At 40.8% G+C, this 133,562-nt stretch overlaps 1 protein-coding gene and 1 pseudogene across 2 annotated transcripts; one reads left to right on the forward strand and one right to left on the reverse strand.

Annotated features, from left to right (window-relative positions):
- Nucleotides 1–47,529: 47,529 nt before the first annotated feature.
- Nucleotides 47,530–47,648, reverse strand: LOC133563072 (5S ribosomal RNA; annotated as a pseudogene).
- Nucleotides 47,649–54,618: 6,970 nt separating this feature from the next.
- Nucleotides 54,619–116,184, forward strand: melk (maternal embryonic leucine zipper kinase). 2 transcript variants are annotated; one of them, XM_061906918.1, is made up of 18 exons: nt 54,619–54,830; nt 54,996–55,095; nt 60,684–60,769; nt 66,181–66,297; nt 67,164–67,307; nt 67,408–67,476; nt 74,450–74,542; nt 74,675–74,773; nt 82,844–82,912; nt 82,990–83,088; nt 83,201–83,287; nt 84,363–84,494; nt 84,584–84,742; nt 93,579–93,867; nt 113,186–113,282; nt 113,361–113,514; nt 113,580–113,683; nt 115,727–116,184. In XM_061906918.1, the coding sequence occupies exons 2-18, from the start codon at nt 55,017–55,019 to the stop codon at nt 115,902–115,904; spliced, it is 2,055 nt and encodes a 684-aa protein (XP_061762902.1). In that variant the 5' UTR covers nt 54,619–54,830; nt 54,996–55,016; the 3' UTR covers nt 115,905–116,184. The 2 variants fall into 2 exon arrangements, with proteins under 2 accessions (XP_061762902.1, XP_061762912.1); XM_061906928.1 differs by lacking the exons at nt 54,619–54,830; nt 54,996–55,095 and adding an exon at nt 55,167–55,264.
- Nucleotides 116,185–133,562: the final 17,378 nt, after the last annotated feature.

Consider the following 133,562-nt stretch of genomic DNA (forward strand, 5'->3'; position numbering starts at 1 on the left):
GTCTTTTAGTAGTAAGTAAACAAACAAAGAAAAAACTCCTAGTTAGTCTGCTGACATATGCAGTAATATATTGTGTCATTTCTCATTCTATTATTTTGTCAACATTATGAGGGACAAGCTGTAATTATTATTCAACTTGTTCATTTACTTTTAATATCTGGTTATTTTCTATTTCAACATGTTCTATCTACACTTATGTTAAAATGTATTAATCACTTATTCTTCTGTTGTTTGATACTTTACATTAGTTAAGTTAAAGTTAAAGTACCAATGATTGTCACACACACACTAAGTGTGGCGAAATTATTCTCTGCATTTGACCCATCACACTTGATCAACCCCTGGGAGGGGAGGGGAGCAGTGAGCAGCAGTTGTGGCCACGCCCGGGAATCATTTTTGGTGATTTATCCCCCAATTCCAACCCTTGATGCTGAGTGTCAAGCACAGAGGTAATGGTTCAAGACCATTACCTGAAAATTATTGCTGAAATTTACTGCATATTTAAAGTTCAGGGTTCGTACACCTTTTCCGTGGCCAAATTCAAGCACTTTTTAATTTTCCCGTTTTTTCAAAAAGCGAAAACCAGTATGATTCAATCCATAGCCTTGTTGTCTGAGCTCACCAAATGCTGTCTGTAGGAAAAATACGGAAAATCTCCTGAAACCTAAGCCTAACATTGAACCAGCAGTTATCATTAACTGAATGGGGCATAGAAAATGAAGCAGTGTGACTATTCAATGTCTTTGGTGTTTGCAAACATGTCTCCATTTGTGTTGTTTTTCACATTTCTTGTTCTTTTTCTTACTTACAGCACTCAGTGACATCGTACAGCACGGATTGATTCACACCATATTTGTGCTTGTAAACTGCATAATGTGATATAAATACACGTACCCCCAAAATGTCAATTTCACACATTTATTAACAAAACCGTTAACATATAAGGATAATAAATCAAAGGAAAATATTTGGTTTGTTTCACAACACCTCAGTCATATATATATATATATATATATATATATGTATATATATATATATATATATATAATATATATATATATATACACATATATATATATATATGTATATATACATATATATATATATATATATATATATATATATATATATATATATATATATATATATATATATATATATATACAAATACAGTTGTGAACAGCTTCCAGGAACGACGTAGCTTCGCACAGGTTTGACTCTTTATTTTTCAACAAAGGCTGCTCGCAGTGTCGGTCGGTCGATCTTTCAGCTCCTCCTCCGCTGCTCGCGCCGGTCTCCTTTTCAGTCGGCCGCATCTTTCTTGTGCTGTTCTTGGTTGCTCTGTGGCTCTCGTGACTCGCTCTCAGATCGCTCTCCTCAGTGCTGCGCACACTCAAACTCCTCTGCCTAGATCGCTCCTCCTTCTCCCCTTTTATACAGCATCAGGAGAAATGTTAATTGTGAGCCGGTGTGTGTGTCACGCACCTGATTTGGATTGTGGCGGCGTCGCTCTCAGCAAGCCCCGCCTCTTTGTTCCGCTGCATTCTCCGCCTCCTGGCCGCCATCTTAAGCAGGGCCAAAGCATGTCCTGCCCCGCCGTCAGCCCGTCGGCTCCGTCTCTCCACAACAGTATATATATCAAGGGAGTAGGTTTGATTTTGGGATTGGTGAGGACACAAAAGTGCTCCAAGGCAGCACTCTGAAAGTTTACTTTTTTTTTTTTTACATTAGCAATCATAATTTCACATCATGCAGATGTTATAGGGTAAAGCAACTAAAATGAAAGCAAAGGAGACAACTTGGAAGAGTTCTCATCTTTACTCTTTAGTGTAGGGCTGTAGTGCAACTGTGCATCATACTGTCAATTAAAATAGCCTACTGTCCATCAACAACATCAGAAATACATTCATGCAATATAACATTGTAAATAAACATAAATGAACTGTAATAATCTTTTCCCCAACTTGTGTTTAAATCACTCACAATTTTTCCCTTCAACTACTTCTTTCTATTGCTGCTTTTGTACTCTAAATATGTTTGTCACTAATACTCAAATACAAGCAGATTAGTGTCCACTGGTTGTTCCTATTTCAAAGAGCCAAACACATGCCTCCGCCGGTCTGTCACAGAAATGAACTGCTGGCAAAAAATATGTTGATGCATGACAGATAGATTAAGGACAATGACCATAGAGCTTGATGGTACAGTTACTGCCTGAGCAAAAAGGCTTTTACTAAATATGAATATTACTTCATATTAATGAATTATATTTTAGCATTGTAAAATCACACGATCATCTAGTGAGGGTTTATTGTATTTCCACCACTTTGGTATTTTCAAACAGTTGCTCACTTCTACACAAATACATGAAACTAAAAAATAATTTCAAAAATACGGAAAGGTGAAATCCGGCGATCTGATTGGCTGTTAACCGTAGTTTAAATATTCTAAAGCCTTATCACAGCGTAGGCTATCACCCCGCCCCAGGCACACATGACTGGTATGAATGGAAGTTGTTGTCATGTATCCATGACAACGGACTGTTGCAGTCCGTAGTAAAAGACAGCTGATGTTTTTACGATGTTAAAAAACGGACTAAAGTAGTTGAATTCACATGTTTAAGGTTAACTTTCACCTCCGGGGAGGGTTAACAATGGTAGAGGGGACTGAGCATTGATTTTCACCTGAAAAAAAGCGGAGGAAAAGACGAGATGAAGAGCTAATTTGGAGCTAACGTCTGGATAGATGGGACTATTTTTTCCACAGTGAGGCTATTTTATTGGATAATATGTATTTCTGGTTGAATAAAACTTCATTAAATTGATTGAGTATTCCTATTTCATTATGCCTTTATTTGTAACCGTTTTATAAAAGCAATATATCACTCCAGTCCATGGTATATGCTTATTATAGCACTCTAAGGGGCGTGACTGGAGTGATATATTGTTAAATTATTCAATATTGTTGACCCTCTATACACCCTTGAAGTAACTTACAGTTTGACTCCTAAAGAAGTCTCTTATATCCAGTTTTTTTTTCATTGACATCCTTCAAAACCTACAGCACACACGCACGCAAACAGACACAAACACAATGTAAATCACAGCACTGATATTAAAATCCATCTAGCTACCGTGTGCCAGGAACAACAAATGCCGAGCATGTTGACAACTTACACTTACTCACAACTTACACTTACACTTACTTACAAGTTAGAACTTACAACTTACACCGAGTTGCACTACGTCTCGTCCGCTCACTAGCAACTAGCATGTAGGCTAGCTTTTACAAGCAGAAGGAATGATAGCCAATCACACGTAAGTTAGCATGAAACCAATCAGGGAGCGATATTTAGGTTAGAGCAGGGGCGTCGCCAGACAGATTTCACTGGGGCACGTGCCCCACTGTTGATCTGCAGTGCCCCAGTAAAAATTTCACCAATAAAAAAAATCGCTTCAGAGTTTTAAGTCTACATAACATAGACAACGGCGCACATACTACTTAGTATGGTAATTGATTGCTTCTGTATTCACTCCACGAAACAATGAGCACATGGCTAATTAATATGGTAATTTATTCACGTGTGGATCGAAACTTCGGTTGAGAACGAGACAGAGAGAGAGAGAGAGAGAGGATGAGAATCACTGCGTGAGGTAGGTAACGTTAGCCAACAACAATTTGTTACATTATTTTGATTTTGATTTGACTCAAACTGTAATTCCTAGATGGATTTAAGAAAGTTATTCGCCCGCAGCAGAGAAGAAGCAGCAAGGAATGACAGATGTTAGTGAAGTCCTCGCTAGCTAGGCAACATCATTGTCTTAAGTTGATGCTAAGTTAGCTAATGTTCTTCCTTGTATCAAGACAAACATATTCATTTGCTGTACGAGCTGTCGGGGGAATTTCCAATCAACATGAAACATAATGTTGGTTATTTTCTGCTGGTTCTGCATCAATGATGATTTGGAGTAATCATGTGTGAGTTGAGTGCTTCTCAAATGGTTTATCTTCAGGAAGAAAAACATTTTTCCATATCATCAAGTCGTGAGCCAAATTTTTAAATCATTCAAGTTTATTTCACAGAAAAATAGCACAGTAGACTTGTCTTGTTAATCGGTGTGACTTTGACTAAAACAATCTTGTTTTGTCACCAGAAAAATGGCTACAGCTAAAGCATCTGGTTTTGTTTCCAGAAAAAATAGTAACATTTCTGTATTTGTTTTCAGAAAGATGGCTGAAAATATTGGGTTCTGTTGCCCCGTTAAGATTAAAAAAAAATATATTTCCATGTCTGTCCTGAGTCCTCCTCCAACTTGTTAGTCGGTTTGCCTTTTGCTAAAATACTCACTAATAGTCAATAGAAAAATGGCTAAAAATATCTGGTTTTGTTGCCACAATTTGATTTTTTTCTCTCTAAACTTTTTTTTTTTTTCATGCACACATCTGACTGCGACTCACTGAAAATGACACACAATCCACTTTTATGTCACGACCCACCAGTTGGGAATCACTGGTCAACTGTATAACAGTAACTGTAATATTTCCATGTCTGTCCAGAGTGATTGACCACTTTGCAAAAATGAAAACGAGACGTTACAGTTTACTTCTCAGAAAATGATTCCCTGAACAGACACACAACAGTTGTTCATTTATTCTACTACTGTGGCTTTATTGTTTTGTGTATATTTTATAGTTTTGTGTATCTGAAATAGGATTAACCACATTGCCATAAATGGAAATTAAATAATATAAAAGAACCCAGAGATGTAGGGGTGCTTTATTTTTTGTTTTACTTTTGTAGATGTTAAATTTGCAGATAATTACTGCAATACATATTTCAAAAAGATTCATTGCTTTTCCTTTTTGCTATTACCAGTAGCAGTTTAGAAGTCTGGAGTAATAAAGTGCACAAGTAGGTCAAATGCATTAGTTAATTTCAGGTGGTTAATCAAAGATCCATACAACATAATCTGATATGATTTCATAGTTAAAACACTATTTATGTATTTTTTATGATAAAATAAGTGCTAAAAATGATTTTGCTTGCGCGCTTTGCACGCTCACATGAATTATTTGTGCCCCAGGTGTGCCCCAGTACAGTATTAGGTCTAGTGACGCCCCTGGGTTAAAGGCGGGACTTCTAGCAGAGACCAACATTTAACCCTTTCTGTGCCATAATCATTGACTAAACATTACGGGCAGCGCTTGTATTGATAGTGACTACACAGTAGCGGCTGGATATTGATAGGGACGTGTCCCTAGCGTCCCTACCCAATTCTACGCCCTTGATATATATATATATATATATATATATATATATATATATATATATATATATATATATATATATATATATATATATATATATATATAGAGAGAGAGAGAGAGAGAGAGAGAGAGTAAATGATTTTAATGTGGAACACGGCATCATCGTTTTCAAAGCTTTTTGGTTGTTAGAGGTAGTGAAGTGAATTATATTTATAAAGCGCTTTTTCCTCTCGTGACTCAAAGCACTTTACATAGTGAAACCCAATATCTAATTTACAATTAAACCAGTGTGGGTGGTACTGGGAGCAGGTGGGTAAAGTGTCTTGCCCAAGGACACAACGGCATTGACTAGGATGGCGGAAGCAGGGATCGAACCTGCAACCCTCAAGTTGCTGGCGCGGCCGCTCTACCAACAGAGCTATACCGCCCCAAGGTAGAGAGTGTTTAACGTAGAGTTGTAATTATTTTTGAAAGGCATAAAAAACAGATCGGGTATTGAGAAACTTACATTTCTGAATATAAAACTTAGCCAATAGTATAATGATATTGCAATGGTAAAATTCCTTTTCAAATTTTTTTCATACAGTTTAAATCCAAATAGCACATTTTCAAAACAAAGCACAAATTTGTCATGAATATTGTCCAGGATGAAGCGACAGATGCCCTGCCATAGTGAGGGAGTGCTTTCACAAGTCCAAAACAGCTGGTAAACAGTCTCTGGATGCATGGTACACAATGTCCTTCTTGTATCAAACCATCACAGTCTTCACAGGGTAATAACATATGTCTTTATTGTTCCAAATAAAGTATTTGTAGGTGAGAAATTGTGCTTGTATGTAAGAGACCATGCCAGAAGGACTTGTTTGTGGAAGTTTGAAAGAGAAGCAGGAATTCTACCAATGTTGTAGTTACACAATAACAAACATTTTAGGCCTCCAAAATGAGAAAATACATGATGAGAAATTAAGTTCCAAATTGAGGTAGGGTCTTTCAAATAATGTCTTATCCAATCCATCTTGAAGGTGTATTTTAGTGTAGTGAAATCCAGAAAGTTTAGACCACCCTGATTGTAATTCTTCATTATAACAGATTTCTTAATATAATTAATTTTGTTTTTCCAGATAAAGTCAACAAGTATTTTGTCAATAGTCATTCATATTTTTTGGTTAACATCTAAAGAAATAGCCGCTTTTGGCACAAATATTCCACTAAACTAAACTCTAAACTTGCCCGAACGCTGAGTTGAATGCGAATGTAACGGAAATAAAAATGCACTTTATTAATATTTCTGAATGTTTTAATTTTGTTATATAAGTATTGCGTTTGTGTGAATTTTATCCCAAGAGTTCTTTATTTTTGTTGATTTTACTGTTATTTTATTTTACTGTGTAGTTTCCATAGTTTCCTGAGAGTAAAACCTACATTTTCCCATTAGTTTAATGCTTTCAAATTAACAATAAAATCTGGGCGTTTGATTAAAAGTACAAAAGCCCTTCAATTGATATCCTAGTTAAAAACATTTAAAATGATTTAGGTAGCCCTTTTTTGTCTTTTTTCTTTTCTTTTTTTTTTCATATTTGTTTCTATTATTACTGTATTTGCTTTTGTTTTATTTTCTCGATGTTGAAAATGACTTAACTTTTGTGTAAATCACAAATGTATGTTTGTTGGTCAATTAAAAAAAAATTAAAATTAAAATAAATAAAAGGCTTCAGTAGTTTCCTGTAGCTTCTGTAGCTCCTCCCCTTCCTTTTCGGTGAATTGTGTCCAAATTGGCGTCGTGCTTCGTGTCGTTTTCTAACAAAAACGAACGGTTTATTTGTTTTAAATCTTGCCCTATATTGTTTACTTTTATATAGCCCTAATAATTTCAAGTGTTTTTAGGTTGTTTTAACCACTACTTTGAGCGCGACGAGCGTTTTTTGACTGACACGTTTTGGCGCGATTTGTTTAAGCGGGCCTCTTTCATGTCACGTGACCCCACTACCTAACTTGTGTCCTGTCGGTAAAATAAATAAATAATAAATGGGTTGTACTTGTATAGCGCTTTTCTACCTTCAAGGTACTCAAAGCGCTTTGACACTACTTCCACATTTACCCATTCACACACACATTCACACACTGATGGAGGGAGCTGCCATGCAAGGCGCCAACCAGCACCCATCAGGAGCAAGGGTGAAGTGTCTTGCTCAGGACACAACGGACGTGACGAGGTTGGTTCTAGGTGGGATTTGAACCACTGACCCTCGGGTTGCGCACGGCCACTCTTCCACTGCGCCACGCCAGTGCCCTTTAAGTATGTAGGAAACAGAGCCGTACAAAGACTCACAGACAAGGAGTTTGTAAGTTTTTTTTACATCATTTTCAAAATAAAACTTGTAAAGAAAGTACAGACCCGTTACAGGCAGATGGGTGAGGTTGAGAGAGCGGAAGAGAGGGGGCGCCAAAGAGCCATCTATCTGACTGCAGACAGCACTAATTGTACACAGAGTTTGTGCGGGTGCTTAACAACCTTGAAAATGCTTGGATTTTAATGTTGTGTTTTCAAGGTTAGAAAAATGCTTGAATTTTGGGTGAAGTGCTTGGAAACGTTCATCAAATTAGGTTGTTACATTAGGTTGTTGTCATGTATATACGGCTCTGTGTCGCCCCCCAACCGACTCAGTGGCCCATTGCAGTGGTTCTCAACCTTTTTTCAGTGATGTATGTTGTGGTAGTGTTTTTATGCGTGAAAGCAGACTCCAGAGACTTCATGTAAACTTCACACAGCTTCCTTTACTCGTTCTTCTTCATCCCCATAATCCCCACAATACACTCAACGGCGCCCCCTCTGGATGCTATGTGATATTGTACTGAACATCTGTACATCCCCCCCTTTTAGCTTGTAAACCTCTTTTCTTTATTTTAAACATAGAACTGTTTCAAAATGAAATAATTCCAAAATGATAGTTACTTCTATCGTATTCACCAGGTATTAATAACTGAGCATATTCAAGTCCCATTCAATCACATTAATACCCAACATAACACACATGTTTTTAGGAACAACAAACAAGACCAGGGAAAACTCTCTGGTCATTTAGCATGTTCATAAATCCAGTCTATCTGGAGGACGGGAAACGCTTCCCGACCTGGTCACTGTTTCACCTGCATCTGTCTGCCTTTGGACAGTCTCTGACTCATCCGGGCAGGATAAACCTCTTTCTAGGAGCACTGTCAGGTGAGCCCTATTTCGTCTTAAGCTCCCTTGGTCTGTTTCCACATTGTACAACCTTGGTGTTGAAGCCGGTCCCTGGACAGTAGCTGTTGTCTGCGCTGTTTTAATCCACACTCTCTGTCCTGGAACCAGAACTGGTAAGTCTTTAGTCCTGTGTCTCAGGTTGAATGACTCTCTCTGCTTCACTTTTAGTTCTTTGTCTTTTTTCCTGAAAGATCTGAGGTTTGGCCAGGCTGGTTTCAATGCTTGAGGAGCGGTAGGAACTGTTGATCTTATCCTCCTCCCCATCAACAGCTGCGCTGGGCTCAGCCCGTGAGCCAGTGGTGTAGCTCTGTAAGCCAAAAGAGCTTTCTGAGGGTCTGGACTTTTGTTGAGCAGCTGTTTGACCGTACGGACAGCTCTCTCTGCTTCTCCGTTGCTCTGGGGATAGCGAGGGCTGCTGGTTGTGTGGTTGAAACCATAGTCCTGGGCAAAAGTGGCAAAGTCTGTGGAAGAAAACTGTGGCCCGTTGTCAGTCACCAAGATTTCAGGCACTCCAAATCTTGCAAAGATTACCTTGAGTTGCTCTACAGTTGTAAATGATGTCAGGGTCGGGAGGTTTGCTACTTCAATGTATCGGGAGTAGTAGTCCACCACCACGATATAATGTCCATTCTTCCACTGAAAGATATCAGCCGCCACTTTTTCCCATGGTCGTGCTGGTAGGGGGGTGGTCATTAACGGTTCTGTCTTTGTCTGTGAATATTGGCAACAGATTTCACACCTTTCCACCATCTCTTTAATCTGTCTTGTTATCCCTGGCCACCATAGGGATCCTTGTGCCCTTGCCACACACTTAGTCACGCCCTGATCGCCTTCATGCAACCTTTCCATCATTTCCTGTTGCATGCATGCAGGGATCAGAATCCTTGTTCCCTTAAGAAGCAAGCCCTCTGCCATGTTGATATCGTTCCTCTCCGACCAGAATGGCAGAAGATGCTCAGGAACGCTTCTCTTGAGAGACGGCCAGCCTTTTTCCGTCAATGTTTTCAGCTGCCTGCAAACACTGTCTGTGCTCTGAGCTTCTTTGATGCATGCTAGTTTACTGTCAGTGGCAGGGAGATAGTGTAGAATGTGATCAATGTATGCACAGCATTCTTTTTGCAAGCTACTATTGGCCTCTCTGGCCTCCATTCCCAGGGGAGCTCTTGAGAGAGTGTCAGCAGTGACGAGTTGTTTTCCTGGCACATGTATGATTTTGTAGTTGAACCTCAACAGTCTTAGCCTAAATCTAAGAATTCTTGGAGGAAGATCATCCAAAGACCGAGAGCCAAGCAGCAAGATTAAAGGTTTGTGATCGGTTCTCACTGTGAATTCCAAGCCTAGCAGATATGAACTGAGTCGCTCACAGGCCCATGTTGCCGCTAGTGCTTCTTTTTCTATTTGCGCGTACTGGATCTCTGTGGGCGTCAGGCTCCGTGATATGTACACAACAGGTCTCCACCTACCATCTGTCTGCTGCTACAGGAGGACCGCCCCAAGTCCATATGAAGACGCATCTGCCGATACTAATGTTTCTTTCTTAGGACTGATTGTGCCAGGACTGGAGGAGAACTCAGCTCTTTTTTAATTTTTTCAAAGGCTTTTTTCTGTTGTGCGTCCCAGATCCATGTGCTGTCACTTTTTAACAGGTCACGTAGGGGTTTTGTGAGAGCTGGTAGACTAGGTGACAACTTGCCAACATAATTCACCATTCCCATGAACCGGCGGACGTCCTCCACATTGCGAGGTTCTGGCATGTTTTTAATGGCGCTGATTTTGTCTGGATCAGCCTCGATTCCTGATGCGCTTATGTTGTGTCCAAGGAATTTCACTTTTTCCACTGAAAATTCACATTTTTCATTGAGGTTGAGGCCCGCTTTTTCACACCTTTCCAGTATTTCCTGCAGCCTTTCATCGTGGTCTTTTTAGTATTTTCCATAGACTAAGATGTCATCTGCATGGCACACAGCGCCCTTTGCTCCTGCGATTATTTGTGAGATTCTCAGCTGAAAATGCTCAGGTGCGGAAGAGATGCCGAAGGGGAGCCTCTGAAAGCAATATCTTCCGAAGGGGGTAACAAAAGTTGTCAAAGGCTGTGATTCTTCATGTAGAGGAACTTGCCAGAAACCAGATGTTGCATCTAATTTCGAAAATACTCTTGCCCCCTCAAGCTGTGCCAGTGTCTCATCAACTGCAGGCAGTATGTGTCTCTCTCTGCACACGCTGTCGTTAAGTCGGGTGAGGTCCACACAAATACTAGGTTTCTTATTTGGCTTGGGGACCACTACCATCCCCGCACACCATTCAGTTGGCTCCTCAATTTTTCTTATGACCCCCATTGCTTCCATCCTGTCTAACTCCTCTTTAACTTGTTCTTTCATAGGTAATGGAACTCTGCGCGGGGCCGAGAGAGCATAAGGAACTGCTTCATTCTTCAGTTTAATCTGGTAACTTCCTTGTAGCTTTCCAAGCCCTAAAAAAACTTTTGGGAACATAGCTCTGTATTTATGGCTCGCTTCTTGTTTCTCTTCCTGTACTGAAGCTACCTGTTGAACCAGGTTCAGCTTTATTAAAGCAGGAAGTCCCATTAGTGGCATCACAAAGTTTGTCACCACATATACATCCTGCCGTATTTCTCTTTTTTCTGTTTTAATGTGTGCTTTCATGATGCCCAAAACCTTCAATGGACAGTTATCTGGACCTTTAATCTTCTTAGGTGGTGTCTTCAGCCTGCCATCACGTGCTCTCAAGTACATAGCGGATGGAATAGCTGTAACTGAGGCTCCTGAGTCCAGTTTAAATGTTACCTTATTTCCATTGAGGCTGTCCCCATGAAAGCTATGTCTTCTTCTGTGTTACTGTCCACTATAGCTTCCACTCTTTGAGATGATCTGCAGACCGCAGCGAAATGTCCCTTTTTTTTGCATTTTCGACACTCGGCCTCTTTGGCTGGGCACAGTTGCCGCACCTTGTACATTTCTCATTATAGTATGTCTTGTTTACAGTGCTTGGCTTGAACGTAGACTGCTCTGGTCAGCGTGGGGGAGCTTGTCTATATTGTGCTTTCCCTCTGTTTGTGTTTATGGCATCCACATTAGCACCTTTAATTTCTGTGTGTCCCCCTTGTAGCAGTTGCTGTTGTTTATTTCTTCCTGCTGTCTGACCTGGGTTATTGTTTTTGCCAGCGTCAGGTCTGGGTCTAACTGAAGTCTCTCTGACAGCCTGGAGTCTCTTATCCCGACCACTATGCGGTCTCTTATCATTTCCTCCTTTAAAGCACCAAATTTGCAGTGTTCTGCCAGCTTATGCACATCTGTGATAAAGTTCTCTGCAGACTCACCTTGTTGTTCCTGTCTGCTATTAAACTTTGCACGTTCATAAATGACATTGTGCTTACCCACAAAATGTTCATCAAATGCTTTTGTCACCTCGGCATAGACTGTCTTCTGTTGGTCGCTTAGTGGTAACGTAGTGAGAATGTTGTCACTCTTTTCACCCATTACATACAGTAGACAGTTGACCTGATAGCTGTCCTCTTTTCCGCACAATCCTGAAGCCATCCTGAACCTCTCGAACCGTCTCAACCATTGCGGCCACGAGCTGGGCTCCTCGAAGTTGAAGCTGCCAGGAGGCGCGATGGAGAATATTTGATCTGTCATCTCCCGTCCTTATCCGGGCTCCGATGCGGATCCACTGCTCTCCGTAGCCTAGCGTAGCTTAGCCTGCCGCCGGCTAGGTAAACAATGACGACTTCAGCTGGACTATTTCAGCCACACTTCTCCCAACTACACTTACTTTTTACCCACAGTAGGTTCGCCTACTTCTGACACCATGTTGTGGTAGTGTTTATATGCGTGAAAGCAGACTCCAGAGACTTCATGTAAACTTCACACAGCTTCCTTTACTCGTTCTTCTTCATCCCCTTAATCCCCACAATACACTCAATGGCGCCCCCTCTGGACGCTATGTGATATTGTACTGAACATCTGTACAATGTACAGCCTGTGAACATTTTTTTTTAATTCAAGTACCCCCTAATCAGAGCAAAGCATTTTTGGTTGGAAAAAAAAGAGATAAAGAAGTAAAATACAGCACTATGTCATCAGTTTCTGATTTATTAAATTGTATAACAGTGCAAAATATTGCTCATTTGTAGTGGTCTTTCTTGAACTATTTGGTAAAAAATATATAAAAATAACCAAAAACTTGTTGAAAAATAAACAAGTGATTGAATTATAAATAAAGATTTCTACACATAGAAGTAATCATCAACTTAAAGTGCCCTCTTTGGGGATTGTAACAGATCCATCTGGATTCATGAACTTCATTCTAAACATTTCTTCACAAAAAAATAAATCTTTAACATCAATTTTATGGAACATGTCCACAAATAAATCTAGCTGTCAACACTGAATATTGCATTATTGCATTTCTTTTCACAGTTTATGAACTTAAATTCATATTTTGTTGCAGTATTATTGAATAAATATATTTATAAAGGATATTTGAATTGTTGCTATTTTTAGAATATTTTTTAAAAAGTCTCACGTACCCCTTGGCATACCACAAGTATCCCCAGGGGTACGCGTAACACCATTTGAGAACCACTGGCCCAGTGGTTAGAGCAGGGGTTTCAAACTCAATTTACCTGGGGGCCACTGGAGGTAGAGTCTGGGTGAGGCTGGGCCGCAAGAAAAGATTTAAAAAAATATTTTTAAATGTCTTTATTTTTATTTTCAACACAAAATATAAATAAACAAAATGAGAATTTAAGTAATGTGAGGCATTGCAAATTAAAAAATAAAAACACAAGTAACGGTTTGAATTGGTCCAGGTTATTGGGGACTGTCGATGCTGCGTCTACTTATAAGATATGTATGTCTCTGACTCAGCTAACAGGAAGTGGAAGCCGGCATCAGTGCAAACAGACTATCTAGACCAGGGATCCCCAAACTTTTTAACTCAAGGGCCGCATTGTGTTAAAAAAATTTAGCCGGGGGCCGGGCTGTATATATATCTATATATATATATATATATATGTATATATATATATATATATATATGTAGATATTGTTGGATGTGGTTGTCTTTTTATTTCCTAGTCAGATTTTAGAACAGCTAAAGTGTGAGCCTTTTTACATAGACATTGACTTTGGAATGTCGGGATGAAGCCATAACAAATCTGTTATCTCAACTGTCCAAAGTAGGGAGGAGAAGAAGAGGGGCGGGTGAGAGTGAGTGAGGAGGGACAAACTGCCATTTTAGGATTAGATCAATTTGGACCGAGCTTTGAAATGTTGTATCTAGATTGATCTCCCAAGGCGCTTTGGTAATAAAATAGAAAAATGAGCAACCTCTGTCTCTGATTGATTTAAAACCAGCTTATGTCTCATCAAACAATCTGGGGGCGTTGACCGAAGGAAGAACAGGGTCAGAACGCAATAATTTGGGGGCTCGTCCGGGATGACACGCTGAAAATTGGACTGCTCTTGCAAACGTACGGACAGACTCACTTGGCCAACATCAAGGTAAGCAGTGCCTTTTTCTAAAATCTGCATTAGGAGTCTGTCCAAAAGTCTTGTAAGTCAAACACTGTTATATACCACAGAGACGGGGTGCTGATTTTGATAGGTTGGTTGCATTATTGCATTACATAATAGTTGAAAATAAGTGGTCAACTCACGGCATTGTGTCTAGATTACCGTGACGGGCTACTTCACTGACAAGTAGGCAAATAGTCGGGTGTGGCTCGCCCTGGGGAATTGGACTCCCCTAAAAGATTAACGGGACGGATAACCGTTGTGTGGATAGTAAACACTACTCGGTTGTGAGATCCAAGTGACATTAACGTGTGCACGGAAATTAAGGATGGGTTGGAAGCCATTTGTGAAAGTACAATAAAATATTCCCCGGTTGCAAGATCTAAGTGACACTAACGTGTGCACGGAAAATACGGACCGTAAGGGTGGAGGCCCTTCTATGCCACATGACAAATTCCGAGGTTGGAGGCCATTTGTAAAGAGTACAATAAAGTTCCCGGTTGAGAGATCCCTGCGGCACTAAGGTGTGCGTTAAAATGAAGGAAAAAGACACAATGGCAAAAGAGTGGGACAGACAGGAACGTAATGGCGGCTGGGAAAATGTGATCAATCGTTACCGCTTAATAATCAATTGAATGTACTGTTGTCGACAAGAAAATTACGAAAGAAAAAAAAAAGAAGAAAAAAGAGAGAAAATAAAAAAGAGAACGTTTCTTGAAAGGGGTAAGAGGGTGTTTACAACACTCGTAAAGTAGTGAACTCAAACGTTTGGTAAATAAAAAAAAAAGTAACTCGAAGTTTTATGGTAAAGTGGAACGTAGAAAGAGAGAGCAAGAGAGGTTTGAAGGTGAAGAGAATGGATGGTGAAAACCTTACGTAAATGGTTTCTAGGAGAGGAGAATAGAAATAGAAACAGTCTGAAGAGTAAGGAAGAGATGGATACTGGATGTGATTTGAAAATGAAAAAGCAAGTCGAAATAAGGAAGAGAATGTGACAAATGAATGTATTGATGGTGTTCGTGTGTCAGCGTATGCTGTTGGGGGTTCACTGCATTTGTTTGTTTGTATGGCTGGTTGTTAACTCCTAAAACTTAAATACATTTGTGTTTTATAGTTTTTCTTATAATACTTAGTTCAGAAATCGTATGAGTGAGTGATCCATCTATTTAATTATCTTCCTCTGCTTATCGGAGGTCGGGTCGCGGGGGCAGCAACCGAAGCAGGGAGGCCCAGTGACCTCACTTACACAGGGCCAGTTTGTGAAGGTCAGAGTGAATGATAAATGTTGTTTGCAGTTACTAAGGGTTGATATGATACAGCTGCGCTTCTGGGTGAGCCATGAGATAAGAGTTGTCTTAGAAACAAGGGCATCTTTGAGCGTGTTCCGCCTTATCTCTTGGAATTTGCGTTCGTGCACACAAATAGGTGTGTGTGTGTGTGTGTGTGACACATTGATAGTTTTAGACGAATGAGAATAAACACATGCCCTTATTTTGTAGAATATCACACACGACAGGAAGTCAGAATGCACAACTAACTAACTGATAGACACAAACGATAGTCTCATTAACTTATAGATAAGCCAACGCTTGTGCAGTTCAAAGGATTCTTAGATAATCTTTAGTTGATTTAGAAAAGCTACTTAAATATACATAAAGTAATGCGTATAAATCGTTGAAATAGGGGTGTTGATTAACATTTAATGGGACAATTAATGTTGTGGTTTTAAAACGTGATATGCATAATTGGTCTGAGCGGGATGACGATGATAAGACGGATGACAGAGTAACAAGGAAACGACTCCTTAATTTTCAAATCACTGTAGAAAAAAAAAAATGTCAAAAGAACCGAAAGGACAAAAATCAGCTAAAGTATATTCAGCAGTGGGTGACCTTCCTTTTGAGTTCCAGCAGGCGGAGAAAAGAATCCGCAACAGATAAGAGACCAGACAGATGGACTCGGATGGTGGACAACTCGGTGCTTCAAGGTCAATCCGGGGTGGAAACTGTTTCGCCTGTGCCCACAGCTGGACGCCCAGAAGGGGATACAAACAGACCCCTGCTGGACATAAGTGTCAATGGACAATGTTATCAGTTCGTGATTGACACTGGTGCCACCCACTCATTTCTGAATGCAAAGGTACCATAGAAACTGTGTGCTTCCCTTTTGAAGGTCAAAGGCTTCGCTGAGGTCACAAGAAGGTTACCTGTCACCAAACCGCTTCCGGTTCAAATTGCTGGACACACACTGAAGCATCCCTTTGTGGTCGACCTGAACACACCGTGCCTGCTTGGTAATGACCTGCTTTACAAACTGTGCCCTGACATTCAATATTGCACATAAGGGACCTTTCTGGTGTTACCTGACGGTACAACCACCAAGCTGCGACACCACTATCAAGGCACCTCCATGAGCATGGGTTCATACCACAGCCTGGAGCACCAAACATGGCTGGCGCCTGCTAAGTACCTCAACTCCTGCTGCAACTATTCTATCGGTGAAAACCCTGGCTGACTGAGCTGTTTCCGTGTGCACCACCACCCGACCCGCCATTTGTTATGATCACAAGAAGACGACTCATATCAGGAGGCCTTTGACTCCTTTTTATATATATATATATATATATATATATGTTGGAACTCAAGGTGTGGCTACTCACGTTGACATATCTTTGCAACAACTAGCATTGTATAAGATAGACACCAATGCTGTCCCACATTGTTCCCTTGCTCTCTGTCCCCCCCTACGGAAACTAAAGACTTAGGTCCAATGATGAAACCACACAAAATACCACATTATTAATTGTTTCAGTTGTCTGTTAAACACAAAGCTATGGGCTGCACTTTGGACACCGCGGCTGTAGGCTACAAGGAGCTAGCAGCTACACAACAGCTGAGCTAAAACTACACATAACATTTAAGCATCTCAAATAATTATAGTTGCTTATTACATGAACAAAGCAGTCAAGACAGAAGTCTAATAGAAAGTATTCGGTAACAAACGTGTCCGCATCATTCAACTTTCTACAACATGAGCTTTACTTAACGAATTAATGCGGCCACCAGGTGTGGTAGAATGTCAAATTACTATTGCAAAAGCATCCGCCATAAGGTTGGTGTTTTTCTAGCATTTGTGTCAATATAAATATAAGCATATTTTGTCACCTTCACCAGGTTGAATAATTTACTTGACTATCAGCTAAACTTTTTCTTAGATGTTTCTGAAAGTAAAAGTATTACAAACACCTTTGATGTCCCTTCTTCAGAAACAGAAGGGGGAGGAGTTGAGGGTGGAGTCAGACTCCTTATAAAAAATAAAAAAAATCGACAATCATCCGACTCTGACAATTTCCATAGTTTTAACATTTTTCAGTTAAAAACCAAATCAAATTGAGAATGAGGTAATAAAATCATTGACTAAAAAGTATTTGTTATTTAGAGACCTGACATTCAACAAACCCATACTGATGAAGTTATTGACAAGCTTCGATGTTGGCTTTGATTAGGAGAAGATAGGAATGAGATTGTTTAGGTTAGCAGGGTGGCTAAGTTTCCCAATGGTTACTCTCTTGGTTGTCACAACAGAAATGTAAAAGGTGCCATGATTGGATGTAGGCAAGACTGCTGTCAGGGCGAGGGAAGGGAGAAGTGGAGTAGTTGTAACATTTTTTCAGTGGGTAAAAAGATGTAACTAAATTTAATTTGAAAATACGATGTTGCACATCGATAGTGGTTTAGTAGATTAATCTGGAATACGGAGGAGGTGAGGTAACATTTGGGTAAAGTTTGTAATTTCATTGATATGATCAATCAGGTACAAGGGAAAAGGTACTTGCTGACTTGCGTTGACAATTACAGTGGTTGGCCAGAAGCAACCACAACCTAAAAAGAGGATGCAAAATCAGTAATAAAAAGGATTGTTAATGACCAAATAGCCCGACATTGTTACCCCAAAAAGATTAAGTCAGATAACGGCACCCATTTTTCAAAAATACTCACTTAGCCTTGGTCGAGAAGGATCTCGGACTAAAACACAGGTTTTGTTCGGTGTACCATCCTCTTTTTAGGTAAGGTCGAGAGAATGAACAAGAATTAAAACAAATTGGCTAAAATCTGTGCACAGTCCAAATTGAAGTGGGTTGACGCATTACCATTGGCTTTAATGACCACTCGAATGTCCATGAACAAAACTGGTCTTTCACCCTATCAACTGCACACAGATCAACCCTTCCCAGGTCCAGCCGCCCCCTGGAAGGAGGAATCAGTGTAAAACCAAACTGGTAAGTTGAGCAAATTCAGAATTATGTGCCAGTTCCTCTGTGCAGATTTGAGGATGACAGCCCACCACACCAAATTCCCTTCCGCCGGTCGAGAGGGTCAAGGTCATTAACCGCAAGCGGACGGAGCCCAGGTGGACCCTTTGAGGTCGTGGAACGGACGTCTCACTCCCTTCGGCTGGCAGATGTCACTGCCGACATCGCCACGTCACCGGCCCCACTCGGTCCACTTGCAGAACTTACAAACATAGCCTCACAACCCAGAAGACGACGCCGAGAGAAATCTCCCCACGTTGAGCTGCCGTCTACCGTCGTGTAGATCTACCAGACCTGCTCAACTACTGTTTCATATATCCAAAGCTATCAATACTTGAGATCAACCTATATACTCGATGTTATATAACTTCTCTTACTTGTTTTCAGTATAACTATTGGTGTCGCTACAATAAGTGAAAAGTTTGATGTTTATCCCCATTTAGTTACCTGAATTACTCTGATTTTGATGGACGAAAGGCAGGATGTTACACCCAGCAGTATTCCCTGACAGATTGGTACTTAGGTTTGTTCTAATGTCCTTGTGCCTCAGTCCTTCCTTCCTGACGACAGTGACTGACAAGTTTCTTAAAACATAGGGCTGACTTGAAATAGACTGGATCAAGGGGGGACAGCAAGACTTATTTTTGTTTTATCTGTGCAGCGTGATTGATTACGAGGGACATAGTAGCTATTACCGTGATAGTAACTTCTATTTTTGATACGACGCAACTCTGAGCTATTGGTGTCGGAAGCAGAATACATATTCTGGTGGGTGGTGCCCCTGGTGGAAGCAGGTAACCCACTACACAGGGCATTGGAATCCCACTGGCCCCTAATATTACATCAAAACTACTCGGGAAGGGATGACCTTCCAGAGGAACTTTGATCGTTCCCAGAACCCCCTCGCCATTACAAATGCCAACGTGGGTGTCATGCCCAATTGGCCCAGTCCGTTTTATGTTGTGTTAGGGGTTGAACAGACTGGTAAAGAATCTAAAGGGATTATCAAAATTAATGTCCCCGAGAGGGCGCCAAAATATGGGTGATTGTGTTGCTTGTTCCGCTAAAAGTCCTTTTCCCCACACTTACCCCGCCCCTTTTAAGTTGACTGACACAAATGGCCCAAACTGGCTTATCTCCTTGTTTTCTGAAACCACGCCGCCAGGGTGCAATTTGTTGGCTAGTGTGTACCCTCCTGTTTACAATTTCATCCGACTTCTTCCCCTTGTGGCCCAAAAAATGAATTACACGATTTTTCAATTCACAGGACCCTCTTCGGCTCCCAACAAATTGGGTGACATTGACCCTTCCTGGTGCACCACACTGATAGATGGCTCCAAAATAGGCCCTTGGGCAAGGGCTGACATATTCTGGTATTGTGGGGAACACAGATTGTACATTTGAATCCCGACGTCAGCCGTTGGGCATTGTGCTATGGTTAGACTGGTGACCCCACTCACCCTAGTGAGTACCAAAATTACACCCCCTGTAACTCCTGTTTCATCGGCCTCTTTAACTTCCTGCCGACGCCGTCATGTTCTATCTAGGAGGAGTGTAAGGGGCTCCTTTGATTTGATGAGAAACCCTGGTGGTGTTTACTTTCAGGTAAAAGGGCAACCAAGAGGGGTCCCAAGACAATATAAATTGTGGTGTGATTCCTGTGCAGGTTTCGAGAACCTTCCTATCATTGGTGCTATTTTCCCTGTGACTGCTACTAAAAATGTAGAACGCATTAACTAAGTTTTTTATAATCTGTTAAGACTGACCAACCTGACTCGGGACGCTGTTGAGGGACTTGCTGAGCAACTTGCCCCTACCTCCCTCATGGCCATTCAGAACCGCATAGCCCTTGACCACATCATAGCCAAGGAAGAAGGTGTGTGTGCAATGTTTGGTGACCAATGCTGTACCTTCATTCCAAATAATACCGCCCCCGATGGCTCGGTCCAGAGGGCATTAGAGGGCCTCCAATCCCTGTCTAGGGAACTTACTGAAATGTCCGGAGTCTCTGACCCCTTCAAAGATTGGCTTCAAGGCACCTTTGGCAGGTGGACTGACCTAATTAAGTCGGTCCTGGTCTCCCTTGCTGTTTTCGTGGCCACTCTAGCCTCATGCGGTTGCTTCATCGCCCCATGTGCTAGGTCTCTTTGCACCCGCATCATTGTTAGAGCCGTAGAAGGTCAACCCCACCCTGTTTCTGGGTTTGCTATGTCTTTGAAGGGAGTGAAGCAAAGTGATGACTTTCAAGAATTGTTAGTTTCCCTTTCTAACCCTGATGACTTTGACGTTGACCCCTTCCCTCTATCTAACTCCCAATTATAACTATTATTTTATTTTAGTGCGAGCTTGCTAAAATTTCAGTGTGAGTTAGGTGCTTTAGAAGTATTGTAGTTGTGTTGAGAGATATTTTTAGAAGATCTGAAGGGGGACTGTTGGATGTGGTTGTCTTTTTATTTCCTAGTCAGATTTTAGAACAGCTAAAGTGTCAGCCTTTTTACATAGACTTTGAGTTTGGAATGTCGGAATGAAGCCATAACAAATCTGTTATCTCAACTGTCCAAAGTAGGGAGGAGAAGAAGAGGGGCGGGTGAGAGTGAGTGAGGAGGGAGAAACTGCCATTTTAGGATTAGATCAATTTGGACCGAGCTTTGAAATGTTGTATCTAGATTGATCTCCCAAGGCGCTTTGGTAATAAAATAGAAAAATTAGCAACCTCTGTCTCTGATTGATTTAAAACCAGCTTATGTGTCATCAAACAATCTGGGGGTGTTGACCGAAGGAAGAACAGGGTCAGAACGCAACAATATGTATATATATATATATATATATATATATATATATATATATATATATATATATATATATGTCTGTATATATATATATATATATATATATAATATATGTATATGTGTATATATATATATATATATTTATATATGTATATATATATATATATATATATATATATATATATATATATACACCGTATACACACACACGCTAGGTCAGGAAATAACACAGAGGCTATTTCATCCCTACAAGCCTGTTTAGGTGGGGATTGAACCAGGGACCCTCGAGTTGCGCACAGCCACTCTTCCACTGCGCCACGCCGTCCATTACAATTGGTATTTGAATTATTGGCAATGATTGAATGACTGAACACCTGGTACAACTTAGGTACAGCATATAATTACTACTAGACTGGATGTTTGGTAGACTCAAGATTATTAATTGATCACCAAAAAATAAGAACTTCAGAAAAAGTTTACACATAACTCTGGTAAAATATACTTACAATAACATAATATACAACACAAATATACTTTTAACAAATGTAGTATCCATCCATCCATTGACTACTGCTTATCTTTTTCGGGGTCGTGGGGGGTGCTGGAGCCTATCTCAGCTACATTCGGGTGGAAGGCGACGTACACACTGGACAATATCACAAAAATAGTTGGCACTTTTAAAAATAAATTTAAATATTTTATAGATAAGCACCTGGCATATATGTTTACTGAGTATGACATGCTTACACAAAAGAAATAAATAGTAATGAGTTTTTCATAATCACCAAATATTAAATATGGTTATGATGTAAATTTGGTGTAACAGATAAATATTCACTGAATATTTGTGAATCAATCTGCATCCACATCAACTTCATCATGAGCGGCCTTGTCCTTACGAGGACCATGGAGCATGAGGTTCGGTCTTCTTGAGCGAACAGAGGAGGCTCTCTATCTTTTGACTGCAGCTTCTGGTTGCAGGCTCTGGAACCTCGGAACAAATGCGCAGCAAATGCTGTATGGTATTCGTACCGAAGCTCAGTCGCCAGTCACCTAGAATTCTTTTGACAGTGGAGTTCTACATGAGCTCTGGCAATAGGGCAAACCAGAATGATCCTCACAAGATGGAGATAATTATTGTAACACTCTTCTTTCTCTGTCAACATCTTCAGCCACAATAGGTTAAATGGCTCCATTTTATGGTTACGTACAATGTTGTACTTCATCTTCAGCCACTCACATTCGATCTCATCCGTGTTGCACCCCTTCTGTGCCAAAAGGGTGTGGAAATGTTGAATTAGAACATTGACTTCGTTAACAGCGTAAGTGGCAAGAGCTTTAGGCTGTGTTGGGAAGTTTGCTGGATCAAATATATCAGCCGCACAAAGCACTCCATCTTCGGTGAAGCTGTTAAAACGTGAAGAGATGCAGTTGATGTTCCCCATGGTCTGCTTGGATTTAGAATGAAAAGATGTGATTTCATGCTGAGAACCAGAGGTGGGTAGTAACACGCTACATTTACTCCATTACATCTACTTGAGTAACTTTTGGGATAAATTGTACTTCTAAGAGTTGTTTTTATGCAACATACTTTTACTTGAGTATATTTATAGAGAAGAAACGCTACTTTTACTCCGCTCCCTATATCTACATTCAGCTCGCTACTCGCTACTTTTTTTTCTTCGATCTATTAATGTTTGTTTTGGGTTTTCAAAGTAGGATCTACGCATGCCTGCCTTTCACCAATCACATGCAGTCACGGGTGACGTTGGACCAATCGAACAGAGCCAGGCGGTCACATGACTGTCACACGTAGAACCCGACTCAAACAAGTTGAAAAACTTATTGGGGTGTTACCATTTAGTGGTCAATTGTACGGAATATGTACTGTACTGTGAAATCTACTTATAAAAGTTTCAATCAATCAATCAAAAGTGTAAAGGAAAAAAGACACTTTTTATTCCAACCATACTGCCCGTCAAAAGCATAAGGCTGATCGCACAGTTCCTGTCTTCACAATAAAAGCGCCGCTCCATCGCGCCTGCGCTAACAAAATAAGAGTCTCCGAAAGCCAGCGCAATCAAGCTGGCAAACTACGGAGTTTGCCGCCATTGTATTTCTTGTAAAGTGTATAAAAACGAATATGGAATATGGACAAATAAGGTGCCAAAAACCAACGACTTTCATGTGGTATTAGACAGAAAGGAGGACTTTTTTTCTCCTCCATTTGAAAACGTGGACATCATCAGCACTATACTGTTTGATTCCAATCAATGATCAGAATCAGGTAATACACCAACTTATATTCCTGTCTTCATGAAAGATAGGAATCTTAATGTTAAACATGCATGTATAATAATTAAAACACCTTTAACATGTGAACAAAAACGGCAAAATAAATAAATATAAATTATATACTGTATCTATAAATGAAAAAAAAAAAATATATATATATATATATATATATATATATATATATATATATATATATATATATATATATATATATATATATATGATATGTGTGTGTATGTATATATGAGGTAGATCACCTTGACTTGGTCATTTATTAAGTAATTGATTAACGTTGAAAAACCTATTGGGGTGTTACCATTTAGTGGTCAATTGTACGGAATATGTACTGTACTATGCAATCTACTAATACAAGTTTCAATCAATCAATCAATCAATCGATCAATGCCTACTGAGCCTATGGTGCTGTTAAGTTATTGTGGCTCAATGTGCCTTAATTTTTTTATTTTAATGTACTATTATTTAATGTATATTATTGTTTTAGTTGCTTAAGAGATATTTTTGGGTCTGAATTTGCTCATTACTATTTTTATGTTTTTGTGCATTATTTGTTGCCGTAATCATTAAACGAACAGGTTACTCATCAGTTACTCAGTACTTGAGTAATTTTTTCACATCATACTTTTTACTTTTACTGAAGTAAATATTTGGGTGACTACTCCTTACTTTTATTTGAGTAATACATCTCTAAATTAACAGTACTCTTACTTGAGTACAATTACTGGCTACTCTACCCACCTCTGCTGAGAACTGACCAATGCAATCCCATAATACCTCACCATTTAATCATCATCTGCTGTGGTATCATGCAAGGCTCTTCGCAGTTTCACCCCTGGGCTATCCATCGATATGACGCTGGCCTGTGCAGCTTCAACATGGCGCCAACTGCAGAAATTGGTAGTTGTTCATCCTGAAGTGACGTGGACAGCTCTGCCAATTTATCCACCAAATCCATGTATGATGCCAGACAGGACAAAATGGTGAGATGTCATAACTTTGGCATATCCTTGCAAGATCTGCTGGTGGTACAGCCGACCCTTGCTTCTGGAACTGAGTGACGAGGCAGCAATAATGTTGTGCTAGTATAGACAAAGCCTTGCGTGTTTCCTGGGATCGTGATGGCTTCAGGACGTGCTCATCAAACGCGTCGGCAGTTCTCTGAAGCTCCTTCCATCGTTTGGCTGAACGGCGGTACACATAGTACAGTTGTAACATCAGAAGGAGACAATCATTAGTTATATGCAGTGAATATGTAAATTACATGTATGTCTTTAGATTTAAGTATCTTACACAGTAACTATTATGATAGATACAACTAGGGCCTCATAAAACTTAAAGTTTTCCAGAAACATCACACATGACATACCTATTAATGTTAGTTTACAAATTTAAGTGTTCACTAGATTTTGTATCATTCTGGGCATTATTGCATCGCAATTGTGGATTTTACTTTTATAGGGTGGGTGTTTTCTATTTACATTGCTATCAACATCTGAGGCCATATAGCGATGGTGCTTGCTTGTACATGTAGCAGGTGTCCCAATCACTGCTTTTATAGTGCTGATACACACCAATGCCACACCGCAGGCACAATTAGTGACACCCAACTACATCACATAATACAGACATAAAGCTGACTCGTCATTGTGCTTTCCATTAATGCTAGTGAACGCCACAACTACCCGTTTTGTAGTCATGGGTTTTGCCCATCTGTGAAATAACCCTCGATTTACTACCCAGAGAGTGGACGCTATGCTGCCACACTTTTTTAATTATTCTGTGCATTTACATAAATAAAAAATACATGACAGTAAAATTACATATATTTTAATTATATGCATTCAATAGACTTACCTCATTCACATAAAATTAATCTCTGAACGCATCCTTCAAAGCTAGTAGTTCAAGTCGATGGACAACACAGTGGGTCTTTAGAATCAAGGGCATTGTTTTCTGAAGATGAACCAAGACACTGCTCTGCTTCCCAAAGTTAACAGCAGATCCATCGGCTGCCGTTGCGACACATGACGCTATCAACAGAAGTTTCATTTCGCCGGCCTTTGCTGTAATGGCATTATAAATGCCCTCAGCTGCACAGTACTCTGGTTAAGCAATTATGAAATGTCAAGATAGAAAACAAAATGTAAAAAATTTAGAAATAATTATGATACATAAAAACATATATAAAACCATCCATCCATCCATCCATTTTCTACTGCTTATTCTCTTGACCCCATACTCAAATATTATATAGTACCGTATTTTTTGGACTGTAAGTCGCAGTTTTTTTCTTAGTTTGGCCAGGGGTGCGACTTATACTCAGGATCGACTTATGTGTGAAATGATTAACACATTACCGTAAAATATCAAATAATATTATTTAGCTCATTCACGTAAGAGACTAGACGTATAAGATTTCATGGGATTTAGCGATTAGGAGTGACAGATTGTTTGGTAAACGTATAGCATATTCTATATCAGGGGTCGGCAACTTTTACCACCCAAAGAGCCATTTTGACCCGTTTCACAAAATAAAGAAAACAATGGGAGCCACAAAACTCTTTTGACATTTAAAATTAAATAACACTGCATACAGAGTTATTTTTTGCTTTGTGCTATGTATTAACCAGCGGTGTCAGACTCGCGGCCCGCACCTTAATATGAAAATGTAATGTTAGTGCGGCGCGCAAGTTTTAAATTAATGCCGTTTAACATCATCACACTTGCCAACCCTCCCAAACTTTCCGGGAGACTCCCGAATATCAGAGCAACTATTCTTGCGAATGTCTGCTGATTTTCACCCTTCAACATTAATACGGGCGTGCAATGAAGGCGCTGCCTTTACCGCCGTCTACATCATGTACGAATATCTAGCACAGCCCAGCCACGAGTCGTATGTGGCTTCCATGGACACACTTAGACGACTGCAAAGCATACTTGTTCAACAGCCATACAGGTTAAACTGAGAGAGACCCCCCGCCCCCTCCGTGCGTTGGTTGAGGTGGGAGGGATTGGGCGGGGGGGCGGGGGGTGCAGTTAGGGATGCATGGGATTCTGGGTATTTGTTCTGTTGTGTTTATGTTGTGTTACAATGCGGATGTTCTCCCGAAATGTGTTTGTCATTCTTGTTTGGTGTGGGTTCACGGTATGGCGCATATTAGTAAGAGTGTTAAAGTTGTTTATATCACAACTGTCAGTGTTGCCTGTATGGCTGTTGACTAAGTATGCCTTGCAGTCACTGTCATGTATCAAAAGAGGCTGCATACTACATGTGACCAGCTGCCACGCAGATAGCATTGAGTTAAAGCGGGCGCGACGACAAGTTTTAGAGGACTTTAAAAGCTTTGCCATCAGGGCACGCCCTCTATATTACCGACTATGTGAAAATCTGAGATTGTTGGCCCCGGGTGATTTTGAGAGAGGCATTAAACTCCGGAAATCTTTCGGAATTATCGGGGGGGGGACGGAAATTATGCAGCTGACCCACAATAGAGTGATCAAAGAGCCGCATGCGGCTCCGGAGCCGCGGGTTGCCAACACCTGTTCTATATGTTATAAGTATTTGAATGACTCTTACCATAATATGTTACGTTAACATACCAGGCCACTTCTCGGTTGGTTATTTATGTGTCATATAACGTACACTCATTCAGCCTGTTGTTCACTATTCTTTATTTATTTTAAATTGCCTTTCGAATGTCTATTCTTGGTGTTGGGTTTTATCAAATACATTTCCCCAAAAAATGCGACTCCAGTGCGACTTATATATGTTTTTTCCTTCTTTATTATGCATTTTCGGCAGGTGCGATTTATACTCCGGAGCGACTTATACTCAGGGGCGGTTCTAGGCATGCTTATATGAGGGGGCAGTCAGAAATGTGAAGGGGACATCATGTGTACACATCATGCTCCAGCACTTTTTTTTCTGTGTTTATGGTAACGATGCTTTTTTCATTGAAATGGGTCTTTAGCTATGTGTCCAACCCCAACCTGGAGTAGTGGATTGCACTTTGTCAGGCCTCTACCATCAGACCTGTCCAACTTGGGTGTCCCACCTGAGGACTAAGCTCCTGCTGGTATAGCTCTTACGGTCACTGAGGCACGCAAACCCCCTGACCACAATAAGGTGGTAATCCCTCAGGGGGGGAAACATTAACAGCGCTGCCATATTTCCGACAGGGGAAACAGAAGCAGGCGTCTCGCACCACAGAATACTCTAGCCATGGCCGTGTGCGGTACCAGGCAGGATTGAATGATCTTAATGTTGTACCAAATGCACGCTCTGGGTAGCCACCCAGTATTGGCTAAGATGGTGCGTTGCCATTTAAGTCACTGGGTAGCTGAGGAGGCTGCTTTGGGGGAGCGCTTGTTGGGGGGATGGAGGGAGCTGGTGCAGGAGAAACAGTGCTTGCTGGTGCTAAAGGTGCAGTATTGCTAGCTGATGTCCCTGATGTACTAGCAGTAGCATCATTGCTACTACTACATGCAGGAGCAGGACTAGACTTTTTAAATGCTCTGAAAAATGGATGCATTACAGAGCATTAACTTTCTCTTTGTGAGCTGCTGGAAGCTGGAGCAGAAAATAAGTAAGCTTGAACAACAACAGAAAAAACCCGCTGTGGTTACATGAAGAAAAACAACAACAGTACAGGACTACAGCCTGGGGTGGGGCTTTACGTAGGGGTCTGTCAGACACAGGTCACTTGTCTTCAGTTTGTCACATGCAGTGGACGTGGGCACTCATCTGGGCACAAAATCCATTCACTCCAATGTATGTGTGTTGCCCACTTGCTTGTAAATTGATGAAAACGGCTGTGTTTTTGTTTTTAGGTGTCTTGGTCATATCAAATGAAACTTATAATTTGTTTATTACAAAATGTAGATTGAAACATTAAAGGTTGACTATGTAGAATTACAAGAAAAACAACAGAAAAAGAATTCCAGCACTCGATTGCCAGACCGTTGCTAAGTAAAACGGGCCGTTGCTAGGGACTCCGCTCTGAACAGAGGACAGCAGAGGAGGACTGCTAAGCAGGATATATACCTTATGTTTCATTTTTCCTGACATTAACAGCATCATAAATGACTTGTAGCTTGTTACAGGGACAGTGGAGGCTCTCTGCCTTCCAAACCACTGCTGCTCAGAGCCTCTGCTGTCACCGCTCTCGTCAAGTTGTAAAAAAAAAAAAAAAAAAAAAAGGAACTCCGTAGCACCGAAAGTCCGCGACGATAAACGTGTTTATGACAGATAAGACTACAAAAATACACCCATCCTAACAAGTATATGATAAATGTAGACAACTTTTCCTTTTCTTTTACTTTCATACTGCAACAGTGATTGTATTGTAACGGGTTGAGTTAAGGGGAGATGTTAATGTTAATGTGTCAACTTTCACGTACTTAGTTTCATGTACTGTTCTGTGAAGTTTACAGAGTGCCAGTGAAGGCAACACGTTCAGAGTTGCATGCTGGGGGTTACCTGTGATTGGGTGAGGAATAGGGGGGAGAGTTCGGTGATGCTGGGATGCGGAAGTGAAGAGGTCGGAGTTTTAGAGTGAGAGAGACAGCCGCACGAGAGATAAGTTTACAACAATACTAGAGAGATATATAAATGTGCCTTTGGCGGTGGTTACGCCCCACAGTAGCCTGTTACGTGTCTAACAATAAAGACAGCAAGTGTACTACGCCTCTCAACTGGTTTCTGCGGAAACGCTACAGTATGTTTACTGAGCGCTGAGGGGTGTGTGTGGGTGTGTGACTGCTGCGCAGCCTGTGGAATGGTGAATAGCGGAGGGAGGGATGAGAGGGAAGCCGACACTACTATATCGTGTGTGTCCCTTTTTCGGCGGATTTTTCCGCTAGTGTAGATAATTTTGTCAACTTGTAATGTAGTAATTTTGTGAGTTTATTAAAATTTGCTTTCTCAAATTTTGATTTGAGAGGGCAAGACATTTATTTAAGGGGGCTCTGCCCCCTCTTGCCCCTGCGTAGAGTATTATACTCCGAAAAATATGGTATATAAGATATAACATGTGACATGATCCCGATAAAGTCAATAATGAAAAGGGTATTCAACTTACCTAATAATTGTATCTTGGTCAATCCATTTTCTATCAATTTCAAGTTGTTTTGTAGTTTTTTTTTTTGTAGTATGTAGTTTTGTCCGCGCTTCCATCAAACAGAATAGAGCAATAAAATGGCTCCTCTGTAAACTTATTTTTCCAGGTCATCAACTATTGACTCCCCAATTTCATTTATGAAATTTTGGCACGCTTCATCATTGGCATATGTGTTCCAGATATTCCCTCCAAGCTTTTTTTCGACATTTATCAACATTGCAAAGTTAGTGAACAATAGTTCAGACTATGCTACTGTGTACGCCCAATCAAAAAAACTTGACACATTCTGGCAAATGTCTTTTCACACATTTTTTTGTTGTTGTTGATATATCCCTGGAACATGTGAGGGAGGTTTGGTGGCAGTAACAGCATCATGATGCAGCTTTCAAGCACTGTGAGACCGGGCTGTATACTTCTTCACATTTTTAGTTCCCTTTACATATGCCCCAATGTCTAGCTGTACTTGACCTTGGTTAATGTTGCCTTTAGCCCCATCGCCATGGTGATGTCGGCAGACCTGTGTGTGTGGCGTATCCATTTTCTTCATGATATGCCAACGAAACCCAGTGACAGTCTGCCTTCCATGACAAGTGTTGCCACTTTGCGTTTATACTTCGGTTTTACCTTTGATGCTGCTTCAGAACTCGATTGAGGGTTGGCTTCTGACACGGTAGTAACTGTTGCAGCTGCCTGCACTGTCAAGCCAGGCTCCGTAGTGATCGGTTGCATCTTCAAACCAGGGTCAGATGTTGCCGGTTGCACTGTCGATCCAGGATCAGCTGTGTTCACTTCAGGAACAGATGATACAGCAGATTGATCATTTATTCATACAGTGGCATAAAATGCAGCTGGTGGGGAATAGAGACATGACAGGTGGGGCGCAAGAAACGGGAGGAGATTCCACTTAAATTTTTTTTTTTTTTACATTCTTAGATTTTTTTTTTTACAACCCCGTTTTCTATACAAACTGTAAATCACTTTGTGATTTTGTCTGTGAAATCCGCCATATAAAGTAATGTAAATTACTTGTTTTTCCTGCAGGCTTTAAATTTCTAGGTAGGAGCGAAAGTTTGACTGACGCAACAGTAACTAATGGGGGCGGGGCTGAGCGGAACAAACTTTCGCGCGTATGGGTAGCAGGCTAATCTGTGGACCACAATTACACAAAATTGATATAAATTGGCTTCATATAGAGTTGCATACAGAATTGCTCAATGCAAAAAAACACACACAATTGCTGAGCAGCTGATTCTCCCCGCTGCAATAGACATGGTGTCAGTCATGCTTGACGAGACAAGCGCAGCAAAATTAAAAGCTGTCCCACTGTCAAGCAGTTGCGAGACGTGTATGCGACATTGCAAGTGATCTTGAGGAACAACTCCTAGACCAGGGGTCGGCAACCGGCGGCTCCGGAGCTGCATGCGACTCTTTGATCACTCTGATGCGGCTCAGCTTGTCACGGCCAGCTCAGCTTGTCATCCTGCTTGTCAAACCTCGGGACACGCCCACGGCCGCGCGCGTCTCCGTCCTGCAGCAGACAAAGACATGTGGGTGTCCAAGTTAAAGCGCCTGACAGCGTTACTTGAGGATGTTTCACGCCAGAAGGCCGTTCTTGCTCAGAATCACAAACGGTGTGATATTGAAAACCTCCCCAAGCCAGACAAACTTGTGTTCGAAACTTGGAACGCTACCCCCGACTTTTATGTGAACATGAAAAAGTATGCACTTGTAGAGTCCTGTCGATCTTTGGATCCACATATGTATGTGAGCAGGTGTTCTCCAACATGAACTTTATTAAAAACAAACATGGCACACGTCTCAGATGAGAGTTTATAATCCTGTGTGAAGATAAAGGTGACGTCATACAGCCCGGATGTGGAACGCTGTGCGCTGCGATCCAGGAACAGAAATCACATTGACCACGTATGATAAATAATTAAATTTCCTATTATTTTGCATTAATTCACATTTTTTTAATTGTTCAGGGAAATAGACAGTTTACGGCATTTTTGGTTCTCTGTCAGTGAATAATTTAAGTTTGGCGTTTTTTTTTCCATTACTACAAGGAAAACTTAAATAGACATTAAGTATTTTACTTAACCTTCAACCTGACGTCTTTTTCGGAGTTAAAACGTTTTGTTGCATGCAGACATTTTATTTCATTTTTTCTGCAGTCGTTCATTGATTTCATAAATGTAACCCATCATAGTTTGTTTATACACAGCACAAAACAAAAATAAAACTTTATATGCAGTGTTATTTCTGTTTTTTATTTTTTATTTTTATTTTATTTTATTTTGTAATTGTTTTGTCCGGTCCAGCTTCCCAGGCAAATCATATAGTTGATGTAGATGCCTATATTGGCTGTTCACATTTACTTTACAGAAGAGAAGTGTAGGATACTTCTCTTGTTGCCTTATTTAAATTTGACTTTACTAAATTTATTTATATTATCATTTGGTGCAGCTGGGCTGGAGCAGCAAGGGATTGAAAGCGAAAAAAAAAAGGAAGACAGAGGGGGAAATTGTGGGGATCAGAGGGGGATTAGACAGTGTTATCCATCCATCCATCATCTTCCGCTTATCCGAGGTCGGGTCGCGGGGGCAACAGCCTAAGCAGGGAAACCCAGACTTCCCTAACCCCAGCCACTTCGTCTAGCTCTTCCCGGGGGATCCCGAGGCGTTCCCAGGCCAGCCGGGAGACATAGTCTTCCCAACGTGTCCTGGGTCTTCCCCGTGGCCTCCTACCGGTTGGACGTGCCCTAAACACTTCCCTAGGGAGGCGTTCGGGTGGCATCCTGACCAGATGCCCGAACCACCTCATCTGGCTCCTCTCGATGTGAAGGAGCAGCGGCTTTACTTTGAGTTCCTCCCAGATGGCAGAGCTTCTCACCCGACCTCTAAGGGAGAGCCCCGCCACACGGCGGAGGAAACTCATTTCGGCCGCTTGTACCCGTGATCTTATCCTTTCGGTCATGACCCAAAGCTCATGACCATAGGTGAGAATGGGAACGCAGATCGACCGGTAAATTGAAGTGAAGTGAAGTGAATTATATTTATATAGCGCTTTTCTCTAGTGACTCAAAGCACTTTACATAGTGAAACGCAATATCTAAGTTACATTTAAACCAGTGTGGGTGGCACTGGGAGCAGATGGGTAAAGTGTCTTGCCCAAGGACACAACAGCATTGACTAGGATGGCGGAAGCGGGAATCGAACCTGCAACCCTCAAGTTGCTGGCACGGCCGCTCTACCAACCGAGCTTTGCCTTCCGGCTCAGCTCCTTCTTTACCACAACGGATCGGTACAACGTCCGCATTACTGAAGACGCCGCACCGATCCGCTTGTCGACCTCACAATCCACTCTTCCCTCACTCGTGAACAAGACTCCTAAGTACTTGAACTCCTCCACTTGGGGCAGGGTCTCCTCCCCAACCCGGAGATGGCATTCCACCCTTTTCCGGGCGAGAACCATGGACTCGGACTTGGAGGTGCTGATTCTCATTCCGGTCGCTTCACACTCGGCTGCGAACCGATCCAGCGAGAGCTGAAGATCCCGGTCAGATGAAGCCATCAGGACCACATCATCTGCAAAAAGCAGAGACCTAATCCTGCGGTTACCAAACCGGAACCCCTCAACGCCTTGACTGCGCCTAGAAATTCTGTCCATAAAAGTTATGAACAGAATCGGTGACAAAGGACAGCCTTGGCGGAGTCCAACCCTCACTGGAAATGTGTTCGACTTACTGCCGGCAATGCGGACCAAGCTCTGGCACTGATCGTACAGGGAACGGACCGCCACAATAAGACAGTCCGATACCCCTTACTCTCTGAGCACTCCCCACAGGACTTCCCGAGGGACACGGTCGAATGCCTTCTCCAAGTCCACAAAGCACATGTAGACTGGTTGGGCAAACTCCCTTGCACCCTCAAGAACCCTGCCGAGAGTATAGAGCTGGTCCACAGTTCCACGACCAGGACGAAAACCACACTGTTCCTCCTGAATCCGAGGTTCGACTATCCGGCGTAGCCTCCTCTCCAGTACACCTGAATAAACCTTACCGGGAAGGCTGAGGAGTGTGATCCCACGATAGTTGGAACACACCCTCCGGTCCCCCTTCTTAAAGAGAGGAACCACCACCCCGGTCTGCCAATCCAGAGGTACCCCCCTGATGTCCACGCGATGCTGCAAAGTCTTGTCAACCAAGACAGCCCCACAGTATCCAGAGCCTTAAGGAACTCCGGGCGGATCTCGTCCACCCCTGGGGCCTTGCCACCGAGGAACTTTTTAACTACCTCAGCGACCTCAGCCCCAGAAATAGGAGAGTCCACCACAGATTCCCCAGGCACTGCTTCCTCATAGGAAGACGTGTTGGTGGGATTGAGGAGGTCTTTGAAGTATTCCTTCCACCTATCCACAACATCCGCAGTTGAGGTCAGCAGAACACCATCCGCACCATACACGGTGTTGATAGTGCACTGCTTCCCCTTCCTGAGGCGGAGAACGGTGGTCCAGAATCGCTTCAAAGCCGTCCGGAAGTCGTTTTCCAATGCTTCCCCGAACTCCTCCCATCTCCGAGTTTTTGCCTCCGCGACCGCTGAAGCTGCACACCGCTTGGCCTGTCGGTACCTGTCCACTGCCTCCGGAGTCCTATGAGCCAAAAGGGCCCGGTAGGACTCCTTCTTCAGCTCAACGGCATCCCTCACCGCTGGTGTCCACCAAGGGGTTTTAGGATTGCCGCCCCGACAGGCACCAACTGCCTTGCGGCCACAGCTCCGATCTGCCGCCTCGACAATAGAGGTGCGGAACATGGTCCACTCGGACTCAATGTCCAGCACCTCCCTCGTGACATGTTCAAAGTTCTTCCGGAGGTGGGAATTGAAACTTTGTCTGTCAGGAGACTCTGCCAGACGTTCCCAGCAGACCCTCACGATGCATTTGGGCCTTTAGACAGTGTTATTTCATATTAAATTTCAAAAGAGTTTTGTGGCTCCCATTGTTTTCTTTAATTTGTGAAATGGGTCAAAATGGCTCTTTGAGTGGTAAAGGTTGCCGACCCCTGTCGTAGACAAATTAAAATAAAGTCGTTTTGCTTTACAAGTGGACGAAGCTACTGACAGCAATAAAGACTGCCTGTTCATCGCGTACGTCCGCTTTGTGAATGGCAAGTCATTGTGCGAGGATTTACTGTTTTGGAAATACATAAAACATAGAGCCACTGCTGATGAGCTGTTCAAGATAATAGACAGTTTCCTCAAAGAACACGACCTTAAATGGGAAAACTGTGTGGGCTTTTGCTCTGATGGCGCACAGACCATGGCAGGGTCAAGAAACGGGCAGCAGGCTCTCATAAAGAGGGTTGCGCCAAATGCGCATTGGACACACTGCGTCATTCACCGGGAAGCACTCGCGTCACGGCAGCTCAGCCCCGAACTCAATGAGGTTTTAACAGATGTTTTGAGCGCGGTAAATTTTATTAAAACACGAAAAAGTGGCACTTTTAATTTATTTATTATGGAACTTGATGCAAGTCATTTGATTTATTATTGAATTTGATGCAAGTTATAACACTTTTATTTGATTTATTATTGAACCTGATGCAAGTTATTTGATTTATTATTTAACTTGATGCACGTTATTTGATTTATTCTTGAACTTGATGCAAGTTATTTGATTTATTATTGAGCTTGATGCAAGTTATAACACTTTTATTTGATTTATTATTGAACTTGATGCAAGTTACAAATCTTTCGTTTTATTTATTATTGAACTTGATGCAAGTTATTTTATTTATTATTGAACTTGATGTTATTTTATGTTATTGAGTTTGAGTGTATACAACTTGATGTTACTTGATGTTCAATAAATTTGAAAATGTTAAGCTTGGTGTGGAGGGAGGTTGTGATTAGCACACTGCAGGTAGAAAGATCAGCGACCCCGTCTGGGTGGCTGGAGACAGCGTACCCTCAGACGGGGGCGTGGCATGGGCAGGACGGCGAGACGCAGCTGGCAGTTGATTAGATGTCGCAGGTGGTAAGCGCTGATCTAATCAACTGTTGTCTTTAACAGTAAACGGCCAGCGGAGGAGAAGGGGCTGCTGTTGGTGAGACTGAAAAAGTCAAGCAGAAAAGCGTGATCCTGAGCAAAGTTGAAAATTAAAACTACTGTCAAACCCGAACCACTGGCGTCCAGCGTGCATCTGTGGGAACTGTGAGTAAGAAGCTTACAATTGGCGCCCAACAAAAACAAAAGCTGCGATGTCGTCACCAAGCCCCATAGAGGCGCTGGGACAGTTGCTGGCAGAAGTGTCTACCGCTAATCACCGGCAGATAGAGGCGATGCAAAGCCAAATTACGCAGCAGAGTCAGATTCTGCAGGCGCTGACGGAGAGGACCGCAGCGGGGACACACACAACAGCGAGGCAAGCTTTGACAGCAGTGGGGATGCACAGGATGGCGGAAACAGAAGATCCACACAGTTTCCTGGACATGTTCGAGGCCACTGCCAAGTCATGCGGATGGCCGGAAGAAGAGTGGGCGGTGCGGCTGCTGCCGCTGCTGGCGGGAGAGGCGCAGCGAGCGGCGCTCAGCCTGCCACCAGCGTCCCGGGTGAGCTACAGGGACATGAGGAGGGCGGTGTTGGACCGGACAGGAGGAACCAAAGAAGACCATAGACGGAAGTTTTGAAGCATGAAACTAGGACAAGATGAGCGGCCTTTCGTCCTGGGGCAACAATTAAGAGATGCGGCAACCAGATGGCTACAACCCGGAAGTACCGAAGAGGTGATCGAACAAATAATATTGGAACAATTCCTGGAGGCAATCCCGGCGCGGACATCGGCATGGGTCCGCTACCACCGGCCACAAGAGGTAGCAGCGGCGGTAGCCTTGGCGGAGGACCACCTGGCGGTACAGCGGGAGAAGGTTGCAGGAGGAGCGGAGCGGCCAGTACCGGCGCCGCGCAGAATGCGGCCACCACCAGAGGGAGCCCAGCCGTGGCACAGGCCACGAAACATAAATTTGCTTTCTCCTCCGCAGGGACAGACCGCTGCAGACACCGCGTCTCCCCCGCAAACAGCGGCTCGAATGCCGGGGCAGGTGTGTTGGAGGTGCGGACGACTGGGTCACCTGCAACGGGAGTGTCCAGCGATGGAGGTGGGGCAGGTGATCCGGGTGGACGACCCTCCGGCATCCTCCCCTGGTCCGGGAGAGACATACTATGTACCGGTAAGGATACAAGGGAGTATACACCGGGCGATGGTGGATTCAGGTTGTGAACAATCAATGATTCCCAAAAACCTGGTTCGACCCGGGGTATTGAGTAAGGTTACACGGGTGCGGGTTAAATGTGTGCATGGGGATATTCACACGTATCCCGTTGTGCCGGTGGAAATTTTTTTCAGGGGTGAAAAAAATAATGTTAAGGTGGCTGTAAGTTCGCGCCTCGCGCACCCCTTAATCTTGGGAACAAATTAGTCGGGATTTAAGGGGTTAATGAAGCAATGTGCAGGGGTGCGTTCACGGACGGTAGGGAAAGGGGATACCCGCGCTGTTCTCATCGGCGACGCGAGTTTATCCGACGCTGCCGAGGGGGGGGGGGGGGGGGAAGGGGGGCCGGCGGGGACTTCCCAGGAGGTTTCCCCGGTGCCCCGATGGCGCCCCACGGATGATTTTCCACTCGAGCAGTCTCGAGATGACACTTTGCGCGAGACCTGGGACCAAGTGATTGCAATTGATGGGCAGCGGGTTCGCCCGGGAATAACGCGGGACTTCCCTCATTTTGTATTGATTAGGGACAGACTATACAGAGTGAGCCGTGACACTCAGACAGGGGAAGAAATTACCCAATTGTTGGTACCAAAAAGCCGTCGGGAAATGATTTTCCAGGCGGCTCATTTTAACCCAATGGCCGGACACATGGGCTATGATAAAACACTTAATCGGATAATGGCCCGGTTCTATTGGCCAGGCATTCGGGCAGACGTGCGCCGGTGGTGCGCTGCATGCCCGGAATGTCAACTAGTCAACCCCGCAGCCACCCCTAGAGCACCTTTGAGGCCATTACCACTCATAGAGGTCCCGTTTGAGCGAATTGGCATGGACCTCGTCGGGCCATTTCACCTGAGCACCCAGGGATATCGCTTTGCACTAGTCCTGGTGGATTATGCAACGCGCTATCCCGAAGCAGTGCCACTGCGCTCCATCTCTGCAAAGAGTGTAGCACAGGCACTATTTCAAATTATCTCCCGAGTTGGAATCCCGAAAGAGATTCTAACTGACCAAGGCACGTCCTTTATGTCACGCACGTTAAAGGAGCTGTACGGTTTATTGGGGATCAAGTCTATTCGGACTAGCGTTTACCACCCACAGACAGATGGGTTGGTGGAGCGGATGAATAGAAGTTTGAAATCCATGATCCGGAAGTTCGTACACGAGGACAAACCAAATTGGCAAAAATGGTTGGATCCCCTGTTATTTGCAGTGCAGGAGGTTCCCCAGGCCTCAACAGGATTTTCTCCATTTGAGTTATTGTTCGGCAGGAAGCCGAGGGGGGTACTAGACCGGGTTAAAGAAAGCTGGGAGGAAGGTCCAAGCCCCAGTAAAAATGAAATTCAGTATTTCATGGACTTGAGAGCAAAACTCCACACATTAGGGCACTTGTCACGAGAGAATTTTCTCCAAGCTCAAGAACGTCAACAGCGCCTGTATAACAGGGGAGTGCAACTTAGACAATTTTCACCGGGAGAGAAAGTACTTGTGTTACTCCCAAAATCCAGCTCCAAATTACTCGCCAAGTGGCAAGGACCCTTCGTGGTCACACGAAGAGTAGGTGAGGTGGATTATGAGGTCAGGCGGTCTGACCGGGGCGGGGCAACACAAATATACCACTTCGACCTACTAAAAGGTTGGAGGGAAGCGGAGCCCGTCTCCATGGTGACGGCGATAGCGGAGAGCGAGGAGCTAGGGGCGGAGGTTTCCCCTCCCCCTGGCCCTCCCCTCTCCGCTGTGATAATCATCTTACGCTGTCACAGAAAGCAGACGTGGCCAAATTGCAGCAACATTTTGCTGACGTTTTCTCTCCCCTGCCAGGCCGCACGACTCTCACCCAGCATCACATAGAGACCAGCCCGGGCGTGACGGTGAGGTCCCGGCCCTATAGGCTGCCCGAGCACAAACGCAAAGTAGTTCGGGAAGAATTAAAAGCCATGTTGGAATTGGGAGTGATGGAAGAGTCCCACAATGCATGGTGTAGCCCCATAGTTCTGGTAGGGAAGAAAGATGGGTCTGTACGGTTCTGTGTAGACTACCGCAAGGTGAATGATGTGTCACGTTTTGACGCTTATCCAATGCCGCGGGTCGACGAGCTCCTGGACCGGTTGGGCACTGCTCGTTTTTTTACGACACTGGATTTGACTAAGGGCTACTGGCAGATTCCCTTGTCTCCAGAGTCCAAGGAAAAAACGGCATTCTCCACTCCGGAAGGGTTAAACCAATTTGTGACCCTTCCGTTCGGCTTGTTCGGTGCGCCCGCCACATTTCAGAGACTCATGGACCGGGTGCTGCGACCGCACGCTGCATATGCTGCCGCCTATCTGGATGATGTCATCATCCAGGGGAACAGCTGGGCGGAGCATATGCAGAGAGTGGGAGCGGTACTCGAGTCCCTGAGGCGGGCGGGGCTCACCGCCAACCCGGCGAAGTGCGCGGTTGGCCGGAGGGAGGTACAGTATCTGGGGTACCACTTGGGGGAAGGCCAGGTGCGGCCTCAGGTAGATAAAACCGCAGCAGTTGCGGCCTGCCCGACCCCGAAGACGAAAAAGGAGATGAGGCAGTTTTTGGGGCTGGTGGGCTACTACCGGAGGTTTGTCCCCCGGTTTGCAGACCTGACCAGCCCACTAACTGACCTCACCCGGAAAGGTGCCCCAGATCTGGTCCAGTGGATGGAGCAGTGCCAGCAGGCATTCGAGAAGGTAAGGAAAGCACTTTGCAAGGAGCCGGTACTGTACATGCCTGATTTTTCCATCCCATTTTGTTTGCAGGGAGATGCGTCGGGCAGAGGACTGGGAGCCGTTTTATCCCAGCAGCGGGGGGGCACCGACCATCCGGTCCTGTACATCAGCAGGAAACTTTCCGAAAGGGAAACCAGATTCAGCACGGTGGAGAGGGAGTGCCTCGCCATCCGGTGGGCTGTCGGTGCCCTCCGGTACTATCTGCTGGGACGCCCATTCAGCCTCTGCTCGGACCACAAGCCCCTCCAGTGGCTCCACCGCGTGAAAGATGCCAACGCGCGGATCACCCGGTGGCATCACGCTTTACAACCCTACAATTTCAGAGTGGTCCATAGGCCGGGAGCGCAGATGGTCGTGGCAGACTTCCTCTTCCGCGCTCAGGCGGGGGGAGTAAGTGCGGCCGGGGCCCGGCCTAAGTCTGGCGGTGGAGGTATGTGGAGGGAGGTTGTGATTAGCACGCTGCAGGTAGAAAGATCAGCGACCCCGTCTGGGTGGCTGGAGACAGCGCACCCTCAGGCGGGGGCGTGGCATGGGCAGGTGGTACGCGCTGATCTAATCAATTGTTGTCTTTAACAGTAAACGGCCACCGGAGGAGAGGGGGCTGCTGTTGGTGAGACTGAAAAAGTCAAGCAGAAAAGCGTGATACTGAGCAAAATTGAAAATTAAAACTACTGTCAAACCCGAACCACTGGCGTCCAGCGTGCATCTGTGGGAACTGTGAGTAAGAAGCTTACACTTGGCATTACCGTTCTGTTGGGGCGATGGGGGCAGGTGGGGCTTGAAAACTCCCCCTTGTCCAAAGTGGGGGATGACAAAAAAAGTTTGAGAACCACTGCTTTACAGGTTTTATTTTGAAAATGATGTAAAAAAACGTACAAACTCCTCGTCTGTGAGTCTTTGTACGGCTCTGTTTCCTACATACTTAAAGGGCACATTTTACCGACAGGACACAAGCTACGTAGTGGGGTCACGTGACATGAAAGAGCCCCGCTTAAACAAATCGCGCCAAAACGTGTCATTCAAAAAACGCTCGTCGCGCTCAAAGTAGCGGTTAAAACAACCCAAAAACACTTGATATATTAAGGCTATATAAAAGTAAACAATATGGGACAAGATTTAAAACAAATAAACCGTTCGTTTTTGTTAGAAAACGACACGAAACACGACGCCAATTTGGACACAACTCACCGAGAAGGAGGGGGAGGAGCTACAGAAGCTACAGGAAACTACGGAAGCCTTTTATTTATTTTAATTTTTTTTTTTTTATTGACCAACAAAAGTTAAGTCATTTTCAACATCGGGAAAATAAAACAAAAGCAAATACAGATAGAGTAATAATAGAAACAAAAAGACAAAATGGGCTACCGAAATCATTTTAAATGTTTTTAACTAGGATATCACTTGAAGGGCTTTTGTACTTTTAATCAAACGCCCAGATTTTATTGTTAATTTGAAAGCATTAAACCAATGGGAAAATGTAGGTTTTACTCTCAGGAAACTACAGAAACTACACAGTAAAATAAGATAACAGTAAAATCAACCAAAATAAAGAACTCTGGGATAAAATTCACACAATTGCAATACTTATATAACAAAATTAAAACATTCAGAAATATTAATAAAGTGCATTTTTCTTTCCGTTACTTTGGCATTCAACTCAGCGTTTGGGCGAGTTTAGAGTTTAGTTTAGAGTAATATTCAAGGGCGTAGAATTGGGTAGGGACGCTAGGGACACGTCCCTACCAATATCCAGCCGCTACTGTGTAGTCACTATCAATACAAGCGCTGTCCGTAATGTTTAGTCAATGATTATGGCACAGAAAGGGTTAAATGTCGGTCTCTGCTAGAGGTCCCGCCTCTAACCTAAATATCGCTCCCTAATTGGTTGCCGCTTTAACGCTAACTTACGTGTGATTGGCTGTTCCCGCTGTCACTCCTTCTGCTTGTAAAAGCTATTCTACATGCTAGTTGCTAGCGAGCGGACGAGAGGCAATGCAACTCAGTGCAAGTTGTAACTTGTAAGTTGTAAGTAAGTGTAAGTTGTAAGTAAGTGTAAGTTGTAAGTAAGTGTAAGTTGTAAGTAAGTATGAGTTCTAACTTGTAAGTAACTGTAAGTCGTGAGTAAGTGTAAGTTGTAAGTAAGTGTAAGTTGTAAGTAAGTATAAGTTCTAACTTGTAAGTAATTGTAAGTTGTAAGTTGTAATTAAGTGTAAGTTGTAAGTAAGTGTAAGTTGTAAATTGTAAGTAAGTGCAAGTTGTAAGTTGTAAGTAAGTGTGAGTTCTAACTTGTAAGTAAGTGTAAGTTGTAAGTTGTAAGTAAGTGTAAGTTCTAACTTGTAAGTACGTGCAAGTTGTAAGTAAGTGTAAGTTTTAAGTTGTAAGTGAGTGTAAGTTGTAAGTTGTAAGTAAGTGTAAATTCTAACTTGTAAGTAAGTGTAAGTTGAAAGTTGTAAGTGTAAGTTGTAATTAAGTGTAAGTTGTAAGTAAGTGTAAGTTGTAAGTAAGTGCAAGTTGTAAGTAAGTGTAAGTAGTAAGTTGTAAGTAAGTGTAAGTTGTAAGTTGTAAGTAAGTGTAAGTTGTCAACATGTTCGGCATTTGTTGTTCCTGGCACACGGTAGCTTGATGGATTTTAATATCAGTGCTGTGATTTACATTGTGTTTGTGTCTGTTTGCGTGCGTGTGTCCTGTAGGTTTTGAAGGATGGCAATGAAAAGAAAACTGGATATAAGAGATTTCTTTAGGAGTAAAACTGTAAGTTACCAACCGGCATAGCTCGGTTGGTAGAGTGGCCGTGCCAGCAACTTGAGGGTTGCAGGTTCGATTCCCGCTTGTGCCATCCTAGTTACTGCCGTTGTGTCCTTGGGCAAGAAACTTTACCCACCTGCTCCCAGTGCCACCCACACTGGTTTAAATGTAACTTAGATATTGGGTGTCACTATGTAAAGCGCTTTGAGTCACTTGAGAAAAGCACTAGAGAAATTTATTTATTTATTTTATTTTTTTTGTATTTTTTTAAATTTTTTATTATCTATTTTTTTTTTTACTTCAAGGGTGTATAGAGGCTCAACCATATTGAATAATTCAACAATATATCACTCCAGTCACGCCCCTTAGAGTGCTATAATGAGCATATACCATGGACTGGAGTGATATATTGCTTTTATAAAACGGTTATAAATAAAGGCATTATGAAATAGGAATACTCAATCAATTTAATGTAGTTTTATTCAACCAGAAATACATATTATCCAATAAAATAGCCTCACTGTGGAAAAAATAGTCCCACCTATCCAGACGTTAGCTCCAAATTAGCTCTTCATCTCGTCTTTTCCTCCGCTTTTTTTCAGGTGAAAGTCAATGCTCAGTCCCTTCTACCATTGTTAACCTTCCCCGGAGGTGAAAGTTAACCTTGAACCTGAGGCGGAGTGATTGCCTGTGCTGTGATAAGGTTTTAGAATATTTAAACCACGGTTAACAGCCAATCAGATCGCCGGATTTCACCTTTCTGTTTTATTTTTGAAATTATTTTTTAGTTTCATGTATTTGTGTAGAAGTGAGCAACGGTTTGAAAATACCAAAGTGGTGGAAATACAATAAACCCTCACTAGATGATCATGTGATTTTACAATGCTAAAATATAATTCATTAATATGAAGTAATATTCATATTTAGTAAAAGCCTTTTTGCTCAGGCAGTAACTGTACCATCAAGCTCTATGGTCATTGTCCTTAATCTATCTGTCATGCATCAACATATTTTTTGCCAGCAGTTGGTTCATTTCTGTGACAGACCGGCGGAGGCATGTTTGGCTCTTTGAAATAGGAACAACCAGTGGACACTAATCTGCTTGTATTTGAGTATTAGTGACAAACATATTTACAGTACAAAAGCAGCAATAGAAAGAAGTAGATGAAGGGAAAAATTGTGAGTGATTTAAACACAAGTTGGGGAAAAGATTATTACAGTTCATTTATTTTTATTTACAATGTTATATTGCATGAATGTATTTCTGATGTTGTTGATGGACAGTAGGCTATGTTAATTGACAGTATGATGCACAGTTGCACTACAGCCCTACACTAAAGAGTAAAGATGAGAACTCTTCGAAGTTGTCTCCTTTGCTTTCATTTTAGTTGCTTTACCCTATAACATCTGCATGACGTGAAATTATGATTGGTAATGTAAAAAAAAAACTTTCAGAATGCTGCCTTGGAGCACTTTTGTGTCACCACCAATCTCAAAATCAAACCTACTCCCTTGGTAATATTTGTGCCAAAAGCGGCTATTTCTTTAGATGTTAACCAAAAAATATGAACGACTATTGACAAAATACTTGTTGACTTTATCTGGAAAAACAAAATTAATTGTATTAAGAAATCTGTTATAATGAACAATTACAATCAGGGTGGTCTAAACTTTCTGGATTTCACTACACTAAACAACACCTTCAAGATGGATTGGATAAGACATTATTTGAAAGACCCTACCTCAATTTGGAACTTAATTTCTCATCATGTATTTTCTCATCTTGGAGGCCTAAAATGTTTGTTATTGTGTAACTACAACATTGGTAGAATTCCTGCTTCTCTTTCAAACTTCCACAAACAAGTCCTTCTGGCATGGTCTCTTACATACAAGCACAATTTCTCACCTACAAATACTTTATTTGGAACAATAAAGACATATGTTACAAAAGGAAATCTTTTTTCCTCAACAATTGGTTCAAGAATGGTATTATTTCAGTGAGTCAGCTTTTCAATAAGGAAGGTAAGCTTTTTATTTTACCAATATTTTCTCAACCATTATAAGGTCCCTGTGACTTCCAAACAATTTGCTACTGTATTTGATGCCATTCCATGAGGTGTTGTTATGTTGTACGGGGCTTACTCGTCTCCTCTTTCTGCTGTAAACATTGCGAATGATCCACTTTACATTCCTGTGGGGAAACTTTGTTTGGATCAGAAAAATAACAAAAAAATCTGCAGCTTATTCCAAAACGATTGTGTGTCTGTCTTCTATGTAATTGCGCTGTGGAATAATGTTGTGAATGACATCTGCTGGGTAAAAATGTGGTCCCTTCCAAACAGGTATTTACTTACCAACAATGTCAAAGAGATTTCTTTTAAAATCATTCATGGTTATTACCCTGTAAAGACTGTGATGGTTTGATACAAGAAGGACATTGTGTACCATGCATCCAGAAACTGTTTACCAGCTGTTTTGGACTTGTGAAAGCACTCCATCACTATGGCAGGGCATCTGTCGCTTCATCCTGGACAATATTCATGACGAATTTGTGCTTTGTTTTGAAAATGTGCTATTTGGATTTACACTGTATGAAAACAAATTGAAAAGGAATTTTACCATTGCAATATCATTATACTATTGGCTAAGTTTTATATTCAGAAATGTAAGTTTCTCAATACCCGACCTGTTTTTTATGCCTTTAAAAAAGAATTACAACTCTACATTAAACACTCTCTACCTTGGGGCGGTATAGCTCTGTTGGTAGAGCGGCCGTGCCAGCAACCTGAGGGTTGCAAGTTCAATCCCCGCTTCCGCCATCCTAGTCAATGCCGTTGTGTCCTTAGGCAAGACACTTTACCCACCTGCTCCCACTGCCACCCACACTGGTTTAATTGTAACTTAAATTTTGCGTTTCACTATGTAAAGTGCTTTGAGTCATGAGAGGAAAAAGCGCTTTATAAATATAATTCACTTCACTACCTCTAACAACCAAAAAGCTGTGAAAACGATGATGCCGTGTTCCAAATTAAAATTATTTACTATATATATATATATATACTGTTGTGGAGAGACGGAGCCGACGGGCTGATGGCGGGGCAGGACATGCTTTGGCCCTGCTCAAGATGGCGGCCAGGAGGCGGAGAATGCAGCGGAACAAAGAGGCGGGGCTTGCTGAGAGCGACGCCGCCACAATCCAAATCAGGTGCGTGACACACACACCGGCTCACAATTAACATTTCTCCTGACGCTGTATAAAAGGGGAGAAGGAGGAGCGATCGAGGCAGAGGAGTTGGAGTGTGCGCAGCACTGAGGAGAGCGAATCCGAGAGCGAGCCGCGAGAGCCGCGAAAGCCACAGAGCGACCAAGAACAGCACAATAAAGATGCGGCCGACTGAAAAGGAGACCGGCGCGAGCAGCGGAGGAGGAGCTGAAAGACCGACCGACCGACACTGCGAGCAGCCTTTGTTGAAAAATAAAGAGTCAAACCTGTGCGAAGCTACGTCGTTCCTGTATGGTCCACACAACCCACACCATGACAGCTGGAAGCTGTTCACAACTGTATGTATATATATATATATATACAGTATATATATATACATATATGACTGAGGTGTTGTGAAACAAACCAAATATTTTCCTTTGATTTATTATCCTTATATGTTAACGGTTTTGTTAATAAATGAGTGAAATTGACATTTTGGGGGTACGTGTATTTATATCACATTATGCAGTTTACAAGCACAAATATGGTGTGAATCAATCCGTGCTGTACGATGTCACTGAGTGCTGTAAGTAAGAAAAAGAACAAGAAATGTGAAAAACAACACAAATGGAGACATGTTTGCAAACACCAAAGACATTGAATAGTCACAATGCTTCATTTTCTAAGCCCCATTCAGTTAATTATAACTGCTGGTTCAATGTTAGGCTTAGGTTTCAGCAGATTTTCTGTATTTTTCCTACAGACAGCATTTGGTGAGCTCAAACAACAAGGCTATGGATTGAATCACACTGGTTTTCGCCTTTTGAAAAAACGAAAAATTAAAAAGTGCTTGAATTTGGCCATGGAAAAGGTGTACGAACCCTGAACTTTAAATATGCAGTAAATTTCAGCAATCATTTTCAGGTAATGGTCTTGAGCCATTCCCTCCGTGCTTGACACTCAGCATCAAGGGTTGGAATTGGGGGATAAATCACCAAAAATGATTCCCGGGCGTGGCCACCGCTGCTGCTCACTGCTCTCCTCACCTCCCAGGGGTTGATCAAGTGTGATGGGTCAAATGCGGAGAATAATTTCGCCACATTTAGTGTGTGTGTGACAATCATTGGTACTTTAACTTTAACTTAACTAATGTAAAGTATCAAACAACAGAAGAACAAGTGATTAATACATTTTAACATAATTGTAGATAGAACATGTTAAAAAAGAAAATAACCAGATATTAAAAGTAAATTAACAAGTGGATTAATAATCTATTTTTACAGCTTGTCCTTCATAATGTTGACAAAATAATAGAATGAGAAATGACACAATATATTACTGCATATGTCAGCAGACTAACTAGGAGTTTTTTGTTGATTGGCAACACTTAATTGGCCCTAGTGTGTGAATGTGAGTGTGAATGTTGTCTGTCTATCTGTGTTGGCCCTGCGATGAGGTGGCGACTTGTCCAGGGTGTACCCCGCCTTCCGCCCGATTGTAGCTGAGATAGGCGCCAGCGCCCCCCGCTACCCCAAAAGGGAATAAGCGGTAGAAAATGGATGGATGGATGGATGTTTACTTACTACTAAAAGACAAGTTGTCTGATATGTTCACTACTTTATTTAAGGACAAAATTGTTCTTTGATTGCAATAATAAACATATTTTAATGTAACTTGAGATTTTTTGTCATAATAAAGCCAACAATGCCATTTTTTTGTGGTCTCCCTTATTTAAAAAAGTACCGAAAAGTATTGAAAAGTATCGAAATGCATGTTGGTACCTGTACTGGTACTAAAATATTGGTATCGGGACAACACTAGTCCGTGTCTGGTGAATTTATAATTGGATATGTGTTTTCGTGGATGGCAAAAACAGTCTATAGATGGCTAAATATTAGTCATGTTAGGTTAAAGTGAACTGAAAGTGGAATAAAAAATATTTCTTTTTTTTGCAAGAAGTGAGAAAGAGCGCCCTCTGGCGTGAGTGTAAAAGTTTAAAGCACCTGGCATCCCCAGGTGGTCTCCCGTCCAAGTACTAACCAGGCCCCACCCTGCTAAGCTTTCAAAATCAGACAAGTTTGGGCATGTTCAGGGTAGTATGGCCGTAAACAGAAAGCCCAGGTCAAACCAACATTTTTAAATGTAACTCCTACAGAAGGGGTGGGAGGAAATTACTATTTATCTTAGAACCTGGTACACATGTGTACATTAATGTACGCATGCGCTTTCTGATCATGCAGTTCCATGATCAAAAGGAGCAGATGGAAGAATACTCCATCTATCTTCTTCCGCTTATCCAACGTCGGATCACGGGGGCATCAGCCTAAGCAGGGAAGCCCAGACTTCCCTCTCCCCAGCCACTTTGTCCAGCTCCTCCCGGGGGATGCTGAGGCGTTCCCAGGCCAGCCGGGAGACATAGTCTTTCCAACGTCCAAGTCGTCCTACCGGTCGGACTATCCATCCATTTTCTACCGCTTATTCCCTTTCGAGGTCGCGGGGGGCGCTGGCGCCTATCTCAGCTACAATCGGGCGGAAGGCGGGGTACACCCTGGACAAGTCGCCACCTCATCGCAGGGCCAACACAGATAGACAGACAACATTCACACTCACACTCAAACACTAGGGCCAATTTAGTGTTGCCAATCAACCTATCCCCAGGTGCATGTCTTTGGAAGTGGGAGGAAGCCGGAGTACCCGGAGGGAACCCACGCATTCACGGGGAGAACATGCAAACTGCACACAGAAAGATCCCGAGGCTGGATTTGAACCCAGGACTGCAGGGCCTTCGTATTGTGAGGCAGACGTACTAACCCCTCTCCCACCGTGAAGCCCTGTCGGACTAATGGAAGTATAATATTCTTATATTTATCTGCCCTCCTTTTAGATGACTTTATCACTGTTCCTTCCACCCACACTCGAACTCCAACATACTTTTGAATTTTCGTTTAAGCATTATCACAATGGCACGTCCAGGCTCTGAGATAAATAGTCATTTCCTAAGAGTTACGTTTAAAAAAGTTGGTTTGACATTGCCTGTCGGTTTAATGCCATACTACCCGGAACATGTCAGATCTTGGAAGCTAAGCAGTGTAGTTCCTGGTTAGTACTTGGATGGTAGACATCCTGGGAATACCAGGTGCTGTAAGCTTTTACACTCAAGCCAGATGGCGCTCTTTCTCGCCTCTTGCAAAAAAAGAACTCACATGTTGCGGCCATTAACCTTCTATTTTCCTTTATTATTATTTATACTTTTATTTCACTTTCAGTTCACTTTACCCTAACCTGACTAATATTTATCCATCTTTGGGCAGTTTTTGCCATATTACCCAGGGCCATTTAATGATGACTGGACATGAAATTATTACATATGGCTCCTTTGATGCACCTGCCTCAGATTAGTGGTCGGGAATCTCACCTGCTTCTGATCACTAATCAGGTAGCTATTATTTATACCGCAGCCTGGCAGTCTTGTTGGCCCCTTATGTTTGTTCGTAGTCTTGCTTGCGATGGAAGTTTTGTGCTCCTCTTTAAGTTTGTTGCCCAACGGCATGACTTCTTGCACAGCTACTAACTCACCAGTGCCTCCACGGAAATGCTCCCCTGTACCTCAAAGAACTACTCACCCCCAAATCCTCCACACGACACCTCCGCTCCAAACAGGCTAACCTCCTCCAACCTCCAAGGACAAAGCTACGAACTATGGGAGACCGGGCTTTCTGCTCCGCTGCTCCCAGTCTGTGGAACGCTCTCCCTGACTACCTGAGGGCAGCTCAGACTGTGGATGCTTTTAAAAAAGGCTTAAAAACCCTTCTTTTTAATAAAGAATTTTTATAAATATATGCATACTAGTTCTAGCTATTAGGTTGTTCTAGTTTTAATATTTTATTTATTTATTTTTATTATCTTTTTATTATTATTATTATTTTTAATACACTGTAGCACTTTGAGGTTGTTTGCTCAATGAAAAGTGCTTTTTACAAATAAAATATATTATTATTATTATTATTATTATAGCTGTCTTGCTTGAAGAAAGTTTAAAAATGTTTCCTACCTGCACGCTGCTCCCTGCATCTTGGGGACATGACCACCGCAAACATGCAACCTGTTCCCAACAGAAATGTTCAAATCAAACTTCATCTATACTTGTTAAGAGACATATTATTTTAGAATGTGTACGTCATACAACAGTGATGTATTTGTATCAGTTTATGTTGGGGTATGTCATTTAATAATGTACACTGACCATACGTCCTCTGTTCCCCAGACATGTCCTCTTTTGCAGGGCTGTCCGGGCGGGGTTTATTAAATGCCTCAAATGTCTGGCATTTTGAGTCAGGGTTGCATGTATTTTCAATGTACGTCCAGGGTTAAAAACAAAACAAATTGTGAAGGTGTGACACTTAACAGCATTCGTGAGGGAGGGACAGAGAGAGCGAGAGAGTTATGATAAACGCACATGCGTCGCCAGGTCTGCTTTTTATCGATAGATTTATCATAACATTTTTTATCATCTATAGCAGGTGTGTCAAAAGTGAGCCCCGGAGGCCATTTGTGGCCCACAGCTAATGTTTTAAAGGCCCACGGCACATTCTAAAAATACCATTAAAACACACAAAGTCATAACAAAAGTGAAATAAAAAAGCTTAAAGGTGAAATGGAATTGAGAAAAAATTGCAATGTTGACTAATAAAACAAAGCTGATTTTTTTTTTCTTTCTGTCATTGCTCAAAACATAATATTGAATCAAAATTAATGTTATTATGAATTATTGACCTAACCAAGGTTCTGATAACTTCACATCAAATATTCCACTTTGAAAAATATTTTTGGTGGAAGATTTTGCATATTTTGTGTGTTTGCAACAAAAAAAAAAACATAGTTTTGTTTGACAAAAAAAGGGCGGAAAACAGCATAAAAAAAAAAACTAAAACATTTTGAAATAAGGGATGTAGACTCCAGAGATTTAAACGTAAAATATATAAAATGTATGTATGCCCTGGCACACCATTATCATCATTTCATGACCCCAGCAAAACACTTTTTACACTTTTATACTGAAATAAATACAACTTATTAATTAAAAACAAAAACTAAAACTACAAGCAGCGGTAAAGTTCAGATGCACGAAGGAAAGAAGAAAGGGAATGAATGTTTAGAACTGAATACATTTACATATGCATACAGATTTGTTTTCTTTTTTTATAAATTTTTTTCAATGAATGAAGTAACGTTTATGACAACCTTTTTCCAAAACACAATATAGAATGTGAGATACAACAGGACAATGCATACGTTTATCATTTGTTTTCAAAACGCTTACAAACAAGTGGGACCCCAAAAATTTACTGTGGCACCACATTTTTATGACTTGATGGGGTCCATTGATGTTGGAATAAGGCACTGCTGTCAAAAGAGGAGAAAAAAGGCTTTATTTAAATAAATATATTAGTTATAAAGCAAATTCGAGTATCGTTGGCAAAGTTTCACCTAAAGCATATATGTGTCCTCTTTTTTGGAATTTAGAATATGTTCAGCCTCAATTAATGAGGAGAGGCATTAATATCTCTTGTTTTCATTCTAGTCAACTAGCGCTTACGTTTTTTCAGCAATTTAAATTTAAAACAGGAGTTTCACTGCGGTTATCATTAATATCATTTATCGTTGCATCCCTCGGGTTGCCAACCATCCATTCATCCATGCATCTTCTTCCGCTAATCCGAAGTTGGGTCGCGGGGGCAGCAGCCTAAGCAGGGAAGCCCAGACTTCCCTCTCCCCAGCCACTTCGTCCAGCTCCTCCCAGGGGATCCCGAGGCGTTCCTAGGCCAGCCGGGAGACATAGTCTTCCCAACGTGTCCTGGGTCTTCCCCGTGGCCTCCTACCGGTCGGACGTGCCCTAAACACCTCCCTTGGGAGGCGTTCAGCTGGCATCCTGACCCAAAGCTCATGACCATAGGTGAGAATGGGAACGTAGATCGACCGGTAAATTGAGAGCTTTTCCTTCTGGTTCAGTTCCCTCTTCACCACAACGGATCGATACAGCGTCCGCATTACTGAAGACGCCGCACCGATCCGCCCGTCGACCTCACCATCTACTCTTCCATCACTCTTGAACCAGACTCCGGGGTACTTGAACTCCTCCACTTGGAGCAATATCTCCTCCCCTACCCGGAGACGGCACTCCACCCTTTTCCGGGAGAGAACCATGGACTCCGACTTGGAGGTGCTGATTCTTGTCCCAGTCGCTTCACACTCGGATCACAAAAAAAATAAGAGTTGTAGAAATGATTGGAAACTCAAGACAGCCATGACCTTATGTTCTTTACAAGTGTACAACTGTTTATAAATTATCCATCATTTCTGAAAATACAGTATTAATGAATACAACAATGCAAAGAAATAGAAAATGTGCAGAAGTATTTCATGTGGAGGAGTAGGAAACTCTTAATATTTGACTGTACAGTATACATTTGACTGTGAAGTATAAATTACTGCTAGCGGCTAAATGAATAAAGTCGTGTTTTTTCTATGTCGTGTAATTCTGTCTGGCTTATAGCTTTTACCTTCACGCTCTGTTCCAGCTGTGGCTTGCTTGATGTCCTCCAGACCTGGGGGGCCAGCTGGCCGACCCAGAGACCAAATAAAGGGGTTCCACCACCCCCCTGACACCTGGACGTCCCCTAAGCAGCGTTTACCTGACTAAGCACCTTGGGAAATACTGGATTACAACCACTGCCTTTGTCCTGCAGCGTTGCACTCATTAGACTTGCATGGCAGATATTTGGCCAAAGGGCCACCTGAAAACTGGCTAGATTTGTTTCCTAAAAGGGCCGCTCGGAAGCGTACTTAAGTATATCTCTGTTTTAAGCACAATGAGACAGTGAGAGTGCTTGCAAAATAATTACTAACTCAAAATAATGTTTCTGAAACTCAAATAAATGTTTCACAAACTCAAAAATATTTCACAAAACTCCAAAAAAGGTTTCACAAACTCAAAAAAAACTTTCACAAACTCAAAAAAAAATGTTCACAAACGAAAAAATGTTTCACAAACTCAAAATAATGTTTCATAAACTCAATTTTCTTTTTCAAAACTCAAAATGTCTTACAAACTCAAAAATATTTCACAACCTGAAAAAAATATTTCACAAACTCCAAAAAAAAACTTTCACAAACTCAAAAAAATGTTTTACAAACACAAAATAATGTTTCACAAACTAAACAAATGTTTCATAAACTCTATTTTTTTCCAAAACTCAAGAAAATGTTTCACAAACTCAAAATAATGTTTCATAAAGTCTTTTACAAAACTCAAAATGTCTTACAAACTCAAAAATATTTCACAACCTGAAAAAAATATTTCACAAACTCCAAAAAAAAACTTTCACAAACTCAAAAAAATGTTTTACAAACACAAAATAATGTTTCACAAACTAAAAAAATGTTTCATAAACTCGATTTTTTTTCCAAAACTCAAGAAAATGTTTTACAAACTCAAAATAATGTTTCACAAACTCAAAAATATTTCACAACCTGAAAAAATGGTTCACACACTCAGAAATATTTCACAAAACTCAAAAAAAAGGTTTCACAAACTCAAAAAAAGGTTTCTCAAACTCAAAAGAATGTTTCACAAATTCAAGATATTGTTTCAGCAACTAATTTTTTTTTTTCAAAACTCAAGAAAATGTTTTACAAACTCAAAATAATGTTTCTGAAACTCAAATATATATTTCACAAACTCAAAAATATTTCACAACCTGAAAAAAATGGTTCACAAACTCAGAAATATTTCACAAAACTCAAAAAAAGGTTTCACAAACTCCCAGAAAACGTTCACAAACTCAAAAAAATGTTTCACAAACTAAAAAAAATGTTTCACAAACCCAAAATAATGTTTCATTAACTCAAATGTTTTTTTCTGAACTCAAGAAAATGTTTTACAAACTCAAAAAAAGGTTTTTACAAACTCAAAAAAAACTTTCACAAACTAAAAAAAATGTTTCACAAACTAAATAAAATGTTTCATAAACTCAAATTTTCTTTTCAAAACTCAAGAAAATGTTTCACAAACTCAAAAATATTTCACAACCTGAAAAAAATGGTTCACAAACTCAGAAATATTTCACAAAACTCAAAAAAGGTTTCAGAAACTCAAAACAATTTCACTAACTCAAAATATTTCATAAACTCAAAACATGTTTCACAAACTCAAAATTTGTTTTCAAAACTCAAGAAAAATGTTTTACAAACTCAAAATATTGTTTCACAAACGCAAAACAAAAATGTTACACAAACTCAAAAAATGTTTCACAAACAAAAAATGTTTCACAAACTCAAAATAATTTTTCACAAACTTAAAAAAAGGTTTCACAACTTAAAAAAAATCTTCACAAACGCTAATGTTTCACAAACTTAAAAAAAGTTTTCACAATCTCAAAATAATGTTTCATAAACTCAAAAAAAGGTTTCACAAAGTCAAAATAATGTTTTACAAACTAAAAGAATGTTTCACAATTTTTTTTTCACAAACTCACTTTTTTTTTCATAAACTTCAAACATTTTTCAAAACTCAAAAAAAGGTTTCACAAACTCAAAAGAATATTTCACAAAGTCAAAATAATGTTTCATTAACTCCAAAAAATGATTCAAAAACTCAAAATAATGTTTCACAAACTCAAAAATGTTTTCAAAACTCAAAAAAAGGTTTCACAAAGTCAAAATAATGTTTCAAAAACTCAAAATAATGTTTCATAAACTCAAAGAATGTTTCACAAACTCAAAACAATGTTTCATCAACTCCAACAAATTATTCAAAAACTCAAAATAATGTTTCACAAACTCAAAAAAGGTTTCACAAAGTCAAAAGAATGCTTCACAAACTCAAAACAATGTTTCACAAACTCAAAAAAAAAGCTTTCACAAACTCAAAGAATGTTTCAGAAACTCAAAAGAATGTTTCACAAAGTCGAAATAATGTTTCACAAAGTCAGTTGCAACATTTAATCCTTCATTGAAGGCAATAAGCGGTAGATAAATGGATCGGTGGATGGATGGATGGATGCTTCATAGCTGCAGTACCTATGCCCACCAATAGGGGGCTAGGGGCGTGGCCCTAAGCGGAAGCCGGAGCTTAAGGTTGACGCCGTGCGAAATTCAAATTTGTTTGACAAACCATTTGGGAGGAAGTGACTTTTTGTCAACTGTTGCTTCACCGAAGACGAATTTAATCAGTTTGTATGCGTCTTGTGCACCCTCCGGCATATTTATAACCCCCGAAAAAACGCCATCTGTTGTAAGTTATGTTTCTTTCAATCTCTTCTTTACGCGCCTGCAGTGAACTATCTCGCCGAGCTAGTTGCTGTTAGCTGCTGCTCCTGACATTTTAGCACTGCACTGCTTTGTAATGGCAACTATTTATCATGTCTCTACTTTAATGTCGGTGTTTTGCCTCCTCCAGAGCGCGGCTGAAGACGCGAGGATGCCGGTGGAAAGAAGCGAGCCCCGCCTGGCCGAGGAGCTTCACAAATACTACGAGCTTTACGAAACTATCGGCTCGGGTAAAGTTTGCTGATGCAACAAATGTTGTTCTTTCCGGTGTAAATGTAACATTACAATGGTTTTGTTCGTAGACACGTTATAAGCAGACGCAGCATTGGCTGCCGTGACGCGAGAAATTGGGCCACCATCTTGAAGTGGTGATGAGCAGCCCAAACTGACAGTTGACAGGTAGAAAACAACGATGGTGTTCTGCGTTTTCCTGCTCAAATGAGCGGACTGTTCAAAATACGAATCGGGGGATTACTTTTCACAAGTAAGATTTAACATTAAAGGGGAACATTATCACCAAACCTATGCAAGCGTCAATATATACCTTGATGTTGCAGAAAAAAGACCATGTATTTTTGTAACCGATTTCCGAACTCTAAATGGGTGAATTTTGGCAAATTAAACACCTTTCTGTTTATCAGTCTTTTAGCGATGACGTCAGAACGTGACGTCACCGAGGTAATACACCCGCCATTTTCATTTTCACATTACAAACACCGGGTCTCAGCGCTGTTATTTTCCGTTTTATCGACTATTTTTTGGAACCTTGGAGACATCATGCCTCGTCAGTGTGTTGTCGGAGGGTGTAACAACACCAACAGGGAGGGATTCAAGTTGCACCACTGGCAAGAAATCTGTCGCCAGACCCCCATTGAATTTGCCATAGTGTCTGCACATTTTACCGGCGATGCTAAGACAGACATGGCACAGAGATGTATGGATAACCTGCAGATGCATTTGCAACGATAAAGTCAACGAAATGACAAAGATGAGTTTTGTTGATGTTGTTGACTTATGTGCTAATCAGACATATTTGGTCACGGCATGACTGCCAGCTAATCGATGCTAACATGCTACGCTAATCGATGCTAACATGCTATTTACACTAGCTGTATGTACATTTGAAACTAGATACCAACATTTAATGCGAAACAAACACTTACCAATCGACGGATTTAAGTTGCTCCAGTGTCACAAGATGCGAAAGTCCTGATTGTTTGGTCCGCACATTTTATCGGCGATGCTAATAAGGCAGCCATGCTATGGGCCACTTCATTAGGTACACCCATGCTATGGCCGAATAGCGTCAATAGCTATTCGCTCAATAGCTTAAATTTCTTCTTCAGTTTTGTTTTCGCTATCTGCCTCCATACTCCGACCATCTGTTTCAATACATGCGTAATCTGTTGAATCGCTTAAGCCGCTGAAATCCGAGTCTGAATCCGAGCTAATATCGCTATATCTTGCTGTGGTAACCGCCATGTTGTTTGTATTGGCAGCCCTGTATGACTTCACAGGGAAATGGACAGTCTCATCGCAAATAGTGAAAATCAAGAAATTTAAAGCTTTTTTTAGGGATATTCCGGGAGGTGTAAAATTAAAAAAAAAACTTCGAAAAATAAAACAAGCCACTGGGAACGGATTTTTATTGTTTTTAACCCTTTTGAAATTGTGATAATGTTCCCCTTTAAAGGCCTACTGAAATTTCTTTTCACATGGGGATAGTAGGTCCATTCTATGTGTCATACTTGATAATTTCGCTATATTGCCATATTTTTGCTGAAAGGATTCAGTAGAGAATGTCCACGATAAAGTTCGCAACTTTTGATCGCTAATAAAAAAGCCTTGCCTGTACCGAAAGTAGCAGACGATGTGCGCGTGACGTCACCGGTTTGAGGGCTCCTCACATCTGCACATTGATTACAATCATAGACACCAGCAGCGCAAGCGATTCTGACCGAGAAAGCGACAATTCCCCCATTAATTTGAGCAAGGATGAAAGATTTGTGGATGAGGAAAGTTAGAGTGAAGCACTAGAAAAGAAAGAAAAAGGCGAGTGCAGTGGGAGCGATTCAGATGTTATTAGACACATTTACTAGGATGATTCTGGAAAATCCCTTATCTGCTTATTGTGTTAATAGTGTTTTAGTTAGATTATAAAGTCATATCTAAAAGTCGGAGAGATGTGGTGACCGCCAGTGTCTCTGAGAGAATTAAGCCAATGGAGGAGCCAAGATGAAAGCTCCTGCAGGAGGACGCTAACTCAGCACAAGTCTCCGGTAAGAGCCGACTTAATATTACAATTTTCTCATCCAAAAACTTGCTGGTTGACATGTGGTAGAAAAACATGTTTGCTAAAGCTTCACAACAAACAAACATTGGCAGTGTTTCGGTTGCTAAAGGCAGCTGCAATCCACTGCTTTCATCAACAGTATTCTTCTTTATAGTCTCAATTTTTAATTGAACAAATTGCAAAAGATTCAGCAACGCAGATGTCCAAAATACTGTATTATTATCCGATGAAAAGAGATTACTTTTAGCCGTAAGTGGTGCTGGGCTAAAAATGTCCGCTTAACGAATAACGTCGCAAACACGCATCATCATACGGGTCATCATTCCGCGATGTTTTCAACAAGAAACTCCGCAGGAAATCAAGAATGTTTCACAAAGTCAAAAGAATGTTTCATGAACTCAAAAGAATGTTTCATGAACTCAAAAGAATGTTTCATGAACTCAAAAGAATGTTTCACAAACTCAATAGGATGTTTCACAAAGTCAAAAGAATGTTTCACAAAGTCAAAAAAAAGTTTCATAAACTCAAAAAAGGTTTCACAAAGTCAAAAGAAGGTTTCACAAAGTCAAAAGAATGTTTCACAAAGTCAAAAGAATGTTTCACAAAGTCAAAAGAATGTTTCACAAAGTCAAAAGAATGTTTCACAAAGTCAAAAGAATGTTTCACAAAGTCAAAAGAATGTTTCACAAAGTCAAAAGAATGTTTCACAAAGTCAAAAGAATGTTTCACAAAGTCAAAAAAGGTTTCATAAACTCAAAAAAAAGTTTCATAAACTCAAAAAAAGGTTTCATAAACTAAAAAAAAAAAGGTTTCACAAAGTCAAAAGAATGTTTCACAAATTCAAAGAATGTTTCACAAACATATTTTTTTTCACCAACTCAAACTGTTTTACAAACTCAAAATAATGTTTCACAAACTCAAAAGAATGTTTCACAAAGTCAAAATAATGTTTCATAAACTCAAAATAATGTTTCATACACTCCAAATGTTTTTTTCAAAAACTCAAAATAATGTTTTCTATACTCAAAAAAAGGTTTTACAAAGTCAAAAGAATGTTTCACAAACTCAAAGAATGTTTCACAAACATTTTTTTTCACAAACAAAATGTTTTACAAACTCAAAAGAATGTTTCACAAAGTCAAAATAATGTTTGAAAAACTCAAAATAATGTTTCATAAACTCGAAAAAAGGTTTCAAAAACTCAAGATAATGTTTCATAAACTCGAAAAAAGGTTTCAAAAACTCAAGGTAATGTTTCATAAACTCGAAAAAAAGGTTTCACAAGCTCAAAAACGGTTTCAAAACTCAAAAAAATGTTTCACAAACTCAAACAATGTTTCACAAACTCAAAGAATGTTTCACAAAGTCAAAAAATGTTTCAGAACTCAAAAAATTTTTACAAACTCAAAATAATGTTTCATAAACTCAAAAAAAGGTTTTAGACACTCAAAAAATGTTTAAAAACTCAAAAAAAGGTTTCACAAAGTCAAAAGAATGTTTGTATCACAAAGTCAAAAAAATGTTTCAGAAACTCAAAAAAAGATTTCACCAACTCAAAAGAATGTTTCACAATGTCAAAATATGTTTAATAAACTCACAATAATGTTTCATAAACTTGAAGGTTTCATAAACTCAAAAGAATGTTTGTTTCACAAACTCAAAAGAATGTTTCATGAACTCAAAATAATGTTTCAAAAACTCAAAATAATGTTTCATAAACTTAAAAAAAGATTTCAAAAACTCTGATGTTTCATAAACTCAAAAAATGTTTCAAAAACTCAATATAATGTTTCATAAACTAGAAAAAAGGTTTCACAAACTCAAAAGAATGTTTCATAAACTCAAAATAATGTTTTACACAGTCAAAATAATGCTTCACAAACTCAAAAAAATGTTTTCAAAAACTTCAAATGTTTCATAAATTCAAAAAAGCTTTAACACACTAAAAAGAATGTTTTTTTCACAAAGTCAAAAGAATGTTTCATGAACTCAAAAAATGTTTCAAAAACTCAAAAATAATGTTTTATAAACTTAAAAAAAAGATTTCAAAAACTCAAAATAATGTTTCATAAACTCAAAATAATGTTTAAAAACTCATTTTTTTTTAAAACTCAAAATAATGTTTCATAAACTCAAAAGAATGTTTCACAATGTCAAAAGAATGTTTCATAAACTCAAAAGAATGTTTCAAGCAGTCAAAATAATGTTTCACAAACTCATTTTTTTTCAAAAACTTCAAATAATGTTTCATAAATTCAAAAAAAGGTTTCACAAACTCAAAATAATTTTTCACCACAATGCTTCATTAATATGTGAAAATCACAAAGAAATACTTCTGGGGGAGGATGACCCCCTCTGCTGGGGTTTGGTTTACAAACGTTCAGCCCCACGTAAAAAAGAAATTCACCAGCCGACGCTGATTTTGGTGCATTCTCATTTTAGGCAAACAAAGTATAAGACCATACTTATCTAACAGTATAATTGTAACCAGGAATAAGTCTTCAGGTAACAATATTCCAAATAATAACATTGTTGGGTAAGACAGAATCCAGTTTTATTCTGAATCCAGTGAAACAGATTGGTGGATTTAGCTGATGTAAAGACTTTAAGGTGTTTATATATGTTTATGTCGAAGTATTTGGCAGACACTTTTATCCAAAGCGACATACATAAAAAATACATTTTAAACAATCACTGTAAACATGATCATTTAAGGGAAGAATGTATTACAAAATATCAATACAAAGTGTCAAGCCAGAATAAACTCTGCTGCTGTAGCAACAGAGATACAGTCTATAAGCTATACAGATATCAAATGTATCCATACATTGTTTATGTAGGATATACGCATGTATATATAACCTAATCATATTGTTTTTTCAACTTAAAAATAGCTGAGTTCCCCCCCCCAACCCCCCCGCCTCCCCCCCCCTCTCTGGGATTATATTCTCAATTTTGATCTCGGACGTCTGGTCACTTATAGCGTAAAAGAATATTCTATTACTGTTAAGCAAACTATGAATCATAAAACACGCAAAAACACGTGTCCTTTATTAAAGCTACACGTATGACAAAAAAAAAGCGTGAAAATCAGTGGTATTCAGTGAGGTAAAATGAATTAAATGACACTCTGACAGTTCATTGCTCCTGCCAAATGAATTGCACTCAGTGGAGCGGATTACCACTCCAAGATGGCGGCCCCGCGTCCCGTCAGTGCCAGTAGGCAGTAGCGCTCCATGCTGCGTCTACTTATAAGATGTCTATGGTTTTGTTGATGCAACAAATGGTGTTATTTCCGGTGTAAATGTAACATTACAAATGGTGTTATTTCTGGTGTAAATGTAACATTGCAACGGTTTTGTTGATGCAACAAATGGTGTTATTTCCGGTGTAAATGTAACATTACGATGGTTTTGTTGATGCAACAAATGTTATATCCGGTGTAAATGTAACATTACGATGGTTTTGTTGATGCAACAAATGATGTTTATTCCAGTGTAAATGTAACATTGCAATTGTTTTTAGGCGGCTTCGCCAAAGTGAAGCTCGGTCGACACATCCTGACAGGCGAGAAAGTGGCCATTAAGATCATGAACAAGAAGGACCTCGGGGTAAGTCTACAAATGATGGATCATTTGTTCATTGTTGGACACCCACTTTGATGAGTTAAGCCGCAATAATATTCAAAAACTTTTAGGGTATATTTGTATTTCTTCCTCAATGTTTCAATGAACTCCTCTGAGCTGCCACCTTATCAATCAATCAATCAATGTTTACTTATATAGCCCTAAATCACGAGTGTCTCAAAGGACTGCACAAACCACGACATCCTCGGCTCAGAACTCACATTAGGGCAAGAAAAAACTCAACCGAATGGGATAACAATGAGAAACCTTGGAGGGGGCATTAAATGTGGGACCTAGCGGAAGCATGTAGATGCTGAAGAGTGCAGGGCCAAGAACCGAATTCTGGGGAACTCCACACGTTACCTTAACATAGTCCGAGGTCACATTGTTGTGGGAGACGCACTGCATCCTGTCAGTAAGATAGGAGTTTAACCAAGACAATGCTAAATCTGACATACTAATATGTGTTTTGATACGCTCTAATAAAATATTATGATCGTGGTAGAGGAGTTTGCGCGTCCCAATGATCCGAGGAGCTATGTTGTCCGGGGGCTTTATGCCCCCTGGTAGGGTCTCCAAAGACAAACTGGTCCTAGGTGAGGTATCAGACAAATATTAGCTCGAAGACCTCTTATGAGGAATAAAGATCAAGGACTTGGATTTCCCTCGCCCGGACGCGGGTCACCTGGGCCCCCCCTCTGGAGTTGGGCCCGGAGGTGGGGCATGATGGCGAGCGCCTGGTAGCATTAAAAAAGAGTGGATCTTGCACTTTAATGTTACTCTGCGCACAAAATAACACTTTCCAATGTTTTTTGTGCGTTAAGTTATTCGTTCTGGCTGTCAAATCATAGTAATTTTGGCTTTGCAGAGCTTTTCCAAGGTGTTATCCAGTTTGCAATTTAGGCCAGAAACCACAAAAGTGTAGGTACCCAAAGCTTTGACACTCTTTCAATCATTGGTTGCAGCTTTAGAGTATCGTGAACGGCTGCTAGCATCTTCCAATTCATCGATACACCAGGGCAAGGCTTACTCCTATCAACAGTAAGGGTGTAACGGTACGTGTATTTGCATTGAACCGGTTCGGTTCGGAGGTGTACTGAACGAGTACACATGCTAGCAGCAACCGGACTAGGACAACATGTATAAGCCAGAGCTGGAAGACCCTCCTGCCTCGTTAAGATCTCCCGTTTGGGAGCACTTTGGCTACGCGATACAACAATGGCGGACGGAGGTTTGCCGATATTGTTCAGCAGCTGCTTCTGACAAGACGTCAAACGTGTTGCATCTTTCCTGTCGAGGAGCGCAGGGTAGACACTCCTCCAGGGCTGATATATTCTCGGGGGAAACACACTTCACTCTACCCGGCAGTGGGTCTCCATCAGAGGTGGGTAGTAACGCGCTACATTTACTCTGTTACATCTACTTGAGTAACTTTTGGGATAAATTGTACTTCTAAGAGTAATTTTTATGCAACATACTTTTACTTTTACTTGAGTATATTTATAGAGAAGAAACGCTACTTTTACTCCGCTCCATTTATCTACAATCAGCTCGTTACTCACTACTTTTTTTTTTAATCGATCTGTTAATGCACGCTTTGTTTGTATTGATTTTGTCAGACACGCATTCAAAGTAGGATCTACGCATGCCTGCGTTCCACCAATCAAATGCAGTCACTGGTGACGTTGGACCAATCAAACAAAACCAGGCGGTCACGTGACCGTCACACGTCAAATCCGACCTAAAAAAGTTCAAAAACGTATTGGGGTGTTACCATTTAGTGGTCAATCGTGCGGAATACGTACTGTACTGTGCAATCTACTAATAAAAGTTTCAATCAATCAATCAAAAGTGTAAAGGAAAAAAGACACTTTTTATTTCAACCGTACTTCCCGTCAAAAGCCTAAAGACTGATTGCACAGTTCCTGTCTTCACAATAAAAGTGCTGCTCCATCGCGCCTGCGCTAACAAAATAAGAGTCTCCGAAAGCCAGCGCAAACAAGCTAACAAGCTACGGAGTTTGCCGCCAATGTATTTCTTGTAAAGTGTATAAAAACGAATATGGAAGCTGGACAAATAAGATGCCCAAAACCAACAACTTTCATGTGGTATTAGACAGAAAAGAGGAACTTTTTTTCTCCTCCATTTATCAGCACTATACTGTCTGATTCCAATCAATACAAGTCATCAGAATCAGGTAATACACCAACTTATATTCTTGTCTTCATGAAAGATAGGAATCTATGTGTTAAACATGCATGCATATTCATTAAAACACCTTTAACATGTCAACAAAAACTGCAAAATAAATAACTATAAATTATATACTGTATATATATCTATATATATCTCTCTCTCTCTCTCTCTCTCTCTCTCTCTCTCTCTCTCTCTCTCTATATATATATATATATATATATATATATATATATATATATATATATATATATATGTGTATATATATATATATATATATATATATATATATATATATATATGTGTGTGTGTGTGTGTGTATGTATATATGAGGTAGATCACCTCGACTTGGTCATTTATTAAGTAATTGATTTACGTTGAAAAACATATTGGGGTGTTACCATTTAGTGGTCAATTGTACGGAATATGTACTGTACTGTGCAATCTATGAATACAAGTTTCAATCAATCAATCAATTGATGAATGCCTACTGAGCCTATGGTGCTGTTAAGTTATTGTGGCTCAATTTTCCTTAATATTTTTATTTTAATGTATTATTATTTAATATATATTATTGTTTTAGTTGCTTAAGAGATATTCCTGGCTATGAATTTGCTCATTGCTATTTTTATGTTTTTGTGCATTATTTGTTGCTTTAATCATTAAACAAACTGGTTACTCATCAGTTACTCAGTACTTGAGTAGTTTTTTCACAACATACTTTTTACTTTTACTCAAGTAAATATTTGGATGACTACTCCTTACTTTTACTTGAGTAATAAATCTCTAAAGTAACAGTACTCTTACTTGAGTACAATTTCTGGCTACTCTACCCACCTTTGGTCTCCACAGCTCCGGACTCCAGGGTAAGTGAAAAGTCCGGCGATTAGTTGCAAATCGTGGCTTTATTGAGGTCTTGCACAGAGCCAATCCAACAAAACACTAGCCACTCCCCACACTCACCTACCGCTCCCTCACCTCACTCGCCCACACACTCACTGACGTCACTCACCTCACATGCTGTCACATATTAAAAGGCCACACACACATACGCTACTCTCATAACACGTGCTAACCGATTTGAAGCGTCACCGCCGCATTCAAGCAGCCCCTCCTCGGCGAGTCAGGCAGGGCTAAAGCAACAACAAATGTTTTTATAGCAGCAGATTTAAGTCCACATTGCATTAAAAACTAGATTTTGACCCACTTCTATGGTGGAATAACAATGAGCCCATACAGTATATTTTCTTACTGCCAAGTTAGCCAGGCTAATAAAAGTCTCAATCAATCAATAAAAAAAATCCCTTTATATGTACAAATGTCTTGTTAAGAAACCATTCTGAGCCTTATCTTACTTAGTTTTTATTTTATATATGTTGACCACATAAACCCTGGCAATGGACCCTGTGTGTATATGTATGTTATGCCATTATTTACAAATTTGAAGAATAAATAACCCCAAAAATGTACCGTAGTTTCTGCACTGTAAGGCGCACCTTCAATGAGTGGCTTATTTTAAGACTTTGTTCATATATAAGGCGCACCGCATTATAAGGTGCATAAAATAGATGCTACAGTAGAGGCTGTGGTTACGTTATGCATCCTTTATATAGAGCTGCGCTCAAGGGTATGTCAACAAAACAGAAAGGTCAGTCAAACTTTATTAATAGATTACAAACCAGCGTTCTGACAACTCCGTTCACTCCCAAAATGAATAAACAGTTGTTTTATTATTTTTACCGATTCAATAAACACGTAAAAAACAGTCTGATACCGTTACGGTAAATCAAACGTTAGTGCAATCATAATATAGTAACACTCGAAATAGCGCAAAGCAATAATATATCAATAACTCAACGTTGCTCAAACGATAGTGTCCCAACACAACACACAAAATAAACATGTAAAGCTCACTTTATTAAGTTATTCCTCATCCACGAATCCCTCGAATTCTTCTGCTTCAGTGTTCTAATGAAACAGTTGGGCAAATACGTCATTAAACGAGTCAGTGTCGCTGCTGTTAATATTAAATTCTCTCGCTGCTGCTCTATTCCCGTGTTCTACTGTGTGATTGATCGCCTTGAGTTTAAACTCTGCACAGAAACGGCATGCCTCCCACTGTCTAATATGCCAGTGCGCACCGCGTGCTTCTTCTCCTATGGGGGAAAATAAGGTTGGCGGCTGCTTACCGTAATTGCGAGACCTCTTGTGCCATGTTTAATTCGGACACTGAAGAAGAAGAATTCGAGGGATTTGTGGATGAGGAATAATTTAATAAAGTGAGCTTTACATGTTTATTTTGTGTTGTGTTGTGTTGTGTGACATTAACCTTTGAGCAATGTTGAGTTATTGATATATTGTTTTTGCTTTGCACTATTTCGAGACGTCGTTAATGAAGTCTGTGTCGCTGCTGTTGTCTAGCGGTTCAGGGACAATTCCTGCTTTCCTGAAACCATGTCTCTCAATACGAGCCATTTCAGGGTCTTTACATGAACACACAAATGGAAGTGAAAACGGCACGGCCTGGCGCAGTCATATATCCCAGCATGCACCGCGCACTTCTTCTCCTGCGGGGGAAAATGAAATCTGCGGCTGCTTACCGTAGTTGTGAGACCTGTTGTGGCTCAATATTGGTCCATATATAAGGCGCACTGGATTATAAGGCGCACTGTCAGCTTTTGAGAAAATTTTAGGTTTTTAGGTGTGCCTTATAGTGCGGAAAATACGGTATATTTTGTTTTCTTACTGTACCGAAAATGAACCGAACCGCAACCTCTAAACTGAGGTACGTACCGAACCGAAATTTTTGTGTACCGTTACTCCCCTACTCAACAGATATCCTGTTACCATGGTTAAAATTAGGTAGATGTCTTCAAAGTCCTTGACTGAACAAATCACCAGGATCACGACCCGCCACTTCTCCCAAGAGCCCAAACACTCCTTCAGGACATAAGGTTCTCGTCGAGATCTTGTCAATTTTATCGAGAGGCCAGTTGATCAATTCCATTGTTTATATTTTAGAGAGGGGTGCGAAAAGAGGGTACAAGAAGGTTAAGACAAGACAAAACAAAGTTGCAAAGCAGGAGAGGTCAGGGAGAGGGGAGGGGAAGTGAAAGTGTCCGCCCCAGTTGAGAGCCAGATTGAAGCACAATTTATTTTAGAGTTTTAGATATATCACCGCGTATTGCTGACTGTCTTTCTAGGAGGATTTGCCTCGTGTGAAGGTGGAGATCGAGGCGATGAAGAACCTGAGTCATCAGCACATCTGCCGTCTCTACCAAGTCATTGAGTCGCCCACTCAGATCTTTATGATACTAGAGGTGAGCATCCATGCTGTCGTATTCAACATCCCCTGTCCTGTATAGTTTAGTTTAGTCTTTATTTGAAGGGACAATGCACAGAAACATTAAGCTCAAAGACAGATATGTCCTGTACCAGATTATAGCTAAATAGCTAATTTCCATCTGCAGTCCCTGGCTACCTAAATTAAAGGGATACAAAAATCATGCATTAAAGTTATTACAATAAAATCAAACCATATCACATATTCAAATTAAGAAGTCATAAAATGCCTTTTCATGCACACATACTTAAAATACATTACAATCACATCTCATTTACATCATCACACAAAGACAATACATGCTCTTGTTCATATCTGTCATCATTTGTAAAAACAAGCATGAATTTAACACACACACCTAACAATTTACAACAACAATGCTCTCATGGATAAATATAATACACATTAAGTTGATCTGTCAAACATAGTGGCCACCTTAGTGACCGTTTGAGCAGCTTTGATTGCTCCAAAGCCACTTTTTAACTTCAATTGTAAATGAAGAGTAATCTGTTGAACTTTTCAAGTTTGTTGTGAGGTCGTTCCATTCCTTTATGGGTTTATATGAAAAGGCTAAATTGTGCAAAAGATATTTTACATCTGGGTACGCTACACTGCCCCCTAGTGGAGGCTCGTGTGTTTCTTGTTGTCACAGCAGATGTGAACTGGGCAAAGTGCTTAAGTGGCGCTGGTGCAGTGTAATTTAGGATTCGATGGGCCACTTGCATTGATGCTTATTTTTGAATAGTAGCTAAGTTTAACAATCTAAATTTCTAGAGAACTAAACAATGATGGTGGTGATGTGTTTTTTTTTTTCGGCATGTCTTCTCTTTTTGTCTCTTGCAGTACTGTCCCGGGGGAGAGTTGTTTGATTACATCATAGCCAAGGACCGGCTGTCAGAAGAGGAGACGAGGGTGTTTTTCAGGCAGATTGTGTCTGCCATGGCCTACGTTCACAGCCAAGGTTACGCGCACAGAGACCTGAAACCGGTAAAAGCAGCTGTCATGTGGAAGCGAGGCTTGTGAGACAGAACTAGGAATTATGGGCCTGCTCTGCTGTCTAAAACCTGCTGTCCCTTCTGAACTTTAGGAAAACTTGTTGATAAATGGAGACCGCAACCTGAAGCTTATAGATTTCGGCCTTTGCGCCAAACCCAAGGTAGGTCAACCTATTAGGGATGTCACGGTTTGAACATTTCTTATCACGGTTATTGTGACCACAATGATCACGGTAATCATTATCGCGGTGATTTTAAATGTGCTAAACATTTTCAAAAACTACTTGTACCGAAATCCTTCAGTTTAGTTTAGTTTATTAAGGATCCCCATTAGTCTTCATTGCAGTGGAGACTATTCTTCCTGGAGTCCAGTCAAAAATCATCACACAGTCACAAAACAAAAGATTAAAATGCAGTACAACATGATCAAATAATAAAATATTGTAAACCAAAAATAGCAACAACACAGAACCCCCCCCCAAAAAAAAAGAATATATATATATATATATGTATATATATATATATATATATATATATATATATATATATATATATATATATATATATATTAGGTCTGGGCAACGATTAAAAATTTTAATCGAAGTTAATCACACTATTTCTCTGATTAATCGCGATTAACTGCATTGTATACGCAAAGCCCAATAATGAATTCAAAAGTAGTGTGTAATGCACCTTTTATTGGAATATTCTCCCACATGAACAAAAGCGCCAAAACATTTGTTGTGCAAACACAATTTAAATCAGTCCTTGTTAAACAGTAGCAGTTAAATAGCATATTTTATGAAAATCAACTCAAAAAATGTAAATACAAACATTTAAGCTTATTGCCACTGCCAGGGTATTTAAGTTATCCTGTTTGTTATGGAAAATATATATAATCTACATACAAATCTCTGAGCCACAATCATAACATCTGAACAGGCAATTTCTGAGGTAACAGCAGAAACCTTTTTTTTTATCAGGGATCTTATGTTTAAAAAAACCTATATTATAGGTAGTGGGCTGTTTTAGGGAATTTTTGATCAAATTATCCGTAGTAGCAATATTAATAGTGTGTTTATTCTGCGTAGTGCACTCAAAATAATTATGACTATATCTAGGAATTGATATGGGAATTTTCCGATTGTTTGCTTGGTGCTTTGATAAACTGAACGGATATACATGGTACTATATTTTGATGTTATGAGCCAGGGAAAGAAAGAACTACCCTACCCAGCATGCAACAGGAGTGACGAGCATGTGCAGTAGCCCGGTATAGGTTGTGTCGCCATGACGGCATCTTGTATGTTGTGATATGCACGCTCTGAAAGCAAACGTTAAGAACTCAGCCAACACTCCTCGTCTGCATTATTCATAAATAGACAACACAAATACTCCGCTGCTTCACAAGCCGCTGGATGTAGCCGGCAAAGTATTCCCATGCTAGCTAGCCGGTCTAGCAAGCACGCGTCATTCAGTCCAAAACGGCCCGATCTATCCACATTCAGAATTGTCTGGCGGTCGTAAGTGATCCCGGAGTGACCACGCTGTAAGCCAGCCATGAAATTTGCAGAATTGTCCGGTATTTTTGCCAAATGTTCCATCTTTACCAAGAGCCCCTCGACGCCGGAGCGCGTCCGGGCGTCGCCATCTTGCTAAGAAAAGGCGTTAACAAAATAAAAGCATGTAAACAACATACGCAAATGTGCGATAAAATAATTGTCGGCGTTAATAGATTGATGAGTTAACTCGTAATTAACGCATTAATTTGCCCACCCCTAATATATATTGTCACAACCACTGGCTTGTTAGTGGCTGTAACATTAAGGGAGACCACACCGATTTGTACATTTTAGCCAACAGATCTTTTATTTACAACATGTATCAGTGATCAGTAATGTGAATTAACCAAGGAATGTATCAGTAAATGAGTGTTGTCCAAAAGGGTGCAAGTGTGGTGCTAATCCCGGCCGTCGTTGCCGTGACCATACGGTCACCAAACGAATGTGCCTGTGGGACGAGAGAGAGAGAGAGAGAGAGCATGAGCGAGAGAGCATGCTGATGGGAGGCCTTTTATAGGCCGCCCAATCAGCAGCCCTCTGAGATGTTGCACGTCTTCACAGACCAGCTCCACCTGCGGGTCGGAGGACCAAAGTGCCCCAAACACTAACCGGCAGAGCCGGTCATGACAGCTCCACCTGCGGGTCGGAGGACCAAAGTGCCCCAAACACTGACCGGCAGAGCCGGTCATGACAGCTCCACCTGCGGGTCGGAGGACCAAAGTGCCCCAAACACTAACCGGCAGAGCCGGGCATGACAATATATATATATATATATATGTATGTATGTATGTATGTATGTATGTATGTATGTATATGTATGTATATGTATGTACATATACATTTTTTTTGTACAAATAAAACAAATAGGGGCTTCACGGTGGCAGAGGGGTTAGTGCGTCTGCCTCACAATACGAAGGTCCTGCAGTCCTGGGTTCAAATCCAGGCTTGGGATCTTTCTGTGTGGAGTTTGCATGTTCTCCCCGTGAATGCGTGGGTTCCCTCCGGGTACTCCGGCTTCCTCCCACTTCCAAAGACATGCACCTGGGGAAAGGTTGATTGGCAACACTAAATTGGCCCTAGTGTGGGAAAGTGAGTGTGAATGTTGTCTGTCTATCTGTGTTGGCCCTGCGATGAGGTGGCGACTTGTCCAGGGTGTACCCCGCCTTCCGCCCGATTGTAGCTGAGATAGGCGCCAGCGCCCCCCGCGACCCCAAAAGGGAATAAGCGGTAGAAAATGGATGGATGGATGGATAAAACAAATAACCAATGGCCTAAAATATACACATTAGTGCAGTGGTCCCCAACCTTTTTGTAGCTGCGGACCGGTAAACGCTTGATAATTTGTCCCGCGGACACTTTTTTTTTTTTTTTTTGTCATGAAAAAGGGAGGTTTCTTGGGTTGGTGCACTACATGTAAGTGTATCTTGTGTTTTTCTATGTTGATTTAATAAAATTAAAATACAAATATTTAAAAAAAAAAAATTTTGCGGCCCGGTGGTTGGGGACCACTGCATTAGTCTAACAAAGACAAGCAATAAGTGACAAAAAAGTACCATTCATCCATTTTTACTACTTGTCCCATAATTAATAAAATAGTCAATAATAAAAAAAAACAGTCATGATATTAGGTACCATCTAGAATAATCTCTTTCTGCAATACTTCCCCTCTTAGTCTATTCTTAAAACCCACTATGCTGGTGATTTATAACGGATATTGTGGAAATTGATTCCAGTGATAACCAAGTTTTATTTAAAATAAACACAACACACTCAAAAGGTCTATTTGTACCTCAAGTAAAAAGTGGAATGTGCACATGAAAGCAACACAAGCAATATAAACAAATTAATATGGCAGAAACATGATAATACTAAAAATGAACGTTAACATTTCTCAAGATGGCACCCTTTTAACATAAGACGGAACTGCACTTTGTGCCCATATAGATAAAAATCGTGTTCATATATGAGGTAAAGTCTTACACATGGGACTGGAAGATTATGTGCAAAATAATAATTACGATTATTTTTATCAATATTGAAATGACGATAATTAAACAGTGTTGGGATGTGAACACGAGGCCATTATGTGGTTGTGTAGTATCTAATAAAAATGCTCTAGATAAAAATTATCTATATGTCAGGTTCAAACACTGACATATATTAAAAAAGACAGGAAGCAAGGAATTAAAGGCCTACTAAAATGAAATTTTCTTATTTAAACGGGGATAGCAAGTCCATTCTATGTGTCATACTTGATAATTTCGCGATATTGCCATATTTTTGCTGAAAGGATTTAGAGAACATCTACGATAAAGTTCGCAACTTAAGGTCGCTAAAAAAAAGCCTTGTCTTTACCGGAAGTAGCAGACGATGTGCGCGTGACGTCACTGTTTGTAGGGCTCCTCACATTGTTTGTAATGTGAGCCTCCAGCAGCGTGAGCGATTCTGACCGAAAAAGCGACAATTTCCCCATTAATTTGAGCGAGGATGAAAGAGGCGATTGCAGATGTTATTACACACATTTACTATGATAATTCTGGAGAATCACTTATTGCCCATTGTTAAAAAGTTAAAGTTAATGTACCAATGATTGTCACACACACACTAGGTGTGGTAAAATTATTCTCTGCATTTGACCCATCACCCTTGATCACCCCCTGGGAGGTGAGGGAGCAGAGGGCAGCAGCGGTGCCGCGCCCGGGAATAATTTTTGGTGATTTAACCCCCAATTCTAACCTTTAATGCTGTGTTCGTGTTTTAGTGAGATTAAATAGTACCTAAAGTCGGAGGGGTATGGCCACGGGTACGTGTGTTGACCCAGTGTCTCTGAGGCAAGTCACGCTGCTGGAAGTTCCGCCGATGTCGCCGGTAAGAGCAAACTTATTACCACAATTTTGTCACCGAAAACTGCTTGTTGACATTTGGTCGGGATCCATGTTTGCTTGACCGCTCTGATCCATAGTAAAGCTTCGCCTTCGGGAGTTTTGGACAAGGAAACACCAACTGTGTTTGTGTGGCTAAAGGCTAAAAGCTCCCACCTCCATCTTTCTACTTTGACTTCTCCATTATTAATTGAACAAATTGCAAAAGATTCAGCAACACAGATGTGCGTACTGTTTAATTATGCGATTAAAGCAGACTACTTATAGCTTGGATCGGGCTGGAAAAAAATGTCCGATACAACCTGAGACGTCAAACGCAAGCGTCATCATACCATGACGTTTTCAACACGACACTTTGCGGGAAATTTTAAAATTGCAATTTAGTAAACTAAAAAGGCCGTATTGGCATGTGTTGCAATGTTAATATTTCATCATTGATATATAAACTATCAGACTGCGTGGTCGGTAGTAGTGGGTTTCAGTCGGCCTTTAAACAGAAAAAAAAAAATTCAGCTCAATTGAGGAGAAACGTCTGGGCTGTACTCTTGTACAGTCTCCCACGCTCTGACGAAAGATTGTACGCCTCCTCTTTTATTTGGACTTTCCCTGATTACATGGCAACAGCTGTTTCTAAGGGAGGGGGGGGTCGTAAACAGCCATCGCCTTTAATTAAAAACGGTTAAAACAAAAGGTCGTAAAACAGTTCAAAAGAAAAGGTTCCTGGTGGTAAGTCAGGCCCTGCCTCCTCTCTGCTTTGTAGACCTCGGGTCAAGACAATATCTTTCTGCGGATTACAACAAAGAAACCGACGCGTTCATGTCGCTTCCCATCGTACACAGTGGAGTTTTACAGGCCTTTTGCTTGGTAGGATCAAAGACTGCTTTTGTCCTCGCGCAGGGCGAACTGAACTCAATGTAATGCAAAGTTTTGTGATAACTTCGATACAATTATTCTGACACTATGTATTTTATGACAAATATTTGTGTTTTTGTTCATTAATAGTATCAGCCTGTCAGCTTTTTTTTTTACATATCTTTATCTCTATTTCTAAAATTTGATAGAGAGGGGTAATTTTTTAGTTATTTACATGCCCATTTACATGTACTATTGTGTGTAACTGTACATACTGTATTTGGACAGTTCCATTGAGAGTTTGGGCAGAAATCTGTCATGTAGGTATTAATTATGCACCATAAACATTACCAAAATGCTATGTCACATGAATGGTCATGTGGAATGAAAAAAACACAAGAAATGTCAAAAACCCAGTGTTTACTTTTTGATACCGATATAAAACACAAAGCAGTTTGGCTAATGAAGATAACATCAAATAAACAAGTTAAAACATATTTAAATAATGGATCCCATATACCAATATTCCATTATTATCTAAACTAAATGCAGTTTTTTCTACTGATATCATCCCCATAGCTTCTGTATACCCGTTAGTATGAGTTGGACCAGGGCTGCCCACACTTTTTATGCAGGCGAGCTACTTTTCAATTGACCAAGTCAAGGAGATCTAACTCATTCATATTAATAATTTATATTTATTTATTTATGAAAGAGACATTTTTGTTAAGTTAATGGTGTCTAATAATAATACAAGCATGTTTAACACACACAGATTCCTTTCTTTCATGAAGACAAGAATATAAGTTGGTGTATTACCTGATTCTGATGACTTGCATTGATTGGAATGAGACAGTGGTGCTGATAACGTCCCCATTTTCAAATGGAGGAGAAAAAAAAGTCGTCCTTTCTGTCCAATACCACATGAAAGTGGTTGGATTTGGCATCTCATTTGTCCAACTTTCATACTCATTTTTAAACACTTTGTTATGAGAGTAGTATATGTGTGTGTAGCCCTTTAATGTGTGACGTCAGTGAGTGTGTGGGCAAGAGAGGAGAGGGAGCGGTCGCTGAGGGCGCGGGAGTGGGTAGTGTTTTTTTTGTGGGTTTTTGACAGTGTGCAAGACGTAAATAAAAAGCCACGATTTGCAACTAATCGCTGGACTCGTCATTTTGCCCTGGAATCCGGAATTGTGAAGACCCAGTGCTGGGTAAAGTGAAGGGTGGTGCCCCGAGAATTCATCGGCCCTGGAGAAGTGTCTCCCCTGCGCTCCTTGACTACGGTCTAGGCGCTGGAAGCAGAAAAGGTGCAACAACTTTATCAGAAATACATTGGCACCAAACTCCGTAGCTTTCTAGCTTGCGCACGCTAGCTTTCTGAGACTCTTATTTTGTTAGCATAGGTAGGATGAAGCAGGTCTTTTATGGCGAAGACAGGAACTGTGCAGTCTGTCTTTAGAGTTTTGACAGCAGGTACGTCCCAAGAGTCTGTTGAAATAAAAAGTGTTTCTCTCTGTCCTGTCAGTGATTTTTTTCTTAATAATGATCTCGCAGCAGCCAGCGTCATCTCACAAGATCCTCGGGTGCCGAAAATGTCAAACAACTGGCAAAAATGAAGTCTTGGTAAAGATCGTTGATTGGTCATTTTTATGTATATTTTTTTAATGCCTGGTTTGCGATCGACTGACACACCCTCCGCGATCGACCGCTAGCTCGCAATCGACGTAATGCCCACCCCTGAGTTGGACTATCGACATCTATCCATTTTTTTTAATATTACCCCAGTCTGTGTTTTGTGTTGCACATGGTGTGTGTAGTAACCTCTTCGTCTGCCACAGGGAGGTCTTGGTTACGAGCTGATGACGTGCTGTGGAAGCCCCGCTTACGCTGCTCCAGAGCTCATCCAGGGAAAAGCTTACATTGGTTCCGAAGTAAGTGCCGCTTTTGGGTCTTCCATCGCCCAGCTTCTTTGCAATCCACACAGGCTGGATTGTTGTTGAGTGATTTGTGAGTTGAAAAAGTTATTCTCCTACAGATTTTGACTTGCAACATTTCTCTGGCAGGCTGACGTGTGGAGTATGGGCGTGCTGCTGTTTGCTCTGCTGTGTGGCTATCTGCCCTTTGATGACGACAACTGCATGGTCCTCTACAGGAAAATTACTGTAAGACCTTAGTTTTTCATACTTTTCATCAGACTTTGGTTCGCTCTTGGGAAATGGTGTTGGGGCCTCCACTACTATCTGAAAAACAGTTTTTCTGGAGCTTATTTTGTGCCATTTTTGCTCACCCTAGACTACTTACTAGGTTTGAGAATCTGGTCAAGATTCCCATTCTTGCCGTGACGATTCAATTTAGAATCGATTCTTGATTCAACACGTAATGTATTATTTTGAATATGAACTATAACAACTGCGATGACGTGGCGACTTGTCCAGGGTTTACCCCGCCTTCTGCCCGAATGCAGCTGAGATAGGCTCCAGCGACCCCCGCAACCCCGAATGGGACAAGCGGAAGAAAATGGATGGGAAATATAACAAAAGGCCGATGACGTACGACTTAAAGGGTCTTTTGAAAACTGTATTTTTACAAAAATCACGGAATAGAAAAAATATATTTATTTAAAAAAAAAAAATTAAAATAGAGCAACTCCAAGCCTATCCTTGCTTTACAAGATTTAGGAAAAAATTGAGAAGACATACAAATGCAGTACAAAAAAAATAAATAATTTAAACAGTATTAATAATGATAACATCAATTATAGTTGTTTAATATTTCTAATCCAAAAGTGTTTAAAAAAACACAAAAAAAACCACAACATAATTAAAAAAACAAAAACATTCTCCATAATTATGAATTGATTTATAATCAAAATAAACAAAAATCACAATTTGGTTGTAAATATATTTATTTATTTTTTTGGAGCACGATTACTGTTTATTTTTTCATTGTAAGGATAAAAAAATCCATTCATTTTCCCTTTAAACATAAATGTTGTAGCAGTTCTAGTATTTATTTGGAAATGTTCAAAACAAAAAATAAAAATAATAATAATTAAAAAAATTAAAAGCAAAACAAACAAACACTTCACAATAAAAAACACAAGGTTTAGGTTTTTCCATGCTAAAAGGGAGTGGGAAGAAGTCAAACTCATTGACTTTCACTCGTTATTTATGAGTCTTACACCTAGTTTTCTTGTCGTAATACCAGGGGTGTCAAAGTTGTTTTCACAGGTGTAGGGATTTTTGGAATCGGTTGAAAAATGTTGACGTAGTAACAGTTTGAATTGACAATGGGTATTTTCGAATTTTGGAAAAAAACGGTGAAAAAAATAGTAGCATTTGTTGTCTAAACTGAAAGGAAAGTTTTGAAGGTGGAATGGTCAAAAACGTTTGAAAAATATGGACTGTGAAAAGCTTTCAGTTGAAAATAGGGCTTTGGAAAACCGGGAATTCTGGGAAATCCCTGATTTTTTTTTAACTTGAGGTGGGGTGTGTGCATAGTAGAACGGCTCGAATTGGGTGAGAAATGTGGGAGCATGTTTGAAAATTGGCACGGTCATTTTCAATGGGCAGAATGTCCCAAAAAAGCGGGAATTGTGGGTAGTCTGGGATATTTTACAAAAAATGTTTTGGGGAGCGCACAATTCCTGGGCGAGCCAAACATTTTGATACATGAACGGTTCCGATTGGATGAAAACTCTGGGCTGCGGAACGCCCCAAACTTTTGCGGCGGAATAATAATATATAGATAATTTTTTTGGTGTAGAATCTTATTGTGTGAATGCTTGTACCCTCACACAAATATACACATAAGTTAAAGTACCAATTATTGTCAAACGCACATTAGGTGTGGTGAAATTTGTCCTTTGCATTTGACGCATTTCCATGTTCCAGAGGAGCAGTGGGCAGCAGCGTTGACCGCGCCCGTGAATAATTTTTGGTCATTTAACCCCCAATTCCAACCCTTGATGTTGAGTGCCAAGCAGGGAGGTAATGGGTCCCATTTGTATAGTCTTTGGTATGACTCGGCCAGGTTTTGAACTCACAACCTACCAATCTCAGGGCGGACACTCTAACCCCAAGGCCACTGAGCAGGTGTACATAGGCATACCTACCGAAGATGTCGTGGTGGTTTGTGCAGCCCTTTGAGACACTAGTGATTTAGGGCTATATAAGTAAACATTGATTGATTGATTGATTGACAAGTACTTTGTAACTGTAACACCAACAAATGAGTAATTACCCAAATAAAAAAATTTATAATAGTAATGTGAACACCAAATACCGTATTTTTCGGTAAGACGCATGGCCGATGAGCGTGTCTATTCAGGTCTATTTTCATACAAAAGAAGCATTGTATTATAAGGCACATTAAAGGGGTCACATTATGATTTTTTTCTGAATCTGAAACACTTCCTTGTGGTCTACATAACATGTAATGGTGGTTCTTTGGTGAAAATGTTGCATGGATGATGTTTTACAGATGTCTTCAAGGTGCTTTCTGACTGTCGCTTTAGGATGCGCCGTTTTGTGGGCGGTCTTATTTACGTGGCTCACCTTTGACAGCGTGTTCTCTCCCTCATCTTTGTTGTAGCGGTATAGCGTGCAAGGACGGGAGTGGAAGAAGTGTCAAAAGATGCAGCTAACTTTTTTAATGAATAATAATAGATTTTATTTGTAAAACACACTTTCCATTGAGCAAACAACCTCAAAATGCTACAGTGTATTAAATAAATAAATAAAAAGATAATAAAAATAAATCAAAATAAAAACTAGAACCAGCACGCATATATCTTAAAAAAGGTTGTTTTTTTTAAGAAAAAGGGGTTTTAAGCCTTTTTTAAAAACATCCACGTCTGTGGTGCCCTCTGGTGGTCAGGGAGAGCGTTCCAATGACTGGGAGTAGCGGAGCAGAAAGCCCTGTCTCCCATTGTTCGTAGCTTTGTCCTCTGAGGTTGGAGGAGGTTAGTCTGTCCGGAGCGGAGGTGTCGTGTGGAGGATTTGGGGGTGAGCAGTTATTGGAGGTAGAAGGGGGCATTTTCATAGAGGCACTGGTGGGTTAGCAGGGAGACTTTGTATTCAATCCTGAGTGGAACAGGAAGCCAGTGAAGGGATTGATTAATGACATTCAGACTTCACTTAAATCATTAACAAAGCAGAATCTCCTCATCCGTGGCTCACTAGTGCAACAACAATGGTGGAAAAGTGTCCCTTGAAAAAAACTCCAACCGGAACTCTCTAATTACTAAAATTGGTTGAATAATATAAACTCACTACACCGGTATGTTTTAGCGCTTTCATGGCGAGTTTACTGACAGATATAAGTAAGAACTTTACACTACTTTATATTAGAAATGGCAACAGTAGAGGATGAATGTCCCATAACAAGAAGAGAGAGATAAAGAAGAAGAATATCGACTACGGGGTCCCACGGACTACAAAGGCGGATGCGTGGAAATTTTCAGAACTTATATAGATCCTATATACAAATCAGCAGGCACCAGACGGTAAGAAAAGTAGTTTTTGCATAATATTGCGAGACAAAATGCCAGATAATTTGCCCTGATGTGGGATCTGAGCTGAAGATGTCGTCGTGGCTTGTACAGCCCTTTGAGACACTCGGGATTTAGGGTTATATAAGTAAACTTTGATTGATTGATGATTGATAATGTCTTCTATTGGGATGCGGTCCTTATTCACACACACACACACACACACACACACACACACACACACACACACACACACACACACACACACACACACACCATAATAATACTTGAATGTTGAAGCACAGTACGTCTGACTATGGTAGTCATAATGCTCCTACAATCCATCAAGCGGTGCGGCTTCATAGCTTACCAAAGTCAAACATTTTGACAGATTTTTGAGTGCCGTGTGTAATGTTCTATATCAGTGGTTCTCAAATGGGGGTACGCGTACCCCTGGGGGTACTTGAAGGTATGCCAAGGAGTACATGAGACTTTTTTTTAAATATTCTAAAAATAGCAATAATTCAAAAATCATTTATAAATATATTTATTGAATAATACTTCAACAAAATATGAATGTAAGTTCATAAACTGTGAAAAGAAATGCAACAATGCAATATTCAATGTTGACAGCTAGATTTTTTGTGGACATGTTCCATAAATATTGATGTTAAAGATGTCTTTTTTTTTTGTGAAGAAATGTTCAGACTTAAAGGCCTACTGAAAGCCACTACTACCCACCACACAGTCTGATAATTTATATATCAATGATGAAATATTAACATTGCAACACATGCCAATACGGCCTTTTTAGTTTACTAAATTACAATTTTAAATTTCCTGGGAGTTTCGTCTTCAAAACGTCGTGTAATGATGACGTGTACGCAAGATGTCACGGGTTTTTAGGAAATATGAGCGCTGCGCACACACACAGCTAATTGTCTTCTGCTTTAACGGCATAATAACACAGTATTTTGGAGCTCTGTGTTGCTGAATCTTTTGCAATTTGTTCAATTAATATTGGAGAAGTCACTGTAGAAAGATGGAGTTGGGAGGCTTTAGCCTTCAGCCACACAAACACACGGTGTTTCCTTGTTTAAAATTCCTGGAGGTGAAACTTTCCTATGGATCAGAGCAGGCAAGAGAACCTGGATCGCGACCAAATGTCAACCAGCAGGTTTCGGTGAGAAAATTGTGGTTAAAAAGTCAGTTCTTACCGGAGAAAAGCTGAGCTTGCGCCGTCCATAACTGCCGTCAACTCCCCTGAGACACTGCGCGTCAACACACCCGTGGAGACACCCTTCCGACTATCAGGTAATATTAAACTCACTTAAACACTAGCAACACAATAGAAAGATTAGGGATTTCCCAGAATTAACCTAGTAAATGTGTCTAAAAACATCGGAATCCGTCCCAATGCAATCGCATTTTTTTTTTTTACTTTTTTTTTTTTCTAATCCGTCGCTATCAATATCCTGAAACACAAATCTTTCATCCTCCCTCATATTAATGGGGAAATTGTCGTTTTCTCGATCCGAATAGCACTTTTTGTTGGAGGCTCCAATTAAAAACAATGTGAATATTTGAGTAGCCATCAAACATGTGACGTCATCGTCTGCGACTTCCGGTAGAGGCAAGGCATTTCTCTTAGCACTGAAAGTTGCAAACTTTATCGTGGATGTTCTCTACTAAATCCTTTCAGCAAAAATATAGCAATATCGCAAAATGATCACGTATGACACATAGAATGGACCTGCTATCCCCGTTTAAATAAGAAAATCTCATTTCAGTAGGCCTTTAAGTTCATGAGTCCAGATGAATATCTATTACAATCTCCAAAGAGGGCACTTTAAGTTGATGATTACTTCCATGTGTAGAAATCTTTATTTATAATTGAATCACTTGTTTATTTTTCAACCAGTTTTTAGTGATTTTTATATATTTTTTTCAAAATAGTTCAAGAAAGACCACTACAAATGAGCAATATATTGCGCGGTCTATTTAATAAATCAGAAACTGATGACATAGTGCTGTATTTTACTTCTTCATCACTTTTTTTCAACAAAAATGTTTTGCTCTGATTAGGGGGTACTTGAACTAAAACAATTTTCACAGGGGGTACATCACTGAAAAAACGTTGAGAACCACTGTTTTATATTCTCAATGGAACATTGAAAGTTTTGGTGTTGTTTACTGGCCTCATCTTCCAGTCGACATGTATCTCTTAGGTGTGACTGCCATCGTAGCGAAGTTGGGAGAGTGGCCGTGCCAGCAATCTGAGGGTTACTGGTTCAATCTCCACCTTCTTTCATCCGAGTCATGTCTGTTGTGTCCTTGAACAAGACACTTCACCCTTACTCCTGATGCGTCCTGGTTAGCGCCTTGCATGGCAGCTCCCGCCATCGGTGTGTGAATGGGTGAATGTGGAAATAGTGTCAAAAGGCTTTGAGTTCCTTTTAAAAAGGTAGAAAAGCGCTATACAAGTATAACCCATTTACCAAAAATCTATCAAAATGTTTTAGTACTACTTTGGTAAGCTATGAAGCCGCATCACTTGATGGATTGTACTGTGCTTGAATTTAGGAGTATTATTATGGTGTGTGTATAAGGTAAGACATATTATCTGGCGTTTTGTTTGGCAATATTATGCAAAAGCAACTTTTCCTACCTTCTGGTACCTGCTGATCTGTATTTGGGCTCTGCATAAGTCCTGAAAATTTCTGCGCGGGCGCCTTTGTTGTCCGTGAAACACCGTAGTCGATAAGCTTCTTCTTCTTAGTCTCAAAGCACTTTGAGTTCCTTTTAAAAAGGTAGAAAAGCGCTATACAAGTATAACCCATTTACCAAAAATCTATCAAAATGTTTTGGTACGACTTTGGTAAGCTATGAAGCCGCACCGCTTGACCTATTTTACTGTGCTTTAACATAACAGTATTATTATGGTGTGTGTATAAGGTAAGACATATTATCTGCGGTTTTGTTCGGCAATATTATGCAAACGCAACTTTTCTTACCTTCTGGTACCTACTGATCTGTATTTGGGCTCTGCATGAGTCCTGAAAATTTCCGCGCGGGACCCTTTGTAGTCCGTGGCGACATCGTAGTCGTATCGTAGTCGATAAGCTTCTTCTTCTTAGTGTCAAAGCGCTTTGAATACCTTTTTAAAAAGGAAGAAAAGCGCTATACAAGTACAACCCATTTACCACTTACTGGTCACACTTATCATTACACCATGTACAAAATAAAATATTTTTGAGGTCGGTAAGCACAACCAGAATTATTCTGTACATTAGGCGCACGGGTTTATAAGGCGATACTGTCGGTTTTTGAGAAAATGAAAGGTTTTTAAGTGCGCCTTATATTCCGAAAAATACGGTAGGTATTATTATTATGTACTGCAAGAAGTACACCTACTCAGTGGCCTAGTGGTTAGAGCAGGGGTAGGGAACCTATGGCTCGCGAGCCAGATGTGGCTCTTTTGATGACTGCATCTGGCTCTCAGATAAATCTGAGCTGGCATTCCTTGACACGATAAGTAATGAAATATTTCACTTGTAATCAGTGTTAAAAATAAACTTCAAAATATCAAACATTCTCATGCATTTTTATGTTCAAAAAGTTGCGTTAATGGTAAGAAGTAATTTATTTATTATTGGTTAGTGGGGGGCTTGCCCTCCTGGGGTTCTTCAGACCACCAAGTACCGAAATGAGAGCCTGTTTCAGGGTTACAATATTTTTTAATGTTTCCAGCAATTGTCTTTTTCTCTTTCGTCCTCGCTCGCGCTCTGGCTCCAGCCCCAACCCTGTCTCTCCTCCTGGCTGATGCTTATAAACAGAGTGAGAGGTGACTAGATAACAAGGCCCAGGTGGGCCATCTATGCACCTGTCGCTGATTTCGAGGCCGGTCCTGGCACACCCCAGTTTGCTGCAGGTCCGCAGGCCACGTCCCCTTTACAGTTTGTTTCAGAATAACAATGTTATTACAAAGAATAAGAGACCTTACTTAAAAATGCACATATTTAGTTGTGTTTAGTGTTAAAAAAATATTATATGGCTCTTACAGAAAGACATTTTAAAATATTTGGCTTTGTTAGCTTTCTCAGCCAAAAAGGTTCCCTACCCCTGAGTTAGAGTGTCTGCCCTGAGATGGGTAGGTCGTGAGTTCAAACCCTGGCCAAGTCATGCCAAAGACTATACAAATGGGACCCATTACCTCCCTGCTTGGCACTCAGCATTAAGGGTTGGAATTGGGGGTTAAATCACCGAAAATGATTCCTGGGTGCGGCACCGCTGCTGCTCAGTGCTCCCCTCACCTCCCAGGGGGTGAACAAGGGGATGGGTCAAATGCAGAGGACACATTTCACCACACCTAGTGTGTGTGTGACAATCATTGGTACTTTAACTTGAAGGAAATGTCAAACTATAAATATGTACCTAAAACTCGCTTTGTATATTTTTTTTGTACCCTTTTTGAGGGAAGGAACGTGCAACACAAATTAACCGTAATGCGTTGCCTTCCAACCTACTTCTGACCACAAATCATGAGCCTGACACTAACTACCAGCAAATAATTCAGGTGTCAGGATGAGCGAACGAAACGCGTTCTTGCTTGACGGGCCACCTAAAAAAATGTTGTCACCCACCTTCATTTGCGTAGAATCTACCTAACAAGCTCATCTGGAAATTCAACACTGCTAGTTGATATTTCAAGTTTTGGGAAGAAAAATGTTTGTACTTGCAGAAAGGAAAATATGACAACCCCAACTGGCTCTCCCCGGGCAGCGTCCTCCTGCTCAACCAAATGATGCAGGTACTCCCAAAACATGTTTGAAAAATAATGGTGAGTGGGGTGTATTTGTAAATGTAGTTACCATTTCTATCCTGTAGGTGGACCCCAAGCGGCGCGTGACGGTGCGCCAGCTGCTGGACCACCCATGGGTGACCAAAGACTACAACAGCCCCGTGGAGTGGTACAGCCAGCAGCCGGTACTCCCTAAAAGTCCACTTCAGAACAAATTCAATGCCATACTTTGCTGAAGATCCATTTTGAGTTGAGAGTGTGCAGTTTTGGATTCATGCCAGGTGTCTTGTTTTGTAGCTGGGTCAAATAGATGAGGACTGCGTCACAGAGATGGCTGTCAACATGAAGCGATCTAGAGAGAGCACCTCCGCGCTCATCAGGGAGGTAGGGCACAGTGGAGGGTTCTTAACCTTTTTGACCTCGGAGCCCAACCTTTCCTATACAAAGGGGTCCGGAGCCCACTCGAAAATAAACACTGAACTAATAACCTTACTCTTTATTTTAATCATATTTATTAATAATTATATAGAACCTGCTTAGAGTTAAACTGGATAAAATAAGTACCTTTAATTTATAAAGCGCTTTTCAAAAATAAAATCCCAAAGGTCTGTACAAAACATAGGTGAAGTAAAACAACAATTCAATTAAAACAACAGGGGCAACATCATAAAAAGAATACAAAGGTGATTAAAAATTATAGTGGAAAGGTGCATTGACTAAAAGCTTTATCATTAAATCAATCAATGTTTATATAGCCCTAAATCACAAGTGTCTCAAAGGGCTGCACAAACCACAACGACATTCGCGGTACAGAGCCCACATAAGGGCAAGGAAAAACTCACCCCAGTGGGACGTCGGTGACAATGAGTATGAGAAACCTTGGAGGAGACTGCAGATGTGGGCAACCCCCCCAGCAGCCAGCACTTCATCCATGACCCCATGACCTGTGCCCTCCCTTCCACAAAGGAGAGAGGGGAGGAGCAGAAAAGAAACGGCAGATCAACTGGTCTAAAAGGGGGGTCTATTTAAAGCCTAGAGTATACAAATTAGTTTCAAGATGGGACCTAAATGCTTTCACTTATAAATAAACTGTCAATAAAATTCAAGTGCAAATAAAAATTCAGCTTTATCACATTAGTCCTAATTTTTGCGCTTAATAGACTTATTTATGACTAACTATAGCTCCAGACTTCTTCTGTTTGTTGGATATTGTCATTACTGCCACAAGTGGTGGAATAGTGTAATACAACAGAGTAATACAGACCACAGCTGAGAAACACATATTGTTTAGCGGCCCAACAATGGACCCTCAGCCTTATGGTTAAGTAAAAAAAGTCTGCAGTGCACTATTTGTCCCAAAACCCTTTTTCGCGCTCTAACTAATATTCATTGACTCTGATTGGGCTGTTTTTCATCAAGCTGACAATGCAGTGATGTAGGTGCACTGTCCTGTGTTCAGTGGCACTACGACCACCTGACGGCCACATACTTGCTGCTCCTGTCAAAGAAGCAGAGGGGCAAGCCTGTGCGTCTCCGCCCCGATCCCCTCGCCAGCGAAGACGCCTTCTCTCCCCCACATGGGCGATCACAGGTCACTCTCCCAACATGCTTTGCCACACCGCCTTTTTTCAGCTCAGTGCACAGTATTTCATTTTTTCCCGATTTTTCTTTTTTTTCCAGACTAAAAAAAGTCTTCATTTCACCGATGACGACGACGCCGTCATTCTGGGTCGCGTAGATCTTTGCTCAGACTACATCGACGACTGCCCGTGGGTATCTGTCATGCGGCGCACCCCCCAAGGAGCAGGAGAGAAAACGCAGCGCACTACAGACGATAAGGTTGGTGCTAGTGTATGTTTTGCATGTTCTACCGTTTTCCAGCGAGGGCTGCATACCCACAAATTGAAGGCAGCGGGTGCCACTTTGATACATTTGGTACATTAATACCTCTAAGGGCTTAGTTGGCCACATGCGTGGACAGCACCTTTTTAGCTCTCATTTCCAAAATTGTGTACACTACTGTATTGGGGTCTTATGGCCACTTATGTGGCCAATTATACTGCCATCTGGTGGTGTCAGAAGAGTATAACATACAATGGAATTTGAAAAAAAAAAGTGTACAAATAAGAATTAGCACGTCACTAAACATGAAGTACACGTTTGTGTACTTATGGACTAAGTACATCATATCAAAAGATGATTCTAAGTTTTTATTCTAATTAGAGTAGAATAAGCCCAAATAGCAAAGAGAAATAAAAAAAGCATGTAAACCAACAGCTTGGACCTTAAGATTTTAAATATACTAGAACCAATACAATGTAGGTCCATCAATATATGAACTTGTCATATAACTTGGTACTTAATGTATTATAATTGTTAGCATGCTACAGTTAGGAGTTAATTTCGGCTTGCGCCTTTCAGCATTCGCATTACTATCATTAGAATGCAGACCTTTTGGCAATTTTTTGCAGCCAAACGCCTCTGTCATATAACTTCGTACTTGATTCATTATAACCGTAAGCATGCTAAAGTTAGCATTTCAGCATTCGCATTACTATCATTAGCACGCTAACTTTTTCAGCTAATTTTACAGTTGATCACCTCAGTCGTATACTGTAACTTCGTACATGACACGTGTTTACATACTAACTTTTTTAACCTTAGCATTCTGAAATGCTAATGTTAGCATGCTGATTTTTTTTGTGCCAATTTTGAAGTCGAACATATAATCATATAAATTGGTACTTGACACATGCTAACTGTTAGCATGCTAACTTATTCAACTAATTTTGCTTTTGTCTGCTTCCTTGTCATATAACTTGGTACTTGATGCATTATAACTGTTAGCATGCTAAAATTAGCATTTAATTTCGGCTAGCGCATTTCAGCATTCACATTACTACTATTAGCATGCTAACCTTTTAGCCACTTTTGCAGCCGAACGCCTCCGTCATATAACTTCGTACTTGATTTGTTATAACTGTCAGCATGCTAAAGTTAGCATTTAATTTCGGCTTGCGCATTTCAGCATTCACATTACTATCATTAGCATGCTAACTTCTCAGCTAATTTTCCAGTTGATCACCTCAGTTATATACTGTAACTTCATACATGACACATGTTAACATACTAACTTTTTTAACCTTAACATTCTGGAATTCTAACGTTAGCATGCTGATTTTTTTTTTTTTTTTTTTTGCCAAATTTGAAGTTGAACAATAATAATCATATAAATTGGTACTGGGCACATATTAACTGTTAGCATACTAACTTATTCAACTAATTTTGCGTTTGTAGGCTTCCTTGTCGTATATCTTGGTACTTGATGCATTATGACTGTCAGCATGCTAAAGTTAGCATTTAATTTCGGCTTGCGCATTTCAGTATTTGCATTACTATCATTGGCTTTTTTAGCAAATTTTACAGTATACTGCAACTATGTACATGGCACATGTTAACATACTAACTTTTTTAACCATAGCATTCTGGAATGCTAATGTTAGCATGCTGATTTTTTTTTGTGCCAATTTTGAAGTCGAACATCTTGTCATATATATTGTTACTTGACACATGGTAAATGTTAGCAGGCTAACTAATTCAACTAATTTTGCTTTTGTACGCTTCCTTGTCATATAACTTGCTACTTGATGCATCATACAGGAATGGGAATTTTCCGCGGATTCGCGGAATTCAGCCGTTTTTGGTGCCGCCAGGGTGGTTTTTGTCTCTGCGTTAGAGATGCGCGGATAGTAAGGGTGTAACGGTACGTGGATTTGTATTGAACCGTTTCGGTACGGGGGTTTCGGTTCGGCACGCGGGCGTATCGAACGAGTTTGTAAGAATAAGTCTTCACAAGTCGCTCTGCTTTCTGCCTCTGTCCGAGCAGCCAGCATTGTCCCGCCCACACAACCATCTGATTGGTTACATACAAAGCCAATCAGCAATGCGTATTCAGAGCGATGTAACAGCCAATCAGCAGGGCGTATTCAGAGCGATGTAGTCAATGCTTCAGCATCGAGCGGATATCCGTTTAGCAGGGGAGCAGCGGACTCTCCCCAAATCATACAAAACACTTCCCTGTCACAACTATTACAAACATCACTATGAGCCCGTTGACCTTTTAGAAACTTAAACTGCAGCTCAGCTCGCTCAGAGTTCTGGCTTGAGGTGAAGGCTAATTAGCTTTTAGCGTAACTCTAACTCATTTTGCGGTGTGTGTGTGTGTGTGCGAGTGTGTGTGCGCGTGAGTGTGTGTGTGTGTATTAGGGGCAGCAAAGCACTGTCTGTTATTTCATTGAGCTCCATTGTGTTGCTTTATTACAATTTTTTCAGCTATTGTTACATGAATCATTAGTAATGTAGCAGCCTAGTTGTGAATGGCAGGGTCCCTGCTATCACATGTTGATACAAATATAACATTTACATAATTAAAGTCAACTACAGGCTTCCCAAATGCTGTAATAAATTAAGCATGATGAGTTGACTTGAAACTGTTTAATGTTGCACTTTTTATATGTGGAAGAAAGGTTTTGTCATTTTGTTTAATCAAAGCAACAACTTGAGGCAGTTTAATGTGGATTAACGTGGGCAGAATTATTATAGTGTTCCCAATGTTAAAAGGATAAAACCATTGTTTACAAATTTGGTAAATAAATAACCAAAAAATTTATATTTTGTTGTTTTCTTACTGTACCGAAAATGAAGCGAACCGTGACCTCTAAACCGAGGTACGTACTGATCTGATATTTTTGTGTACCGTTACACCTCTACCGAATAGGCATTTATATAATCCGCAACCGCATCACTAAAGTAGTGATCCACCTGCCATTCACCAAAACCAACATTTTATCAAAGCCACAACCGCCCGCCACCCGCCCGTTGTTATATATCTAATATAGACGATGCAAGGCATTAGTGAGGTTAGAAAGTGCAACTCCCTCCAAATAGCACAGACACAATGGCTTTCTTGAACTGATTTATTTGAAGGCTTCCTTTCCCTTCAAATTCACTGTGAAATCTGTAGTAAATAAAGCACGTTACAAACGTAAATATAATAACATGCACAGCATGTGGATCAAACATTTTACCAAGTAAAATACCAACAAATGACAAACAAATACCTCGTTGGCCAAACCCGGAAGTAGCTTCCTTACATCCGTCGACAGACCAAACGGGACACTTCAAAATAAAAGTACGCCCACATGCTGTTTCAAAGAGTGCTGCTCGTTTTTCGTATGTGGGTAACAACATTTAACTATTTATTAATGATTGATTCATATAGGCTAGTAAGGTAAAGTGTTGTACCTGACAAGTTTGGGCTACCTTGCTTCTGCAGCCTTCATCAGAAGTGTCACGTGATGTTAGCGTGACGTTGTCTGTGACGTGATGTATGGATTGTACCATCAAATGTTGTCAGGTACAACCCTTTACCTACTAGTCTATATAAATCAACCATTTATTAATACACGTCAGTAGGCTAAATTAACCTCTTCAACATAACATTTAAGTATGTATATATATTTCAGAATGGTTCAACCGCCACCGCCCGAATCTATTTAAAATCAATTTTTTCGTCATGTCACCCGCTTGACCCGCGTCCGCGGATGAGACCGCAAACCGCGCATCTCTACTCTGCGTTGATCTAGTTATCACTACAAGGCAGAGAATTCCAAATAATCCGAAAGTGTGCTAGAATTTGATATATGTGTAAACAGAGGTGTGGACTCGAGTCACATGACTTGGACTCGAGTCATGAATTTGATGACTTTAGACTCGACTTGACAAAATGTAAAAAGACTTGCAACTCGACTTAGACTTTAACATCAATGACTTGTGACTTGACTTGGACTTGAGCCTTTTGACTTGACATGACTTGCTACTTTCCCCAAAACCCAACGATTAAAAAGTTATTCAGGAGCGCTCCGTATCTTGTGTACGCGTGTTTGTCAACATGTGTGCGATGACAGTGTGTGCACTACCTGTCAGTACAACAGCCAATCAAATTACATCCACGTTATTTTCGTCACACAGCATTCATCCAATCAAATTGCAGGAAAACCAACACAGAAGAGCTCTTAAACAAAGCGCCAGTGAGGAAAAGTTATGCCAAAAATAGTTTTGTTTGGGTATTAAAACAACGACTTGGTCAACAAATAACGAATTACCGGATGCAAACATGCGGTTGGAAGATTACAGACGGAGACGCAACAACTTCCAACTTCGTTCGACATTTGAAGATGCACAAAGACGGGTAAGTTTTGAATTTAAGCTAACGTTTATTGGCTGAGTAACGTAGCTTTTATTTTCTGTGTAGTTAAATCAGTGAGGCTGTAAACTCACTGCTAACGTTAGAACCATAGACATCTTATAAGTAGACGCAGCATCGACCACTACTGGCGCTGACGAGACGAGACGCGCGACCGCCATCTTGGAGTGGTGATCCACTCCACTCTGCAATTCTTTTGGCAGGAGCAATGAACTGTCAGCGCATTTTATCTCACTGAATACCACTTATTTTCACACGCTTTTTTGTCATACGTGTAACTATGATAAAGGACACATGTTTTGGCGTGTTCATAGTTTGCTTAACAATAATATAATATTCTTATATGCTATAAGTGACCAGACGTCCAAGATCAAAACTGGGAGTAATAATCCCAGAGAAGGGGAAAAAACGGTCAGCTATTTTTAAATTGAAGAAATAATATTATTAAGTTATATATACATGTGTATATCCTACATTAACAATGTATGAATATAGTAGATATCTATATATCTTACGGACCAATAGACTTTATCTCTGTTGCTGCAACAGCAGAGAGTTTTTTTTGTCTTGACACTTTATTGATATTTTCTATTACATTCTTCCCGTAAACAGTCATGTTTACAGTGATTGTTTTATATGTATTTTTAATGTATGTTGCTTTGGATAAAAGTGTCTGCCAAATACTTAATCATATACAGTATAAACACTTGAAAGTGTTTATATCAGCTAAAGCCATCAATCTGTTTCACTGGATTCAGAATAAAACCAAATTCTGTCTTACCCAACAAAGTTAGTATTTGAATATTGTTACTTGAAGACTTATTCCTGGTTACAGTTATACTGTTAAGAAAGTATTGTCTTGTGTTTTGCCTAAAATGATGAATGCATCATAATCAGTGGTGGCTGGTGAATTTTGTTTTAGGTGGGGCTGAAAGATTGTAAACCAAATACCAGTAGGGGGGTCATCCTCCTCCAGAAGATTTCTTTGTGATTTTCATATACAAATATTGAAGATCTTTGCTCCTTCACAACTCTGTGATAATATTCTTTTCACAAAATACTACCAATAGTATGTTAATGTTAAATCTTACTTGTGAAAAGTAATCCCCCGGTTCCTATTTTCAACAGTCCACTCATTTAAGCAGGAAAACGCTGAACACCAGCCCGGCATCTTTGTTTTCTACCTCTCAACTGTCAGTTTAGGCTGCTCTCCAGCTCCTCATTACCACTTCAAGATGGTGGCCAAATTGCTCGCGTCACAGCAGCCAATGCTGGGTTTACTTACAGTATAAGATATCTATGGTTATAACGTCATTGCAAACACTACAATCTGTTGCGTCCACTGCAGTTTGCTACCTTATTCATACTTTTTGTCAAGTGATTTTTTTTTAAGCAGAGCTGCATGAGGTACCTACACATAATGTTGCGTTAGTGAATGTATCACACACAGTAACGTAACGTTAGACGGCGGTCAGGAGCACCACGTATTTTAGCCACCTACAAAAAGACAAACATAGTCAAATAAAGGTCAATTAAAATGTATACTATATTAAGAATATGTGTACGAATTCAATAGGGCCCTGACATCTAAAAAGTACAACTCTGTTCATTGTTATGTTCATGTATTTATGTTTTTCATGTGTACCCACACTTTAAAACACATACAGTTTGAGATGATATCAATGAGATAAAGTAAAAACAGGATAGAAACTGCTGTGGAACTAGTTCCAATGCAATATGCCATGGAAACACAATGATAACACTTTTGTGCAAATAATTACAGTTGTACTTGTTTTTTCAAATGTGTTTATTCTGTAAAGGAATGAGTTACATGTTTAAAATAACTGGTTAATAGTGCTATTATGAAGTGCAATGTCAGCACTATTTTCTTTTATAGTAAATACATACAGCGTTTTAAAAGCATACACCATCCATCCATCCATCCATCATCTTCCGCTTATCCGAGGTCGGGTCGCGGGGGCAACAGCCTAAGCAGGGAAACCCAGACTTCCCTCTCCCCAGCCACTTCGTCTAGCTCTTCCCGGGGGATCCCGAGGCGTTCCCAGGCCAGCCGGGAGACATAGTCTTCCCAACGTGTCCTGGGTCTTCCCCGTGGCCTCCTACCGGTTGGACGTGCCCTAAACACCTCCCTAGGGAGGCGTTCGGGTGGCATCCTGACCAGATGCCCGAACCACCTCATCTGGCTCCTCTCGATGTGAAGGAGCAGCGGCTTTACTTTGAGTTCCTCCCGGATGGCAGAGCTTCTCACCCTATCTCTAAGGGAGAGACCCACCACACGGCGGAGGAAACTCATTTCGGCCGCTTGTACCCGTGATCTTATCCTTTCGGTCATGACCCAAAGCTCATGACCATAGGTGAGGATGGGAACGTAGATCGACCGGTAAATTGAGAGCTTTGCCTTCCGGCTCAGCTCCTTCTTCACCACAACGGACCGGTACAACGTCCGCATTACTGAAGACGCCGCACCGATCCGCCTGTTGATCTCACGATCCACTCTTCCCTCACTCGTGAACAGGACTCCTAGGTACTTGAACTCCTCCACTTGGGGCAGGGTCTCCTCCCCAACCCGGAGATGGCACTCCACCCTTTTCCGGGCGAGAACCATGGACTCGGACTTGGAGGTGCTGATTCTCATTCCGGTCGCTTCACACTCGGCTGCGAACCGATCCAGCGAGAGCTGAAGACCCCGGTCAGATGAAGCCATCAGGACCACATCATCTGCAAAAAGCAGAGACCTAATCCTGCGGTTACCAAACCGGAACCCCTCAACGCCTTGACTGCGCCTAGAAATTCTGTCCATAAAAGTTATGAACAGAATCGGTGACAAAGGACAGCCTTGGCGGAGTCCAACCCTCACTGGAAATGTGTTCGACTTACTGCCGGCAATGCGGACCAAGCTCTGGCACTGATCGTACAGGGAACGGACCGCCACAATAAGACAGTCCGATACCCCATACTCTCTGAGCACTCCCCACAGGACTTCCCGAGGGACACGGTCGAATGCCTTCTCCAAGTCCACAAAGCACATGTAGACTGGTTGGGCAAACTCCCATGCACCCTCAAGAACCCTGCCGAGAGTATAGAGCTGGTCCACAGTTCCACGACCAGGACGAAAACCACACTGTTCCTCCTGAATCCGAGGTTCGACTATCCGACGTAGCCTCCTCTCCAGTGCATACACAATCTGTGTAAATATATTAGTCTGTGGTTAAAAGGACTTGAAATGACTCGAAACTCGAAAAAGCAGGACTTGGGACTTGACTTGAGACTTTTCAGTTTTGACTTGGACTTGACTCGAGACCTGACTCGGACTTGAGGGCAAAGACTTGAGACTTATTTGTGACTTGCAAAACAATGACTTGGTCCCACTTCTGTGTGTAGACTTGTATACATAAATTTCATCACATGATACATTTTTATGAAAATATTTGCTAATAAATGTGAAATTTTGGTTAGGAGAATATTGTTGGATTTTGACTCAAAATAGCAGGAAATTTATCCTAAGCTGACATAGATTTAAAAATTTTTCTGGGGGGGCTTGCCCCCATACCCCCCTAGCAAGCGAGTGCACAAAGTGCACTCAGGTGCGGCCGCTGTGCAGCCTTCCGCAAAGCGGTGTTTTAGGATTAAAAATGTTCAGCTGATTTTGTAAATCTTCATTCCCATCCCTTATTATAACTGGCAGCATACTAAAGTTAGCATTCAATTTCGCATTCGCACGCTACATTTTTAGCCATTTTTGCCGCCAAACTCCTCAGTCATATGCCTTGGTACTTGACATGTTAACTAATGCTAACTTTACCATACTAACTTTTTTGGGGGGTAATTTGAAGCTGAACATTGCCGAGTCATAAAACTTAGGAATTAACGCATGCTAAACGTTAGCATGTTAACCATTGCATTTTGGAATGCCAACGTTAGCATGCTGACTTTTTTTTTTGGCCAATTTTGCATGTGTATGTTTCCTAGTCGTATAACTGTGTACTTGATGCATTAGATCTGTTAGCATGTTAAAGTTAGCATTTAAGATCACCTTATGCATTTCAGGATTTGCATGCAATTTGCTCCGAAATGGCAATTCTTTTTTTTTTTTTTTTTAATGTTTTTAACCCAGGATGTGTTTATTTTCTTTTTAAAAGTTAAGTTACAGTACAAATTATTGTCATACACACACTAGGTGTGGCGGAATTATTCTCATGATCACCCCCCGGGAGGTGATGGTAGCAGTGAGCAGCAGCGGTGGCTGCGCCCGGGAACCATTTTTGGTGATTGAACCCCCAATTCCAACCCTTTTAAATGTGTTGTAGACCATGTAAAAAAACAGTGTGCAAATGTCCCGCAGCCATTTCTTCTAAACTAATCTCAACCTCCATCCTGTCTTTCCAAAAGAGGCCGGCGTCTCCCCTTATGGACAACAGATGTGTTCAGACCACGACCCCTGAAAAAGGTCACAATCTGGCGCAGCACCGTCAGGAGAGGAAGCGGCGAGGCCGTTACCCGACCTGCGAGAACAAGGAGAATGTGGCCCTGCAGGAAACTGACGTGGAGATATTTGCGCTGCCGCCGCCTCGCACTCCCGCCTCCGGCAAGAAGCACCCGCGCCCCGGCAGGAACGTTGTGACCACGCCCAACCCAAGCTTGTCCAATGGTACCAGAGGCACTGCTCTGACACCTAAAGGTAGGAGGAAGACTACTGTGTCATCTGGGCTTTATTCACCTGTCCCAATACCGTATTCTCCAGACTATAGGGCGCACTTAAAATCCTTTCTTTCCCCTCAAAACTCGCCAAATGTTCTGGTTTTGCTTATAGGCCTCGCAGCTATTTTATTTGGCACTTGCTGAAATGATAAGTGCGACCGGTAAATGGCAGTCACACATAAGAGATACATGTAGACTGCAATATGACTCAAGTAAATAACACCAACATTTTATATGTTCCATTGAGAATATAGAATGTGGAAGACCTCTTCCCTCCGGGTTCCATGGACCTCCAAGGAGAGACATGACTGGAGCAGTTTTGTCACTTTGTTTATTACTTCAATAAACTCAGTCTCCGGTCGGGTCGCTTTTCAGCTATTCCTCTCTAAACTGCTCGCTCCTCCGGTCGCTTTTCAGCCTTCCCCGGCGTCGTCTGTGTCTCGCTCTTTGTCGCGTTCGCCACTGGCTCCCCAACTCCTTCTGCCTCTCCTGCTGCCCTTTGACACATTGAGAGGTGATTACAGAAATGCGCCCAGGTGGGCAATCTACGCACCTGACGCCCATCTCGGAGCCGACCCCGGCGCGCCCCGCTGGCCATGCCTATTCACATAGAACATTACACACGGCGCTCAAAAATTCATCAGAATGTTTTTGTAACGTTACGGGGTGCGTGGCTTCGCTGGTAGTGATACCTCCAACGCAGAAAACCAGCTGGAGCGGCGTGCAGGTAGGGTTGAGGTTTTAATTAATTTAAATTGTCAATGGGTTGTAATTGGATAGCGCTTTTCTACCTTCAAGGTACTCAAAGCGCTTTGACACTATTTTCACATTCACCCATTCACACACACATTCACACACTGATGGCGGGAGCTGCGATGCAAGGCCCTAACCCCTAATCAGGAGCAAGGGTGAAGTGTCATGCTCAAGGACCCCACGAACGTGACAAGGTTGGTAGTAGGTGGGGATCGAACCAGGAACCCTCAGGTTGCTAGTACGGCCACGCTCCCAACCAGTCCATAGCGGATCTAAAGTAATAGTGAGAGTCCAGTCCATAGTGGATCTAACATACTAGTGAGAGTGTAGTCCATAGTGGATCTAACATAATAGTGAGAGTCCAGTCCATAGTGGATCCAACATAATCGTGAGAGTCCAGTCCATAGTGGATCTAACATAATAGTGAGAGTCCAGTTCATAGTGGATCTAACATAATAGTGTGAGAGTCCAGTCCATAGTGGATCTAACATAATAGTGTGAGAGTCCAGTCCATAATGGATCTGACATAATACTATAAGTCAAATCCATAGTGGATCTAACATACTACTGAGAGTCCAGTCCATAGTGGATCTAACATAATAGTGAGAGTCAAATCCATAGAGGATCTAACATAATAGTGATAGTCCAGTCCATAGTGGATCTAACATACTAGTGAGAGTCCAGTCCATAGTGGATCTAACATAATCGTGAGAGTCCAGTCCATAGTGGAGCTAGCATAATATTGTGAGAGTCCAGTCCATAGTGGATCTAACATACTAGTGAGAGTCCAGTCCACAGTGGATCTAACATAATATCCATCCATCCATTTTCTTCCGCTTATCCGAAGTCGGGTCGCGGGGGCAACAACCTAAGCAGGGAAGCCCAGACTTCCCTTTCCCCAGCCACTTCGTCCAGCTCTTCCCAGGGGATCCCGAGGCGTTCCCAGGCCAGCCGGGAGGCATAGTCTTCCCAACGTGTCCTGGGTCTTCCCCGTGGCCTCCTACCGGTTGGACGTGCCCTAAACACCTCCCTAGGGAGGCGTTCGGGTGGCATCCTGACCAGATGCCCGAACCACCTCATCTGGCTCCTCTCGATGTGAAGGAGCAGCGGCTTTACTTTGAGTCCCTCCCTGATGGCAGAGCTTCTCACCCTATCTCTAAGGGAGAGCCCCGCCACACGGCGGAGGAAACTAATTTCGGCCGCTTGTACCCGTGATCTTATCCTTTCGGTCATGACCCAAAGCTCATGACCATAGGTGAGGATGGGAACGTAGATCGACCGGTAAATTGAGAGCTTTGCCTTCCGGCTCAGCTCCTTCTTCACCACAACGGATCGGTACAACGTCCGCATTACTGAAGACGCCGCACCGATCCGCCTGTCGATCTCACGATCCACTCTTCCCTCACTCGTGAACAAGACTCCTAGGTACTTGAACTCCTCCACTTGGGGCAGGTCTCCTCCCCAACCCGGAGATGGCATTCCACCCTTTTCCGGGCGAGAACCATGGACTCGGACTTGGAGGTGCTGATTCTAGTTCCGGTCGCTTCACACTCGGCTGCAAACCGATCCAGTGAGAGCTGAAGATCCCGGTCAGATGAAGCCATCAGGACCACATCATCTGAAAAAAGCAGAGACCTAATCCTGCGGTCACCAAACCGGAAGCCCTCAACGCCTTGACTGCGCCTAGAAATTCTGTCCATAAAAGTTATGAACAGAATCGGTGACAAAGGACAGCCTTGGCGGAGTCCAACTCTCACTGGAAATGTGTTCGACTTACTGCCTGCAATGCGGACCAAGCTCTGGCACTGATCGTAGAGGGAGCGGACCGCCACAATAAGACAGTCCGATACCCCATACTCTCTGAGCACTCCCCACAGGACTTCCCGAGGGACACGGTCGAATGCCTTCTCCGAGTCCACAAAGCACATGTAGACTGGTTGGGCAAACTCCCATGCACCCTCAAGAACCCTGCGGAGAGTATAGAGCTGGTCCACAGTTCCACGACCAGGACGAAAACCACACTGTTCCTCCTGAATCCGAGGTTCGACTATCCGGCGTAGCCTCCTCTCCAGTACACCTGAATAAACCTTACCGGGAAGGCTGAGGAGTGTGATCCCACGATAGTTGGAACACACCCTCCGGTCCCCCTTCTTAAAGAGAGGAACCACCACCCCGGTCTGCCAATCCAGAGGTACCGCCCCCGATGTCCACGCGATGCTGCAGAGTCTTGTCAACCAAGACAGCCCCACAGCATCCAGAGCCTTAAGGAACTCCGGGCGGATCTTGTCCACGCCCGGGGCCTTGCCACCAAGGAGCTTTTTAACTACCTCAGCGACCTCAGCCCCAGATATAGGAGAGTCCACCACAGATTCCCCAGGCACTGCTTCCTCCATAGGAAGACGTGTTGGTGGGATTGAGGAGGTCTTCGAAGTATTCCTTCCACCTATCCACAACATCCACAGTTGAGGTCAGCAGAACACCATCCGCACCATACACGGTGTTGATAGTGCACTGCTTCCCCTTCCTGAGGCGGCGGACGGTGGTCCAGAATCGCTTCGAAGCCGTCCGGAAGTCGCTTTCCGTGGCTTCCCCGAACTCCTCCCATGTCCGAGTTTTTGCATCAGCGACCGCTGAAGCCGCACACCGCTTGGCCTGTCTGTACCTGTCCACTGCCTCCGGAGTGCTATGAGCCAAAAGGACCCGATAGGACTCCTTCTTCAGCTTGACGGCATCCCTCACCGCTGGTGTCCACCAAGGGGTTTTAGGATTGCCGCCTCGAGAGGCACCAACTACCTTGCGGCCACAGCTCCGATCAGCCGCATCGACAATAGAGGTGCGGAACATGCTCCACTCGGACTCAATGTCCAGCACCTCCCTCGTGACATGTTCGAAGTTCTTCCGGGGATGGGAATTGAAACTTTGTCTGACAGGAGACTCTGCCAGACGTTCCCAGCAGACCCTCACAATGCAGGTGCCACGATAAGGTGGCACCTGAGCTGCCACCTTATCGTGGTAGAGGAGTTTGCGTGTCCCAATGATCCTAGGAGCTATGTTGTCCGCTTTACGCCCCCTGGTAGGGTTTCCCAAGGCAAACAGGTTCTAGGTGAGGGATCAGACAAAGAGCAGCTCGAAGACCTCTATGAAGAAGACAAATCATGGACCCAGATTTCCCCCGCCCGGACGCGGGTCACCGGGGCCCCCTTCTGGAGCCAGGCCCGGAGGTGGGGCACGATGGCGAGCGCCTGGTGGCCGGGCCTGTTCCCATGGGGTCCAGCCGGGCACAGCCCGAAGAGGCAACGTGGGTCACCCCTCCAATGGGCTCACCACCCATAGCAGGGGCCATAGAGGTCGGGTGCAATGTGAGCTGGGCGGCAGCCGAAGGCGGGGCACTTGGCGGTCCGATCCTCGGCTACAGAAGCTAGCTCTTGGGACGTGGAACGTCACGTCACTGGGGGGGAAAGAGCCTGAGCTAGTGCGCGAAGTGGAGAAGTTCCGGCTGGATATAGTCGGACTCACTTCGACGCACAGCAAGGGCTCTGGAACCACTTCTCTCTCTGACATAATAGTGAGAGTCAAATCCATAGTGGATCTAACATACTAGTGAGAGTCCAGTCTATAGTGGATCTAACATACTAGTGAGAGTCCAGTCCATAGTGGATCTAACATACTAGTGAGAGTCCAGTCTATAGTGGATCTAACATAATAGTGAGAGTCCAGTCCATAGTGGATCTAACATAATAGTGAGAGTCCAGTCCATAGTGGATCTAACATACTAGTGAAGAGTCCAGTCCATAGTGGATCTAACATAATAGTGAGAGTCCAGTCCTTAGTAGATCTAACATAATCGTGAGAGTCCAGTCCATAGTGGATCTAACATGATAGTGTGAGTCCATTCCATAGTGGATCTAACATAATAGTGTGAGAGTCCAGCCCATAATGGATCTAACATAATAGTGAAGTCCAGTCCATAATGGATCTAACATAATAGTGAAGTCCAGTCCATAGTGGATCTAACATAGTATTAAGAGTCCAGTCCATAGTGGATCTAACATAATCGTGAGAGTCCAGTCCATAGTGGATCCAACATAATCGTGAGAGTCCAGTCCATAGTGGATCTAACGTAGTATTAAGAGTCCAGTCCATAGTGGATCTAACATAATCGTAAGAGTCCAGTCCATAGTGGAGCTAGCATAATATTGTGAGAGTCCAGTCCATAGTGGATCGAACATAATAGTATGAGAGTCCAGTCCATAGTGGATCGAACATAATAGTATGAGAGTCCAGTCCATAGTGGATCAAACATAATAGTGAGAGTCCAGTCCATAGTGGATCTAACATAATCGTGAGAGTCCAGTCCATAGTGGATCTAACGTAGTATTAAGAGTCCAGTCCATAGTGGATCTAACATAATCGTAAGAGTCCAGTCCATAGTGGAGCTAGCGTAATATTGTGAGAGTCCAGTCCATAGTGGATCGAACATAATAGTATGAGAGTCCAGTCCATAGTGGATCGAACATAATAGTATGAGAGTCCAGTCCATAGTGGATCAAACATAATAGTGTGAGAGTCCAGTCCATAATGGATCTAACATAATAGTGAGAGTCCAGTCCATAGCGGATCCAACATAATAGTGAGGGTCCAGTCCATAGCGGATCTTACATAATAGTGAGAGTCCAGTCCTTAGTGGAGCTAGCATAATATTGTGAGAGTCCAGTCCATAGTGGATCTAACATAATAGTGTGAGAGTCCAGCCCATAATGGATCTAACATAATAGTGAAGTCCAGTCCATAGTGGATCTAACATAATCGTGAGAGTCCAGTCCATAGTGGAGCTAGCATAATATTGTGAGAGTCCAGTCCATAGTGGATCGAACATAATAGTATGAGAGTCCAGTCCATGGTGGATCGAACATAATAGTATGAGAGTCCAGTCCATAGTGGATCGAACATAATAGTGTGAGAGTCCAGTCCATAATGGATCTAACATAATAGTGTGAGAGTCCAGTCCATAGCGGATCCAACATAATAGTGAGAGTCCAGTCCATAGTGGATCTTACATAATAGTGAGAGTCCAGTCCATAGTGGAGCTAGCATATTATTGTGAGAGTCCAGTCCATAGTGGATCTTACATAATAGTGAGAGTCCAGTCCATAGTGGATCTAACATAAAACTGAGAGGCCTGTCCATAGTGGATCTAACATAATACTGAGAGTCCAGTCCGTAGTGGAGCTAGCATAATATTGTTAGAGTCAAGTCCATAGTGGATCTAACATAATGTTGTGAGAGTCCAGTCCATACTGGATCTAACATAATAGTGAGAGTCCAGTCCATAGTGGATCCAACTTACCAGTGAGAGTCCACTCCATAGTTGATTTAACATAATAGTGAGAGTCCAATCCATATTGGATCTAACATACTAGCGAGAGTCCAATCCATAGTGGAGCTAGCATAATATTGTGAGAGTCTAGTCCATAGAAGATCTGTCATAATTGTGAGAGTTCAGTCCATAGAGGATCTAACATTATAGTGAGAGTCCAGTCCATAGTGGAGCAAGCACAATGTTGTGAGAGTCCAGTCCCTAGTGGATCCAACATAATAGTGAGAGTCCAGTCCATAGTGGAGCTAGCATAATATTGTGAGTCAAGTCCATAATGGATCTAACATAATAGTGAGAGTCCAGTCCATAGTGGATCTAACATAATAATGAGAGTCCAGTCCATAGTGGATATAACATAATCGTGAGAGGTCAGTCCATAGTAGATCTAACATAATAGTGTGAGAGTCCAACCCATAATGGATCTGATATAATAGTGAAGTCCAGTCCATAGTGGATTTAACATAAAAGTGAGAGTCCAGTCCATAGTGGAGCTAGCATAATATTGTGAGAGTCCAATCCATACCGGATCTAACATAATAGTGAGAGTCCAGTTCATAATGGATCTAACATAATAGTGAGAGTCCAGTCCATAGTGGATCTAACATACTAGTGAGAGTCCAGTCCATAGTGGAGCTAGCATAATATTGTGAGAGTCCAGTCCATAGTGGATCTAACATAATATTGAGAGTCCAGTCCATAGTGGATCAAACATAATAGTGTGAGAGTCCAGCCCATAATGGATCTAACATAATAGTGAAGTCCAGTCTATAGTGGATCTAACATAATTTTAAGAGTCCAGTCCATAGTGGATCTAACATAATAGTATGAGAGTCCTGTCCATAGTGGATCTAACATAAAAAGTGTGAGAGTCCAGTCCATAATGGATCCAACATAATAGTGAGAGTCCAGTCCATAGTGGATCTAACATAATATTGAGAGTCCAGTCCATAGTGGATCCTACATAATACTGAGATTCCAGTCCATAGTGGAGCTAACATAATATTGTGAGAGTCAAGTCCATAGTGGAGCTAGCATAATATTGTAAGAGTCAAGTCCATAGTGGATCTAACATACTAGTGAGGGTCCAGTCCATAGTGGGTCGAACATACTAGTGAGAGTCCAGTCCATAGTGGATCTAACATACTAGTGAGAGTCCAGTCCATAGTGGAGCTAGCATAATATTGTGAGAGTCCAGTCCATAGTGGATCTAACATAATATTGAGAGTCCAGTCCATAGTGGATCAAACATAATAGTGTGAGAGTCCAGCCCATAATGGATCTAACATAATAGTGAAGTCCAGTCTATAGTGGATCTAACATAATTTTAAGAGTCCAGTCCATAGTGGATCTAACATAATAGTATGAGAGTCCAGTCCATAGTGGATCCAACATAAAAAGTGTGAGAGTCCAGTCCATAATGGATCCAACATAATAGTGAGAGTCCAGTCCATAGTGGATCTAACATAATATTGAGAGTCCAGTCCATAGTGGATCCTACATAATACTGAGATTCCAGCCCATAGTGGAGCTAACATAATATTGTGAGAGTCAAGTCCATAGTGGATCTAACATACTAGTGAGAGTCCAGTCCATAGTGGATCTAGCATAATATTGTGAGAGTCCAGTCCATTGAGGATCCAATATAATTGTGAGAGTCCAGTCCATAGAGGATCTAACATAATAATGAGAGGCCAGTCCATAGTGGAGCTAGCATAATATTTTGAGAGTCCAGTCCATAGTGGATCTAACATACTAGTGAGGGTCCAGTCCATAGTGGGTCGAACATACTAGTGAGAGTCCAGTCCATAGTGGATCTAACATACTAGTGAGAGTCCAGTCCATAGTGGACCTAGCATAATATTGTGAGAGTCCAGTCCATAATGGATCCAACGTAATAGTGAGAGTCCAGTCCATTGTGGATCTAACGTAATAGTGAGAGTCCAATCCATTGTGGATCTAACATAATCGAGAGAGTCCAGTTCATAGTGGATCTAGCATAATCGTGTGAGAGTCCAGTCCATAGTGGATCTAACACAATAGTGTGAGAGTCCAGCCCATAATGGATTTAACATAATAGTAAAGTCCAGTCCATCGTGGAGCTAGCTTAATATTGTGAGAGTCCAGTCCATAGTGGATCTAACATAATAGTGTGAGAGTCCAGCCCATAATGGATCTAACATAATAGTGAAGTCCAGTCCATAGTGGATCTAACATAATCGTGAGAGTCCAGTCCATAGTGGAGCTAGCATAATATTGTGAGAGTCCAGTCCATAGTGGATCGAACATAATAGTATGAGAGTCCAGTCCATGGTGGATCGAACATAATAGTATGAGAGTCCAGTCCATAGTGGATCGAACATAATAGTGTGAGAGTCCAGTCCATAATGGATCTAACATAATAGTGTGAGAGTCCAGTCCATAGCGGATCCAACATAATAGTGAGAGTCCAGTCCATAGTGGATCTTACATAATAGTGAGAGTCCAGTCCATAGTGGAGCTAGCATATTATTGTGAGAGTCCAGTCCATAGTGGATCTTACATAATAGTGAGAGTCCAGTCCATAGTGGATCTAACATAAAACTGAGAGGCCTGTCCATAGTGGATCTAACATAATACTGAGAGTCCAGTCCGTAGTGGAGCTAGCATAATATTGTTAGAGTCAAGTCCATAGTGGATCTAACATAATGTTGTGAGAGTCCAGTCCATACTGGATCTAACATAATAGTGAGAGTCCAGTCCATAGTGGATCCAACTTACCAGTGAGAGTCCACTCCATAGTTGATTTAACATAATAGTGAGAGTCCAATCCATATTGGATCTAACATACTAGCGAGAGTCCAATCCATAGTGGAGCTAGCATAATATTGTGAGAGTCTAGTCCATAGAAGATCTGTCATAATTGTGAGAGTTCAGTCCATAGAGGATCTAACATTATAGTGAGAGTCCAGTCCATAGTGGAGCAAGCACAATGTTGTGAGAGTCCAGTCCCTAGTGGATCCAACATAATAGTGAGAGTCCAGTCCATAGTGGAGCTAGCATAATATTGTGAGTCAAGTCCATAATGGATCTAACATAATAGTGAGAGTCCAGTCCATAGTGGATCTAACATAATAATGAGAGTCCAGTCCATAGTGGATATAACATAATCGTGAGAGGTCAGTCCATAGTAGATCTAACATAATAGTGTGAGAGTCCAACCCATAATGGATCTGATATAATAGTGAAGTCCAGTCCATAGTGGATTTAACATAAAAGTGAGAGTCCAGTCCATAGTGGAGCTAGCATAATATTGTGAGAGTCCAATCCATACCGGATCTAACATAATAGTGAGAGTCCAGTTCATAATGGATCTAACATAATAGTGAGAGTCCAGTCCATAGTGGATCTAACATACTAGTGAGAGTCCAGTCCATAGTGGAGCTAGCATAATATTGTGAGAGTCCAGTCCATAGTGGATCTAACATAATATTGAGAGTCCAGTCCATAGTGGATCAAACATAATAGTGTGAGAGTCCAGCCCATAATGGATCTAACATAATAGTGAAGTCCAGTCTATAGTGGATCTAACATAATTTTAAGAGTCCAGTCCATAGTGGATCTAACATAATAGTATGAGAGTCCTGTCCATAGTGGATCTAACATAAAAAGTGTGAGAGTCCAGTCCATAATGGATCCAACATAATAGTGAGAGTCCAGTCCATAGTGGATCTAACATAATATTGAGAGTCCAGTCCATAGTGGATCCTACATAATACTGAGATTCCAGTCCATAGTGGAGCTAACATAATATTGTGAGAGTCAAGTCCATAGTGGAGCTAGCATAATATTGTAAGAGTCAAGTCCATAGTGGATCTAACATACTAGTGAGGGTCCAGTCCATAGTGGGTCGAACATACTAGTGAGAGTCCAGTCCATAGTGGATCTAACATACTAGTGAGAGTCCAGTCCATAGTGGAGCTAGCATAATATTGTGAGAGTCCAGTCCATAGTGGATCTAACATAATATTGAGAGTCCAGTCCATAGTGGATCAAACATAATAGTGTGAGAGTCCAGCCCATAATGGATCTAACATAATAGTGAAGTCCAGTCTATAGTGGATCTAACATAATTTTAAGAGTCCAGTCCATAGTGGATCTAACATAATAGTATGAGAGTCCAGTCCATAGTGGATCCAACATAAAAAGTGTGAGAGTCCAGTCCATAATGGATCCAACATAATAGTGAGAGTCCAGTCCATAGTGGATCTAACATAATATTGAGAGTCCAGTCCATAGTGGATCCTACATAATACTGAGATTCCAGCCCATAGTGGAGCTAACATAATATTGTGAGAGTCAAGTCCATAGTGGATCTAACATACTAGTGAGAGTCCAGTCCATAGTGGATCTAGCATAATATTGTGAGAGTCCAGTCCATTGAGGATCCAATATAATTGTGAGAGTCCAGTCCATAGAGGATCTAACATAATAATGAGAGGCCAGTCCATAGTGGAGCTAGCATAATATTTTGAGAGTCCAGTCCATAGTGGATCTAACATACTAGTGAGGGTCCAGTCCATAGTGGGTCGAACATACTAGTGAGAGTCCAGTCCATAGTGGATCTAACATACTAGTGAGAGTCCAGTCCATAGTGGACCTAGCATAATATTGTGAGAGTCCAGTCCATAATGGATCCAACGTAATAGTGAGAGTCCAGTCCATTGTGGATCTAACGTAATAGTGAGAGTCCAATCCATTGTGGATCTAACATAATCGAGAGAGTCCAGTTCATAGTGGATCTAGCATAATCGTGTGAGAGTCCAGTCCATAGTGGATCTAACACAATAGTGTGAGAGTCCAGCCCATAATGGATTTAACATAATAGTAAAGTCCAGTCCATCGTGGAGCTAGCTTAATATTGTGAGAGTCCAGTCCATACTGGATCCAACATAATAGTGAGAGGCCAGTCCATAGTGGAGCTAGCATAATATTGTGAGAGTCAAGTCCATAGTGGATCTAACACACCAGTGAGAGTCCAGTCCATAATGGATCTAACATAATAGTGAGAGTCCAGTCCATAGTGGATCTAACATACTAGTGAGAGTCCAGTCCATAGTGGAGCTAGCATAATATTGTGAGAGTCCAGTCCATACTGGATCTAACATAATAGTGAGAGTCCAGTCCATAGTGGAGCTAGCACAATATTGTGAGAGTCAAGTCCATAGTGGATCTAACACACCAGTGATTGTCCAGTCCATAATGGATCTAACATACTAGTGAGAGTCCAGTCCATAGTGGATCTAACATACTAGTGAGAGTCCAGTCCATAGTGGAGCTAGCATAATATTGTGAGAGTCCAGTCCATAGTGAATCCAACATAATAGTGACAGTCCAGTCCATAGTGGATCTTACATAATCGTGAGAGTCCAGTCCATAGTGGAGCTAGCATAATATTGTGAGAGTCCAGTCCATAGTGGATCGAACATAATAGAATGAGAGTCCAGTCCATAGTGGATCGAACATAAAAGTGTGAGAGTCCAGTCCATAATGGATCTAAGATAATAGTGAGATTCCAATCCATAATGGATCTAACATAATAGTGAGAGTCCAGTCCATAGTGGATCTTACATAATAGTGAGAGTCCAGTCCATAGTGGATCTAACATACTAGTGAGAGTCCAGTCCATAGTGGGTCGAACATACTAGTGAGAGTCCAGTCCATAGTGGAGCTAGCATAATATTGTGAGAGTCCAGTCCATAGTGGATCTAACATAATAGTGAGAGTCCAGTCCATAGTGAATCTAACACAATAGTGACAGTCCAGTCCATAGTGGATCTAACATAATAGTGTGAGAGTCCAGCCCATAATGGATCTAACATAATAGTGAAGTCCAGTCCATAGTGGATCTAACATAAAAGTGTGAGAGTCCAGTCCATAATGGATCTAACATAATAGTGAGATTCCAATCCATAATGGATCTAACATAATAGTGAGAGTCCAGTCCATAGTGGGTCTTACATAATAGTGAGAGTCCAGTCCATAGTGGAGCTAGCATAATAGTGTGAGAGTCCAGTCCATAGTGGATCTAACATAATACTGAGAGTCCAGTCCATAGTGGAGCTAACATAATATTGTGAGAGTCAAGTCTATAGTGGATCTAACATACTAGTGAGAGTCCTGTCCATAGTGTAGCTAACATAATATTGTGAGAGTCCAGTCCATAGAGGATCCAACATAATAGTAAGAGTCCCGTCCATACAGGATCTAACATAATAGTGTGAGAGTCCAGTCCATAGTGGATCTAACATACTGGTGAGAGTCCAGTCCATAGTCAATCTAACATACTAGTGAGAGTCAGTCCATAGTGGATCTAACAAAATAGTGTAAGAGTCCAGTCCATAATGGCAGTCTCCTGGAAAAATTGAGATGGTTGGTAAATGTGATGTTGTCAAGCGGCATTCAAATAAAACTCGCACTAATATTAAATTTGTTCATGTTAAGGTGCGGGCCGTGTGTCTGAGACCCCTGGTTAATACATAGCACAAAGCAAAACAAAACTTTGTACGCTGTGTTCTTTCATTTTAAATTTCAAAAGAGTCTTGTGTCTCCCATAGTTTTCTTTATTTTATGAAACGGGTCAAAATGGCTCTTTGAGTGGTAAAGGTTGGCGACCCCTGCTGTAGATGATGATACATATGTACAAAATAAACCACGTTAGTACATCAACCGAGGAAAATGTTTAAACTACATACATGGCATACTGTAATTTGAATTTGATACTTTTTTATTTTGATAGATTGAAAATGAACACCATTGAGTTGACTGATGAACATTATCACATTTTCATTCAGAAAATATAAATAAGGACAAATAAAGATAGAATACTATTAACTGCAACATGTATGTGTAAAAAAAAAACATGATTATTACATTTTTAGAATGTGCTTCTTCTATTTTTAAACACAGAAAACAATCTAAAGGTTTCTTTATTTTTAAGTTATCGTGCAGGGATTTTACCATTCCGGCCCACTTGGGAGTAGATTTTTCTCCATGTGGCCCCCGATCTAAAATGAGTTTGACACCCCTGATCTAACATAATAGTGTGAGAGTCCAGTCCATAGTGGATCTAACATAATAGTGAGAGTCCAGTCCATAATGGATCTAACATAATAGTGTGAGAGTCCAGTCCATAGATTGAATTATTCTAACAGGTGGGAGCAGCGATGGAGAAGGCTCTATCACACAGGTCTGGAGCTTTGTTCTGAGTGATGGGGAGCGGAGGTTGGCATCAGGGTTGTTATAAATCTGTTTTTGAAGCAATATAAAACAAAAATCGAGTGCGCTACTTGTTGATTCACTCTCAACTTGTTCGCTGTCTTTGGCCGTCTATTTCTGCTCCAAGGAAACAGGAGGCCAGAACATTAAGAAAACAATCCTCCAGTCCCCAAAATAAACAATGAAACGCCCGTCACTTCTCCTCAATATGGTCCATGTAGTTTTTGTGCGAGCGGCCCCTCCTCTCCTTCTCTCTCTCTCTCTCTTTCTCTCTCTCTCTCTATCTCTCTCTCTCTCTCTCTCTCACTCGTTCTTTCTCTCGCTCGCTCTCTTTCGCCGCTTTTGATTGTCTCCTCGCTGTCCTAATGGCAACAGCGCCACAAACCACATGACACGTGTTTGCAAGGAAATTATAATATTATTGAGTAATTTATTACTGAACTGCTGTTTTCGCCACTCTGTCCAAAGCCATTTTCTTTTTCTCTGATTCCTCCCTCATTATTTTCCCGCTTAAAAATGAACACACACACACACTTGTCACTGTCAACGCGGCTTATCTGGAGCTAATTCTGCTGGCTCAAGTGAAAGAGATGAATAGAAGTGGTCTGTTGGTGAAGCCTTAATTAGGAAAGTGATAGTGTCCCACTCACCTTTGGCGTTCCTGGTAATGCATGTCAAAACTACTGGAGAGATGACCACATTATTGGCGGCGATATTTGGCATTAGGGCTGGGCGATACGGCCTTTCGTTAGTATCTCTATTTTTAGGGCCATGTCACGATCCACAATATATATCTCCATATTTTGCCTTAGCCTTGAATGAACACTTGATGCATATAATCACAGCAGTATGATGATTTTATGTGTTCTTCATACTGCATCAATATATGCTCATTTTAAACTTCCGTGCAGAGAGGGAAATCACAACTAAGTCAATTGACCAAAACTCTATTTATTAGATAGATAGATAGATAGTACTTTATTGAATCCTTCAGGAAAATTTAAATTCCAGCAGCAGTGTACAGAGTTGAGATACATTTAAAAGTAAAAAGTAAATAACGGGGGTTTAAATGGAAACAAAATAGAAAAATATTACAATAAAAATAAAAATAAAAAGTAACAATGGGAATAAAAATATAACAGTAAAATAAGAATATAGCAATAGAAACTAGGCAGTAGTGACAATGTTATGAAAAAGTATTGCACCGTTATTGTTTTGCATCCCCCGTCATCCTAGTACATGTGAATAATGCTTTTTAATAGACTGTATTTCTATTCACATTTGAATAATGCTTTATAATAGACTATTTGTTATTCACATGTGAATAATGCTGTATAATAGACTGTATTTATATTATTCACATGTGAATAATGCTGTATAATAGACTGTATTTATGTGATTCACATGTGAATACATTTTTCTTTTTAAAACCGATACTTCCCGATATTACATTTTAAAGCATTTATCGGCCGATAATATTGGAAGTCCAATATTATCAGACATCTCTATTTTTAACCCAATTAGCTAAAATTACATAATCTCCCACGGCACATCAGACTGTATCTCACGGCACACTAGTTGAAAAATACTGTCCTTGACTAGTAATAATCGATATCGGCCCTGATATCGGACGATCTCTAATCAAAACTCAGGAGTGTTATTTTCACGCCACCTGTAGGAGGCAGCACTTGCTCTAAAGCCGGGGTCCACACCATGTGAGTTAGAAGACCACTGGACTGGTGATTCGTCTTTAGCAGGTTGATCTCAAGTATTTTCCCAGCTTGCAAATTGCCCCACAAGATGAAGTGCGGTAAAGTAAGGCTAGTTCTCTAAGGTACACTATTGGTATTTTTGCACACACACACACACACACACACACACACACACACACAGAAGGGATGTGTGTGTGTGTGTGTGTGTGTGTGTGTGTGTGTGTGTGTGTGTGTGTGTGTGTGTGTGTGTGCGTGCGTGTGTGCGTGCGTGTGTGTGTGCGTGCGTGTGTGTGTGTGTGTGTGTGTCCCTCGACATGCTGTGTGACAGGTGTAGCTGTCTCCTTCCCCCCACTCTCTGTCCCACGTGGGCTGTAGTGATGTGCTCCCTGAGCTCTTCCTCTGACTCGGTGTGTGCATTCCCAACTTTGCTGTCAAATATCAGAGACGAGCACATTAAACCGCACACAGTCTTCCTCTTTTGCTTCCCCTACAAGTCACTCCAAGGTCGACTTGATCTCTTCAGCGAGCAAGCATACAAACAATACGTTGAAAGCTGATGCTACAGTTGACATACCGTATTTTTCCAACTATAAGGCGCACTTAATATCCTTTAATTTTCTCAAAACTCGACAGTGGGCCTAATGTACTGAATAATGTTGGTTGAGCTTACCGACCTCTAAGCTATTTTACTCGCTACATGATGAAATATGTGTGACCACTTTGATGGCAATATGACTCAAGTAAACAACACCAATCAAAGCACTGTGTCAGACACTGCTCTGAAACCTAAAGGTAGGAGGAAGACCACTGTATCTGTCATCTGGGCTTTCTTGAAGTGTCCCAATACCGTATTTTCCGGACTACAAGGCACAATTAAAAATCCTTTTTTCCCCCTCAAAGCTTGACAGTGCGCTTTATAACCGCCTAATGTACGGAATAATTCTGGTTTTGCTTACCAACCTCAAAGCTATTTTTTTCGGCACTTGGTGAAATAATAAGTGTGACCAGTAGATGGCAGTCACGCATAAGAGATAGGTGTAGACTGCAATGTAACTCAAGTAAACAACACCAACATTTGAAATGTTCCATTGAAAATATACAACATTACACACAGTGCTCAAATATCTATCAAGATGTTTTAGTACGACTTTGGTGTGTGTGTGTGTGTGTGTGTGTGTGTGTGTGTGTGTGTGTGTGTTTGTGTATATATATTGGGGTGTGTAAAAAATCGATTCAATTTTGAATCACGATTCTCAGGTTGTGCGATTCAGAATCGATTCTCATTTAAAAAAAAATCCTTTTTTTTTATCCATTTTTTTTTTTTTTTTTTTTAATCAATCCAACAAAACAATACACAGCAATACAATAACAATGCAATCCAATTCCAACACCAAACCTGACCCAGCAACACTCAGAACTGCAATAATCAGAACAATTGAGAGAAGACACAAAAAAGACTCAGAACAAACCAATAGTAGTGAAACAAAAATTAATATTATCAACAACAGTATCAATATTAGTTATAATTTCAGCATAGCAGTGATTAAAAATCCTTCATTGACTTTATCATTAGACATTTATACAAATAAAAAAAAGAACAATAGTGTCCCAGTGGCTTACACTTGCATCGACCGAGATAAAGTTGTGTTGTTGTTTGTCTTGGATGTTGTTAAACCATTTGATTACTGCTGCTGTATTTCTCCATTGGTTGAGTGGTGTTTTGTCCTTGATTTTTGCGTTGATTCTGTCCAGGATTATTTTGCTGATTTTTCCTATTTCGGATTTAGTTGGGTTTATTAGTCGGCATGTTGGGTTATTTGCGAAGTTGGGTTTGTGGTCCTTCAATGTGATGAAGGCTTCTTTGTTGGCTGTGGCGTCCATCCTGTCCTCAATGTCCAGTTCGGTTGCGATCCGCTTGTTTTCCAGGTGGATGTTCTGTAAAGTGTTGGGTTGCGCTTTTTTGTATGATTTGGTGATGCTTTTGTCCAGTAAAGAGTTATGTTCTGGTATGTCCATTCTGTAGAAGTTTGTGGTTTTATCGGCGGCTATGATGAGGTTGCTTACTTTCTTGATGCGCTCCGTGTCATTTTTCAGCTTGGCGAGGAATGGGTTGCGGGCTGGCTTAAATTTGACTGATTGTATCATTTTGAGCATGTCGTTCTCAAAGTCCTTTAATTCCTTGACAGTGGGTGGGTTCTTGGTAGATTTGAATCCGTAAGTTTCCTTTTGCGTTCCTTTTGTTTCAGGGTGGAGGAAAAAGTGTGCTTTCCACCGCATCCTTCTTAGGAATTGTTCCGTCTTTTCTATGAGTCTTTGCTTGTAGTCCTTCTGCGCGGGTATGGGAATGTTCATTGTGGAGTAGGCGATGCTGAACTTTTCCATTTCGGATCGTCGTACAGTGCTCAACAAATGTCAATTTGGAGCGGAATATGTCTTGATTGGATTATCCAGAGAATAGTGCTCGATACCGTGGTAGAGCGTTCAAAACAAGATGGAATAATCACAACGCCTCCTTTAGAAACCAGACATTGCGGAATTCTACAGAACTCAGCAAACACATTTGGAACCTCAAAGACAATAATGTTGAATATTCAATAACATGGCAAATTCTTGCATCCAACACGCCTTACAACAGTGGTAATAAAAGATGCAACCTATGCTTAAAAGAGAAACTGTTTATTATATATCATCCAGATCTATCATCCCTCAACAAGCGCAGTGAAATCATTTCAACATGCCGCCACAGACGGAAACACCTCCTAGGTAACACATGAGCCAATCACCACACCCTACGCCTGCCTGTACCCACCCACTCTGTGCCCTATATAAACCATTGTATGTGAATGCTTCCATTAAAATCTCCTGATGATTGAGGGAACCCCTCATGAAACAGTTCTGTAGAGATGAAGTAGTCTTGTGATTTTTTTCCCACACCTACATACATACATATATACGTATATATACATATATGTACATATATACATACATGTATTCGTATATATGTATATATATATATATACATATATGTGTATATATCCACACATATACACGTATATATACATACATTATATACACGTATATATACATATACACATATACACGTGTATGTATATACAGAGGGGTTAGTGCGTCTGCCTACAAATACCAAGGTCCTGCCGTCCTGGGTTCAATCTCAGGCGCGAGATCTTGTTGTGTGGAGTTTGCATTTCCTCCTTGTGAATGCGTGGGTTCCCTCCGGGTACTCCGGCTTCCTCCCACTTCCAAAGACATGCACCTGGGGATAGGTTGATTGGCAACACTAAATTGGCCCTAGTGTGTGAATGTTGTCTGTCTTTCTGTGTTGGCCCTGCGATGAGGTGGCGACTTGTCCTGGGTATACGCTGCCTTCCGCCCGATTGTAGCTGAGATAGGCGCCAGCGACCCCAAAAGGGAATACGCGATGGATGGATGGATGGATGGATGGATGGATATATATATATATATATATATATATATATATATATATATATATATATATATATATATATATATATATATATATATATATAAATAATATACAGTACAGGCCAAAAGTTTGGACACACCTTCTATTCAATGCGTTTTCTTTATTTTCATGACTATTTACATTGTATATTGTCATTGAAGGGATCAAAACTATGAATGAACACATGTGGAGTTATGTACTTAACAAAAAAAAGGTGAAATACCTGAAAACGTGTTTTATATTTAAGTTTCTTCAAAATAGCCACCCTTTGCTCTGATCACTTTTTTGGCATTCTCTCGATTAACTTCAAGAGGTAGTCACCTGAAATGGTTTTCCCCTCACAGGCGTGCTTGAAGCTCATCGACTATACATATAAAAGGACAGATTTTAAAAAATAGCAATCAAAAAAAGCTAATGAGAATTTTTTTTTTTTTTTTTTAAAGTGGTAGAAAATGAACTTGGGACTTCCCGCGGGCTGGATTTTGGACTCTGGCGGGCCGTAGTTTGGGGACCCCTGGTCCAAAAGTCCGTAAATAGAAGTTCCAGTATTTATAATACTTGCAAATGAGGCACAGAAGTGTAGGAAAGCAAAATAACTGGACACTGTTGAATACATCAGTGAGTTTTTTTCTTTAAAAACATTTTACATTTATTAACACATTTAAACACACTGAAAAATAATAATTGATTCCTGTTTGGGTGTGTGTGTGTGCTGCAGTTGGAGGCAGCGGTTCTAAAGAGCTCGTTAAAAAGAAGGCAGCAGAGAGCAAAGTGTCGACGAACCTTGAGATCCTTGCTTTCAGCCCTGAGCGAAGGTGAGCCTCATCTTGGTTCAAGATGAGAACCATCAGGTTTAAAAACCAAGACCGCCTGCTCTCCATATTCCTCCACAGATCTCGCTCCCTTGACATGGCGGCCAGCGACAGCGGCAAGAAGAAAAGAGCCGGCCGAGTGTTCGGCTCCCTGGAGCGAGGCCTGGACAAGGTGATCACCATGCTCACCCCCGGCAAGAAGCGGGCGCTGCGCGACGGCCCGCGCAAGATCAAGGTTGGTTGAGGAATGCGGCATGTTTCCTCACGCGGTGTCTTGATTGCCGTCCTCTGCCATCCCAGGCTCAGTACAACGTGACCCTGACCGGGCAGACCAACCCAGACCAGGTGCTCGATCAGATCCTCTCCGTCCTGCCGTCCAAGCACGTGGATTTCAGCCAGAAAGGGTACGAAAGGTGTCTCCGTCTCAATCCATCAATGTTTGCTTATATAGCCCTAAATCACAAATGTCTCAAAGGGCTGCACAAGCCACGACAACATCCTCGGTTCAGAGCCCACATAAGGGCAAGGAAAAACTCACAACCCAGTGGGATGTCAATGTGAATGACTATGAGAAACCTTGGAGAGGACCGCAGATGTGGGCTACCCAGCCCTCTAGCGGAGACTGGATGCAATGGACGTCGAGTGGGTCCAACATAATAGTGTAAAAGTCCAGTCCAAAGTGGATCTGACATAATAGTGCGAGCGTCCAGTCCATAGTGGATCTAACATAATAGTGTGGGAGTCCAGACCATAGTGGATCTAACATACTAAAGAGAGTCCAGTCCACAGTGGATCTAACATAATAGTGTGAGAGTCCAGTCCATAGTGGATATAACATAATATGAGAGTACAGCTCATAGTGGATCTAACATAATAGTGTGGGAGTCCAGTTCATAGTGGATCTAACATAATAGTGTGGGAGTCCAGTTCATAGTTGATCTAACATAATAGTGAGAGTCCAGTCCATAGTGGATCCAACATAATAGTGTGAGTCCAGTCCATAGTGGATCTAACATAATAGTGTGGGAGTCCAGTCCATAGTGGATCTAACATAATAGTGAGAGTCCAGTCCACAGTGGATCCAACATAATGGTGTGAGTCCAGTCGTTTTCTGCTCTTTTTTTATATACATACACATGCATACATACAAAGAGCAGAAAACGAAACATCATCATCTGGTACAACACCCCATTCAGCAAAAACGTCTCAACCAATATCGTCCACAAGTTCCTCACTCTGATCGACAAAAACTTCCCCAAAGGCAACACCCTAAGAAAAATATTCAACAAGAACAACATTAAATTGAGCTACAGCTGTATGAATAACATACAACAAATCATTTCAAACCACAACAAAGCAATTGCTAAAGGACTCCCTTCCCCCAGACTAAACGACTCTGAAACCAATAAGGAATGTAACTGTCGCAAGAAACCTGATTGCCCTCTCAACGGAGGGTGCTCACAGACATCAGTCGTTTACCAAGCAAAGGTAACACGCAAGGACATTAACACATCCGACACGTACGTAGGATTAACCGAAGGATCGTTTAAAGCCAGATGGAATAATCACAAGGCCTCCTTTAGAAACCAGACTGCGGAATTCTACAGAACTCAGCAAGCACATGTGGAACCTCAAAGACAATAATGTTGAATATTCAATAACATGGCAAATTCTTGCATTCAGCACACCTTACAACAGTGGTAATAAAAGATGCAACCTATGCTTAAAAGAGAAACTGTTTATAATATATCATCCAGATCTGTCATCCCTCAACAAGCGCAGTGAAATCATTCCAACATTCCGCTACAGGCGGAAACACCTCCTAGGTAACACATGAGCCAATCACCACACCCTACGCCTGCCTGTACCCACCCACTCTGTGCCCGATATAAACCATTGTATGTGAATGCTTCCATTTAAAATCTCCTGATGATTGAGGGAACCCCTCATGAAACAGTTCTGTAGAGATGAAGTAGTCTTGTGATTTTTCCCACACCTACATATTGCGCTCTACCACGGTATCGAGCACTATTCTCTGGATAATCCAATCAAGACATATATATATATATATATATACATATATTTATGTATGTGTATATATATATGTATGTATGTGTATATATAGATATGCATGTATATATATATATATATGTATATGTATGTGTATATATATGTATGTATATATAATGTATATAAGTGTATATATATATATATGTATATATATATGTGTATATATATATGTATATAAGTGTATATATATATGTATGTATGTATGTATATATTTGTGTATATATATGTATATATAAGTATTTAAAGGTATATACAGTATAGGTGTAATATGATCAAACTTTCTTGTTCTTGTCAAACGTCTAGCAGCCGCATTTTGTAGCAACTGTCTCCAAGCGGAACACAGGTCCACATAATGCGCCCTCTCCGGTCTCCCTCAGGTACACGGTGAAGTGTCGAACCTGGGGCGACTTCGGCAAGGTGACCATGGCCTTCGAACTGGAGGTGTGTCTGCTGCACAGGCCGGAGGTGGTCGGGGTACGTCGACAGCGCCTGAAAGGAGACGCTTGGGTCTACAAGCACCTGGTGGAGGACATCCTCTCCGCGTCCAGCATCTAAACAACAACTCCGCTCCTTTTTAAACCCTTCATGTACAGTTAGTCCCTTTTTAATATACATTATTGTTTCATTTAACGTATTATTTGTGCATCTCTTAAAGTCTGCTTGACTTGTGAGCATGACTACGCTTAATATACTTGTTGTCTCATCTTTTTTATATGCACTAGGTGAATATTTGTATCAGTACATGTATCTCTGACCTGTCGGTCACCAAGTATGTTACATCTACGGATTGAATATTTGTACATTTTAATAAAAAACATTAAATATTTGAAAACAAGCCCCATTTGTTCTTTGAGTTTGTGGTTTCTTTCCAGTGATATTTAAAGTGGATCATCTTTAAATTGCTCTGCGATGAGGTGGCGATTTGTGCAGGGTGTACGCCACCTTCCGCCCGAATGCAGCTGAGATATACTCCAGGAACCCCCGTGACCCCAAAGGGGACAAGCGGTACAAAATGGATGGACGGATCTTTAAATTACTTAACACGGATGGATGTATGTCCATGTTTTCTTACTTTATGACAGAGGTGTCAAAGTCGTTTTTACCGAGGGCCACATCGCAGTCATGTTTGGCCCCAGAGGGCCGCTTCTAACAGTGAGTACTATTATTTCACCATTTTATTATATATATTTTTTTAAACTAAAATGTTAAAAAATAAATGGTAAGTTGCAATAATTTCACTTCAAAATGTAGTGTATATTACTGACTCTGGAACGCATCATAATAATCACTTCAATTAAATTAGTTAACTTGCCGGAATATTAAGACAATACAACATACATCCATAAACCTGGATGCATTTGCAAAAGTGTAAATATATTTATCCGTACGGTAATCTATTTATTTATATCTGCACCTTTTTGCTTTTTTATCCTGCACTACCATGAGGTAATGCAACGAAATGTTATCTGTATTGTAAAGTTCAAATGGAAAAAACTACCACAGTAAAAAAAAAAGGTAGCTCAATTGCCAGAATTTTACTGTAAATTAAAGAATTTACAGTAAAAATTCTGGCACCTGAGCTGCCACCTAGATTTTGTTTTTTTTTCACCACAAATCAACAAGTGTAGATTTATCGGTTTATTACTGTAAATGCCAAAATACATCCACAGTTTATTACAGTAAAAAAGTCCATCCATCCATTCATTTTCTACCGCTTATTCCCTTTGGGATCGCGGGGGGCGCTGGTGCCTATCTCAGCTACAATCGGGCGTAAGGCGGGGTACACCCTGGACAAGTCGCCACCTCATCGCAGAGTAAAAAAGTATTTTTTTAAATTTTGAGAAAAATGCTGTAAAAACCACAGTAAATTTCACAATTTTACCATGAAATCTATTTGCTACTTTTACATTGTTCAATTTGACAGATAACTTGCTTTGAAATCAATATTATTAGTATTTATTTCTATTTAATGGTTTGAATGTTTGATATTATATTTTTGAATAATCAGACAATATTTGGGATTACATGGAGTCCATATATATTTTTTCTCCCAAAATAGAAAGAAAGAATAGATTTACCGTATTTTTCGGTGTATAAGTTGCACCGGCCGAAAATGCATAATAAAGAAGGGAACAAACATATATAAGTCGCACTGGAGTATAAGTCTTATTTTTGGGGGAGATTTATTTGATAAAACCCAACACCAAGAATAGACATTTGAAAGGTAATTTAAAATAAATAAAGAATAGTGAACAACAGGCTGTGTTATATGACACATAAATAACCAACTGAGAAGGTGCCTGGTATGTTAATGTAACATATTATGGTAAGAGTCATTCAAATAACTATAACATATAGAACATGCTATATGTTAACCAAACAATCTGTCTCTCCTAATCGCTAAATCCCATGAAATTTTATACGTCTAGTCTCTTACGTGAATGAGCTAAATAATAATATTTGATATTTTACGGTAGCGTGTTAATAATTTCACACATAAGTCACTCCTGAGTATAAGTCGCACTCCCGACCAAACTATGAAAAAAAAACTGCGACTTATAGCCCGAAAAATACGGTAGTAAGAAAAGTTACAGTACTTTATTGATACATATTATTTCCAGGCTTTCGAGGGCCAAATAAAATGAGGTAGCGAGCCCCGGTTTTGGGTTGGACACCGGTGCTTTATGACATAATTTGTAGTTATAATTACTGCTATATTTCCGTGAACTCTCAATTAATCAAAAAAAAAAATGTTTATATCAACCATGAACACACTTAGAGTAATCACGCATTTTATTTTGACTGTACATAAAACGGTCAGTGATCAGGTCAAATGTATGTCAGTACAAAAGTGAATGACTGGCAAATGTAACTCCTACATACTGTACACGCTGAAGGAACTTCAGATAAAACTCTTGCCAAGTTTTCAGGCAAATAAATGACATGCATTCGAGTAAAACATTTTAAAAATGTTCCTGCATGATATTTTGACAATAAATCTGCCCTTTATGTGCAAACATTGTGGTCTTAAGTAGATTTGAATAATGCAAGCGATGTGATTAATCATGATCTATCCAAAATGTTATTTTAAAAAAATCATTTAAAAGCCATAATATATATATATATATATATATATATATATATATATATATATATATATATATATATATATATATATATCGACAAAACCCATAACAGGTGAAGTTGGTACGTTGTCTAATTCGTAAATAAAAAGAGAATACACTGATTTGCAAATCCTTTTCAACTTATATTCAGTTGAATAGACTGCAAAGACAAGTTGTTTAATGTTCAAACTGAGAAACATATATTTTTTTCTTTTTAACAACACTCTGGAAACGTTTGGGAACTGAGGAGACACATTTTTGAAGCTTTTCAGGTGGAATTCTTTCCCATTCTTGCTTGATGTACAGCTTAAGTTGTTCAACAGTCCGGGGTCTCCTTTGTCGTATTTTATCCTTAAATATTGTGCCACACATTTTAAATGGGATACAGGTCTGGACTGCAGGCAGGTCAGTCTAGTACCTATGCTCTTTTACTATGAAGCCACACTGTTGTAACGTGTGGCTTGGCATTGTCTTGCTGAAATAAGCAGGGGCGTCCATGATAATGTTGCTCCAAAAACTGTATGTACCTTTCAGCATTAATGGTGCCTTCACAGATGTGTAAGTTACCCATGCCTTGGGCACTAATGCACCCCACTAATGCACTTTCTTTCTGGCACTCACTGAGGGTGGACGCTCCCCTTTCCTCTCCCTTATCTCTCCTGCTTGCTTCTTTGTCTTGCCTTGTCTTTAACTTTCTTGTTGCCTCTTTTTGCACTGCTCTCCAAATCTAAACATAGGAACTATTTAACTGGCCTCAACAAAATTGACAAGATCTTGGGTTTGGGGGAACCTGCTGTCGTGACGAAGCGGTTGTTGCTGGACACACAACGGACTCTTGGGAGAAGAAGGAGGGCCGCGTGCCTGGCAACCCTTTTCTGTCAACGACGTGAAGATATCCACCTATCCGGAATTATGACAACAGGACATCTGCTGATTGGAGTAAGCGTTGCTCTGGTTTGTCGACGAATTGGAAGTTGCTGGCAGTCTTCAAAGTACCCCAAAGCTGCCACAAATGATTGGAGGATGCGGGAAGAACTGTGGATCACATCGGATTGTCTACCCCGCAGTTTTTGAGGACCAGTCATAGACAATTTTAGAGTGAAAAGGAAATTTTATTTTCACTCGCATACAAATCTTTTTAACTTGGATTGTTTCCCTGGCTTCGAGACTCTCCTGAAGATCACTGCAAGCGAAGACACAACAAACTCCCTTTTTTGTCTCTCATGGACACACACCTGTTGTTGTGAACTTTGGACTAGCGACTGCACAATACATCAAGGCCGCGGAACAGAGACACACTACGGGCTTACACACACACACACACACACACACACACACACGCACACATCCACAAAAATATACGCCACACATACACAACCCACCTCCCCCAACCTAACGCCCTCGACGCAAATCCCATAGGGGTGATGAATGGATGGTCAGCGCCTGAGAGCTGCGGCCTACCATCATGACCCCGGACTCCCTTCCCTCTGTTGCTAGATATCTCGAGATGTATGTTGTAATATGTATATGTGCTTTGCTATGGAGGTTTTTCCCCACTCCAGACTGGGTCCCCTTAGGAGGCCAGTCTAGATTGTATTTTTTACTCATCTTTCCCCAGTGTTTACCTTTTTCCCATCTTTTATGGGGCGCCTTATGGCGACCCATCAGCGTTCTTGTTCTGTAACCCTGTACACTGTTTGTTTGTCTAATCTTGAACAGGTTGGTGCTGAAAACAAAGTTTCGTTGTACTTGTGCAATGACAATAAAGACCTATCCTAGCCTATCCTACCCCCATACCATCACACATGCTGGCTTTTACACTTTGCGCCCATAACAGTCTGGATGGTTCTTTTCCTATTTGGTCCGGTCCACAGTTTCCAAAAAACAATTTGAACTATGGACTCGTCAGACCACAGAACACTTTTCCACTTTGCATCAATCCATTTTAGATGAGCTTGGGCCCAGCAGTGTTTCAGGGTGTTGCTGATAAATTGCTTTGGCTTTGCATAGCAAAGTTTTAACTTACACTTACAAATGTAGCAACCAACTGTAGTTACTGACAGTGGTTTTCTGAAGTGTTCCTGAGCCAATGTGGTGATATCCTTTACACACTGGTGTCGGTTTTTGATGCAGTACCGCCTGAGGGATCCAAAGTCCATAATATCATGGCTTACGTGCAGTGATTTCTCCAGATTCTCTGAACCATTTAAAAATATTACGGACCTTAGATGGTGAAATCCCTAAATTCCTTGCAATAGCGGGTTGAAAATGTTCTTAAACAATTTGTTCACGCATTTGTTGAGAAAGTGGTGACCCTCGGCCCGTCCTTATTTGTGAATGAGTGAGCATTTCATGGAAGCTGTTTTCATACCTGTTCAGTTATTTCCGTATCGGCCCTCTGAATAGGGATCGTCACTCAGCATGAAAGGAATTACTCGCTGTGCACTTTTTTGCTTATTTAGTACTGCAGCAGCAGCAGTAGCAGTAGCAGCAGTAGTAGTAGTAGCAGCAGTAGTAGCAATAGCAGCAGCAGTAGTAACCAGTGGGGTATGCCAGTGACGAAGCACGCTGTATTTTTTCCAAACGAACAATGACACCATTTTTAAAAGCTACCTAAGTAGTCACCTAACAGTGGTAGCCACGCCCATCTTAAAATTCGCAAGCAAGCCCGCCATAAATACATATACACATAACAAATATACATAGTAAATCCAACACCTCCCACTTAAGTTCCTGATGTCCCATCCAAGGAACTTACACCACGATCAAGAGACCCCACCTTGTGACACCTGTTCGATAACCCAGGTACAATGATTTTTATTTATTTTTATTTTTTATTTTTATTTGATTAGTAACTTCTTTGCTATGGCTAACTAGTGTCCACCCTAATTGTGCAGTGTCGCGTACTGTTGGCCGAAGAAGAGCATAGTGCCAGAGTCAATCATGACCCTCTGGCAGATGATGCATGCCACGGTCAATATATATATATATATTTTTTTAAATGGAGTGTGGATGCTCATATTCGTATATGTACTGTGTGCACTGTGTGGGCATGGTGGCAGCGATCAGCCTACTCCACCCAGCCAAATATCTTAAAGGGGTTTGGGGCTTTGATTTGGCCAGGGGGTGGGGCAGTGACTTGAACTTTGAAGTCCGGGAGACAGCATCATGAAGTCGAAGCTGGAGTTGAATCCTCTGCTGGGATCAGCACAACCAGCCGCCTTACATCCCTTTGCAGGATGATGGTTGATGAGAGTTGTTGACCTGTCCTGCTTTTTGCGTGCGCTCTAGCGGGAGGTCACTCATCACTTGCTGGCATATTCTAGTTCTTTGCTTTCGGCAGTGGATGCAGTCATTTATAACTCTCCTGACTGCTCGACGGCCCTGTATGATCCAGGCTTTTCTCCGAGTACCTAGGAGAGTTGCTGCAACCCCTCGTGGTTCTTCTCATGAGCTTCTTGGGCTAGTAACGTGGTCAATCTTGACTGCATAGGGACTAGAGGAATAGCAGTCTTGCCTTCATTCCAGGACTGAATTCGTCCTCCGCAGAGTAGGAGCCCCGTGACCTCATCTTTCCGGACCACGAGTCGGTCCAGAGTTTCATCCCGGAACTCAACTCCTTTCTGGGCTTCAAGGGCAAGGTAATGGAAGGCCTCTGCCCTCTCAACAGCTGTAAGACCAGGCTTTGCATTTTCATTGGCAGTGGCCTGGTGGCTGCCACCTAACCAGTTCTCCACTGCCCGCCGAGTCCAGGCAACAGTCCCGCACAGCCTGGCGAGGGAGCTAAACCTCCCAGGCTCAACAAGGCGCACAAGGGACACGGCCCGCCTCCGTGGAATAGACAGAGGTGGAGTGGTCCCAGGGCCGCCAGGCTCAGGAGGCATCATTCTTCTGTCGCTCTCCTTTTTCTTTCGCCTTGTGACCACGGCAGATAATATGCGTCTTTGAAGCCTCTTGATGCTCTCATCGGCGACAATGGCAGCAATTTCACATGCAGTCTTCACCAGCCACTTGCTTTCAGGCCACTTGAGGAACTCAGGCCCTTTCTGCCACTCAGAGTCCTCTTTTTAAGTCAAGCTCAGTCCTCATTTTCCCCCTCTTCTTCGAGAAGTTTATTGTAGCGAGGATGCAGAGCTTGTCTGACTCGGGCTCGTACCCAACCCCGGGGGCTTTGCTGTCCTCCTCTTGCATCTGATTTGGGAGGATGAGGATGTTCGGCGTGCTCGGACAGCCAATCTGGGGACTGGGCTGGGTTCCCCTCCTCCAGCTTTGGCCAGAGAAGACCCAAGGTTTTAGAGAGAACCCTCCTGCCTCCAAGATCTTCTCCACACCAACAGTTGTCTCTCGTAGAGCATCAAGATCATTGTCCGACGTCAAGATGTCATTGACGTAGCAGTCTTCTTGCAAAACTCTACGTTCTTTGAGCATTGACGAGAACTGTGGCAATTTGGCTGTCTCTCACATTGCAACTTGGACAATACATCCTGCTGGCTTATTGCCAATGTTCACTCGGACAACTGCAAACGTCTCTATTTCGATCAGGGGGTCATCCCTCCACAGGAATCGATGCAGGTGGACCTCTTCATCCTTGAGCCAAACTGAGTTGTACATCTTTCGTACATCGCCCAGGGCAGCATGTTGCCCGCTTCGGAACCGTAAGAGTACTCCTCTTATTGGATTAGGTACATCCGGACCTTTGTGGAGAAGGTCATTCAGGCTCCAACCCTGAAACTCTTGGCTATTATTCCACACTATACGGAAATAACTGAACAGTAATAACCACCAATCATGACACCCACCTGTTTCTAATTAGCCTGTTCACCTGAGGGATGTTCGAAATAATTGTTTGATGAGCATTCCTCAACTTTCTCAATCTTTTTTGCCACGTGTGCCAGCTTTTTTTAAATATGTTGCAGACATCCAATTCCAAATGAGCTAATATTTGAAAAAAAAAAAATGTTTTCCAGTTCGAATGTTATGTATCTTGTCTTAGAAGTCTATTCAATTGTATATAAGTTGAAAAGGATTTGCAAATCATTGTATTATTTTTTTATTTACCTTTTACACAACGTGCCAACTTCACTGGTTTTGGAGCAACATATTTGTTACATACAGGTTTTGGAGCAACATATATTGCCATCCAAGCAATGTTATCATGGACGCGCCTGCTTATTTCAGCAAGACAATGCCAAGCCACGTGTTACAGCAGTGTGGCTTCATAGTAAAAGAGTGCGGGTACTAGACTGGCCTGCCTGTAGTCCAGACCTGTCTCCCATTGAAATTGTGTGGTGCAATATGAAGCCTAAAATACCACAATGGAGACCCTGGACTGTTGAACAACTTATAAGCTTTACATCAAGCAAGAATGGGAAAGAATTCCACCTGAAAAGCTTAAAAAATGTGTCTCCTCAAAAATATTAGCAGTGCTCACAAAAGCAGCAACAATAAAAGTTTATCCACATTTGTAAAATGATGCTAAATAAAGCATGAGATCCTGCTGTCCCGGTGGTGAACCTCCACTCCAACAGGAGGCGCTCTAACACCAAGTCTGGAGCTCAGCCTGTCAGATAAATGAAGGAGAAAATAGCTTTGCTTGGTCAAGAGCTCAAACCATTCAAACTTTTGTTGTTTTGAAGTATAAATAGTTATTTGCCAGGGGTTAGAAAAAGATGAGGCTCCTGCTGGCAGTCGCTCTCATTTTGCTCTTTTTATGTAAGTTTGCATGCGTTTTATATAAGTTAGCATGTTTTTAAGTTAGTTTGCATGTGTTTTATACAAGTTTGCATGTTTTATTTGGGTTAGCATGTTCTTTATGTTAGTTTGCATGTATTATACAAGTATGCATGTGTTTTATTGAAGTGTGTGTTTTATATTTGTTTGCATGTGTTTTATGTGAGTTTGCATGTGTTTTATTAAAGTGTGTGTTTTGTATAAGATTTAATGTGTTTTATTTAAGTTTCAATGTATTTTATAAAAGTTAGCATGTTCTTTACGCTGGTTTGCATGTCTTTTATACAAGTTTGCATGTGTTTTATTGATGTGTGTTTTAGATAAGTTTGCGTGTGTTTTATTGAAGTTTTCATGTGTTTTATTTAAGTTTGCATGTGTTTTATGTGAGTGCATATGTTTTATACAAGTTTGCATGTGTTTTAGATAAGTTTGTATGTGTTTTATGCAAGTTTGCATGTGTTTTATTGAAGTGTGTTTTATTGAAGTTTGCATGTATTTTATTTAAGTTTGCATGTGTTTTATGTGAGTGCATGTGTTTTATACAAGTTTGCATGTGTTTTATTGAAGTGTGTTTTAGATAAGTTTGTATGTGTTTTATGTGCATGTGTTTTATGCAAGTTTGCATGTTTTCTATTAAAGTGCATGTTTTTATATACGTTCGCATGTGTTTTATTTCATTTTAAATGTATTTTGTATAAGTTAGCATGTTCTTTATGTTTGTTTGTAAGTCTTTTATAGAAGTTTGCATGTGTTTTATTGAAGTGTGTTTTATTTAAGTTTGCATGTGTTTTATACAAGTTTGCATGTTTTATTTGGGTTAGCATGTTCTTTATGTTAGTTTGCATGTATTATACAAGTATGCATGTGTTTTATTGAAGTGTGTGTTTTATATTTGTTTGCATGTGTTTTATGTGAGTTTGCATGTTTTATTAAAGTGTGTGTTTTGTATAAGATTTAATGTGTTTTATTTAGGTTTCAATGTATTTTATAAAAGTTAGCATGTTCTTTACGTTGGTTTGCATGTCTTTTATACAAGTTTGCATGTGTTTTATTGATGTGTGTTTTAGATAAGTTTGCATGTGTTTTATTGAAGTTTGCATGTGTTTTATTTAAGTTTGCATGTGTTTTATGTGAGTGCATGTGTTTTATACTAATTTTGCATGTGTTTTAGATAAGTTTGTATGTGTTTTATGCAAGTTTGCATGTGTTTTATTGAAGTGTGTTTTATTGAAGTTTGCATGTATTTTATTTAAGTTTGCATGTGTTTTATGTTAGTGCATGTGTTTTATACAAGTTTGCATGTGTTTTATTGAAGTGTGTTTTAGATAAGTTTGTATGTGTTTTATGTGCATGTGTTTTATGCAAGTTTGCATGTTTTCTATTAAAGTGCATGTTTTTATATAAGTTTGCATGTGTTTTATTTCATCTTAAATGTATTTTATATAAGTTAGCATGTTCTTTATGTTTGTTTGTAAGTCTTTTATAGAACTTTGCATGTGTTTTATTAAAGTGTGTTTTATTTAACTTTGCATGTGTTTTATGTGAGTGCATGTGTTTTATACAAGTTTGCATGTGTTTTATTGAAGTATGTTTTAGGTAAATTTGCATGTGTTTTATTGAAGTGCATGTTTTTATATAAGTTTGCATGTGTTTTTATTTAATTTTGAATGTATTTTATATAAGTTAGCATGTTGTTTATGTTGGTTTACAAGTCTTATATAGAAGTTTGCATGTGTTTTATTTAAGTTTGCACGTGTTTTATTTAAGTTTGAATGTATTTTATATAAGTTAGCATGTTCTTAAATTAGTTTGCATGTGTTTTATTTAAGTTGGAATGTATTTTATATAAGTTAGAATGTTGTTCATATTAGTTTGCATGTGTTTTATGTGAGTGCATGTGTTTTATTGACGTTTGTGTTTTATATAAGTTTGCATGTGTTCATTTTATATAGGTTTGCATGTGTTTTATACAAGTTTGCATGTGTTCTATATAAGTTTGCATGTGTTTTATTTAAGTTTGAATGTACTTTATACACACGTTAGCATGTGTTTTATTTAAGTTTGCATGTGTCTTATTTAAGTTTGAATGTATTTTATACAAGTTAGCATGTTCTTTATGTTAGTTTGCATGTGTTTTATTGGCGTTTGTGTTTTAAATAAGATTGCATGTGTTTATTAATTTTGAATTTTTTTATATAGGTTTGCATGTGTTTTATACAAGTTTGAATGTATTTATTATAAGTTTGCATGTGTTTCATTTAAGTTTGCATATATTTTATGTGAGTTTGCATGCGTTTTATATAAATTTGTGTTTTATATAAGTTTGCATATGTTTTATTTAAGTTTGAATGTATTTCATATACGTTTGCATGTGTTTTATGTGAGTTTGCATGCGTTTTAAACAAGTTTGCATGTGTTTTATTTAATTTTGTGTTTTATATAAGTTTGCATATATTTTATATACATTTGAATGTATTTTAAGTTTGAATGTGTTTTACATAAGTTTGCATATGTTTTTTGTGAGTTTGCATGTGTTTTATGCAAGTTTGCATGCGTTTTATACATGTTTGAATGTATTTTATATAAGTTTGCATGTATTTTAAGTTTGAATGTACAAACCCCATTTCCATATGAGTTGGGAAATGGTGTTAGATGTAAATATAAACAGAATACAATGATTTGCAAATCCTTTTCAACCCATATTCAGTTGAATGCACTACAAAGATATTTGATGTTTAAAGTCATAAACTTTAATTTTTTTTGCAAATAATTAACTTAGAATTTCATGGCTGCAACACGTGCCAAAGTAGTTGGGAAAGGGCATGTTCACCACTGTGTTACTTCACCTTTTCTTTTAACAACACTCAATAAACGTTTGGGAACTGAGGAAACTAATTTTTGAAGCTTTGAAAGTGGAATTATTTCCCATTGTTGTTTTATGTAGAGCTTCAGTCGTTCAACAGTCCGGGGTCTCTGCTGTCGTATTTTACGCTTCATAATGCGCCACACATTTTCGATGGGAGACAGGTCTGGACTTCAGGCGGGCCAGGAAAGTACCCACACTCTTTTTTTCACAAAGCCACGCTGTTGTAACACATGCTGAATGTGCCTTGGCATTGTCTTGCTGAAATAAGCAGGGGCGTTCATGAAAAAGACGGCGCTTAAATGGCAGCATAAGTTGTTCCAAAAGCTGTATGTACCATTCAGCATCAATGGTGCCTTCACAGATGTGTAAGTTACCCATGCCTTGGGCACTAATGCACCCCCATACTATCACAGATGCTGGCTTTTGAACTTTGCATCGGTAACCGTCTGGATGGTTCGCTTCCCCTTTGGTCCGGATGACACGATGTCGAATATTTCCAAAAACAATTTGAAATGTGGACTCGTCAGACCACAGAACATTTTTCCAATTTGCATCAGTCCATCTTAGATGATCTCGGCGTTTCTGGATGTTGTTGATGAATGGCTTTCGATTTGCATAGTAGAGATTTAACTTGCACTTACAGATGTAGCGACAAACTGTATTTACTGTCAGTGGTTTTCTGAAGTGTTCCTGAGCCCATGTGGTGATATTCTTTAGAGATTGATGTCAGTTTTTGATACATACAGTGCCATCTGAGGGATCGAAAGTCACGGTCATTCATTGTTGGTTTCCGGCCATGCCGCTTACGTGGAGTGATTTCTCCAGATTCTCTCAACCTTTTGATGATATTATGGACCGTAGATGTTGAAATCCCTAAATTTCTCGCAATTGCACTTTGAGAAATGTTGTTCTTCAACTGTTTGACTATTTGCTCACGCAGTTGTGGACAAAGGGGTGTACCTCGCCCCATCCTTTCTTGTGAAAGACTGAGCATTTTTTGGGAAGATGTTTTTATACCCAATTATGACTCCCACCTGTTCCCAATTAGCCTGCACACCTGTGGGATGTTACAAATAAGTGCTCGATGAGCCTTCCTCAACTTTATCAGTATTTATTGCCACCTTTCCCAACTTCTTTGTCGCGTGTTGCTGGCATCAAATTCTAAAGTTAATGATTATTTGCACAAAATGGCTTTGTAGCGTATTCAACTGAATATGGGTTGAAAAAGATTTGCAAATCATTGTATTTTGTTTATATGTACATCTAACACAATTTCCCAACTCATATGGAAACGGAGTTTGTACTTCATATACGTTTGCATGTGTTTTGTGAGTTTGCATGCGTTTTATACAAGTTTGCATGTGTTTTATATACGTTTGCATGGGTTTTATGTGAGTTTGCATGCATTTTAAACAAGTTTGCATTTGTTTTATTTAAGGTTGTGCTTTATATAAGTTTGCATGAGTTTTATTTAAGTTTCAATGTACTTCATGTACGTTTGCATGTGTTTTATGTGAGTTTGCATGGGTTTTATACAAGTGTTTGTGTGTTTTATTTAAGTTTGAATGTATTTTTTATAAGTTTGCGTGTGTTTTAGGTGAAGTTTGAGCTAATATCTGAAGTTTGTTGTACTTGTTTGCTGATGATAGGGCTGTACACAGCATGGACGTCCAACAGCACCTTAAATGGAACTCCATGTAAGGTAAGTTGCTGGAGAAAAGACGTTGGCCTCCTGTTGACTCAAAAAAAAAAATCTAGTTTCAGGTGTAGGTGCTAAATAACAATTTTTCCTGTTGAATAAAGAGCAAGCATAGCAGCGACTCGGCCCACAGAAGGTTTTTTTTAACTAGCTCGTCTGTTAGCAGGTCACTTACTGGTTCAAGGAGGATCAAACGTCAGGTAGTTTGTTCAATTCTTGAACAGTACTCCTTTTTCAAACTCAAACATCACAAAAAGAAGACAAAATGAGTTTGTCAGTCCGTTTTGAATGCGATCAGTCACAGGCCAAATCCTGGTTGCAAAAGAATGGTGCCATTTTGGTTCTGACGAAATGGTTCCTTCATGACTTTAAATTTAAAAACATAACAAGAACACCAGCAGCTAGCCTAAGTTACCATTAAAACAGTGCAGTGTAAACAAACAAAGGACGTTCATTTTACAAACAGTCGATCAGATCACAAGTTGTTAGCTGTAGCCTATCTAGGTAGCCTTACGTTGAATGTGACTGTGATTGGATACTAACTTGTCATTCCAAAGTATTCAATTGCAAGTTGTGTTACACGAAAGCAGAAAGTGGCACGAGAGCCATACCCGAACAGCGGAGAAATCAGCGGTACTCACTTTTTTCTAAAGGCCTACTGTATTGAGATTTTTTTTTTCAAACGGGGATAGCAGGTCCATTGTATGTGTCATACTTGATCATTTCGCGAAATCGACATCTTTTTGCTGAAATGATTTTGTAGAAAACATCGATGATAAAGTTCGCAACTTTTGGTCACTAATAAAAAAGCCTTGCCTGTACCGGAAGTAGCAGACAAAGTGCGCGTGACGTCAAGGGTTGTGGAGCTCCTCACATCCTCACATTGTTTACAATCATGGCCACCAGCAGCAAGAGCGATTCGGACCGAGAAAGCGACGATTTCCCCATTAATTTGAGCGAGGATGAAAGATTTGTGGATGAGGATAGTGAGAGGGAAGGACTAGAAGAAAAAAAAGACAGGGCAGTGGGAGCGATTCAGATGTTATTAGACACATTTACTAAGATAATTCTGGAAAATCCTTTATCTGCTTATTGTGTGTTACTAGTGTTTTAGTGAGATTATATGGTTGTACCTGAAAGTCGGAGGGTTGTGGCCACGGGTGTGGTGACCGCCAGTGTCTCTGAGAAAGGCCACGTTTCCCGACGAGGGTAAGCGAAGGCAGCCGGTCAGGCCGGGCTGAGCTTTTTTTCCCCTCCTCCACGGATGGAAGCATCCCACGTTCAGGGGCGGCCGGTCGGAGGAGGCAGGAGAGTCCGCATCTGCCTCTTTGACAGGTGCACGAGGAACGACGCAAGCTCCGCTCATGTCTACGGTAAGAGCCGACTTATTACCACAATTTTCCAACCGAAACCTGCCGGTTGACATGTGGTATGGAACCATGTTCGCTTGACCGCTCTGTTCCATAGTAAGGCTTCACCTTGGAAATGTACACAAGGAAACACCGGCTGTGTTTGTGTTGCTAAAGGCAGCCGCAATACACCGCTTCCCACCTACATCTTTCTTCTTTGACGTCTCCATTATTAATTGAACAAATTGCAAAAGATTCAGCAACACAGATGTCCAGAATACTATGTAATTCTGCGATTAAAGCAGACGACTTATAGATCGGATCGGGCTGGAACAAAATGTCTGCTACAATCCGTGATGTCACGCGCACGCGTCATACGTGTCATCATAACGCAACGTTTTCAACAGGATACTTCGCACGAAAATTAAAATTTTAATTTAGTAATCTAAAAAGGCCATTTTGGCATGTGTTGTAATGTTAAGATTTCATCATTGATATATAAACTATCAGACTGCGTGGTCGGTAGTAGTGGGTTTCAGCAGGCCTTTAACTAACACTGAAGCAGAGCAAAACGTTGATTAGATAGATGATTGGATACTCACTTCTGACTCCCAAGTATCCAATCGTAAGTTGCGATTTACAAAAGCAGAAAGTGGCACCGTAGCCATACCCAGCCAGCGGAGAAATCAGCGGTACTCACTTTTTTTTAACCAACAAAGAAGCAGAGCAAAATGTTGATTAGATAGATAGATAGATAGATAGCACTTTATTAATATCTTCAGGAGAGTACCATGAATTGATTAACGTGGACCCCGACTTAAACAACTTAAAAAACTTATTCGGGTGTTACCATTTAGTAGTCAATTGTACGGAATATGTACTGAACTGTGCAATCTACCAACAAAAGTTTCAATCAATCAATCAATTCCCTCAGGAATCCCGCAGGATTAGGTGGCATTTACGTATTTTTAAGACCATTTTCAAGAAGGATATTTAAAGAGAAATTAGATCTTGTGAAACAAGGTCGGCTGACCCGTAATCTAGTTAGGATGTCCTGGCAGTGACGTGGTTTGCCTGCCACTTCCACTCAAATTCACCAATACGGCATCAAATGTGAGTTGAAATATATTTTTTACAATTATTTTTGTTTTGTCAGTACCACGTCCGATACGGGTTTATTGATTTTTAAATGTGCCAAAAAGTAGCCTGTTTTGTACAATAGTGACAAATTGAGGTGGTTCAATGCACTGCAGTGCGCAAATGTGTTTCTGTGAAGTATTTTTCAAGCCCGGGTCGTGCGGCAACATACAGTCGTGGTAAAAAATTTACATACACTTGCAAAGAACATAATGTCATGGCTGTCTTGAGTTTCCAATCATTTCTACAACTCTTATTTTTTTTATGATAAAGGGATTGGAGCACATACTTGTTGGTCATAAAAAACATTTATGAAGTTTGGTTCTTTTATGAATTTATTATGGCTCTAATGAAAATGTGAGGGTCAAAAGTATACATACAGCAATGTTAATATTTGCAGTTTTGCTAAATGTTTTGGTTTTCTGAAATGGACTTGTTTCTTCAGCATTGTCCACATGTTTAAGTAAGGACTTTGGGAATTTATCTTCATATATATATATATATATATATATATATATATATATATATATATATATATATATATATATATATATATATATATATATATGTATGTAAATATGTGTGTGTATATACACATGTGTGTGTGTGTGTGTATATATATATATATATACACACACACACATAAGTTTGTATGTATTTTATATATACATATATATATATATATATATATATATATATATATATATCAAAGCATGATGTTTCCACCCCCATGCTTCACAGTAGGTATGGTGTTCTTGGGATGCAACTCAGTATTCTTCCTACAAAAACGACGAGTTGAGTTTATACCAAAAAGTTCTATTTTGGTTTTATCTGACCACATGACGTTCTCCCAATCCTCTGCTGTATCATCCATGTATCCATTTTGGTATAAACTCCACTTGTCGTGTTTGGAGGAAGAAGAATACTGAGTGGCATCCCAAGAACACCATACCTACTGTGAAGCATGGAGGTGGAAACATGTTTTGGGGCTGTTTTTCTGCTAAGGGGACAGGACGATTGATCCGTGTTAAGTAAAGAATGAATGGGGCCATGTATCGTGAGATTTTGAGCCAAAACCTCCTTCCATCAGTGAGAGCTTTAAATGGTTGACCAAATACTTATTTTCCACCATAATATACAAAGAAATTCTCTAAAATTCTTACAATGTGAATTCCTGGATTTTTTTTGACATTCTGTTTCTCACAGTTGAAGTGTACCTATGATGAAAATTACAGACCTCTGTCATCATTTTAAGTGGGAGAACTTGCACAATCGGTGGCTGACTAAATACTTTTTTGCCCCACTGTGTGTGTGTATATATATATCCATCCATCCATTTTCTACCGCTTATTCCCTTGTGGGGTCGCGGGGGGCGCTGGCGCCTATCTCAGCTACAATCGGGCGGAAGGCGGGGTACACCCTGGACAAGTCGCCACCTCATCGCAGGGCCAACACAGATAGACAGACAACATTCACACTCACATTCACAGACTAGGGCCAATTTAGTGTTGCCAATCAACCTATCCCCAGGTGCATGTCACGGTGGACGAGGGGTTAGTGCAGCTGCCTCACAATACGAAGCTCCTGCAGTCCTGGGTTCAAATCCAGGCTCGGGATCTTTCTGTGTGGAGTTTGCATGTTCTCCCCGTGAATGCGTGGGTTCCCTCCGGGTACTCCGGCTTCCTCCCACTTCCAAAGTATGTATGTATATATATATATATATATATATATATATATGTGTATATATATATATATATATATATATATGTATGTATACAGTTATGATCAAAATTATTCAATCCCCACACAATTTTGGTGTTTAAGCAAGTTGGACATTTATTCCGTATTTTGTTTATAGTCATATCAAATAAAGATGTGTCAAATAGACAAATGCAACTTGAATTACAACATTATATTTTGTAACATACCTAACAGTGTCATTTCTCTTAATATCTCATTGACAAAATTATTCAACCCCTTGAAGATCATAACTCTTAAGAACAGAAATTGAATAGGGTCTTTTCAATCAGGTGTTGAGAACACCTGTAGATGTGATTTGAACCATAACGAGCAACAATTAAACTGATTGAAAAAGACTGTGACGCTCAGCTTCTTGTAGATGGTCAATGGTGTATTTGCAACATGGTGAAGTCCAGGGAGTGGTCAAAGAAGTCAAGAGAGGAGGTCATTTCTCTTCATAGGAAAGGATATGGATATAAGAAAATAGCAAAGACATTACACATTCCAAGAGACAAAGTTGGGAGCATAATTCGCAAGTTTAAAGCTAAAGGCACAGTGGAAACACTA

Source organism: Nerophis ophidion, linkage group LG01 (genome assembly GCF_033978795.1).
Source record: "Nerophis ophidion isolate RoL-2023_Sa linkage group LG01, RoL_Noph_v1.0, whole genome shotgun sequence".
Lineage (NCBI taxonomy): Eukaryota > Metazoa > Chordata > Actinopteri > Syngnathiformes > Syngnathidae > Nerophis > Nerophis ophidion.

Coding starts and splice junctions, on each gene's coding strand:
- melk (XM_061906918.1), top strand. CDS start 55,017: ATGCCGGTGGAAAGAAGCGAGCCCCGCCTGGCCGAGGAGCTTCACAAA. Junction 83,089..83,200: donor AGTGGTACAGCCAGCAGCCG/GTACTCCCTAAA, acceptor CTTGTTTTGTAG/CTGGGTCAAATAGATGAGGA. Junction 84,743..93,578: donor AGCGCACTACAGACGATAAG/GTTGGTGCTAGT, acceptor TCTTTCCAAAAG/AGGCCGGCGTCTCCCCTTAT.